Consider the following 144,179-nt stretch of genomic DNA (forward strand, 5'->3'; position numbering starts at 1 on the left):
AGCTCTGTTTCATCTACATATACCTTTATCCAATTCATTTATAAAAATATAAAAACTGTAAACAGCACAGAGCCACATACAGGATCCTAAAATTCACCACTACAACCCTCATCCCAAGGTAACATCAAATCATGGACCATTCAACCAATTCCAAAACACAACTAATTGTAATATTTTTCTAGCTACATCTCTCTACCATGTTCACAAGAGTAGCATGAGAAACCTTGCCAAATGCTTTGCTAAAAATCTATGTGAACTATGCTTATTGCCCTGTGCACAACATATCCTGGCTCCATGCCGTTTCACTGGTTGTCCTCCTATCCCTGGAAGATTTTCCCTGATTTCTTTTTCCTAGTTTCCTTTAAGACTAATCTCAATGCAGAGTGAAATGAGAAGAACCAAGACAACATTGTGTACAGTAACAGCAATATTGTTGTGACTGTGAATGACTAAGGTATTCTGAGAAATATGAACATTCAAATCATCTATGAAGGACTTAGGAAGGAAAATCCTATCCTCCAGAGAAAGAGCTGATATATGGAATTATGGATTGTATGGTTCCACATATATATCTATATCAAATGTGGGCCTTCTCTAATGTAGGTTTGGAAAGGAGGGAAAAAAGTCAAAATGTAACATCAACAACAAAAAAATTTTTTTAAAAAAAGCACACATCTCACTTTCTGCAGGAAGTCTTTGATACCTTTGATGTGGCTCCTCCCCACATCACCCCCTCCCCCACCCCATTAGTGCTTCCCCTGGGAGATTATCTCCCATTTATATTTATATCTGTTACCTATGTGGTTGTTTCTATATTGTGTCCCTCCATTTGAATGTGAGCTCCTTGAGAACAGGGGGCTTTCTTTTTGCCTTTGTTTGTATCCCCAGAATTTAGCATAATGCCTGTCTTAAAGAGTAGTAGGCCTCCACCAGTCATAGACGACCATGGATCAGCGCCTTGAAGAGCCACAGGCCACAGTGTGGCTGTGCACTCTGATACGGGAGCCGCAGCTCCTGAGTGACTTATAACCAGTAACTGCCGCATCCCGTGTTGTATCTACCCCATGAGGAGTAGCTGGAGTGTCCTCTCCAGGGCGCTGGCCTGGGCAAATCAATATGGAAAACAAGCTGTTGCCCATGCAGCAGGTTTTCAATCTCTGCGACATTGGTGGATCCAAAGGAGAGGCAGAGCCAATACAGTTTGGCACCAGTGCCACCGCAGAAGTTGCCAGAGGGATGTGATGCCCAACATCCAACTGCCTAAGGGACTCTGACTCCTGATTTTTCCTTGAGGTTAACTCCCGAAGCCTTTCCCATAGATGGGTATAGCCACAAGGCAGCGGATGTTTAAAATCAGGGTTTCCTTCCCCTATCAGGGTTGCCTGCCAAGGCTAATGAGCCCCACCTGCCTGAAGCGACTGGTTTTAAGGTGCCAGTGACTCGCCTTTGCCCCTTTTCCTTTTAGTGGAAACAGTTCTGCCACAAGAAGGCCAGGAGTTGGGCTTCAGTTGTCAGGGGTTATTTGAGACGCACGCTATTGGAGCATCTTATAGAAAGTGGGAGCTTATCCCCACTCCCACCACAGCATGACAAACCTTTGTCTTAAAGTAAGCACTTAAAAAATGCCTTCCTGTGACTCACAAGTCTAGTTAGTAACTCTTAAAAAAAAAAATAGATGAGATAAGTCTGGTATGATGTTCTTGATGAATCCATGCTGACCCTTCGTCATTAAGCATTTATTCAGCACCTACTATGTGCCAGGCATCATGCTAATCCTTGAGGATTTAAAGAAGGCAAAAGACTGCCCCTTCTCTCAAAGAGTTTAATGGTGAAGACAATATGAAAAAAACCTATGTACAGTCATGGGACAGATGGGAAAAACTGGAGATAATCAAAAAAGGCAAGGCACTTAGGGGCAATATAGTGTTTTTGATCAAGCCATGCTTGCTCTTTGTGACTGCCACTTTTCTAGTTGTTCACTAACCTTCCCTTTCATAATAACCTAGAATTTTTTTCAATAATCAGACTCATTGGCTTAGAATTTGTACATTTAAAGTTTGCTTTTACATGTAATTTGGAAAATAAAAGTCCAAAGGGAAAACAAAAAACAAGAAACACCAACAAAAATGAGGAAAAATAAAAATATAAATTTGAAAATAAAAAGATAGAATTTGTATATTCCATAGGCTCTCCTTTTACTGGTCCTTTTTCAGTCCTGTGGTACCTCACTCATTCCCCATGATCATTTAAAGCTGATTAATAGTGATTTAGTAATCATGTCTGCCAGTTCTCTCAGTACCCTGAGGACAGTTCATCTCAATATAGTGATCTGAACTCACTAAAGGCTAGGAAGATGCTCTCTTACTATACCTCCCCACTTCTCTTTTTATTCTTTCCTTTCTAGTTCTAAAAACATTCTTGTCAACAGAGAAAACAGAGATAAAATAAAAGATGAATAAATACTTCTTCCCTTCCTGCCATCAACATCCTATATCCCAAATATCAATCCTACACCTTTTCTGATCCTCTTTTTGTTTGTTTAAAGTAATAAACATTTTTATTTATAGTTTTGGGTTTCAATTTTTATCCCTCTTTCCCTCCCTCTCCTTCTCCCTCTTTGAGGTGGCAAACAATCAGATGTAGGTTATACATGTGTGATTATTTAAAACATTACCATATGTGAGAAAATAATGGGGTTTGGGGACTCAGGACCCCTCCCACACACACAGGAACTCCTAACTAACTAAAGGAAGTTAACTAACTTAAGACCATCTTCAAGTCATGTCAATCAATGGACTTCAATGCTACCAGCCAATTATCTTGGAGCAGTGTGTAGGGACCACCTCTCTTCCAGACCCTCAGGGAGCTTCTACTCTCACAGGCACAGGAACTTCCTCTTTTTGACCCGAGACTCAAAGGTGAAGGTGGCTTTTTTTCTTCTTCTCTCTCCCTTAGATCCTAGCTAGGCTTTCCTATCTTTCAGAGCCATGCGAACTCTTTCTTTACTAACATTTAATGTACTTTAATAAATGCTTAATGCCCCCAACCTGATGGTAAAGCTTCTAATTTATAACAAATACATTAGAAACCCCAGCTAATTTTCCCCAAACTTGGGACAGTAAATAGGCAACCATCACACATTAAATTTTAAACGTCACACCATATTAGTAATTTTGTATATGGAAACCTGAACAAAAGAAAAAAAAGGGAAGTAAAAAATAGCACGCTTCAGTTTGTGTTCAATCAATATCAGTTCTTTCTTTGGAGGTGGATAGTATGTTTCATCAATAGTCCTTTGGGATTGTCTTGGATCATTGTATTGTTGAGAATAGTTAAGTCATTCACAGTTCTTCATCAAATATTGCTGTCTCTGCACAATGTTCTCTTGGTTCTGCTCTCTTTACTATATATCAGTTTATACAGGTCCTTCCAAGCCTTTATGAAATCATCCTGCTTGTCATTTCTTATAGCACAATAATATTCCATCACAATCATATACCACAGCTTGTTTAGCCATTCTCCAATTGATGGGCATTCCTTTGATTTCTTTTAAAAGATCATTTTGAGTTTTGGTGTTCCTACAAACATTGTTAGAGGATAATGCTGTGCTTTCAGAATTGTTGTCTATATCCTGCCCTTCATTTCATCTTGTAGGAGCTGGACTAGATGACCTTTAAGTACCTCCCTTCTGATTCTAGGATGTCATGCCTAAGGTTCAGATGGCCAAAGTCCTCTTAGCTTCTAGCAAGCATCACTGAGTCAAAAGGGTGATAAAAAATGAATGAATTTCAAACCATTGTGGTGCAATGAAGGTTAAGTGACTTGCCCAGGGTCACACAGCTAGTAAGTGTCAAGTGTCTGAGGCCAGATTTGAACTCAGGTCCTCCTGAATCCAGGACCGGTGCTTTATCCACTGCATCACCTAGCTGCTCCATCAAATAACCCATTATGCCAAGAAAAAAGAGATAAAATATTTCATATTTATATTACATTTTAATGTTTTATAAAGTACTTTCCTGATGATAATCCCATGATCAGACATATCACTGTCATTTTGCAGATGAGGAAATAAAGAGATAATGAGATACTATAAAAAAATAATGATGAGGGGGGCTGCTAGGTGGCGCAGTGGATAAAGCACTGGAACTAAGAGGACTTTGGATATACTCATGTATAGCTTATATTGAATTGCTTGAGTTCTTGTGGGGGCAGTGGGAAGAGAATTTGGAACACAAAGTTTTAAAAAAAAATTGATGTCAAAATTTGCATTTTACATGTAATTTGGGAAAATAAAATTATAAATAATAATTTTAAAAAGAGTTAATGAGATAAAGTAACTTGACCAATGTCACAAAGCTAATACGCATCAGAACCAGCATTCAAACCCAGGTCTTCAAACTCTAAAGTTCAGCATTCTTTCCATGAAACAAACTTCATCTAGACCAGGTCATTTCCAGAACACATCTCTGGACTTTCTGGCCTCAAATTTTTCACATAGGATTCCTGCTTCTTTTAGAGCATAGATTTAAAGTTAAAAAATGCTTTGAAAGACATGGACCATCTCCCCTACCATGTTTCATTCCATTTCCTAGAAGAGACAGCTCTTTTCCCATCAGTTTTCAGATATAAAGAAATATTTAAAAATATGCCATTACCAAAAAGAAAATCCTCCCACCTGTCCAAACATAGAAGAGCACAGGAATCTTGAAATACACACACAAGTGTCTCTCCATCAAAACATCCCCACACATACTCATTAAAAGTAAAGGTTAAGACTAATACAACTACTAATGATGATGATGGTGGTGAGTGTGCACCATGGTGCAGTAGCTAAAGAGTTGGCTTCAGAACCAGGAAGACTTGAATTCAAGTTCCACCACTGATATATCCTAACTGTGTGACCCTGGACGAGTCACTTAAAACTCCCAGTGCTGGCAGAAACTCTCTAATATTCCTTTTTTTTTTGGGGGGGGGGAGAGAGACAATGAGGGTAAAGTGACTTGCCCAGGGTCACACAGCTAGTAAATGTCAACTGTCTGAGGCCATATTTGAACTCAGGTCCTCCTGAATCCAGAGCCGGTGCTTTATCCACTGCACCACCTAGCTGCCTCCTCTAACATTCTTAAGACTCAGAGAAGGTATGGACCTGCACTAACAGAAGGAATTCCAAAACAATCAAATCACAAGTCCAATCCCTATCCCTATTACTAATAATATAAGCTTACATTTATAGAGTACTTTAATTAATTGTAAACCATAAAGTTTTAGAAGTTTTCATGCCATCTTTACAGCAACATTGTGGGACAGGAAGTATTATCCTCATCTTTTCAAAACTGAGGCTCAGAGAGGTTACATTATTTATTTAAAGTTGCATGAGTAGTAAATGGCAGAATCAAGATGCAAATCTAGATTTTCTGATTTTAAATGCAATATTATTTCTCCTATACTACAACTTCCCTTGAATTACTATTTGTTTTGTTTTGTTTTGTTTTTGGTGAGGCAATTGGGGTTAAGTGACTAGCCCAGGGTCACACAGCTAGTAAGTATCAAGTGTCTGAGGCCGGATTTGAACTCAGGTCCTCCTGAATCCAGGGCTGGTGCTCTATCCACTGCGCCACCTAGCTGCCCCTTGAATTACTATTTAATTGTAATCAATCTTTTCTAGCATTTTTCCTTCTGCTCCTTTTACTCTTATATTTTTCAAACCCTTAATCCAATTTAGAAGTCAAATGACTTCTGGCAGACTTGGTTCTTTGATACTTGATCTTTGTGAAAATATTTTCTAGCATTTTTATTCTTAAATTGTCATATCACACATCCTTACCTTCTTTTCTGAGGATGGTCTAACTGCTGGGGCCCTTAAATACAAACCCATTCTTTGGGCAGTGTCCTTGCCTGGTCATTTGTGTGTACAAGTCCATTCTCTGCTGCATACTAGAATGCAAGTTGAAACAGATAGGATCAAAAGATGGGCAATTTGTCACTACTGGATGTCCAGTGTTCCAATGGATTTAACCTCCACCAGCATGCCAACTTCCTCAACCCTAGTTAAAGGACATCAAGACCCTTGGAAAGTTAAGTACACAGTGACTGGATCTGTCCTTCCAAATCAGGCTTTATTGCAAGCTTGGAAGATAAAGCTTTTAACTAAAGCCACCTGATTGAAAATCATCCAAGACCTGTCCTTGAAAAGTACTTTCAAAAAGTTTCTAAGGATGAAATTGATTGACATTACTCAATAAATTCCCTTTATCCAACGGACAAAATAAAGAATAGTGGCACTAATATCCCATGAAAGGTACTTGTACTGTGGTAGTTCCCAAAGTGTGGTATGCAGACCCCCTAGGTCCTAGAGATCCTTTCAGGAAATCTGAGATGTCAAAACAAATTTCTTAAAAATATTAAGATGTAATTTGCCTATTAAAATGCTATTCCCTTTTCCATCAACATATCTGTTCCAGGCCAGTTTTTCTTCATATATTTAAACAAAGCAATATACTGAAATAGATTGAATGCAGAAGCAGATAAGAATCTAGCTAATGTCTGTTAAGCCAGACAATAAAGAGACCTGCAAAAATATATAAAACAATACCACTATTTTTTTATCTTGGAAAATAGTTATTTTTATTAAAAACATGTTATTTATAATAATATAAAACAATTATTATTTTTTAACAAGTTAATAAATCAATATTTAAAATTTATCAGCTTTCATTTTGAACACTGTAAATATTACCCACATAAACAAAAGGTCTTTAGGGTCCTCCATAATTTTCAAGAATATAAAGAAGTCCTGAATCCAAAAAGAGTAGTTCTCCCACTGGTATAGTAGGACAGCTCTAAGGCATCTAACATAAGGAATTAAACTTTAATAATTACTTGATGCCAATCAAACATGTGTCAAAAAGACATCCTGTAAAAATGAACCTATTATCTTTAGACAAGTGGGAAAATTTAAAGAGCAAAATCTATCTATCTATCTATCAGAGAGTAAGACTAATGTTACCTAGGTTCTTTATTTATATATGTATGTTTGCACATGCATGCGTGTGTGCGCGCGCGTGTGCACGCATATATGTGCGTGTAGTTTTCTGGCTAGAATGTTTGCCAAAAGATTGTGATTAAATGTTACAACTTCCTGGAGAAGAAACAAGAGACAGCCCTTGACTATACAAATATAAAGCCAATGGTGCAAGTCCATTGCAGGGTGAGAGGCGAGGAGCTCGGAATTGACAAATTCCTCTCAGTGCCAAACATCATCATTTGAGTATTTGAGTAATTTTATGGCCATTGAATCATCTTCCAGCACACCCATTTTCAAATGAGAGTAACTAAGGCACTGCAAAGCTTTTTACTTAAGGTTACATGAGGCAGAACACTTCCATGGAAATAATGCTGAATTGGGAATCAAAGGATCCACATTCAAATCCTGCCACTGCCATTTACTACCTGTGTGATCTTGGGCAAGTCATTTAACTTCTCTGCTTCTTGGTTTCCTCATCTTAAAAAATGAAGGGTTTTAATTATATGTCCTCTAAGGTCCCTTATAGCCCTAAACTAAGGATTCCTTAATCCTATGGAGCAGAATGACAATCCAAACCATAAACAGGATCTTATTCTAACCATGAAGAAGTCATCCCTTCCACTCTTTCCTTCCTTCCCTATCTCTTTCTCTGCTGTGAGATAACATGAATTTTGTTGTCCCATAGAACGTTGTTTTTTTTAAAGGAATTTTTGTGGGGGTGGGGCAATGGGGGTTAAGTGACTTGTCCAGGGTCACATAGTTAGTAAATGTCAAGTGTCTGAGCCCATAGAGCGTTTTTTTTTTTTTTTAGTGAGGCAATTGGGGTTAAGTGACTTGCCCAGGGTCACATAGCTAGTAAGTGTCAAGTGTCTGAGGCCGGATTTGAACTCAGGTCCTCCTGACTCCAGGGCCAGTGCTCTATCCACTGCGCCACTTAGCTGCCCCAAGAGTGTTTTACAAATACAACAGGTACTGACAACTTGAATCCTCAAAAACATGAATATGGGACTTATACTTTTGCAAAAGGATACAAAATCAGAGGGAAAAGCAAATGATTTGCTTTGAAGACAAGAATGAAATTTCTTATCAAAGATTAATGGGGGGGGGGGGGCGCGGCTAGGTGGCGCAGTGGATAAAGCATCGGCCCTGGATTCAGGAGTACCTGAGTTCAAATCCGGCCTCAAACACTTGACACTTACTAGCTGTGTGACCCTGGGCAAGTCACTTAACCCCCATTGCCCTGCCAAAAAAAAAAAAAAAAAAGATTAATGGGGGCAGCTAGGTGGCGCAGTGGATAGAGCACTGGCCATGGATTCAGGAGGACCTAAGTTCAAATCCGATCTCACACACTTGACACTTACTAGCTGTGTGACCCCAGACAAGTCACTTAACCCCAACTGCCTCACCAAAAAACCCCAAACAAACAAAAAAACAAAAATAAAAGATTAATGTATTTCACCCGCCAATTACTGCCAGGTGATATATTTCCATTAATTGTATCCTGTATTAGCCCTCCAACAATAATAGGAATAATAATTAATAATGATGACGATGTTCCAAAAGGCAAATAGAATAGCACCACTAATTAAATACTCAAACATTTGTGTGAAGTATAGTCTACAAAATCTGTGATACCATACTGAATGACTGATAATTATATAATCATATCCATCATACTAAGAATGTCTAGAGCCAAAGCATCTCCCTTTATAGGTCAGGAATACTTTCAAGCCTTTATAAACTAGTGAAATAGAGAAAAGCAACAGGGTTGATTCACTGTATCCATTTCTTCCTACTTACTACAGAAAAAAAATTAGTCTCTTTTTATTCTTAGAAAGTTGATCCAATTATAGAATAATAAATGAACCCAATTTTGCTTATTAAACTAGCAAATACCAAGCCCTTGAAAAGTATGCAAAAAATGACAACATAAGGGCATGATAGAAAAAAACCCAAACTAAACTTTAGTAGGACCAGCTGGTTCTACTATAACTTCATGCCTTGGGGAAAAAACTCCTCAAAATTCTATTCAAAATGAATTCAAGGAGAAAAATTGGCAGTTTATTACTATATGGGATATAAAACACAATTTTCTGGTACAATTTCAGATCACACAATGGTCTTGAGAAAATCTCCTTTGCCTGAAAACTTTTATTTCAAAAAGGCTGAATCTCATTGGTGAAGGCACTATTCACTGTGATGCACATAAAAGCCCTCCCATCAATTCAACAGTTGTTATGGCCAAACTTTTAGCAATAAATATTCCTGAATTTAGGTAGATAGAAAATATATGACTTCACATCAGAACCACACCAGAATGCTTTCCAGCTTTTTTTGGACCTACCAAAGTTTATGCTCCTCTAGAATAGCCCTTGGGATGCTGGAATCACCTTCATGACACAAATAATTTTAGTAGAGGTAAGATTTTTAAAAAAGGATTGCTAATTTTATGTTTGTTTAGATTCCAACTCTGTTTTCAACTCAGTTTAAAAATTGACTAACAAGCCTACCCTGCAAATTACCTGGGGAAAAAATTAAACCACCCACTCCAAACCTGAATTTGTTCTAAACTAGGCTTCAGAAGCCAAGGAGATAGATTAAGAATAATCAAAATGTTCCCATAAAGAAGCTAAGTCATTTGTCATTCTTCATAGTGAGCTCAAGAAGCACTTGTTATTTACCCCTTCAGTTATTTTTTGTCAGATACTTGAATTTCTTTAGGGAAAGTGCCAAGTGCCTTGCAATTTTTCCTTATCAAAGTCTCCAGGTGTAGGCAAACCTTCTCCTGGTCTAAAAAATCCACTAAGGTGGCCACTGGAACAGCTGAGTGGTAAAGTGGATAGAGTGCCATGTCTGGAGTCAAGAAGACTTATCTTTACAAGTTCAAATCTGGAGTGGCCTTAGGTAAGTCACTTAACCTCGTTGGTCTCAACTTCTCATTTGTAAAAGGAGCTGGAGAAGGAAATGGCAAACCACACCAGTATCTTTGCAAAGAAAATCCCAAAGGGGCTCACAGAGTTGGACACAACTGAAAAGTCTCAACAAGATGTTGTATGCATGCTTTAGCCACCTAAAATCACAGTTCTCAGACCACCAACTTTATTCTGCTTCCTCAGGTGCAAGTTATGTTTCAATAAATGAGACTCAGGGGCAGCTAGGTGGCGCAGTGGATAAAGTACCAGCCCTGGATTCAGGACTACCCAAGTTCAAATCCAGCCTCGGACACTTGACACTTACTAGCTGTGTGACTCTAGGCAAGTCGCTTAACCCTCATTGCCTCCCCCCCCCCCCAAAAAAGAGGCAGTGTCAATAAATTAGACTCTTACATTCCTACAGCAGGACTGGACTCCTATTTACTCACCTCTATACTTTAATTAAACTAACACTGGCATAGTCATGAATGATACAGCTTGAAAGAATTTTAGAGAACATTTAGTCCTCCTCTTTAATCTGGAGTCCATGAACTTGCTCTTTTTTTTCCCCCCCCACAGCTAGTAAGTGTCAAGTATCTGAGGGTGAATTTGAACTCAGGTCCTCCTGAATCCATAGCTGTTGCTTTATCCATTGTGCCACCTAGCTGGCCCAACTTGCTCTTTTTATAAAAAAAAATTTTTGTTACTGTCTTTCAATTTAATTTATTCCTTTTTGTCACTCATGACAAAACATTATTCTGAGAAGGGGTCCGTGACAAAAAAAGAACTTCTGATCTAGTCTAGTTCTCTTCTTTTATATGTGGAAAAAAACCCCTCAGTATCACTTGGTGCATAGTAAAACAATAGGGCATGTCCTATTTGTGGTACCTGTACACTAATTATTGTACATTGGTATGCTATGGGCAGTAAATATTACATCTGACATGATTCATTTTCATTTATTTCACAATGCTTCATGATTTCATGGATGTGGAAATTAAAAACCCATACAACCAAGCTCAGTGATTCCTGCTGTTAGAGATCCTCTTTGTTAAAAACCAGGGAAGGGGGTGCAGCTAGGTGGCGCAGTGGATAAAGCACCAGCCCTGGATTCAGGAATATCTGAGTTCAAATCCGGCCTCAGACACTTGACACTTACTAGCTGTGTGACCCTGGGCAAGTCACTTAACCCTCATTGCCCCACAAAAACAACAACAACAACAAAAAAAAAACCAGGGAAGGGGCAGCTCAGTGGCCCAGCGGATAGAACACTGGCCCTGGATTCAGGAGGACCCAAGTTCAGATCTGGCCTCAGACACTTGACACTTACTAGCTGTGTGACCCTAGGCAAGTCACTTAACCCCAATTGCCTCACTAAAAAAAATAAATAAATAAAAGAAAACCAGAAAAAAAACCAGGGAATACCAACATATCTAGTTCTGTAGAAAGCTTAAAGGGGCTGACTGTGGTTCAAGGCTGAAGCAAAACTTCAGAATTCAATATTGGTTGTAATGTAACACAAAACAGCACATAACCTATTTATGGACCCTGTAGCAAAGAAAGAGCTCAACTGTCCGTACCCTAGATAAATGGATGCTTTACCCACAAGGGGAAAATGCTGACTCTCTAAAGGAAGCAAGAGAGTTTGCTCTCCATTATGTGAGCTATACAAGACACTTCGTCCTGGCATTTCCTCTGAATGTCCCCCATGCTGATTGCTCTCTCTGCTCACCTCTGCTTACTGGTTTCCCTGGCTTCCTTTAAGTCCCAACTAAAATCTCATCTTCTTTAGGAAGCCCTTTCCAGTCCCTCTTAATTCCAGTACCTCCTTTCTGTTAATTATTTTCTCTTTATCCTGTCTATACAGTGCTCGTATAGATGTTTATTGTTTCCCCTATTAGATTTTGAACTTCTTGAGGGCTAGGGCTGTCTATTTCCCCTTTTGTATCTTCAGTACTTAGCACAGTACCTGACACAAAATCAACACTCAAGACATGCTTAATAATTGAGCTCTAGTCCAAAAATATTCTATAATGATGAGCTAACTCAAGTAGCTATGGCATGAGGATGAGACTTATGAGGGGAGGCAAAGAAAAGTTGGCAGCTAAAAAAACTGTGTTGAAAATGAACCTCAAATGGATGAAAAAAATTCCTAAATTTAGGCAAAATCAGGAATTCCAAGCTTTCTCAAAAAGGTCCTCTGATGAGTATCCCAGGTTTCAAGGTCCACTGTCAAAAGCAATATATTGGTAACCCCCATGGCTAGAGGGAAGAGTACTTATGGTTATGAGCTACCTAGAATGGCTTCAAGCTAGGTTTTGCATACTAACTTAATAGGTCACCACTTTTGCAAGCAAAGAGATGACAGTGAACTTGAACACATTTTCTCTACAGTTAAACCAGTTCCACAGAAAACAATCCAACTTGTCTTAAGGTACTGAAGAGCTTTTGCACATAACAGTAAAGAAACGAACACGTCACAGATTAAAGTTGGTTACAAAATAGGACGGCTACATGGAACAACAAAGCCCCCATTTTAATAAACAGGTACACTGTAAAAACAGGACACGCATGCTTGGCCTCCAATAATGTTTAACCATCACTCTCTGAATACGTAAACTGTTTGGTTGTAAATTTAATGTGTACCTGACAGATTAAAAAAAAAAATGAATCCCCCCAAAATCCCTCCTCGCCTCTGATTATATTTTTAGGCAATTTAACTTTAGAGGGGCACTGAGAATTTTGTTTCTCCTTAAAGCTACTGACCTGGTAACCTTGGGAGAAGTTAAGAATTTCCTTAACTCCAGTACTGTAGACCAGGCCCTGCATTCTGACCACCGTGTCATGCTGTGGAGGGATACTGCTAATGTTAGCAGCTGTAGGGAAGTAGCCAATATTATTAGGTGGACCTGAGAGGCTAGAGGGAGAAAAAGCACAGTGAATCAAAAGAAACAGATGACAATCTTGTGGAATATATATTCAACAACTTAAGAAAAAACAAGTTTTCCCAGGCCACTCCACATGCTTCCTACCATGTGCACTGCTCACTGACATGAAGCAAAAGAGGTAGGCAGTTCAACAATGAATATGCTGTTTCTTCCTCAGTACCATATTCCTTTATGATTCTTAGAAAAGATAATGAAGCCTCCTAGTCACTCAAGCACCAGGCACGATCCCCAAATCCAGCGTCCTGGCCAACTTTCATTAATCCGAGCCTTTTATTCCTAATAACACCCACAAAGGCAAATGATAGCGATAGCTAAATCGATCAATTGGGGCTGACACAAACCAAACATTAAGACATGAATTTCCATCGGCAGTGCTGATGTCACTCTTTTTTTTTTTTAAGTGAGGCAATTGGGGTTAAATGACTTGCCCAGGGTCACACAGCTAGTAAGTGTCTGAGGCCGGACTTGAACTCAGGTCCTCCTGACTCCAGGGCCCGTGCTCTATCCACTGCGCCACCTAGCTGCCCCTGGTATCACTCTTTGCAGCTCCACAGGGCACTATCTGAAGAGAGATGATTGATGCAAAACGCCCTTCAGGGCTAGTTTTGCAAGATGCGATCCTGCAAATCATTTCACCCACTTCCTGCAATATGACATTGTTTTGCTTTTTAAAGTAGGACACAGATAAACTATAGTCAAATTATCCTGAGATAATAGTTATCAAATGTCTCCATCTGATGTTTCTCTAGTAACCACTGCCAAGGAGTTCAAAGCACATTAGTCACTGAGTTTTGTTTGTTTTATGTTGACCTCAGTTGCTCAAAGAGGCCAAGGTTACAGGAGTGATTCTCATTTAGACTAACTAGAATCACCTCTTTTCCATGCCCATAGAATGTTCCCCTAATACTAGCCAGCCATCTTGGGAAAAAAAAAACACAAAAAACCATCCACCAAAATGCCATTGATTTTAAGGTAGACACAGGGTAAATTCATCACCACTACCAAAACAAAATCTCAAAGCACATACTTAGAACATCTTCATATGGGAGGACAAAATAACTTTACAACATAAGACAAAAAGAAATTTATCTTCATTCACTATGGTATATAGCCTATCCTTTTGAAAGAGAGGGGAAAACTTAGTATGAAAGTAGAAATTCTAGAAGACTAAAAAATCTGCATAGTTTCTGACCCCTTCTCCTTCACCATCACTTTCAGTCCATTATCGTATCTTACCAGTTCTCAGCTCTGTCTCATTCTTTCCACTAATGCCATAACAGTCAAGCTGTCAGGGTCCTAGATTATTCTAAACATAACCCCCCCTCCACCAGCTATCTATCTCTTGGCTGCAATTCAAATTCCAGAGACTAGAATAGTTATAGAATTCTAGAATTCATCTTAGATACCTCATTTTAATGAGAAAAAAAAACTAGGGACTAGAGAGAGCTAATGATTTGCACCGATGGCAAAGCTGGTTCTTCCATTCCAGTGCTCATTCCATTATACCACTCAAATTCCATTTTCATCACATTTAGGCACCATTCAGGAATTTAATAGCTCCCTGTTGACTATTGTATCAATTGATGTGTCTTATCTCAACAATCAATATCCAAATGCTCCCATATTCTCATGTCTCAGCCACAGTGCCGTATACGGGTACAAACACATAACAGTTATCTATTTAAGAAGCAACAGAGGGGCAGCTAGGTGGCGCAGTGGATAAAGCACTGGCCCTGGATTCAGGAGGAACTGAGTTCAAATCTGGCCTCAGACACTTGACACTTACTAGCATTGTGGCCCTGAGCAAGTCACTTAACCCTCATTGCTCTGCAAAAAAAAAAAAAAAAAAAAAAAGAACAAGAAGCAACAGAAAGCAATGAATATATAATAAAGCATGTGGATAATGACTATAGACTTAAGGACTGTACATTGCCAGAAAGCTTTTGTCAGGTTTTAATTAATTGGGTTAAAGTTAATTAGGTACCTAGGTGGTACAGTGGGTAGAGTACTAGGCCTAGAGTCAAGAAGATGAGTTCAAATCTAGCCTCAGATACTTACTAGTGTGAGCTTCAGCAAGTCATTTAATCTGTCTGCCTCAGTTTCCTCATCTGTAAAAAGGGGGTGATAATTAATAGTAGCTACCTCCCAGGGTGCTGTCCTTAGCAAAATGCCTGACATGTAGTAACCACTATATATGCTAGTTATTATTAGTAGTAATTATTGTGGGTATTTTCTTGTGTGTGTTCGTGTACATGTATCAGCAGACATGTGATTTTGTCAGTACAGGGAGCTTCTAGTGAAAAATCTTCTCTACTAGTACTGTCACTTGGTCATTAATCCAGCATTTATGAATCACTTACTTTGTGTGGGGCATCATGTTAAGCACTGAAAATACAAAAAGAAGCAAAGACAGTCCCTGCCCTCAAGGAGCCCACAATTGAATGGAGGACCATGATTACAGATGGGCAAGTTCTAAGCAATTTATGTCTTAGAGAGCTGCCTAGAGGACTAAGTCCAGTGACTAGCCCAGGAACCAGTAACTAGAACCAGGAAACAAAGACAAGACTAGAATTTGAGTTTTCCTGATTCAAAAGCCAACATTTAATCTACTATGCCACATTCCTCTCAATCATTTTGTTTTTGCAGGGCAATGAGGGTTAAGTGACTTGCCCAGGGTCACACAGCTAGTAAGTGTCAAGTGTTCAAGGCCAGATTTGAACTCAGGTCCTCCTGAATCCAGGGCTGGTGCTTTGTCCATTGCACCACCTAGCTGCCCTTCTCTCATTTTTTTTTTTTTTAGTGAGGCAATTGGGGTTAAGTGACTTGCCCAGGGTCACACAGCTAGTAAGTGTTAAGTGTCTGAGGCCGAATTTGAACCCAGGTCCTCCTGACTCCAGGGCCGGTGCTCTATCCACTGTGCCACCTAGCTTCCCCTCAATTATTTTTAATAATAATACTCTTCTATCTTCATTGAAATAACAAGTACTTATAAAAGTGTTATGTTTAAATAAATATGGTTCACTTTCACTTAGAATAAAGAAAGTATCTAGGCTAGATAGCAAAAAGAAACTCACTGCAGTGTAGTGTTCTACACTAGAAAGAGTATTGGTTCTAGAGTCTAGAGGACTTTGGTACAAAACCATGTGATTTTGAGAAGTCATTTAATTTGCCCAAGTCTCCTTTTCCTCACCTATAAAATGAAGGGGTTGGATTAGATGGCCTTGTTAGGTCCCTTCAAGCTCCAAATTTGTAATATTGTGATCTTCTTGAACACATCTTCATCTAGAAATTTTTGTTTACAGTCATTTCATTGTGTCCAACTCTTTGGTTATTTATTTATTTATTTTTGTGTGTGTCCAACTCTTTGTGAGCCCATTTGGGATTTTCTTGGCAAAGATACTGGACTAACGGTTTGCTATTTCCTTCTCCAGCTCCTTTTACAGATGAAGAATTGGAGGCAAACAGGATTATGTGACTTGCCCAAGGTTACACAGCTAGTAAGCATATGAGGCTAGATTTGAATTCATGAAGATGAGTTTTCCTGGCTCCAGGCTTGGTGCTCTATCCAACTTTATAAATCTAGCTGTCCCCATGTAAAAATAACAGCCATGGGGCAGCTAGGTGGCTCAGTGGATAGAGCAACAGTCCTGGATTCAGGAGGAGCCGAGTTCAAATCCGGCCTCAAACACAACACTTACTAGCTGTGTGACCCTGGCAAGTCACTTAACCCCAATTGCCCTGTCCCCCCCCAATAATAATAACAGCCACTAAAAATGGGGCAATTAGTGATTTGTTTATCTTCAATGACTAAAAACAACCATTCATCTTCACAAGGCTCAATAAGAGAAAGTTAATTTTACAAATTTCATTAAACTCCTTTCTCATATTATAGTTTGTTTCACTAAAGCAAGATGACCAAGCATTTTTAAAAATGAAATTACTTTTTTTTTTGGAACCTTGACATTGGTAGGTTTTCTTTCTTTGGGGGAGGCAGAAGCAATGAGGATTAAGTGACTTGCCCAGGGTCACAGAGCTAGTAAGTATGAAGTATCTGAGGCTGAATTTGAACGCAAGTCCTCCTGAATCCAGGGCCAGTGCTTTATCCACTGCACCATCCAGCTACCCCTACATTGGTAGGTTTTCTAAAGCAAAATGTAAAAGTTAGGAAATTGAGTAGAACTCACGTAACTGCAAAAGGAAAATCCAATAAGAAGTGCTACAATGGCATACATACCCTTTGACCCAGAAATACCACTTTTAGGTCTGTATTCCAAAGAGATCATAAAAAGGGGGAAAGGACACACATTTAGCAGCTCTTTTTGTGATGGCAAAAATTGGAAATTGAGGGGACAGCCATCAAGTGGGGAATGGCTGAACAAGTTATGGTATATGATTATAATAGAAAACTATTGTGCTGTAAGAAATGATGAGCAGGCAGATTTCAGGAAAACCTGGAAAGAATTAAGTAGACTGATGTTGAGTGAAGTGAACAGAACCAAGAAAACACTGTACACAGTAACAGCAACATTGTGTGATGATCAATTGAGATAGACAGAGCTTTTCTCAGTAATACAACTATCCAAGACAATTCCAAAAGACTCATGCTGGAAAATGCTCACCACATCCAGACAAAGAACTGTGGAATCTGAATGCAGATTGAAGCATATTTTTTCATTTTGTTTTGTTTCTTCTTTCTTGTGGTTTTCCCCTTTTGTTCTGATTCTTTTCTCACAATATGACTAATGTGGAAATATGTTTAACATGATTGTAATGTATAACCTATATCAAATTGCTTGCTGGCTTTGGGAGGGGGAGAGAGAGAAAAAAATTTGGAACTCTAAATCTTACAAAAATAAATTTTGAAAACTATCTTTACAACTAATTGGAAAAAATACAATAATATTAAATTTGTATGTATACTTTTATAACTGTATAGCAATATAAAACAGGAAGTGCTACAATGACCAAAAGAATATTAAGAAAGCAGTAAATTCCAAAATTGAATAGTAGAAAATGACAAAGCAGTCATTTCATAAGGCCTTGATCTTACTTACTTAAATGAAAAACTCACTCCTTAGGAGGTGAGAAAGCTTCTCATTTACATAGAGACTCAGGTCATTTATTACTAGGTGGGGCAGAAAGCACTGTTCAAGGGAAAGGATCCAAACCATAACTTACACCTCTTTGGGGTGCTTTTTCCCTTTGTCAAAGATGATTCATGACTAATTATAGCCTCCACTGAAAAGTGGGCTAACCAAAGTATTATGACAAAGGCAGAAAAACATGCAAGTCTAATTCATCTTTATCCAAAGTGTTTAATTGGAGACACATGACAAGTCTCTCATCTAAATGGGGCTCCACCTATGGTACCAATTTGAAGGGAGGACATTCTTTTGCAAGGAGAAATGAGAAGCCTTAATAGGAGGGAAGTGAGTGGTATAGGAGGGGGGAAGAAATATATGAATGAATTACTCATGGCATACATCCCATTCTTTTATATCCTCTGCTCACTTCCTGGATCTGGGATTTTTGTTTAAGTGACCTGTCTCTACTCCATCTCATGAAAAAAAAGAAAAGACAAGTTCTATTCTTCAAGGTACCATATTTGCAGATTATATGATGACCTCCAAATACCTGGAACATTCTTCACTTTATAGATTTCTATTTCTTAAGGACTGCTTTTGGCACTTTATCTGAAAGGTGTCTCTCTTCACTATCACCCCTCAGACCTCTCAAAATAACACTGAAGTACTCATATCATGGAACTCAAATGTCATTTTCTCATGAGGATTTTCACTTGAATAGTAGAGTATAATTACATTTTGTGATCACATCATGTTAAAGACCATGAAATAAATAAAACATCCTCCTATTGTACACCTGGAGCTCAAGGGTTTAAGCTCATTCTGTGTAGATTTGTTTCATTCATTGTATCTGTATCCAGCAGTGCCTAGAAAAGTCCTGGGAATATGGTAGGTGCTTAATAAATACTTTTGACTGATTTAAATGCAGGAATTCAAATTTTCCTATTGTAAAGAATTATTGCTAAAATTAAAACTGTGTTGGGTCTACTATATAGTAATGTGTTTTTCAAAGAGCTATAAAATAATAGGGCAGCTAGGTGGTGCCATAGTAGATAGAGTACTGGGCCTAGAGTCAGGAAGACTCATGTTCTTGAGTTTAATTCCCACCTCAGACACTTACTAGCTGTGTGATCCTGGCCAAATCACACAGTCCTGTTTATTTCAGTTCCCTCATTTGTAAAATGAGCTGGAGAAGGAAAGAGCAAATCATTTCAAGGGGGATCAAGAAGACTTGGACGCAGGAGCAGTTGGGTGGCTCAGTGGATAAAGCATTGGCCTTGGATTCAGGAGGACCTGGAGTTCAAATCCAGCCTCAGACACTTGACACTTACTAGCTGTGTGACCCTGGGCAAGTCATTTAACCCTCATTGCCCTGTAATAAATAAAATAAAATAAAATTTAAATAAAAAAAAAAGACTTGGATGCAAGTGAACAGAAATGACAGATTTAAAGCTGGAATAAATGAAAAATGTTTTTCAAGTGTGTAGAAGGTGAAAAAGCACTGTGCTAAGCACTGAGGATACAAATAGAAAAATTACAGGCCCTCCTCTCAAGGATATGACATTACCACATATGGGAAGCTTCAGCTCCAAGTCAAGAAGGGACTTAAGAGCTCATGAATCCAACTCCCTCATTTTAGATGAGGAACCAGAAGCATGGAAAAGTTTGAAAATTTGCCCAATGTTACACAACAATTATCTACAGAAGAATTTGAATTCATGTGTCCCTGACTTTAAGCCTAGCATTCTATCCAATACCCTAATGATATCAAAGTCAAATAGAAATGGGGCCACTAAACCAAACATCACAGTGGGCACACGCTGACTTAGAAAAAGACATATGAGCATTATCCATGTTCTAACAAATCTTTAGCTATTTTGTTAAATATTTCCCAGTTACATTTTAATTTAGTTTGAGTTGCATTTGTATTTTGGGCCTCATGGTGGACTGTGTATTTGACAGCTCTGCACTACAAGACGTAATAGATAGGTGCTGATCTTAGAAGCTGGAAGAACTGGATTCAGGATTGAATCCAATTTCTGACTGAAAAAGGCAAGTTCATAAATATCTCTGATCCTGTTTCTTCATCTGTAAAATGGGAAAATTGGTATTTCAAGTGCTTATTTCACATAGATTGTTATCAGACTCAAATTTGATAATTTACACAAACCTTTTAAACATTTAACCATTAAGTGCTACATAAAGGGCAGGAATTATTATTACATCTAGCAATCAGCCAGGCATATTGACTTCCACCAAATTGGAGATCAATAAATAGCCATGATTTCACCTTTTCTTATTCTTAATGTGTGATAAGTAAGGAAAGAAGAAGAAAATGAAAGTATGTCTCCCTGAATATTGCTGTGGTGTTTCCAGAAAATGGATGAAAATGATATCTCCCTCTGAGACAATGCTGGCCTTCCCACCTGAAGGTTTTGATGACTGTCTCTTAAGCACCCTCTAATCCCTCTAATCTAAGGTAGGCTTAAAATGCTGCTTTGTCTTCCTTATAAGCCAGAAAATAGTAAACCTCACTTTCATCCATTAGGCAAGAGGCATGCTTCCTTTTACAACCAACATTGTTTTCTTAATTCAGGCATAGTCAGTGGCAGAATACATTTATAGGCTGGCCACAACATTTCTTTCGTTCTACTTCAGTTCCCAAAAATGAGGAAAGGAATGGGGACAAATAACAGTGTTCTTAAACTCAGTGAAGGTAAAGAATGGGGATTGTGGGTCAGTGCTTCAGGTAGTCAGCCGAGAGTACTTACAAAAGCAAGGGGACAGTATAGTATACTGGAAATAATATTGGACTGAGCTGTGTGACCCTCGGGTGAGTTCATGTTTCTTTGAGCCTCAGTTTCTTTGTCTGCAAAATGGGGCTGATACTTATGGTTGTTGTGAACCAATTGAGGCAATGTATAAAGGTGAGCTAGGACTGCAATGCTGATTTCTCTCTCTGAAGCGTTCTCTCCCACATTCGGGATACTACCAGGGAACAAATTCAGAGGCAAAACTGAAGCTCACCCTAGATGCCAGCAGCATTATGGAGAATTGATCTCTTGGGTGATTAGTATAATAGCCTTGGACAGGATGCCAATGTGATGTGATCCTCTGGTATTTCCTTGCTAGGAACTGAAAGGCAAGTGTCTAGCCCACCTGTGTAAAGAGCCTCATGTGACAGGGGAGGGGGTGTATGCTCTCTTCCTCTCTGACAATTATTTCCTAAAACACTTTAACAAAAAATTTGAAAAACAATCCTCCTGGTTTTTCTTTTCTTTTTCAATTATGCCAATTTAAAATAAAATGCATGAAGTATGGCATGGCATAGGGGGAAAACAGTGGAAATGGCATTGATAGACATCTGGTTTCAAATCCCAGCTCTACCTCTAAGACCATGGATGAGTTAGTTTCTCGGCCTCTGGGGACCTTGGTTTCTTCATCTGTAAAATGATGGCATTGGATTAGGTGATCCCTAAGGTCCCTTCTCCACATCTAAGATGCTATAGCTTTTTTTGTTTGTTTGTTTTGGTCTGAGCAATAGTTTTATTTCACAAATAGAAATATTTAGGTACTAAATGGGAGAGATAGCATATGTTGGTTAATTTTGCAAAACTGCTTACTATTCCCCACCATTTTTTTCTTTTAAAAAATTATTTGGGGGCAGCTAGATGGTGCAGTGGATAGAGCACCAGCCCTGGAGTCAGGAGTACCCGAGTTCAAATCTGGCCTCAGACACTTAACACTTATCAGCTATGTGACCCTGGGCAAGTCACTTAACCCCAATTGCCTCACCCCCCCCAAAAATAATATTTAAATAAGGTAGGCAGGTAAGTGGTACAGAGAATAGAGCACTAGGCCAGGAGCTGGGATGACCTGAGTTTAAATCCGGTCTCAGATACTTGACACTTACTAGCAGTGTGACCTTAGGCAAGTCAGTTAACCTCTGCCTCAGTTTCCTCATCTGTAAAATGGGGGGTAACAACTAGCATCTCTCCCCCAGGGTTGTCGAAAAGATAAAATGAGACAATATTTGTAAAGTGCTTTGTGTACTTTAAAAAGCTTCCATAAATGCTAGCTATTGTTCCTGTTGTTATTACTAGTCTCTGAATATGGAGAGGAAAAGGACTATATTTGAAAATGAAAGTGATGTAAAAAATAACAGTGATTTTAATGGGAAAGTTAGAATTAGAATTTTATACTTAGAAGAGTCTAAGCAATCAGTTCATTTACAAATTAAGGAAATGGATATATAGAGGTCAAACGCCTTGCCCCAAGTCACACAGCTGGTTAGTGGCAGATCTGAGAATAGAACTTGTTCAGTTATTTTTCAGTCATGGCCACCTCTTAATGACCCCATTTGGGGTTTTCTTGGTAAAGATAATGGAGTGGTTTTCCATTTCCTTTTCCAGCTCATTTTACAGATGAAGAAACTGAGGCAAATAGGGTTAAGTGACTTGATCAAGATCACATAGCTATAAAGTATCTGAGGCTGGATTTGAACTGTGGAAGATGTGTCTTCCTGATTCTAGGCCTGGTACTCTATCCACTGCACCATTTATTTGCCCCCAAAGAAAAGAACTAGGTGGGGCAGCTAGGTGGCGCAGTGGATAAAGCACTGGCTCTGGATTCAGGAGGACCTGAGTTCAAATCCAGCCTCAGACACTTGACACTTAGTAGCTATGTGACCCTGGGCAAGTCACTTAACCCTCACTGCCCCAAAGGAAAATTAAAAGCAAAGAAAAGAAGTAGGAGCTCCTAATTCCCTCCAGTTCTTTCCACTCTAATACTGAGGCCAATAGTGAGTAGGTAGTATAGATTGAAAGAATGCAAAGACATCAGAATCTCAATTCTAGGCACTTATTAAATGTATCATTTGCTATATGTTTTTTTGCTAGAGAATCACTTAGACAACTTCCAAGTTTTGTTTATTTTTTAAAAGTCAATCAACCAACATTTATTAAGTACCTATGTTCTAGATACTGTCAGATGTTGGGCATACAAATACAAAATCCTTTCCATATTACAATGATGTATGTGGAGAACATACTTTGGATAATCCCCAAGTCACTTTGGGGCTTCAAATTCCTTTAAAGAAAGGGTAGCTTTTCTCTCTGTTTGAAGATTTGCCTTCATTTCACTTCCTCTCCCCCTTCCAACATTTCTTTTTTGTTTCTTTTTTAAACAATTAAATAAAACTAATATGGGAACTTCATCTAAAGTTCATATAACAATTCACATTGGGATCAGTCCCTCTATTTAAAAAAAATTTTTTAAATCTATATTCTCTTACTTCAACTCTTCTACCCCATGGCAGGGGGTGGAAAATGAAATTTCTCCAAACAAGCAGAGTCAAGGAAAACAAACCCAATGTTTCTCTCTCTTGTGTGTGTGTGTGTGTGTGTGTGTAAGTATATATATATGGATACACACATATATATCTACATGTATAGATAGATAGATATAAAATTCTGTACCCTAAATCTGTTATATCTTTGTAATGAATAGTATGCTTTATCATTGTTCCTGTGGAATTCTAGAATAGTCATCATATTTATTCCTATAGCTTTCAAAGTTTCATACACACATACACATGTAGATAAAACATCAATACTATAAAAATAAAAAAACATGTAGGACTTTCACAAATTGATAAAGAATGAAATGAGAACTAGGACAATTTATTTTAAGAACACCACCACTGTCAAGGCAGGTTCCAATGTCCAATCCCACAACAGCTAAAGTGCTACCAGACCTTATCTCAAAAGGCTAATCATTAGATAGATAAAACACAAAAGGAAATTCAGCCAACCTAAGAAAAAGAAGATCCTATTTTAAGGATCAATATCTTAAAATTTAATTTTGGAGAAAATTCTAAGTGTTGTAAAGACTGTTCTGTTGCTATGTATTGCTATATTTTTTATGAACCTTTATATATTACACACAAATGATACACCTTTTTTCTTCCTTTTTAGCAAAACAGGTATACCACTCTCACCCAGTCTGAAAATTGAATGGCCACTTGAGGACCATATCCCACTACTCATTTTCATGGAAGCTTTAATCTGCTGTTTTCCCAACCAGGGCCAATTCCTCCCCCATAGGTCGCCTGGTGGTTGCATACCCCTTGAGGCTCACCATATTAAAACCAGGTAGTGTAGACACCCAACTGGCTTAGCCTCCTGTAGCTCAGGACTACCAAGCTCAAGAAATCCACCAGCCTCAACTCCACAGTAGCAGGGATTATAGGCATATGCCATCATCCCCTGAAAGGTGATGACATAACAAAATACAGATAAGGAAGTATTTGAGGCTAAATCATCAATTTTGCTGGCTATTTGAAAAGCACTCAGAAATGGATTTCCTGATTTATATTTATTATAAATCAGCTAGGTGGTACAATGTACAGAGTGCTAGACTTGGAACCAGAAATTCAGACACTTAATAGGTGCATAACCTTGGACACTTAAGCTCGCTCAGCCTCAGATCCCTCAACGGTAAAATGAGGATAATAACAGCATCTAACTCACAGGGTTCTTGTGGGAATCAAATGAAATGATCTTAATATACTTTATAAATGCTAGCTATTATTAGTAATATATTTCATTAATAAGTATTCAACTTATATTAAATATAATTCAATGTTTACACTGAATATCTACTTGTTTCCTTCCGCGCCCTGCCTCCTTTTCTGTTTATTCTTCTCTCTCTCACCCGTTTTAATTTCCTTAAATGTGTGAGAACGTGTATACTAAGTCATCTACATACTCAGCCCAGACAGAACCAAGGAGGGCTGCACAAGAGAGGGCTCTTTCCAAAGGAGCTCTCTATTCGTCCCAGGTTTAGTATGAAGGAGCAGCCGTTCCCTTCAGGGCTAACCTTGAGTGTGACCACAGACAATATTCTTTTGTGAGCTCTGTGTCCTGGCCCTGAAAGGAATTCTTTGTTCCTGCCTCTCGTTTCCACTTTCCTCTGGGCCTTACCTGGGATAGTATGCTGTGTAGTTCATGAAGAGCTGCGTGCCCGCTGGATAGTAGGCTGGAGAGGGCTGCAGTGTCCGGGGACTCAGAAGGACAGAAGGCTGATAAAGGGCAGCTTCTGTTGGGATCACGGCAGCAGGTGCTGGAAACGTGTAGGAGGGAGGAGACAGACCTAAATAGGAAAAAGGAGAGAGTTACACCACACATGTCATCTTTACTAGTAAAGGGAACACAGAGTTATCATTTTAGATACAAACTATGCAGTTGGGCAGACAGCTCTTCCCAGCCTTCCCATCCCTGTCTTTTTGGTTCCAAGGAACCATCAGCATGAATATATTAACTACATACTTCCCAATGACCTGGAAATTACAACTTCTATGAAATTTGAGAAATATTATGCCTTGGTACAAATCTAATGTCTATCTTCTTTAACAGCACAATATGAAATCTTTTTCCAGTAGTCTGTGTGATCTCAACTATGCATCAGCCCTGGGAGAGAGTCTAACAAACTCCTGGTTGTTCAAGGGGCTAAATCTCCTATTTGAAGACTTCGTGATTCTCTTTTCCTCCCTGTTAGTTACACCAAGAACTTACACTAAAATAGGTATCAGTTCGTTTATTATTGCTTCTTTTATCCCCCAGGAAATCTGGGTCAGAACATACTTGAGAATAGAGAGAGAGAGAGAGAGACCCATAGGGGTCCAGTCTACCCTAGATTAATGTCCACCCTAGGAAGACTAAGGGTCAGATGTCAGATTGTCTAATCCTGTGCTCTAGATTACCTGCCTCAGCTGGAATTGGAATTTAATTCAAAGAGGTCAGAGGCTAACTCCAAGACTGCCACCAACGTGACTCTAGAACCAATACTGTCTTGGGATCATGGGAACATAGATTTAGAGTTGAAGTGATCTCAGATGTCACCTAGTCCAACCCCATTTTACAGATGTGGAAGCTTGAGGTCCAAAGACACTAAATGACTTCCCCATGGTCATTCAGGTAGCATGTGGCAGAGTCAGGACTCAAACCCCCAGACTCCAAATTCCATATTCTTTCCACTGAACCATACTATCACTCTTTTTTTTTTGTTAGTGAGGCAATTGGGGTTAAGTGACCTGCCCAGGGTCACACAGCTAATAAGTCTTAAGTGTCTGAGGCCGTATTTGAACTCAGGTACTCCTGACTCCAGGGCCAGTGCTTTATCCACTGTGCTATCTAGCCGCCCCCATACTATCACTCTTTTTTTTTTTTTTTTTAGTGAGGCAATTGGGGTTAAGTGACTTGCCCAGGGTCACACAGCTAGTAAGTGTTAAGTGTCTGAGGCCAGATTTGAACTCAGGTACTCCTGAATCCAGGGCCGGTGCTCTATCCACTGCGCCACCTAGCTGCCCCCATACTATCACTCTTAATGGAGTCCTTCAGATGAGGGCTGACTTAGCAACTTGCAGGGGGAAATCTATATTTTTATCTGTCTTTTGGCCATGAACAACACTTCTTCCCCAAAAGGTTCAATTCAAATGACTCGACTTACTTCTTACTCAGTAGTTTTCATTCATAAACCTGATTTAGGTAGGTGTATATGGAAAGGAAGTTTTGAATCATAGCTATAGATCCCAATTAGGACATCGTCCTGATCCTAAGACTATCTCTAATTGAATAGGCAACTTGCCTTTAACCTTTTCTTACCTAACAGTGAATATTTCACAGGTCAGAAATATGCCATGTCATGCATGAGGCACATCAACACTTACTTAGCATTTCCCAAGGTAACAATTTCTTCTTCCTATCAGTAGCTTCCAATTCACCATTTTTACAGGTCTCTGTTTCTTTATGTTTCTTTAAATTATATAGCCACAATCTAACTTTATACACAGACCAGGGCACTGAATAGACAAGGAAAGTGAGGCTCCAAAAGGTTGAGCAATCCAAAATTATCGAGTAAGTCAAAGTAAGTCAACCTGAGCCAGTTTGTGGGGCAACGAAGGTCAAGTGACTTGCCCAGGGTCACATAGCTAGTAAGTGTCATGTCCGAGGCTGGATTAGAACTAAGGTCCTCCTGAATGCAAGGCCAGTGCTTTATCCACTGCGCCACCCAGATGCCCCCTCCTGAGCCAGTTTCAACACTCCTGCAGTGCATTTGCCTCATACTTATAAGATGAGCTGAATGATTAGATGGAAAACTGAAGATCTCTGCAAAGAATTTTGTTTTTACCCCAATTTATGGTAAGTACAGGTACTACCTCTGAGATTCAAACAATTCCCCTAAAGAATTTGGGGAAATATACCACTATATTCTTGAAAAGTCTCTCACAGCTTTATGTAGAATTATCTTTTTCAGTAAGATACTTAATTATGAATTTTCTTAGGAAAAAAAAAAGATTTTTTTTTTGTAGAACGGTTCCTTAACATGTTGCCCTTGCAATATCTTGTTAAGTAGTCAGTGAGATTACTTCAAGGGTCAACGAAAAATACTTCCTTCATATCTTCAACATTAAATTCCTCAATGACAGTTTGACATCAATATCATGTTCCTTTTTGACAGTTTTGCAGCACTCTTCAAAAAGCATGTATGAAGTGCACCCCAAATTGTGCAGTTGTTTTAATCATATGACATGAGGTCAAAAGAATTTCACCTTGAAGTATATTTTATTTTAGAAAAAGGAACAAAAAAGCTTTATCAGTGGCAATCCAGCACAATTTGAATTGGTTCTTCCATTGTATATATAGCAATCTTAATTAGACTGTTTGGTTCTTAAATTCATCTTCATCCTTCTCCCAAAATAAAGATTGGAAATTAATAATACTAGCTAACACTTATATAGCACTTAAAATGTGCCAGGTACTATGCTAAGTTCTTTACAATTATTATCTCATTTGATCCTCACAACAATCCTGGGTGGTAGGTGCTATTATTATGCTGAATTTACATATGAAAAAACTGAGGCAAACAAAGGTTAAGTCACTTGTTCATATTTGAACTCAGATCTTTAGCTACTTTGCAACCGAACTGTCCCCCATAATTCTTCCTACTCAGAAAGATAAAACAGATTTGGTCCTATTGTTTATCCTTTATTCTCGAAGAGGACCAATGACATCAGGAAGGAGATGTCCTATCTGGCCTTTGAAAGGAAGAATGTTTCATGTCTTTGAAGGGCTACAGTATGGCTAGAAATTTTTTAAAAGGGACAACAAGAAGGGAATAAACATATTTTAAAAAATTAAAAAAAAATTTAGCTTTTATAGGAAGATGTCACTAAAATATAAAAGATAATAGAATGCATTACAGAGGGAGACTATAGGGTCTTATTAGAGACATTCATAAATTATGGCATAGAACTCTTTGGCCAGATTATACCATTATGTGGTTGACCCTCGTTCTCTTGGATTTTTCTGAAATTTTAATTTTATTAAATTGAGTTTCTCCTGAGTGGTCTCTCAGGCTTATTTCAGAACCTATTTGGGCTTCAATATGCTAATCTGTAATCTAAAAAAAGTTAATTTCCACTTCTAAATCCTATGGTCTTAAACTGAAGACACTGTTAATAATTGGCAAAAACTAGTATACATACATACATATATATATAAATAAAATTTAGGTGGTCACCATAAAATTTCCTTTCCACTATCCTATTATAAATCATACATACAGGAGGAAGGCTTATCTCCAGAGTAAAGTATTATTATTAGCACAATTGTTTTATCAACGTCTAGTCAATGAATGGTCTGACTAGTTCAAATAGTGATGGGACTTTTTTTTTTTTACTAGAACTTCATCTAAGTCTTCTAGCTCTTCCAAATAAAAAAACAAATCAGATTTCTAAATCAAACCACCAATTTTCAATTATCTTTGGAATTCCTTGGAGTTGTGATATGTCTTTGAGACCAGGAGTAAAAATTCTATACTAAGGGACCCTTTTATATAACTCTAACAAATATTTTTCAATAAACATGATTTCAAGTAGAATTAAAAGTTTCACCCGCATGGCCAAAAAAAAAAATACATTAAGCTTTAGATCTTTAAGATATGTTCCCTAATCACTATCCAGATCTTAGTTTAGACTAAAAAGCATATTTCTATAATAGAGAGAACACCAGATGACTGCTACCCAGGTTCCAATGAGCAAGAGCATGGCTTGAAATTAAGCACTGATCCTGTGACCCAATAAAAACTTTGGCTAATTTAATTATGATTTTTGCCTCTGACTTGTTATTCTAGACACTCTGTAAAGTAACAGAGTAAATATGTCTCAACAAGCCAATATTTGAGTTTTATCTTTCCTCATCCAGAAAGTAGGGAAGAAAAAGAGCAAACCTATCATCACTCACCCAATAAAGCTTTCCATGTAAAAAACTTTCAATTTCACCTTTAAATTATTTTACATGTGTATTAAAATATCTCTGTAGCCATGTTGCTTCCCAGAGTCAGTGCTTACTTACTTGGGCATGTTAAGCTTTAGAAATCAAGTTGCTTATCACTGGAAAGGCAAGAGGATGATCTGAAAGAGGTTGGGTTTTTTTGTTTTTAGCATTTTTTTTTTCATTATGGATATCCACAACCAAGGTTGTAAATTAAATCACAGAATATGATTGATTTCAGATGGGAAAGCTTCATATGACCACTTTATCTGCCTCAGAAAGAGCCAGGAACATAGTTATGAAAGCAGCTCAAGCACCTACCAGCACATAGCGGAGGATAGCGCCAAGACCCAAGAAAAACTTACATGGTAACTTACATGGCGGTGGGGATAAGCCATTTCGATTTAAAGTGCCCCCCATTAACACAAAGTTCATCTCCTCAGCTGAACACTGAAAGACTTCAACATATCTGTCCTTCATAGTCTTTTTATGACACTTCTGTGCAGCCATAAATGCTCTGTCTGCAGATTTCATCTGGATAAAAGCATCTCCCGATGGGCGACCCTGATGGGGGGAGGGGAGAGAGAAGGAAAAAAAAAAGTAGTCTTGTATGACAAAGGAAAAAAAAAATTCAACTTCTAGGTCTGGGAAAAAATTGTTGGTTAATGTGCCATGGGACAATCACTTACAAAATTGTGATTTTAATTATGAAATGTACGTGTTAGCAAATCTACAAAGACAGATTTGTATTTCATCATCTAATCATTGGGAATAATATCCCTTTCTCATTTGGACTACAGGGGCAGAAGCAAAGAGTTTTGAAGCCCAAAGCTGAAAGGAATTATCTTAATTTGACACAAATACAGGGTCAGAGATTCTAGCAAAGTGTCTATAACCTTCACTGGGGTCTCAAAGTACAGTCTGCAATTTTAGGAATTTTGTTTTTTTCTTCCTGAAAAGCTGATAAGGATGTGACCTCCTGATTAATCTTAATTCAATATTGAAAGGTAATAGCAGCAGAGTTGGGATGGATTTTCAAATAAATCACTCCATATACTGTGGCTAAACCCATAATAATCTTCTGATGACTAGTTCTGCTCTTCTCCCGATTTCATGTTTCCTCTGCTTTCACCTTCCCCCCTTCATCCCTTCTCTCCTCCCCCTTTCTTTATTCCTCTTTTCCCTCAGGCCTAAGGTAGCAGATGGCTTAGCGAGGGATTTGGTTAAGGTTTCTGAGGAAACACTCTACTCCCCTTCCCCCACCTCAAGTCCTGGGTCCAGCTACTCGTTTATACTTCTCCCCCCACCCCTATCAGTAATAACTCTCTGAGTCTCAAATCTAAAGGCAATTTTATCAATCCCTCCAAGAATAACTAGGCAAAGGATATAAATAATTCTCCATAAAGAAATACAAATTGATAATAATTAGTTTTATCATAGCTTAAAAGTATTTAATGATCAGAGAAATCATAATGAAATGATTTGCTACTTGATACTATGAACTTCACAGCAATGGTTAAAAATGGATAAAGATTCATTGTTGGCAGGGATAGAATCAAATACATATACTACCACACCCCTAAATTCAGCAATGTCTAATGAATTACAAAACCAAAATCATACCATCTGACTCAGTCATCCTACTGCTAGGACGATACCCTATAGTATTTGGACATCCTTTATGAATGCCTTGTCATAGCATGAACATAGCTCTGCTTTCTCAGAGGCTATATGCCAAGAGATTACAAGTTCTGACAGGTTTTACCATGCTAAGTAGTCTTCAATATGGTCAGACACAAACTAAGCTTGCTGCACAAGAACCACCCCGGCCAAGTATGAGTCTTAATTCCAATAGTTTGGTCACTGATAAATTGGTAGTAACCTAGGAGGGAGAGGTCATTAAAAATGGGGGGATAGGGGGCAGCTAGGTGGCACAGTGGATAAAGCACTGGCCCTGGATTCAGGAGGACCTGAGTTCAAATCTGGCCTCAGACACTTGACACTTACCAGCTGTGTTAACCTGGGCAAGTCACTTAACCCCCATTGCACCACAAAAAAAAGGGGGGGGGGGGATAGGGGTAGTTAGGTGGCGCAGTGGATAAAGCACTGGCCCTGGATTCAGGAGGACCTGAGTTCAAATCTGACCTCAGACACTTGACACTTACCAGCTGTGTTAACCTGGGCAAGTCACTTAACCCCCATTGCACCACAAAAAAAAAGGGGGGGGGATAGGGGTAGTTAGGTGGCACAGTAGATAAAAGCACTGGCCCTGAGTTCTGGAGGACCTGAGTTCAAATCTGGCCTCAGACTCTTGACACTTACTAGCTGTGTGACCCTGGGCAAGTCACTTAAACCTCATTGCCCTGCAAAAGAAAAAAAATGGTGAGGGGTGGGGAATAACCCACCACTACAAAGATTACACAATAGTTTTGTTATAATTAAGAACTAGAGGGGCAGCTAGGTGGCGCAGTGGATAGAGCACCAGCCCTGGAGTCAGGAGTACCTGGGTTCAAATCCGGCCTCAGACACTTAACACTTATTAGCTGTGTGACCCCCGAGCAAGTCACTTAACCCCAATTGCCTCACTAAATTAAAAAAAAAATTAAGAACTAGAAACAACAAACACATCCAAAAATTAGAGAATGCTTGAATAAACTGTGGTATGGTCAATAAAATGGAATAACATTGCATAAAAAATGAAAAAAGAAAAGTCTTATGGGAAGTGATCCAGAACAAAGAAAGCAGCATCTGAACTCTAACACTAACTACAATTTTTAAAAACAGTAACAAAATCTAGTTAGGACACAAGAAAGAAAAGTATAAGAGAACAAATTAGAAATTTTAACACTATGTATATCATTTGGGGGAAACTATAAATAGTTTGGAGTTTATGGTTTTATATACTGTTTGGTTTAATGATTCTGTTGAGAGTATTAGGTTTCACAATGGTTTTTTTTCAAAAATTAACAAAATGAATGCAGGTTTTTCTGAGAATTAGTTTTCTTCAAAACCAGATCACCACCTTTTAGTTTTAACCAAGTTTTTATCAGTAGGGGAGAGAAAACTGTGTGTGTGTGTGTGTGTGTGTGTGTTTTGTCCCTGGAGATGCCCTCTTAATTTAGCTTTGTTAAAAATTATAACTTGGGAGAGAGAAAGAGAATAGAAAAGGGGGTGGGGAAAAGAATAGATATAGAATTGCTTTCCTATTTAATGATAGACTGAAAGTCTCCTTGGGACCATTTAAATGCTGATGGCATATTAACAGACAACTCAAGCAAAATTTCTGTAATTAACTGCTTTATTATAGCAAAGACAACATCCATTTTCAACAATGTTATCTGTCCCCCTTGCCCCCAAAATGGATTCTGATCTTTCACATAAACAAGAACCAGAATTTTTCCACTGAGACGAATCTCCCGGAGACATCCTCTACACAACTGGTATATGTGTCTGAGGAGGGAATGAAAAGAAAACTAGGAGACACCCACCTTTGCTGATGTCACAAAAAGATAGGGTTCTGAGCACCCAGGACCCTTCTGTGATGATAAGAACACGAAGTTTTCACAAGATATGTGAGATTCTCAACTTGACTTAAATGAAGGGGGCAGCTAGGTGGTGTAGTGGATAAAGCACTGGCCCTGGATTCAGGAGTTAAAATGAAAACATGTTCATTGATGCACCTACTGACCTGTGGGGCATGTCAGGAGGTTTTTTCTCATAGTGGTGGAGAAGTAATGTGCAGACTGTTTTTTGTTTGTTTTTTTTTTTAAAGTGAGGCAATTGGGGTTGACTTGCCCAGGGTCACACAGCTAGTAATTGTCAAGTGTCTGAGGCTGGATTTGAACTCAGGTACTCCTGAATCCAGGGCCGGTGCTTATCCACTGCGCCACCTAGCCACCCTGACATAATAGTTTTAAAAGAATGACTGTGTATATGTTGTGGGGCAGTATGTCTGGTGTGAGGGAGGGCAGAGGAAGGAAAGTAAGGCAGCCAGTATGTCCTAAAGTAAATAGTCTAGTTAAGAAAGGGTTTAGGTACCTTCCACTTAGGCTATTAATTAACACCTACCAGTTCTGGAAGGGCAGGGAAGGTATAAATCCTGCTTAAAAAAAAAAATGAGAATATTAATAGGGCCAGTGCTTTATCCACTGTGCCATCTAGCATAAAAGCTATCTTTAGAAATTTCTTGCATGTCAATACAGAGGCAAGTAGGTAGCATAGCTGAGCAGATTGAGGGCTAGACCAGGATTCAGGAAGATCTGAGTTCAAATTCAGCTTCATATACTTACTAGCTATATGCCTATGGGAAGATTACTCCATCTCCTTCAGTTTCCTCATCTGTAAAATGAGGATAATAGCACCTCTCTCCCATGATTGTGGTGACAATAACATGAGATATAACGTAAAAACCCTTTGGAAAACCCTAAAGTGGTCTATAAATGCTAGCTGCTGGCAGCTGTTCTCCTTCGCCATTTATGGTGACCCAGAGAAGGCTGGTAAAGATCCATGGAGAAGGGGCAGCTAGGTGGTGCAGTAGATAAAGCACCGGCCCTGGATACTTAGCTGTATGACCCTAGGCAAGTCACTTAACCCCCATTACCCTAAAAAAAAAAAAAAGACCCATGGAGAAAACCAAATGTCATCATGCTACTTTTATATATAAGAAGGCTTGGAAATTATTTTCTAGAGGATGGATTCTATATCTTTTCAAGAGTCCGGTTAACAAACTGAAAGTAAAACATTTGGGGACCAGACAGGGAAATAATGGGAAAGATGAGTTATAGGAAAAAGAAAAAATTAGACAGCTGTACTATGTAAGAAATGATGAAAAAGATGGGCTTAGAGGAACTTGGAAAGAGTATATGAACTAATGCAGAATGAGGTGAGTTTTAGAATCAGAAGAAAGAATAACTTGCATTTGTTTTGTCTGACCACGTGTATTTATGGAGGGTTTTCTTTTTTTTTAATTGAAGAGGAAGAGAAAATAAATGCTATTTAACTGTAAAATAAAATAGAACACAGTCCTAAATCCAAAATAGAGAGCAAAAAGTTCATAGGACTGAGTTGATAGGGTTCTTTAATACTTAAAGCAACCCTCTCACTTGACAGAGGGAGTCATGGTGACATGTTAAGTCTGAGACCGATTTCTAATTCAAGCTCTCAAATTCTGCATCTAGTACATTCCTCTAGCTAAATGTAGCAACTCCCTAGTTTTACTAAATGAACACAGCCAAACTCATGACTCAGATCGTTCTAGTATTCTAGATATAACCTGGTGCTGCTTTGTTAATTTGTATTTCTAGGAAGTCAGGAGCAGATGGGTCTAGATATGGCAGTTTGTATATTTAGAAAACACTAGAATCTATAGTCACAAAATTAGTCTTCTAGTGAAGTCACCTGGAGCTAATCTGCATATTGCCCATATGCTCACATTCCAGCCTAGAACTGTGGGATAAAAACCATGTGTCGGGGCAGCTAGATGGCGCAGTGCATAGAGCACCGGCCCTGGATTTGGGTGTACCCGAGTTCAAATCCGGCCTCAGACACTTAACCCCAATTGCCCCTTAAAACAAAACAAAACAAAACAAACAAAAAACCATGTGTCATTATTCTAGCAAATTTTAGTTTTGCCTTAAGTCTAAATATATAGAGAGAAAGGTATATTGGTTGGCTTATTGAGAACTACTGAGTTCACATCTTGCCTCTTGACACTTACTAGTTGTATAATCCAGACTATGTGCCCCAAACAACCACTCTCTAGTATTCAGTTCCCACTTTGGTGGAAGGGATCTTCCATCCTGGGAGTTCCTCATGCTTTTCAAATCAAAGCTCTTTCATGTATTCTTTCAGCTCCAAATTCAGAGCATTAAAGATCATTTGCCCTTCACTATGAATAGTGCTAATTCTTCAAACAGTTGTCTGGTCTCATGGTTATTCCTTGAGCAAGACCCTCCATCTGTCAAATCCAGGCATTTACTCTGTCTCCCTTCTCTCCCTTCTCATTTATGGCTCCTGGGTTGCCTGACTTACTAAAGTCCCACCTAAAACCCCACCTTCTCCAGTAAGCCCTTGCAGGTCCCTCTTAATTCTAGTACTTTTCTCTCTGTTGATTCTTTCCGATTTGTCTTGTATATAGCTTGTTTGTACATAGTTATTTTCATATTGTATCCCCCATCAGAATGTGAGCTCCAGGGCAGGGATTGTGGCTTATCTTTCATGTATTCCCAGTATTTAGTATTGTGCCCAACAAATAGAAGGAGCTTAGTAAATGTCTACCGATTGACTGACTGGGTGAGTGAAGTGTTTGGTGCACTGATGCCTGTTTGAATTATGTCTGTTGAGTTATGTTCAACTCTTTGCCAACTCAACGACCATAGCACACCAATAATGTCTGTGGGGTTTTCTTGGCAAAGATATTGGAGTGGTTTGCCATTTATTTCCTTCTCCAGTGGAAGTTAAGATACTTGACCATGGTCACATAGCTGATGCCTGAGGATGGATTTGAACTCGGGTCTTTCTGACTCCAAATCCAGTGTTCTATCAACCGAGCCATCTGGTTGCCTCTAAGGCACAGAAGCCTACAGCCTGAAAATCATCCTGGAGAACTATTGCAGAGGAAGTAAGAGACACAATCAAACTAACTTTAAGTGGTTGTGACAGACATTAGTAACTTTTAAAATTCCTACACCAGAGAGTTTTGAAGTAAAATTCCAAGAAAGTCTGTGTGGTAATGTGAAAGTAAGAGATATAACAATTCGTGCGACAAATCACCATGAATCTTAGCATTTTTTGCAAGCATAATTACACATTCAAAAATTTCACTCAGAAGACTATTCTCTTAGCAGCACATATTTTAGTATTTTCTATTCAGCCAGAACTCATGTTGATTTTTGTTTATATGATGAACACCCTAAAGACCTTTTGCCTCATTTGCTGCATATTTTACCTTTTTGTGTGTGTGTGTGCTGGGATGTGGGGGGTTAAGTGACTTGCCCAGGGTCACACAGCTAGTAAGTATCAAGTGTCTGAGGCCGGATGTGAACTCAGGTCCTCCTGAATCCAAGGCTGGTGCTTTATCCACTGCACCATGTGGTTAGTCAGCATGTGCCTCTCCTGCTCTACTTTGACACTGAAACCACTCTCGTGTAGTCCTTTATCATTTTATATCTGGTCAACTTCAACAGCCTTTTTATTCATTCCGGGTTCTGGTTTTCTCTTTCCCTTAAGTCTCTTCCTACTCCAGTCTATCCTCCATTCAGTTGTTAAACTGATCATCCTCAAGTGCAAGTCTGACTATGCCACTCTCCATTCAATCAACTCTAGTGGCCCCCTATTAGTTCCAGGATCAAATATAATCCCCTGGCTTTTAAAGCCCCTCATAACGTGAACCGTTCCTACCTTTCCAATTTTCTTACACCCTACTCATGTCCATATGTTCTGTGAACTAGTGACACTGGCTTTATACTATTCCCTGGATATGATACTCCATCTCTTGCCTCCATGCATTTTCACAGGCTGTCCTCCATGCCTGGGATTCTCTCCCTCTGTATCTTCACTTCCTAACTTCTTTGGCATCATTCTAGTCACAGTTCTTTTTCTTTTCTTTTCTTTTTTGGTAGGGCAATGACGTTTAAGTGACTTGCCCAGGGTCACACAGCTAGTAAGTGTCAAATGTCTGAGGCTGGATTTGAACTCAGGTCCTCCTGAATCCAGGGCCAGTGCTTTATCCACTGTGCCGCTTAGCTGCTCCCTGTCCCAATCCATCTTAACACTAGTACCTTCCCTGTGAGGTTATGGTCAATTACTAAAAAAACCCCAAAAAACAAAAACCTGTTGGCACATAGTTCTTTGCAAGCTTTCTCCCCCATTGGACTGTGAGCTCCTTGAAAGAAGAGACTGTTTGCACCTTTCTTTGCCAGCACTTAGCACAGTGCAGGGCACATATTCGATGTTTAACAAAAGGCTTGTTAATTTGAGTATACAAACATCACCTGTTACTAACCACTAAAAAGGGGGGGGGGGCGGGGCGGGAAATAGGATCCAAAGTTAAACTAGGGTTTAAAATGGGTAGGGGCAGCTAGGTGGCACAGTGGATAAAGCACCAGCCCTGGATTCAGAAGGACCTGAGTTCAAATCCGAACTCAGACACTTGACAGCTGTGTTTTAAAGGTCTTTTATTAGTGCTAATCGTCTCTGACATCTCTGTACCATTTGTAAGACACAGGCTATAAAGCAAGTGGGAGAAGGAGGTAGAAAGGTTGTATAGATGCTTTCCAAAAAGTCTGGCAGAGAAAAGAAGAATGAAAGGCAGTACACTTCAGGAGAGTAGTAGATGAAAAGAAAACCCTTCCCCAAGAGATTATTTCTTATTTGAATCCAGAAAAAGATTTTATCTAGGAAACAGATCCTATTTTTAAAAAATAGAAACCTTTCAAAATCATTTAGTTAATGGCTTTTAACTTTTTGACAACTCATACATATTCTGTATGTTTCAATCAGGACACAACAAAAGCAATCCTAAACTGTGACAACTTATATGCAGATTAATACAATTGACTCTTAGTGATTCCAGAGACTCTGACTTCTAAAAAGATTGGCTTACTTGCCATCTCTGCTCCCCCAACCCCCTCCAAAATATGACATCCCCCATATTCATGCTTTTGCACAAGGATGTCCCTCCATGCCCAGAACACATTCTCTTTTCACTTACACAGCACAACTTTCCACATGTTGTCTTCCCATTTTATGGGAGCCACTTGAAGGAAATGACCATGTTTTTGCCTCTTAATACTTCCTTTCTAAGAACAGTGACTGGCACATAGTATATGTTAATTGACTATTATGTTTTTTAAATTGAGGTGTGAAGTAAAGGGATCAGTACAAAATTTTAATTCCCTCTCCATATTCTATGAAAGAACACTAAGATTAGTAACTGGTTCTATAGCACAGATCCACAGATGAGATTTCAGAGGTTAGTGACTTTAGATGAGAAAATAAATGACATCTTTATCTTCACTAGCCTTGAATGTGGAAACTAAACCTTTCCTTCAATACTGAATGTCTGTAGTGATAAAGATCAAGAACCTCTGTTCTATAGCATTTCTCAATGGTTGATTTCTAAATAAGGTCTTCCCCATGGCACTCAGCAAATGCAGGTTATGAATATTTCTGAGGCTTGTTTATAAAAGCCCCTGATGGATCCCCTCAAAATGCTAGGCTGTCAGATTATATTTTTTCGAATGAATATTTTACCTGGTGATTTAATACCATATGAACTCCATGGGTTTGAATAGCACTGGAAAATTCTCCCAAAAACTCCAAAATGTCCTCAATAGTGGCAGCATAAGGAAGCCCTCTTAGACGTATGCAGTCTCTGACATTGGTGGGGGTTACAAATTGCTGAGGTAGTACAGGAATGATAGGGGGAGTTGGGAGTGGAATGAGAGGTGTAGAAGAAAACCGATTCAGCACCTGCAAGTGAAGTAAAACAAATGTCTTTGAGAGAAAAGATATGTAGACGTCTTTCATAGAGAATAGTCATCATGGAAGATTTCTTTCTCCTTAAGTTACCTCTTATCTCCATACTTGCATAATAATGGCTATAATCCAAGCCTAAAATATATTCCCTTCTCACCTTTATGTAAAGGAATTCCTGAGATCCTTCAACACTCTTGCATGAGGCCTTTCCTCCCCTAACCCCAGTTACTAGGAAACTCTTACCTCAAAACTACCTTGTATTAAGAACTCACCATGTGAAAAAAAAAAAATCGCTGGGGAAGCTGGGTAGCAGGTTGGCAGAAACTAGGCATAGACAACATCTCCCAGTATACCAAGATAAGGTCAAAATGGGTACATGATTTAGACATAAAGGGTGATATCATAAGCAAATTAGGGAAGCATGGAAAATTTTACATGTCAGATCTATGGATAAGGTAAGAGTTTTTTTACTAAACAGGAGATAATGAGGATCACAGGAAGTAAAATGGGTAATTTTGATTATAAACAAAACCAATGCAGCCAAAATTAGAAGGAAATCAGGAAAAACGTCACAGCCAGTTCCTCTGATAAAGATCTTGTTTCTCAATATATAGAGAATGGAGTCAAATTTATAACAATAAAAACTATTTCCCAACTGATAAAGGTTTTTTAAAAAAGATATAAAAAGGTAATTTTTAGGAGAAATCAAACTATTAATAATCCACATGGAAAAATTCTCTAAATTACTATAGATTAGAGAAATGCAAATTAAAGCAATTCTGAGGGACCACTGTTCACACTTATCAAGATTGGCTAAGGGGGCAGCTAGGTGGCACAGTGGATAAAGCACTGGCCCTGGATTCAGGAAGACTTGAGTTCAAATCCAGCCTCAGACACTTGACACTTACTAGCTGTGTGACCCAGGGCGAGTCACTTAACCCTCATTGCCCGCCCCCCCAAAATTAATCAGAAAAATGTTTTGCATTTGGTTTTATGTATATACTATATATCCTTTTATATATGTACATATCTGCATACACAATATTGTCTAATCCTAAGAATGTAAGCCCTTTGAGGGCAGGAATTGTTTCACTCATGTTTATAACTAAGGTCTTAGGAATGGTGCCTGGCACATCACAAGCATTTATGAAATTCTCATTGATTTATACCTATCCATAAATCTTCTTTTATATCAAAACATTAGAAATTATAAGTTGTAAGATATTATATGAAAAACAAGTTTTTACAAACTCAAAATAGACCAATACTTGATAATACAATTGTTCTTACTCCCACACACATTGAAATTTGTAAACCTTTCTTCAATCCTCCCCCTCATCCCTCCAACAAAAAAGAAACTGAATATCCTAAACAAGGGCTCCAACCTAATGAAAGAGAAAAGTACCACATCTTAGAAATAGAGAGTAGAATGAATTCCATACATAGATCGTAACACTTGAAAGCAATGGGGAAGTTAGCACAATGACCAATTTAAATCCATATATATGAAGAGAGGAACGGAAAGGGTTTCTTTTTCTAAAGTGAATTTGAGATAGTGGAACAAGAGGCCCCTAATTTCTGTTTAATTTTGATGGATGAGGACACTTGAGAAAGTAGTAGGAAATTAAGATGACCCTGGTAGGAACTTTGTATAAAACTTCTACACGCGTGCGTGCGCCCCCCCCCCCCAATTTATATATATTTAACTCAAAGGATGCATTTGCTTGTCCATATAAAACTATTTCATACTTAGGAGGGGACCTCTGACTCCCCCCCCACCCCCAGGGTCAAGGTTATGGCAGCCACTACTATAATCACAGCTAATCACTAGTAGATACTGTCACTCTAGCAATTCTGAGTGTAACAGAGGTAGCTGTGTTTATTTGACTCACAGAAGAAAAAGGGCCAACGAACCTCCCATTCACATTGCCCCACCCTCACTCAACCTGTCAGGTTGCCTCCTAAACATAATGATAACAATATAGCCCAAGAAATTGCTGGGAGAAACAAGGGAGGGAGGAAGATAATTACATAAATCTAGGGCAGAAATAAAGGGAGAAGTGAATCAGCTATGATGTTGAAATGAGAAAGAATGTGGCCAAGTGTTATAAGTGAATTAAAAAGGCAAGAAGGAAACCATATTGATCGAGAAGACAGTGCAGAGAGGTATATAAATCACTAATTTGACATCTGAGTAAAGAAACAACCCAGACTAACTGCACTGGAAGGTTTACAAAGCCCTTTGCTCTGATTCAAAAATATACTAAATCCCAGTAGATAAATGATCAAAGGCTATAAACGAGCAGTTCTCAAAGGAAGAAATCCAAACTATCCTAAGTCGTAGGAAAAAAAAAGCCACAAATCATCAGAGAAACTTGGATTAAAACAACACTGAGAAAGAAAAGGACCCACAGAGTTGCCCCCCTTTAAAAAGAGAGAGAAAAGAGAAAAAGAATGAAAAGAAGAAAACAGAGTCACTACAGCATTAAAAAACAAAATGACACACAAGAAACTAGAGGGAAGACCAGAACATACAGACGAGTAGGACAATTGTGAAAATAATACCATTTCTATACCTCACATAGTATACTTTGCTTATAGAAATGGGTTTTTTGGTGTTGGCTAAGAATAAAAATAAGTTAAAGAAAACAAAGCCTTCTTCATAACAACCTCCTGAGGCAGGTAATACAAGTGTCATCATGCCAATTATGTGGATAAGGAAACCACCTTCAGACAGGTCAAATGACCTATGTATACCACACAACGGCTGAGATTGTGATATCCAAGTCCATGTCTCCTGACTAAGCCCAGCACTGTAAACCATTATACCAAACAGCTTTTTTTTTTTTAAAGAGGCTTGTGACTTGCCCAGGGTCACACAGCTAGTGTTAAGTGTCTGAGGCTGGCTTTGAACTCGAGTCCTGCTGAATCCCGGGACGGTGCTTTATCCACTGAGCCACTAGCTGCCCCTAAACAGCTTCTTAATAGAGTAAAAGACAAAATGGAGAAAACATTCCATTTGGAGGCAGGATCCAAGTTGGTGCCCGAAAAAACACCACTTCACATCTATCATCTTCAGTTTCTTCATTGAAAATGAAAAATTTGGAAGAGATGACCTTTAAGGTTCCTCCTGTTTCTACATGCTGTAATACCAAAGCCAAAGGAAAGAAAAGAAAGCATTTGTTTTTCAGAACAATGGGTGGGGGTCATTTCCCCTGTCACTTTAAGAGCATCTCAAAAGTGTTGCAGTCCTTCCAAGTAAAGGTAGTAAAAGTTCCCTCTGCCCAAGGCCTTGCATCACACAGCCTGCCTAAGGTGCACTGCAAAGGAGCAATCTGAAGAATTACTTCTGTTTTTCCCAATTCTGCCTTTCATGAAAAGCCTATTTTTACTGTGCTTCAGTCAAATGTATGGGGGAAAGTTGTTTTGGGTTTCTTTAATCCATAGAAGACTCAGAAGCCTAAGACTGTCTGGAGCTAAATTTTCCACCTGCTCAGTTGTATATTACAATCCAATTTTGGAATACTACGTAACATATTGAATTGATTGTGAAGTCATTAAAACATAGATTTATAAAAATCTCTTTATTCCTAGTGTTTTCATATGCATGTGTGTATACATACATGCATACACACACACCCATTTTAAATTGAGCTACAAATATCCATTGTCCAAAAGAAACCTTATAGTTTTAAACCCAATGTTGAATTGGGATTCAGAATTTGTTCATTTCATAGTATATAAAACCCCTTAGGCATTTTATGAGCCTGGGTGCTTGAAGTATCCAACTTTAGCTAAGATTTATATAACACCATGCTAGGCACTGTGCTAAGCACTTTAAAATATTGTCTCATTTGATCCTCACAACAGGGGCTATTATTATTTCTATTTTACGAAGAAACTGAGGAAAACAGAGATAAGTTACTTGCCCTTAGTTGCATGGACATACAAATGTCTGAGGCCAGTTTTAAATTCAGGTCTTCCTGACTCCAAGCCTGGTGGTGTATCCACTGCTTTATCTTCCATCACAAAAACTATTTTACATGATTCCAATGATAAGGCTGGACCCATGCCTATGAGCAATCCCATCTTTGTTCTGTTTTGTATAGGGGGTTGGGGAATTTGAGAACAGACATGTCAACAGGGACCACAATGAGTCTATGCTCCACACCAGTGGAACCACTGAGGTTCAACCTGTGGGGGCCATTAAGTTGTTGCAAAGAATCTGAATTAATATAATATGCTCATCAGTCATCACATATTAAGTAAGGATATTTCCTGGAGAATGAATACCGTTAATGAATGTTTTCTTAAATAATCAGCTTGCTTAAAATTTTGAAAAACTGAAAATTTTTTAATTTTAAAAAATTAAAAATTCAAAAATTTCAAAGAGCTATACAGATTGTATTATGAGGGATAAAACAGAACTTCACTTATAAAAAGTGAATTCATAGCTTTTTGTTATCATGTTTCCTCCATCAGGAGAGGCAACATGGTACAAAAGGATGGCCTTGGAGTCAGGAAGAACTTTCTTCTTCCTGCCCTACCTCTAGTATACATTAGGAGACCCTGGGCAAGCTACAAGTTCTCCATCACAACTATTTAAGACAGGGGGCAGCCAGGTAGCACAGTGGATAAAGCACTGGCCCTGGATTCAGGAGGACCTGAGTTCAAATCCGACCTCAGACACTTGACACTTACTAGCTGTGTGACCCTGGACAAGTCACTTAACCCTCATTGCCCCACCCCCCCCCAAAAGGAAAACAACTGTTTAAGACAGCTGGGTATCACAGTAGATAGACTGATGGGCTTGGAGTTGGGAAGACCCAAGTTCAAATGAAGGCCCAGACATAGTAGCTGTGTGACCCTTGGCAAGCTATTTAACAGCCATCTGCCTCAGTTTCCTCAACTGTAAAATGGTGATGATAGCACCTACCTCCTAGACTTATTGTGAGGATCAAATGAGATCTTTCTAAAGTGCTCAGGTACCATGTCTGACTCATAGTAGGAACTTAATAACTGTTTGTTTCTTCCCCTTTAAGAACACAAATTATAGAGGAGTTGCTCATCTGTGTGGGTAGAGGGAGTTTGTTCATCAGGAATTATTCCCTAGATCACTGAAATCTCAGATCTAGGCAAAAAAGAATTCCTTAATAGATAATAATTGTGTGTGTGTGTGTAGAAAGGGGAGGGTGCATGATATTTTATATTTTAAGGGGTTTCATATGCAAAATTGTTTGGGAACCCCCGTTTCAGACAGCATACAACATACATAGCTGCCACTGTACTCAATTAGTACTTATCTGTAACTGGATAATCCAGTATGTAGTTTTTGGTTACTATCAAATCACTTATGTGAAGTAGTAATACGCTTACCTGATTCCTATATATGGGAGTCACAATTTAAGCCCAGCACTAATGTTGATTACAGGATATAATGAACTGGGATACAAGGTTTATATACATATACATATACATTTCTTTCTAATCTACCTTGAGTTCTCTTAATAAAATATAAATGGCCTATATAAATGAACCCAGAGTTCTATGATAAGCTAGCTGAAATTAGTAAGAAATATCTGATTATGATGGTAACATAAAAATGACAAGATGACAATTAAATAATTAAATACTTTGATCCTACCATATCTTGGTGGTAGAACATTGTGGACAGGTAAGAGAAATACTTCCCAGTGAAGACTGTCATAAGAGAAGAAATGTAGTATATGTAGTTTGGTTAAGCTGTCTGATGTCATAACTGTCACATCCTGTGAAAATCCTACATGAAAACCTACAGTCCTTCACTAAAGCCCAGCAGCTTTCCAGTAATCCTACAAGAGGTAAGGGGTGTGACTATAAAGGAGTGAGACTAGTTTTATTTGGATTTCAGGAACGAAACTCTACTTTCAAGTTATACATAATGTATAGCAACATACTCCAAAATCCTAGTGCTGGAAGTGGAATAATAACAGCTGCTATTAATACTGAAGTTTATCTCATTTGACCTTTCTAACAATCCTTTAAGATAGATACTACTGTTATTCTCATTTTGCAGATGAGAAGTCAGGCTGAGAGAGACTGACCTGCTAGGTGGTGAAGTGGATAGAGTGCTGGGCCAGGAGTCAGAAAGACTCGTCTTCCCAAGTCCAAATCTGGCTTCAGACCCTTAACTAGCAGAGTGACCTTGAGCAAGTCACCTCACCCTGTTTACCTCAGTTTCCTCATCGGTAAAATGAGCTGGAGAAGGAAATGGCAAACCACTCCAGTATCTTTGCCAAGAAAACCCCAAATAGAGTTACAGTGAATCTGACAGATCTGACAACAACAAAGAGCTAGTAAGCATTTGAGAAGAAGTTCAAACTCAGGTCATCCTGATTCAAAGTCCAGATCTTTCATTACTATGCCTTGTTCCTTCCTTAGATATCATCTAGTCCAAACCTCTCATTTTAGAGAAGAGCAAAATGAAGGTCAAAATACAGAAGGGATTACTTGGCCAAAGTAACACAAGTACTAAATGTCCAAACTAGGATTTTAACCCCCATTTCCTGATTCCAAGTCTACTATTCTTCCATCATAGAAACAAATCGCTGGGGCAGCTAGGTGGCGCAGTGGATAAAGCACCAGCCCTGGATTCAGGAGGACCTGAGTTCAAATTTGGCCTCAGACACTTGACACTTACTAGCTGTGTGACCCTGCGCAAGTCACTTAACCCCAATTGCCCCACAAAAAAAAAAAAAAGAAAAGAAAAAGAAACAAGTCACCAGGACTCCTGGTGTCTCATATTAGGTTTTTTATTCCTAAAGACATAAAACACACCCACTTTAGGGTCTAAATAATCACCTGTCATTTATCTCTTTGGGATGGGTGGGCAATCTGGAGTGTTTGCAATCTAAGATGTTAGAATAAACGTCTCTAATTACTGTTTCACCAGGATTTATTTATAATTCAAGATTTCCATGTCATAACATGCAACCATTTTCACAAAGCAAAAAGAACTGTTATCAGAACCAGGAAACAGAGCACATGCTGAATTGATAAAGTCTCTCATCACAAGCAAATTACAAAGAAAATTAAAAAGGGAAAAATACTGGAGAGCGCTATATATATTAGAAAGGTAAGGGAATTGTAATGAGGGGCCTCATTCCAAAACTTTTTCCTACATCACTGAGCAATACACTTTAGTAAGTGCTGAAAATAATAAATGTAATAAAGCCACAGTCTCTGCCCTAAAGGATGGATTACTTTGAAAAAAGAAAGAATAAACATGGCTTCAGGTATTCTTATTAAGACGAAAAGTCAGCAATGCAACATTTAAACACTGTTAGGTGATTCATGTGATATGGTGGGGCATACCAATGAAAATTTGTGTACAAGTGGGATAAAAGATATTAGATAGAGGACCAGAAGAGCAAGAGGGTTGGGCACAGAGCAAGCATAAGAGACAACACCAGCCTTCAGGTTATACTCTGGTACTAACAAAATTTCTAGAAAAAGGTGCCCAGCGCACTTGCCTATGAAAGATGAAAGATATAATCTAGACCACTGGAAGTACTCCCATCACTTAGGTCACAAATCCATTTATGTTTGGTGGGATGTATGTAGATTGGGGAATAAACCATCATGAGTACTTGAAGAGGAGTAAGGGATGATAGATGGATAGTCTCACTATTATTCTAAGGTCCATAAAATACTAACAGACCCAAAGGAAGGCTTGGATAAATCATCAGCTTGGATAAATTTTTTTCTTAGCTTTTTTTTAATCATAAAAGTATTTTATTTTTTTCCAGTTACATGTAAAGATAGTTTTCAACAGTTGTTTTCATAAGAATTTTAGTTTCAAATTTTTCTCCTTCCTTCCCTTCCCTCCCTCCTCCCCAAGAAAGAAAGCAAACTGATATAGGTTATATATGTATAATCACATTAAACGTAATTTCTGCATTAGTCATGTTGTGAAAGAAGAATCAGAACACAAGGGGAACAACTCAAAAAAGAAAAAAAAAAACAACCAAAAAGTAGAAACAGTATGGTTCAATCTGCATTCAGAATCCACAGCTCTTTTTTCTGGATGTAGATGACATTTTCCATCATGATTCATTTGGAATTGTCTTGGATTTGGATAAATTTTCAATTGAGGATCACAGTTCTATATGGCCATGTTAGATGACAGCTCTAAAACATCTAGCTTTAAGAAAGTGAATACAAACAGCCAATCTTTGGAGGTTGCGGTGTATTTTAGTTTTGTATGTGTCCCTTCTTCTTGGTCAAATGCAAGCTCCCTGATGGCAGGAATTGTAATTAAAAAAAAACAAAACATTTCTGCATCCACCAGAACCAAGCACAATGCACTTATATATTTAATTGAATCCTCTAAATGAAAAGGTTTAGGTTTTACATCTAGCTTTAACACTTGGGTTTTGGTGGACTTTGAGGGAATGACCACTCACATCTTACACCTCTATAAGTATTTAATTCAAGGTAATTAATATCTTTTTCACTCACCTGCTGAACTTCAGCTGCAGTGCTCCTAAAGAGTTCAATGTATCTTTTACCCAGCAAGTCTTTGTGTTTCCTCAGTGCATTTTGTGCATATTCCTCACAAGCAAACAGGACAAAAGCATCCCCAGTTGGCCTCCCATCAGGATATGTGACAAACAGGATGCCTTCCTTCCCCCCAGTGATAGGGCAATGCTGTCCAAAGAAAGCCAATACTTCTTCTGCTGTGGCAGTGAAAGGAAGTCCTCGCATTCGGACAATGACCTGATTTTCTTTAGACAAAAACTGGGCTACTTCATTGGAAGTACCTAGAGAACCAATGCACAGAGAAGGAAAGGGGAAAAAAAGACCTTCAAATTCAAAGAACTGAAGAAGGAAAAATTTCAGAAAACACCTGAAATCCATAGTTATTTCCAAACTTTTTGCTGGCTCTTCTGCAGACAATATCGCAGGATTTCAATTTTCTGATTCCTCTTTAAAAACCCTCTCCTACTCATGCTTTCTTTCAGTTTCTTTATTCACCAATATAACTTTCCAATTCAGGAATACTGCCTTCAGGAAAACCTACCGTAAGCAGTCACTTTCCCTCTGAGGCAAACATCTGCCAGATTCCATTCTTCCTAACAGTCCAGCCCTGACATTCAAGTCAGTTCATATCTCTAGAGCTTAAAGGGCCCTCCCAACCCATTTAGTCCAACCCCCTCTTTTTAAAAATTTTTTTTATTTTTTGTTTTTTTTTTGGGGGGGGGCAATGGGGGGTTAAGTGACTTGCCCAGGGTCACACAGCTAGTAAGTTTCAAGTGTCTGAGGCTGGATTTGAACTCAGGTATTCCTGAATCCAGGGCCGGTGCTTTATCCACTGCGCCACCTAGCCGCCCTAAACCCCTCTTTTTAAAGAAGGGATGACTTAATACTCCAGGAGCTGAAGTGACTTTCCCCAGAACAGATCCTTCCAGCACATGGTATCATACCAAGAAGTCTCAGCCGGGATTAAAAGTTTCAATGAGAATGCTATCTTCTTTGCCATATACCTGGAGCATGAAGTTTATGGTCTGGGGGCCCACAGATAAATAAAATAAGATTATGGCCCCATATCTCGGAAGCACTGAAAGATAAAAAATCCTAGTCCTATGCTATATTCCTCACATAGGAAAATATGGAAATTCTTCCTTTTATAATATGTCAAACTACTATAGGGGAACCCAACTCTAGCTCAGAACAAGCTATCTAAATGAGACAAGGGGCATCTATGATGAAGGTATTCAAGAGTACTCCAGGGGCGGCTAGGTGGCGCAGTGGATAAAGCACTGGCCTTGGAGTCAGGAGTACCTGAGTTCAAATCCTGCCTCAGACACTTGACTTACTAGCTGTGTGACCCTGGGCAAGTCACTTAACCCCCATTGCCCTGCAAAAAAAAAAGAGTACTCCATTGAAACTGTAGCACTGCAAGACATACGCTCTGGGGATCTAAAACATAGCACAAGTCTTTTAGGTACCATTTTTAGAGTCCTTTGCCCTCACCCTACTATGCCAACTCAATCCTGGAAGCTCATTAGAATCACTCCTCCTACTCAGCACTCAAAAAAAGAAAAAAGGCATAAATCTTGGAAGAACAGGAGGAAGTCAGCATTTTGCAACTATCATAGTGTTTTTAAGGTTTTAAAGCTGTACTTAACTGATAAGAATGAAGGGTTACACCATTGCCATACTGTTCCGACTTTAGCATGTGTTCTTTGTTTGACAAGGAAATATTGGAAAGAATATGTTTCTTCCACCACCATGCTTTCAGTGACTTTAGACCATCCATCCATCCATTCATTTTTGCGGGACAATGAGGGTTAAGTGACTTGCCCAGGGTCACACAGCTACTAAGTGTCAAGTGTCTGAGGTCAGATTTGAATTCAGATCCTCCTGAATCCAGGGCCGGTGCTCTATCCACTGTGCCACCTGGTTGCCTCGACTTTAGATCATTTAAATCAAATGTTGATACTAAATTGGAAGTGAATTAAAGCAACTACAGATCCTAGTGTTGCTTTATAATCTATTCTTTTTCATTTGTCTCTGGGGTTCCTTTCCAGCATCAGATCCATGATCTGATTATCATCCACCTAGCCCTAAGCTTTTCTTTTAACCCTAGTAAGGGGAGACTTGTAAATGAACTAATCCCACTTCAGCAGAAGGTGCTTCTTTATTCCTCTGTCCCAAGAGTCACAAGACTAAAGAGTTGGCAACTTTCCCCTTTGTAAACTGAGATCACTTTTTAATTTAAAAAAATATATAAAAATATATATTATGATATAAATACAATAAATATATAACAAATAATAAGTAAATGTTGTTGTTGTTTTTTGGTTTTGGTGAGGCAAGGGGGGTTAAGTGACTTGCCTAGGGTCACACAGCTACTAAGTGTCAAGTGTCTGAGGCTGGATTTGAACTCAGGTACTCCTGAATCCAAGGTCGATGCTTTATCCACTGCGCCACCTAGCTGCCCCCATAATAAGTAAATGTAAAGATATTCACATATAAATGTAAGCATGAATATAAATAAAAAATAAAAACAAAGTAAAAGATTAGGCCTGGGGCAGCTAGGTGGCGCAGTGGATAAAGCATCGACCTTGGATTCAGGAGTACATGAGTTCAAATCCAGCCTCAGACACTTGACACTTACTAGCTGTGTGACCCTGGGCAAGTCACTTAACCCCCCATTGCCCCGCCAAAAAAAAAAAAAAATTAAAAAAAAAAAAAGATTAGACCTACTTTATAGTCATCCAGGTGGCAGAGTAGATAGAATACTGGACCTGGAGTCAGGAAGATCTGAGTTCAAATCTAGCCTCACATACTAACTGTGTGATCCTGGGCAAATCAATTAACCTGTCTGCCTCAGTTCCTTCATTTATAAAATAGGCATCACAACAGCTAGCACTTAACTTGCAGGGTTATTGTGAAGATCAAAAGAGATCATATTTGTAAAGCACTTAGCACAGTACCTGGTATTTAGTAAGCACTTAATACATGTTTATTTCCTTCCTTCCTTAGTGATCTTACATAGTGCTTTTAAGAAATTCGATTCACACACATATGACTGGATCCTTGCAGTATCTGTCTATTGTCACTACAATCAGTGGCTTCTTCCCTCTTCTCCAAATTCCATATCTTGTTTAGTAGAAGATAAGCATTGATGGAGTACCTACTATATGCCAGGCACTATGCTAAATGCCTCTTTAAAAAAATTATCACATTTGATCCTCACAATAACTCTGGGAGGTAGGTGCTATTATTATCACATCATTTTACAACTGAGGAAATTGTGGGAAACAAACATTAAATGACTTTCCCTTTGTCACTCAGCTAATAAGTATCTGAGGCTAGATTTGAACTTGGGTCTTCTTGACTCCAGACCTAGCACTCAACACTGTCACCAGCAGCTTTTTATTTAGAATTATACAAATACAACAAAACAACTTAATGGCAGATGGAGTGATATGATGTGAACGTTTATAGTATTTGTGAGTCTTAGCTGTTAAGGAATAACCACATTCAAAAAATAGTCTCCCCTTGAGAAATTATACACAAAATCTAAAATCACATTGAGAGAAAAAAAGGCAGGAATTTAAGATAAATAGTAGATTTTGGACACTCCAGCTATTAAAAATCTCTTCTAGGAGCAGCTAGGTGGCATAGTGGATAAAGCACCCACCCTGGATTCAGGAGGATCTGAGTTCAAATGAGACTTCAGACACTTGACACTTATTAGCTGTGTGACCCTGGGCAAGTCACTTAACCCTCATTGCCCTGCAAAAAAAAAAAATCTCTTCCTTACTACTATAACAAGATCAGAAAACAGTGACTTACCACCTGCAATTTTAAGGAAATCTTCACCTGTTGCTTTGTAAACCTAAAGCAAAGATAAATCACAGTCAAATTTTTTAATGCAACATCTTATCACACAATCACTTAGCTATTACTCAGGATGGCTTAGAAGGGACTTTCACTGCTGAAACATACCTCAATGTACCGATTCCCCATGTGGTGTTTGTGTCTCTGCAGTGCAAGGTCTCTGTGCTCTTCACTCACAAACCTGACCAGTGCTTCTCCATTTCTTCGACCCTGGGCATTCAGACAAAGTGCGGCACCTCCCCTATAAGGATTAAAAAAAAACACACACTCACATACATTATATATTTAGTTATATAATATATACTATACATACATATATTGGAAGGTGGCAGGAAGAGGATAAATGAGAGAATAAAAAAGGTGATGTAATTCATTATATCCCGTTGGAGTTGTTTAAAAGTTAAGAGCAATTCAGGGCAGCCCCGCAAAAAAAAAAAAAAAAAAAAGAAAGAAAGAAAGAAAAGTTAAGAGCAATTCAAGAAAGCTTACTTGGCAATGTTAAGGCCTTTAAAGAATCTTGCAATATCTTGGTCTGATGACTGCCAGGGCAAACCTCTTGCCCTGACGATAGTGTTATCATCCACCAGTTCCATCTTGCTGCTGTGGAACAAGTAAGGACATTTAGATACTTCCAGAATTTATCAATGCCTCTCATCTTTACCACCTCCCCTGGATCCTCTCATATAAACAGAAAAGGTTTAGATATTCCCATTCAGCAAATTTCTGGTCTTTTTGCTTCCATGCATTAGTTCTTTTTGGTTCAGGTTTCAGTAGATGGTAACATTACATCAGGTGCCCAATAAGAGAGGCAGGGCTCAATGTTCTCTTAGCCTTTGTGGATCACAGAACAGCTTGCACATTTCAAAGATAGCAAGTTTCTCCATTCCAACTGCCTTTGTATGAGTGGATAAGTCACAAAAATGTCTTACTGGAACTTTAGCTACCCTCATGGGGCTTACATTTAACTGGGAAGATCTGGCCATGAAAAGAAAATTTAAAGTGATTTTCTATCACTTCTAAGATAGGGTGCTTCCAGAAGTAGACTACCAGACTTTAAGTACATTTTCCAGCTCTTTTCAGCATACAGTGATAGGTTTTAAGTGCAGTCCCATTTTCGAGCCCTGAGCCAGGGTCAAATCAAGAGCTTTGGGCATACCTGCTGAGGGAAAGACTCTCTTCCTCCCTGAATCAACCTTCTGGGGTTGCTGCCCAATTCTCCCCTTTGTAGGGCCCTGCCCCAGGATGAGATTCAGCTTAGGTCTGCCCTTTGTGGACAAGACCTTTTCCATCTTCTCCATGACAAGCAAGACACCCCTGACTTCCTATCTGGTTCCTCCCTGACATAAGGAGTCTCATACAACATATCACCATCTACCCAGAGGGTGAACTCCTTGGAAAGGCCTCATTCTAATCTTATACCTCCCTCAATGAAGTGTCCAAACACTGCTATTCTGCTTAGATTCACTGTTCCAGGGTTACATACTCCCAGACCCTCTCCCAGTGATTCCAAACCCCATGCTGCTACTGTACAAATCCTCCTCCCTATCCTCAGCCTTACACCCCTACCATGGGATACTCCACATCTGGCTACACTCTTCTCTCCTCTGGAATGCTTGCAACTTCCCTTCATCTTAAACCTGTTTCTTTTTCATTATGTCCACCTTTGAGACAAGGCTCCCTTCCTGATGATGCTTTTTCTCCAACCACTCTTTCCTGTACAGGTTACCCTTTCTATCATATCTCTTGACTTGAAGTGGGGGAATCTGACTATTCCTTCTAATGCCACTTTTGTTTGTTTGTTTTTGTTATTTTGTGGGGCAATGAGGGTTAAGTTATTTTTCCAGAGCTACACAGCTACTAAGTGTCAAGTGTCTGAGGTCAGATTTGACCTCAGGCCCTCCTGAATCCAGGGCCAGTGCTCTATCCACTGTGCCACCTAGATATCCCCTCTAATGCCACTTTTAAGCCCACCTGCAACCACCTTTACTAAGCAATCTATCTTCCTTTGATATTCACATATCCAAATTTACCATATAATCTAGATCTTTCTTCCTCAGTATATTCAGTGCCTGGATCATAATTATTCTCTCTTCCTCATCTCCTGTCCTTATAATAGTGGACTTCAGCAGATACCGACATCCCTTCAAATACCCTAGAGCTGGGGGCAGGTAGGTGGCACAGTGGATGAAGCACCGACCCTGGATTCAGGAGGACCTGAGTTCAAATCCGGTCTCAGACACTTGACACCTACTAGCTGTGTGACCTTGGGTAAGTCACTTAACCCTCATTACCCCACAAAATAATAATAATAATACCCTAGAGCTTCCCAGTTCCTCAATCTACTCAATTCACAATTTATATGATCTACTTTTGCATTCCACCTCAACTACACAAAGCAATGGTCATATCCTTGACTTTATCATTATCCACAAATGTTCCTCTTCCTTGTTCAAGAATTCTGAAATTCTCTTTTCTGATCATAATATTCCATCTTTCCCAATACCTTATGACCCCTAACCATGTTTTTTGTTATCATCATGACATGCATTCTCCCCTTCCACCCAGCCCATTACCCCTGCACTTGCCTAAATTCTGTTCCCTTCCTTAATGACCTCTTGTTAAACCAACTCAAGTCCACACTCTCCTCAACTCTTGTGCTATCTCTTACCCCTGAAAAAAAAAATTATTGATAACTAATCTAGTCTAAAAATTATATAACTTTGGACTTATGAAAAATTATGATTGTATGAAAAATGATAAGTTTAGATAAATTATAATTGGGCCGTAAGTCCCGCCGTGGTCACCATTCAAATGTGAGAATATTTTAAATGACTAGCTGGGCCTAATTTTGGGGGGGACTATGGAAGACTAATCTAGGGATTTTTGATTAACTTGCTATCTGACTGCTATTAATTTAATGTGGGCCATTTATAAAGTTCCACCACACTGCTCTACTCCCAAATTGATAAGCAAAATATTAAGAAGTCTCTTAACTAAATAATCAAAGCAAAGTTTATTTATGAGATACTATTTAAAATTAAGAATACAGGGAAATAAAATGTACAACCTGACTGCATTGGAATGTGTCTCTTTCCACTGTGTCTCTTTCCCACCTGCTGTGCCTGGAACTTTTTTAATACAATAAGGGCCTTAGCCATGCCACTCAGGTACTTTATTCTAACTCCCCTTTCACTTTGTAAATCCCCCTGCTTCTAACTTTCCTCTCCTTACTGCCACTGCTGAACCCCTGTTTCTCTCTCACCGACCTTCTGTCTGTCTGCTCCGTCAGTCTGCCCTCTGCTGCCTTTGCCGCCCCTCTAATCTTGTCTGCTGGCCTTTCCTCCTTGCTCCTAGTCCTGCATTACTGTTCATCTCGTCCCCCTTGTCTGTCTGCCCCCCCCCTTCAATCTTGTCTCTCTATCTAGTCCATCCTCCCCACTGTCTCACTCCCAGGTCTATATATACCCTTTATCCCTACTCAAATCTCGGGGCTTTTTGCACCCACACACCAAGCTAATCTGCCAGTCAGGGCTGCGGCTGGGGCTGCAGGGATGCTCCAGCATCACGTGCCTCACCAGAGCCCAGCCTGGACAAGCCCAGTATCTCTCAGATCCCTCCACTCAGGTCAGAGGGGGCTTTTCTCCCCCAGCTGTCTGATCTGGGGTCTTGTACAGCCTAAGGGGCTTTTTGAGCTCAGCTGAAGCAGAGGGGGAAGGGAAGAGACCCTGAGGGCCTAAGGCTTTCTAATCTCAGCCTAAAGGTAGGGTCCCCAAACCAAAATAAATTTCCATACCCCCTTGTCCTATCAGTGATCATACCTTTCTAAGTTCCAAACCTTGATAATTCCCATGATCCACTGTTTTTTCTCCTATTAACATGCTCCTGAATGGAGCTGGAAGAAATCATAAAACCATGCTGTCTTGGCCTCTTGGAAATTTTTATCATATAATGTCAACTGGTCCCTCACTGTAGCAAGATAACCATTCTATTCTTCCCTCCTCCATTCATTATCCTACTTTCCAAGTGGCTCCTACAAATATTCTCTTCTCAATCCCCCATAGCAACCCTTCCCCTACTCTCTTGGCTGAGGACTTCATCTGGCCAAAAAATTTCCAACTATTCACCAAGAAGCTTCTTCTTCTCCACTCTTCCTTGTCTTGCATCATTCAGATATTTTCCTCTACTATCTGCTCTTCCACAGAGATCTCAGGAGAAAAGGCAGCCTTTCTTGCTGCTCCCCTGATCCCATTCTATCCAGTCTCCTCTAGCAAATTCTACCCTCTATCAGTACCACTGTAAACTTTCATCTCTATTTACTAACACCTCCCCTGCAACCTACAGACACTCCCATGTGTCCTCAACAAAACACCAGACCTAGTATCAAAAATGAAAAGGGCGAATTCACTACCAATGAAGAGAAAATTAGAGCAATTATTAAGGAGTTTTTTTTCCCAATCATATACCAATAAATCTGGAAATCGAAGTGAAATGGGTGAATATTTGTAATAATATAAATTGCTCAGATTAGGAGAAGAGGAAATAGAATGCATAAATAACCCCATCTTAGAAAAATAAACTGAACAAGCCAATAATGAACTCCCTAAGAAAACCTTCAGCCAGATGGATTTACAAGCAAATCCTACCAAACTATTCATTCCAATACTATACAAACTATTTGGAAAAAAAAAAACCAAACAGGCAAAGAAGGAGTGTTACCATGTCCTTTCTTTTATGATACAAATTACAGTGCTGACAATGACTAATATGGAAAAGTTTTGCCTGATTGCACACATATAACCTAGATCAAATGGATTACTGTCTCAGAAAGGGAGTAAGGAAGAGAGAGAATTTGGAACTCAAAATTAAAAAAAAATTAATGTTAAAATTGTCTTTACATGTAATTGGGGTTCACATTTTATTGTGGGCCCCTTGAGGGCCAGAGTTATAATTTTTTTTGTCTTTGTATCCCTAGCTATTAGAACAGTGCATGACACACTATAAGAACTTAAAAAATGTTTCTTGACTGATCTGGGTAATATAATGTCCTAAGAATGAGTCCTATTGTTTATTTCCCACTACACACTAGCTATCCATTTGACAATCAATGGGAAAGCATGAGGTTTAAATTGTACTTCTGCCAGGTTTGATTCAAATTGACCCTCAGTAACAGGGAATGGCTAAACAAGTTATGGCATATGATTGTGATGGAAGACTACTGTGCTATAAGAAATGATGAACTCAATGAGCTTAGAAAAACATGGAGGGGCAGCTAGATTTTAGGTGGATAGAGTTCAGGGCCTGGAGTCAGAAAGATCTAAGTTCAAATCTGGCCTCAGACACTAGCTGTATAACCTTGGGCAAGTCATTTAAACCAAATTGCCTCAAAAAAAGAAAAAAGGAAATCATAGAAAGAATTGCAAGAAATAATGAAGAGAGAAATGAGCACAACCAAGAGAACAATGTATACAGTAATAGCAATAGTTTTAGAATGACTTTGAGGGGGGCAGCTAGGCGGCACAGCGGATAGAGCACCGGCCCTGGAGTCAGGAGTACCTGAGTTCAAATCCGGCCTCAGACACTTGACACTTACTAGCTGTGTGACCCTGGGCAAGTCACTTAACCCCAACTGCCCCCCCCACAAGAATGACTTCGAGCAACTAAATTATTTTTACTATTGTAAATATCCAAATTAACAATAAAAGGACATGTGAAGGAAGATGCTATCTGCATCCAGAGAAAGAACTAATAAATAGATGTATAATTTTACATGCATGTACACACACACACACACACACATATACATATACATAACTATTTGTGTCTAATGGTAGCCAACTCTAGGGCAAAGGAGGGGAGAGAAAACAAAAAAATTTACATAACTTTGTTGTACATTTAAAAGGAATAGCAAGGTGTACATAGATGGATTTGCACTTTCATGTGCAATCTTTTTAAAAATTACACTATATTATGGAAATGCTTGTTTTATTCCATAAATTAAAAATAAAATGTTTTAAAAACTCAATATTGTGTAATGATCAACTGTGACTGATTTAGCTCTCCTGAGCAATGATCCAAGACGATTCCAAAAGCCTCATGATGGAAAATGCTATCAGCATCCAGAAAAAGGGCTGATAGAATATGATAGCAGATGCAAGTATACTATTTTTACTTTTTTTTTGTAGGTTTTTTTCCCTTTTGTTCTGTTTCTTCTTTCACAATATGACTAACATGGAAATATGTTTTACAAAATTGCACATATATAACCTGTATCAAATTGCTGTCTTAGGGAGGAAGAAAAATTTGGAACTCAAAACCTTATTTTAAAAATGAATGTTGGGGCAGCTAGGTGGTGTAGTGCATAGAGCACCAGCCCTGGAATCAGGAGGACCTGAGTTCAAATCTAGTCTCAGACACTGTGTGACCCTGGGCAAGTCACTTAACCCCAACTGCCTCACCCCCCCCCCCAAAAAAAGAATGTTAAAATTGTTTTTACATGTAATTGGAAAAAAATAAAATACTATTTTAAAAAGAAACAAAAAGCAAATTGATGTTCAACACCAAAACTGAGGCAGATACTTAAATGTTTCTCCACCCAAGTATATAGGGAGGGTGGAACTCCCTGTTTTCCTATAATGAATCACCAGGAAATCATTCATTATGTATTTTAGTAACTTTCCATGTTTTATTCTTCACATGCTCATATTTCTCCCAAGTCCTGGGACATTATCCTAGTAGATCAACAATTGACCTAAATAAATTGCAAAGGAGAAGGAATGTACTTGTTCATGAATGGTTTTAGGACCAAAACAGAAAGAAAATTCCAGAAGTTTCTATTCCCTTCAAGTACCTTTGTGGTGTCATGTACTTTGTCCCTCTTTGGTTCTCTTCTGATTTACTAATCAAATATCCCCACACCAGTGCTGTGAATACACTTAGAGAAGAAATAACACCACTTCACTTTTTTTTTGGGGGGGGGCAGGGCAATGAGGGTTAAGTGACTACTTGCCCTCACCACTTCACTTTCAACTTAATGAGCATTTATTAAGCATAATACTGTTCTAGGCATTTGGGACATGAATTAAAAAATGAACTGTTCCTTCTACCCCTAAAGAGCTTATACATACTGGGAGGATTCAACATGTAAGTAGAGAAGTAATATTAAGTATATAAAAAGTAATACAAGGGGGCAGCTAGGTGGTGCAGTGTATAAAGTACTGGCCCTGGATTCAGGAGGACCTGGGTTCAAATCCGGCTTCAGACACTTGACACTTACTAGATGTGTGATCCTGGGCAAGTCACTTAACCCTCATTGCCCCACCCTCCACACCCAAAAAAAAATAATACAAAGTTGTTTCAACAGGGAATGATTGTGGCAACTGGAGGGCAAGGACAGGGAGAGGAAAAACTAGGGAAGGCTTCAGATAGGAAGTGAATATTCAGTGGGGATGAGAGAAAAGATATGCAATCTATACAGAGGAGGTGAGAAGTCCAGACGTGGGGGCCCACCTACATAAGGCCATAGAGGAAGAAGATGGCCTGATGTGCAAGAGGAAAAGCCAGCAGCCTAGTTTGACTTAAAAGGAGAATTGATAAAGGGGGGAAATATGAACTAAGACTAGAAATGCAAATGAGACTATGACTGGAGAGGGCTTTAAATACCAAGCAGAGAAACTCAGAGTATCAACTGATAAAGAATTTGATAAAAACAATTGATAATGCCAACTGTGAGCCCTTAAGGTTTCAGATCTTTCTCTCTTCTAGCTTTAGTAGAGATTTTTCTATTCCTGTGGGTTTTAATTTTTTCCATTTGGAAATAGGTGGCCTGCAAAGGTTCATATGAGAGAATAATCATCTCTACAATTTCACCAAGAAGCTTGAAAGAGATCAGACCTCAGAGGTCGTATACACTCTCTCCAAAGGATGAATCTTGGTTACAACATCCCCATAGAAGTCATTCAATCTCCATTTCAATATCTTCCATGACTTGACTTGCATTTCTGAATACCTTGAATGTGGACTTCTACTGTAATTTTTTCCACTGTCACAACAAGGAACTTAGAAATTATCTTTGACTCTTTACTCTGCCTCTTTCCCCAGTGCCAAATCATGCCAACTCTACTTCTACAATCTCATACATATCTTTCCCAAATTTCTCCCCTCACCTTCATGAGGCTACCTCGATTCAAGACCTTATTGACTCTTCCTCTCACTGGTCTACAACTTACTTTAGTAAGTTTTTTCCCTTTTTCCAATTATCAAATTCATCTTCCTAATGTGTAGGCCTAACCCTGTCACTTGCCTACCCAAACACCTCAAGTGGCTACTCTTCTTTAGGAAGCCATCTAAGGTCCTCTAGAAACTAGCTCCAACTTACCTGATCTTATTTCATACTACTCACTCAAATGTATTTTATGTTCCAGGTGAACTGGACTAACTGTTCTCATCCTTCACTCTCTTACCTCCATGAATTTGAGTATAACATGCCTCCTGCCTGAAATACACTGCCAAAACATACTCTTCTCCCCTCTAGGTCAGTCTATCAACAAGCATTTGTTAATCACTACATGCCAAGCACTATGCTAAGTGCTAGGGATACAAAGAAAGACAAAAACAGTTCCTGCCTTCAAGAAGCCTGCATTCTAATCACAAGTAATTTCACTTCTAAAATATTCTTATAGTATATTATATAATCTTATAGTTTGTATCTCTCTACCTATAACACATTTAACCTTATAGTATATTTATGTACAGGGCAGTTATGTGGCAAAGCGGATAGAGTGCATGGCCTGGAGGTAGGAATTCATCTTTCCGAGTTCAAATCTAGTTTCAGACATGTTCTAGCTATGTGACCCTGGGCAAGTCACTTAACTTTGGTGTATCTCAGTTTCCTTATCCGTAAAATGAGTTGGAGAAGGAAATGTCAAATCACTATAGTATCATCTTTGCCAAGAAAACCCATACAACTGAACAACATAAATATTTATGTTCATCTACATAACATTTTACCCATTCTTCGCCCCTCCCCCCTTACCCCCCAAATCCCTATGAAACTGTAAGGTACTTGAAAAACAATTGCTTTCAACTTTCCCAGTTCATTATGACTTACACAATCACTTAATACTTGTTAAATTAAAATTTATTCCATCTTCCACATGAGAACTTTCCAAATATCTGAAGACATCTATTACGTTTCTCCCTTGGACTTCTCTTTTCCAGGATAATCATCTCTAGGGCCCCTATTTTTTTTTTTAACACGGCATATTTTCACAAATGCCTTCTGGTCCAGACCTTGGTTACCTTCCCCTGGATGGTCTCTAGTTGTCCATACATCTTTTAAAGTTACATCTTTAGAACCAAATAAAACATTGCAGATAGTCTCCCAGCATGCATCACAACAGGACTCCTATCTTCCACTCTCTCTTACCAGTGCTATTCTCTCTCAAAACCAAAACCTAAACAGACCTTGGGCAGGCTGCTTGACCTAAGTCATGGTTTCTTACATGTAAAATGGGATCAACACTTGCACCATCTACCTTACAGTGTTGCTACAAGGAAAGTACTATGTAAACTGGGAAACTGCTAGAAAAAAATGGGCACTTATCCAATGAAATTACATATATATAAAGTGACTTGTAGACTTTCGAGCACCAGCTACACGCCAACCAACAATATAGTTATAATACTATGTCACGGAAGGCAAAAGTCATTAAACACTCCCAAGAACTTGTCACTTTTTACAAGAATATAAACTATTCTCTCTTGTTTTGATGCTCACAAGTACCTCAAAACAAGGCATCAGGGAACCCAGCAAACCTCAGTTCCTCACAGCATCATAGGATAGACTTGAGGACTATCTGGTAGTAGGAACAATATGTTCATTGGTCAGAAAGCAAATCTTCTTCCCTTCTCCAAAACCCAAAGCACTATCAAGCCAGATTTAAGTGGAAAAAACAAAGAATCAAAACTGTAAAAAGAAAGGAAGGAAGGAAAGGATAGAAAAAAAGGCTCAAGACAAAACACTGAGAACAGCATTACTCAGTTACTTACCAAGTTCCACTTTCAAATTTGTAATTCACTCTCTCTGGATCTGAAAACCTGTGATCTACAAAAGAGGTAAACACACACCATGATTTTTAACTAAACACAGGAGATGGAAGACAAGGAGCACATGACATGTAGGGGAAGGAGTGGGGAAAGGGGTACAAGGAAGAGTTATCTTCTGGACATCTGCTGTTTCCAAAGTTGTGCTTACTGTATGGTTCTGAAATCATTGTTAGAATAACATTCCCCATATCTTCAACTTCTGAGGCTCCATATCGGGAGGTTGAAACACCCTTCTCAAGATGCAAGCCTGTGAATTAGAGTTAAGGTAATATTTTTTCTTTTCTTTCCTTTTTTTTTTTTGAAGTAAAGTTCTTTAATTCCTTAATCACTAAGTCAGTTTTACATTTAGCCTCTACCTAAAGGATATGAAGCAAAAGGCTAGCTGAAAAACACCAAAGACCAAATGATCCCCTCTGGAGAGCCTGGTCTGGCTTGTGTCATGTTATTTTTTGTTGTTCAGTTGTTTCCATGAAGTCCAAGTCTTTGTGACCTAATTTGGGGTTTTATTGGCAAAGATACTGGAGTAGTTTTCCATTTCTGTTTTCAGTTCATTTTACAAATGAGAAAACGGAGGCAAAAAGGGTTAAGTGACTTACCCAGAGTCACATAGCTAGTATCTGAGGCCAGATTTGAACTTACCAAGATGAGTCTTCCTGACTCTAGCCCTGGTACTCTATCCACTGAGCTATCTACCTCACTGCCCCTAAACCCAGAGCCTAACCGTTACCAATTTGTCTCTCAAATATCTTCCTGATTATAAAGGAAGGTACCAATACTGAGCTAAAGACACTAAAGACACTGAGCTAAAGGCAAGGAATAATAAAAATGTCTTTTATAGAGCAGAAATGAGTTTAAGCATTCCAAATCAAAGTATGACATCAGGGCTCCTCACATATCCAAAGAGTCAAAGAAGGATTTAGAGTTAACATGTTCACAAGCCTTCTGGAAGATAAGGTTCACAGTTGTTACAATCAGCATCTATACTAAAGTCACACAGATCTGGGGTATTTAAAGTACTTGCAAAGCAAGGGTGAAGAAAGGACTATGCTAACTTAAGTAGTACAAGTTAAATATGAGCTGAATATCATTTAAAGGTGTGGCTGAACATAATGAACTGAAACCAACAACAAAAACCTCATGCACCCAAATAAATTAGTGTTTTTTCCTTCAAAATAGCCTTGGGAGACAATACACTTTATTCTAATTAGACTGTCTCTGTATGTCTTTGATAATGTTTTTTTGCAGAACTGCCTTCAGAATCTAGGGCATATTCTTTTAGATACTCTCACTATCATTCAATCTCCATCCTTTAAGGATGTGTGTATGTATACATACATACATACATACACACCCACATATACCCTTAAATAGATAATGTTAATATGTGGTTTTCTAAGTCAATATGTAGCCCATAGGGACCCTTATGTATGGTTCAATAGTCCTAATTTCTCTTTGAGTTTGACATCATGGATCTGGAGTTCTAAAATTGCATGGCAGTGGTAATATCATTATGGTATTATAAAACACATATGTATCATATATAAATGTTATTTTTATTAAATTTGGGGATTTAAATATCTCCCAAGGGTGTTTTTGAAGGTCCACTTATTTAGATGTTTTGAAGATGATCTTTCTTATAAAATCAGTCTCAATATATGGCTGACTAGCACAAGTAGAAGTAATAATAATATTTGGCATTTATATAGCCAGGTTGCAAAGTGCTTTATATATATTACGTCAATGTGATCCTCACACCAAGCTTGTGAGGTAAATGCTATTATACCAGTTTTATAGATGACAACACAGATATAGCAGAGAAAGGGTCAGTGTGGTGTGATATAGACCCGAGTCTTATTTGACAGATCATGCTCATAACTCTTTACAAAATACTTTCTTTCATAAACAACCTGTGAAATACATAGTGCAACTCATCTCCATTTGACACATAAGCAAACTACATTTCTAGGGAAGACAATGGCAAACCACTCCAGTATTTCTGCCAAGAAATTTCCAAATGGGGTCATCTGCCAAACTTCCCAATTTTTGTCCAGGCTACCCTCATCCTTCCAATCCCCCAATTTCACAACCTTAGAATTATCCTCAACTCCTTTCTCTCCTCAACCATCATATCTAATCAGTTGCAAAGCTGTGTTTCTACCCCAATAATATTCTACTCATAGAACCACTGCCCTTGTTCAGGACCTCATTGTCTTCCACCTAGATTACTGCAATAGCTTAATTATTCTCCTGACACCAGTTTCTTCCAAATTCTCCTCTATAAAGCTGCCAAAGTGATTTACCTGAAGTACAGGTCTAATCATGCTACTTCCCTAGTCACACTCCAGTGGCTCCTTATTACCTCTTACCTCTAGGAGCAAATACAAACTCCTTTGTTAGGCATTTAAATCCATTTACAACCTGATCCCATCCCTACCCTTACAACTTTATTATACATTGTTCTTTACATGCTCCATAGTCTAGCCAAAGTGGCTCTCACATAGCACTGAATCACTGTGCCTTTGCACATACTGTCCTCATGAATGGAATGCACTCTCTCCTCACTTCTCTTAGTAGCCTTAATCTCCTTCAAAACACAGCTCATGCTCTACCTTGTAGATAACCCCCTGATGCCTCCCAACTGCAAATGCTTCCTCCTTCAAAAATTACCTTGCATTTCTATATGCTTAGATATTGTCTCCCCCTCAAAATATAAGCTCCTTGAAGTCAGGGACTGCTTCACGTTTGTCATTGTATATTCAGTTCCTACAATATATTAATTACTTAATACGTTCTTACTGATTTCCTTTACATTCCTTCATTTACGTTATTGAGGTACTGTCAGGTGACAAGGGCAACAAAGAGTCTTACACCACTGGAGAGAATTCAGTATGAAAGTAAAGCTAACAAGCACTCTGGAATACAATCAAGCAGAGTGAATTAATCTTTAACATATTTTCACATACTTAACTTGCTCAGAATTATTACAATCATCCCATCCTCCTGAGATTCAGATTTTTCTTTATCACAAAAAGAATCGTATTTTTTCAGGCACTGAGAGAGATGAATTTGGCTTTCATTTTATAACTATGATCATCATCATTTCTTAAGTTTAAAATGCGACATAGGAAAAAATGCAGCTTAATGTAGGCTAAAATGAACTTTTACAGCTTACGCAAGTCTAGTCAGGGAAACTTGAGTCCCATAACATAGAAGACATGTTGGTGCCCCATAATTATAACAATGACCAATATAGAATTCTGCCTTTCATTGTACATTTGTTATTCCTCTGGAAATCTGTGGTCTTCACCAGAATTTCCATTCAAGTTTCTGAAACTTAAGAATGGCACAGTGTATTTAATTACAAAATAGTTTGCATACAAAGTCCTACAAAGGTGACCAATGAGGTCAAGTACAAGCTCTTGCAACTTCTAACCAAACTGAAAACACTGTGAAGGTCTACCAACCGACAGTTTGAGCTGTCTTAGGACAAAAGTGTAAGCAGAGAGGACCTAAGAATGTCCAACACTACTAGATGAGAACTTTTTTGGTCATGGTGGCCAACAACAAGCCAACAGGCCAAAATAGAGAGTTTTCTATCCTGCAATTCTTCCTTCTGTTTTTACGGAGCAGCAGATTCTAAGAATTAGTTTTTCAGAGGTTTTATAAGCAGATTTGGGGCAGCTAGGTGGTACAGTGGATAGAGTGCTGGGTCTGGAGTCAGGAAGACTCATCTTTCTGAGTTCAAATCTGGCCTTACTAGCTGTGTGACCCTGGGCAAGTCACCAAACCCTGTTTGTCTCAGTTTTTTCATTTGTAAAATGAGATGGAGAAAAAAATAGCAAACTTCTCCAGCATCTGCCAAGAAAACCCCAAATGAGGTCATGAAGAGGGGGACATAACCTAAAACAATGCTAAAACAACAGATTTACCTGTGGATTTCCAATATTCAAACTTTGTCCAATGAGTTGATATACTTAACTAGGAGATGTGAACCACATCTTACGTAGACATACTTGTGTTCACAGGTTCTCTTTGGAGAAATGAATAAAGAAGTCTGCTGACTTGATTCATCTTACAAAAATCATTTCATGGGGCAGCTGGTCATTTTGAATTGCAAGGGCTTATGAGGTTAAGCAAAGAGACTGCCCATGAAGGTAAGTGAAGTTCATAAATCATCATCTATAGCGGAAAATGAAGAAGAAATCCTCAAGAGTATAACAAGATCCTCCAAACCAAGTCCTGGACACTTGGTGACTATATAATACAAAGAAATTAACTGAGGAGGAAGACGGAATATATTTGGGGGGTTCAAGAAGCCTAAGCAGCTAAAGTGAAAGCTAAAAGCTAAAGATTGTATATTTAAAGGTATCACATTCATATATCACAAATTCTTTAAAAAGAACAAGCAAAGGGGCAGCTAGGTGGCGCAGTGGATAGAGCACCTTCCCTGGATTCAGGAGGACCTGAGTTCAAATCCAGCCTCAGACTCTTGACACTTACTAGCTGTGTGACCCTGGGCAAGTCACTTAACCCCAACTGCCTCACCAAAAAAAAGCAAGCAGTAGATATAGAAAGCATCCAAGGACTGTTAGTTCTATTGACTTTTTTAATATAGAAAACTGGTTAACAAGGTAGTTTTTCAGAACTAGAGGTCTGTTTGTACTTAGCTCAACTGGATACAATAAAGGTCAAATTAAATAGATGAGTAGATGGGATTGTGTAAATTATAACAGCTTCAACCTCACCTATTTTTAAAAATCACTGTCTCCCATCCCCATCCCCCAACCCAAACAGGGAAGTTTATTGTTGTTTTTTAAATAAGAAATTTTACTTTATTATCATATATTGGGTAAGTTTAATTAATGGAAAAGAGTTGACAAGAACAATAAAAACAAAAGAAAAGGTAATCTCACTGGTAAGAACACAGTAAGAAGAGACATAACCACTGGGGTTAACATCAAATTCAGTTGCTAAAAATTTGATGTGAATGTATAATATACACAAGCCATACTGCCTCATACAACAGTGAAGAGCAAGGAAAGAATAAAGGAGTTAGCTCAGAGCTTAGTATGAAACTTCACCATACCAGATCATCACAAGAATATTTGTGCAGGAAACCAGGAGAACAGACATATGTGAGAAGGAATCATTCTGCTGGCATTTTCTTTACATACTCTGGGTTATCTAAATGAAACTCTTAAAGGTCCCTTTCTAGTTCCAAATCTATAGTCCTATGATCTAGCCTCATTAATAAATAGTAGAACTTTTACCTTTTGAGTATACCCTAAGTATCAGGTGATAAAATAGAAATTGTACTTCACAATTCAAGCAAAGAGGAACCCCTAGACCTAACCAAATACATGATAAGTATGTCTACATTGAAAATTACCATTTTAAAGGCAATCAGGGATTGATTTTCAAAATCTTAGAGGGAAAATAACAAAACAATTGAAAGGATAATTGAGATAACTTTTGCTTTAAAAAAAGGCAATTGAGGAGTTATATTCATATTTTTCATTTACATAAAAATGAGAATTGTACATCTCTACATCAAGAGCATCACTGATGAAAACATAAGGTAACAGGGAGACTTATAAGACTTTGTGTAAAGCAAACCACATCTTCAACAAACAGGTGAAAGAGAAAACTGCAAGAAGGGTTGAAAGGCACTACTCAGTAAGCACAAAACATCAAAAAAGTGAAAATGACTGTATCTTAACAAATGAGAAACAACTGGTTACCAATATATCAGTCTTTTCAGAAGCAGGTCACTAACTGCTTAGGGCCAAAGTCACAATTAAGTGATAAAGAAAATAAGATCCTGTGTCTTTTTTTTCTTTTAAGCATGAGAGTAAAATATAATGAAGTCTTTAAAATGCAGTTCCTCAAAATCAGCATATGTTTAACACGTTAAAATGATTAAAAAACCAAACAAACCTAATGGCAGATGAAACCCAAGAATAAAGTCATTAAACAGAATGCAAAATATTAACACTGATAAAGGCACAAAAGAAAGAAGAAATGTCCATATTCACCAAAGGTGCCTGAAAAATATCATGAAGTGTATAATCTATACCAAATTGCTGACCATCTCACAGAAGGGGAAGTGAAGCGGGGGGAGGAGAAAATTTGGCACTCAAAACATTTTTTTTTAAATGAACGTTAAAAACAGTCTTTACATGTCATTGGGAAAAAATAAAGTATTATTTTAAAAAAAAAGAAAAGGCAAAGGATTTCCTTCTGAACAGAATTCTAACAAGAGAAGATTCCCTACCGATGATGAGGTTCCTTAGGGGATTTCATTTGCTAATGACACAGTACTTACTCCATAGGGCCTTAAAATATTAGACTCTTTAATGAAATCCATGGCCATTAGAAAGATGAGTCTTGGCATCAATACATGTTGTCCAACTTATGACATAACAGATAGGCAACTTACTGATTTAGTCCATCAGTATATTAGGACAGGAACCCTAAATGGATAATAATCAAAGCATTAAAAAGAAAAAAATAAGCTCCACTGTGTCCTTTTTTCAATCATTTCCCCACTTGAAACCTCAAAAATTATCTCCATAATCCTTCACTATCAATAGTGTTTATGACATAGACAGGCAATTTATCAAATTAGTCCATCGGTATATTAGGATGGGCATCCCAGATGGATGGAAAAGATCCAGTGAATTTGGCAAATGGTGTGCTCCTTTCAATGACCTCCCCATTGAAGAAAACCCCAAATAGTCACTCAATAATGCTTCATTATCATGAATCATGCATACTACAATTTCAAAAGTACCAAAACTACAAGTAACTCAAAGTACAATGAAAAAGATTCACAGTGGGCACAAGCAGACTGTAGCATATTACCGATGAAGACATGTGTGTGAAATTTGAAAGATGTATAACTAGAAAGGAAATGGCCAATCACATAATCAAGATGAGGTATAACAAATGATAAGCCATAATGCTGCACTGGCACCCATGGAATAGTAAGAAGGAAAAAGTATAAAGACTGTTGTATATCTCTATGGCAGATTAATAGAAGGACATGGATAAGAATTGCACAAAATGTGAAGAGATAAGATGATTAACTGCACCAGTGAGGCAGATTTATGAGATCATGGATCTAAATTATTTGTTAGGATTTTCGTATTAGTTGAATATGCCTAGATTGTATGCTCTGGTGCGAAATGATGTTCAGACTCAAATTTTAGTGCAGTTCCTTTATGAATGGCCATTACTTAATTTCTCTTTTCAAATCCTTTACATCTACCTATCACCTCTGACCCAAATTATTAGAAAGAACATAAAGACAGTACAAAAATAAAGAAAACAGAGAAATGTCCCATTAATATAGTTAACAAATATTCTTGGAATACTATTTAGAAAGTATTGCCCTGAAGTGGCCAATCCCCAAATAACACTGCAAGATCTTCTTTTAAGATTTTTTACATACAATAACAACAACAAAAACTTTAAAGAAACCCACCAGAACCCACATTGGGAGGCAGCCTGGAAAAAAAATTGGCAATTCTGCCACTCTGGTCTCCCTTTCAATATTGTAACCAAACAAAAGAATAAAAGGAATTAAGTAGAATTAGCACCCAAAAGGAGACACCAAGATAGAAAGTGACAGAGAACTGAGTTAAGATTTAGGCTTTTATCTAAGAGTTACTCTCAAATACTCAAATGGATATATGAGTCTGTCTAAGCTAATATCCCCTCCAAAGATACAGATTACAATTTAGCTTTGTTTGCCTGTCCTGACTATACTTACCCACATCTTCTCTTAAGTCTTCAAAAGGTGCCTAATCCAACATGTTGAGTTCTTCATCTTAAGAACACCACATGGGGCAGCTAGGTGGCGCAGTGGATAGAGCACCGGCCCTGGAGTCAGGAGTACCTGAGTTCAAATCCGGCCTCAGACACTTAACACTTACTAGCTGTGTGACCCTGGGCAAGTCACTTAACCCCAATTGCCTCACTAAAAAAAAAAAATTTTTTTAAAGAAAAAAGAAAAAAAGAACACCACACCACTAAAACATGGAAGTTGTTTGCCTGTTATCTCTTCCATTTGATCTGCCCATTTTTTCAGTTGTACATTTTTTGATGACATACTTTTGTGATCTCAAAGAGCAATTCCTTTTTTGTAATGTGTACAGCCTGTTAATGTCCACCACATGCTTCTGCTTTTCTATTTCCCTTGGAGTGACCCACAATCTCATTTCTTCAGAGTCTTTAGTATTCTACATTCCATGGTCATATATCTATGAAAGAATAATGGCATTAACATTGTTGGTAGTTATGAACTGAACCAATCGTCCTGGAAAGCAATTTGGAACCATGCTCAAAGGCCTATGAAACTGTGCATACCCTTTGATCCAGCAATAGTACTATTAGGTCTTTATCCTAAAGAGACCATAAAAAAAGGAAAAGGACCCACATATAGAAAAATATTTATAGCAACTCTTTTTGTGGTGGCAAAAAAATTAGAAATTGAGACGATGCTCATCAGCTGGGGAATGGCTAAACAATTTATGGCATATGAATGTAATTAAATACTATTGTGCTATAAGAAATGATTAGCAGGTAGATTTCAGAAAACCCTGGACTTACATGAACTGATGCTGAATGAAGTGAGTAGAACAAGAACATTGTACACAATAACAGCAACATTATGCAAGGATCAACTCTGATGGACTTAGCTCTTCTCAGTAATTCAAGGATCCAAGACAATTTGAAAAGACTCATGATAGAAAATGTTCTCCACATCCAGAAAAAGAACTATGGGATCTGAATACAGATCAAAGCAAACTATTTTCGTTTTGGGGGTTTTTCCATTGTTTTTCCTTTTGTTCTGATTCTTCTTTCACAACATGATTAATGTGGAAATGCTTAACATGAATATACCATATAGCCATTATCAGATTGCTTGCTGTTTTAGAGAGGGGGGACAGAAGGGAGGGAGAAAAATTTGGAACTCAAAATCTTACAAAAGTGGATACTGAAAATTATATTTACATGTAATTGTAAAAAAAATACTATTAGTAAGGTGGGAAACCTATATAATAAATGCTACACACTATTTTTTTAAAATGGCATTAAAAAGATGGACCAAAAAGAAATCAAATTTATTCATAAAATTAAAAAAATATCAATTCAGTAAGGAAGGGGAAAAAGGGAAGAAATGGGAAGAAAAGGAAATGGAGAAAGAGAGGGACAGGGAAAAGAGAGGAAAAAGACCTTTATTTCAGGAAGAAACTCAGGGCCAATAAAGACTGTACAATTTCCCAAAAGCAATCCAGCCTGTGCTCTGCTTCCTGTTTAAATCTGGATCCAATTAATTTTATTTATAATGTCAATCCAAAGTAAACTAATAAACAAATTCTATGGGTTATCCCAACAGCAGCATATAGGTCTGGAAAATAGGAAAAATCCAGTGGATGAAGAATGTCTAAGTAAATAAATAGGTCAAACTCTTCAATGATTATGGGTCTCATCTAGCAGACCCAATAGGCCAATAGTGTTCCAATATTTTGATTCAATCAACATAATGTCATCTGCTAGCAGGACTACGTAATAGACCTCACAATCTATAGGGAACCCTTCCTTGATGTATTTCTTCCATGACAGCGAACATTTGTAGCATGCATATTCCTGTTTTATACCTGAAACCCCTCCACATTAATATCAAGCATTGAATGAAGTTCTCATTCTCTCTCAAGATATCTTGTATGATTTTTGACATTCAGGATATAACTCCTTGCAGGAGAAGGGCTTTTAAGGGGATCTTTTGTTATACTGAACCAAATTATATATTTTTTAAACAATTAACAGTGAGGTCTTGAATTTGCTATCTTTCTTTTTTTTTTTTTTCCTTTTCTTTCTTTTTTTTTTTTTTTTAATCAAGGCAACTGGGGTTAAGTGACTTGCCCAGGGTCACACAGCTAGTACGTGTCTGAGGTCGGATTTGAACTCAGGTACTCCTGACTCCAGGGCCAGTGCTCTATCTACTGCGCCACCTAGCTGCCCCGAATTTGCTATCTTTCAATCAGGTTTACAGAGAAAATGGAGAGCTGGTCATGGGAGAAAAAATTACAGCACCATATGAAATAAAAAAATTATTGTTCATTTTTTTTGTGTGTTCAGTCATTGTCAATTGTGTTCAACTCTTTGTGACCCCATTTAGGGTTTTCTTGGCAAAGGCAATGGAATGGCTTGCCATTTCCTTCAGTAGCAGATTTTATAGATGAGAAAACTGAGGCAAACAGGTTAAGTGACTTGCCCAGAGTCACATAGTTAGTATGTGTCTGAGGCCAGATCTGTATTCAGGAAGATGAGTCTTTCTAACTCCAGGCCTGGCATTCTATCCACTGTGCCACCCAACTGCCCTGAAGTAAAAAATATTACTCTTCTAAAATGGAGAGTTACAATGAATTTAACTATCTTTGCACAAAACTTTGAAACATCTACAGAAACTGTGAAAATTAAAACTGCCTAAAATTTTAAAACAAAAATACCAATGATTTTTTTATTGTGTTATTTTCTGCCATCACAGAACAATGTATTTGGGAAGGAACTAAACTTTTAATAAGAAATTTGAAACAGTCTGATTGAACCCAGTTAGCCTCACTCTCCTCCAGAAATAACTGGTTCATTCCTAAATCCTTGTCCTTATTCATCCCTGGTAATATTTTACCTCCTTTTCCTGTCTTATGCAAATCTGATTCAAGGTCCAAAGCCTAGCTCTTTGCCCAAAGACTTCCCTAATTAATCCAGTCCAATTCTTTTCCTTATCTCAATTCTTATACTACTTATATAATCTGTATCACACAATGTGAAACTCCATACGTTTCTCTAATTTCTCCAAACCCATAAATGTGAAATGATCCCAAGTTGCACCCTAATGCAAATAGCCAAGTTTTCAATGCAAATGTTCTCCTAGGGTGTTTTGGGTTTCTTTTGTTTGTTTGTTTTTTCTTTTGGTGAATCTTAGAACAGGAGGTGGGACAGCCATGTAGTAAGCATTATAGGTGACATATCCATCTGAGCATTCCCCTAGTAACCACAAGTATATTAAGTCCTAAGAAAAGGCTTTTGGTACTTTGAGTCCACTCTTGATACAACCACAAGGACCAGAATTACACAGGATAAGGTAGCATATATTTGGTTTCGATCTGCCCCAATGTAGCTACATGAATCAGGGGTTCATTTAAATATGTCTCCTTCAACTCTTCAATTAATCTAAGTTCTTTCAGAATAGGGAATATATTTCTTTTGCAACACCTAGCACAGTACTTGGGCCACTGGAGCACTTTATTGACATGATAATGGATTCATAAATCAAAAGGCTGTGGTAGAAGGTCATGCTAAATTGACACTTTTGAGCAAAACTTTCTAAATAGAGGAACTAAATATATAAAAATTAAATAAATAAAATATAAATTGTTTATAGCAGAATTTTCTGTCTCTAGATATAAAATTCACAAAGTTCTTCAATAAAGGCACTCAAAACCAAAGTACTTCTTCACTGAATTCCAGCTTCCTTGTTAAGAGATTTTCTTGACTTCTCTTAGTTCTATGTATCATGTCTCACACACCAAGACCAAGAGTCACAGGACACTATAGTATCTTTTTTCTTTTTTTCTTTTTGCATAAGGCCAACTAATCTCACCTCCTTAGCTCCCAAATAGTACTTAATAGTCATTAAGACACTGTTAATCACCTGCAAAAATAGGGGGATAAGAAAAACAGTCAATAATGACTTCCTTTATCAATTTATAATTATGCAGCTATTCTTATTGCTGCCTGATCTTGAGTCAAAGATGAGCCTCATGCCTCCAGATTTATAGCTAGTCATGCAAAACTTATTCATTTTGCCCAAGGCAAGACACAAGAGAGAACTGGATTGGCAAGCTTCATAATTGAGAACCAGCCTAAGGAAATGATGGGGGCAGGGTGTGTGTATGGGGGGGGGGGGCGAGTGGACAGGATAGAATAGAAACAGTATAAAAAGAGTTTCAATCCTAAATAAAAAGCCTATTTTACAAATGTGGTACTTCAAAAATCTCTAATTTTGTTGCCACAGATTGTAGTCTTTTTGCCACTTAGAAAAGAGTCTTCTAGAATTGCCCTGGCTGGAAAGCTTAATCACCCTGCCCCAAGGTGGTGATGAGCCTCTCCAAATTCAGTCAGGCTAGTCATCTAATAAAAGTTAGGTCAATGGTGTGATTTCAGAGTCTAGGGTCACCACCACAGCGCAAGGCACAGGCAAAGGGGTTTAAAGGATGTATCCTGACAAACCTGAGAAATATGACTGAGGAATCTTTTTCAATTGGAAACATCTTGGCTTTTGTGACACCTTTGGTAGAAAGTTTTGGTGGTGGTGGTGGTGGTGGTGGTGGTAGTGTTGCAAATAACAAATAAATATTATTAGAATATGCTAAGCAGATTAACTGATCATAAGGGAGACATTTTATTTGGGGTTTTTTGGGGGCAGGGCAATGGGGTCACACAGCTAGTAAGTGTCAAGTGTCTGAGGCTGGATTTGAAATCAGGTTTTCCTGAATCCAGGGCCAGTGCTTTATCCACTGCACCACCTAGCTGCCCCAAAACTTTTTAAAAAGTAAGTTTGGACTACAGCATGTTAGTCTTTCTAATTTACCCAACCATTCAACAAACAAGTAAACACTACATCTAGAAATAGAGATGTTAAGATCCCTCAAACTTCACATTTCTCTCTCTCTCTCTCTCTGCTCCTTCACTTTGCCTGGAAAGCTGTACTTCTACCCAATAGAAATACTAAAGTCTACTGTATATGGAGGCAGGTTTAGGCTTGCTGGAAGGAAAAGACTTCTTAGTTATTAGCATTAACCAAGAATGGAATGAGCTGCTTCAAAAGGGAGTAGGTTCCTCTCTTACTAGAGATCAAGTGAAACCTGGATGACTAGTTGGTAATTACCTTGTGGAGGAGATTCCTGGTCAGGTATGAGTTTGATGATGTTGCCTCAGCTTCTATTATTCACAACCTAATCACAAAAATCTCTAAGTTGGTAGAAACTTAAGAACATCTCATCCAACCCTTGAGTCAGTCAGTCAACAAGTATTGTCAAGCACCTCTTATGTGCCTGGCATTGTGCTATGTTATGGGGAAACAACGAAAGGTAAAAACCAGTTCCTGCTCTCAAGGAGCTCAAAGTCTAATGGACTTTACATTACAGTCATTTCCTTTGAGGTGGGAAGAAGGGAAATATGTTGCCCAAGAACACATATCCATAATGTTTATAAGGCGCAGAGAAGGCATTTTAAATCCAGGACCTCTGTCCTCCATCTCCAGGGTTCTTTCCATCAGAACATTATGGAAAGGAGAGAGGGTCAATTAGCAATTAATGTAATAAAACTGAAACAGCAAATCATAGTGGAGAAGAAACTGAAGTTACTTGAAGGAGCAAAATGAGGAAAGATGCATTCGAACCCCTAGAAACAAGGGTCAGAATGGCTCTAATAATAACAAAATACAAGCCTTCTGTAATGCTAGCCTTCCCTGTGGAAGCTGAGACAAAACTAGAATCTAAGAAGTCCCCCCGAATATTTAGAGCAGCTTTTATTTGATAGTTGCAAAGAACTGAAAACCAAGAGGGCACCCATCAATAGGGGAATAGTGACACAAAGCATGGGATATGGATGTAATGGAACACTATTATTCTGTAAGAAATAACAAATAGGAAGGATTTGGAGAAATGAACTGATACCAAGTAAATTGAACAGAAGTGAGACAATTTACACAATAACAATAATATCGTAAAAACCAAACAACTCTGAAACAATGAATAATTGTAATAAATGCAGTGATGAGTCCAGAAGACTAAGAATGAGCCACACTACCTACCTCCTGACAGAGAGGTGATATACTCAGAAGTATACATTTTTTTGCAGGTTGCCAAATGTGGGAATTTGTTTTGCTTGATTATGCATATTTGTTAAAACGGTTTTCTTTTTCAGTGGAAGTAGAGAGAAAATAAATTCCTATTTACTGGAAAAATAAAATGAAAGAGAAAAAAAGGAACTGAGTCCCCTTCTAGATTTTTAATTTTATGCTCAAATTCCTCAGTTGAAAATAGTTCTGATTTTATTATTATTTTGTTTGTTTGGGGTTTTTTTTGGCAGGGCAATGGGGGTTAAGTGACTTCCCCAGGGTCACACAGCTATTAAGTGTGTCAAGTGTCTGAGGCTGAATTTGAACTCAGGTCCTCCTGAATCCAGGGCCAGTGCTTTATCCACTGTGCCACCTAGCTGGCCCCACCCACCCACCCAGTGCATTTTTTAAAAAGAAGCCAAGCTTTTTAAAGTAACCCCAACCAATCCCTCAAATTATCTTCTTCAATGCATCATGTTAATATAATCTTATTAATTAATCCAGCTCGAGTGGCATGAGACCTCATTTAACATGTACTGTTAGGGTATAGAAGATGGTATAATCTCACATCACCTATTCTTCTCCACATACCCCTTCCTTATCTTCAGAATGCATCACATTCTAGTGTGTGACTTAGTGTGTGACTAGACTGATGGGAAAGACAGGCAGATTAACCCGGCAGACTGGAAAATAAACTGAAGAACATGACCCAATCCAGGCACACACAGGTTGGAAGAGTAATATTTTTTGGGGGGGAGGGCAGGGCAATGGGGGTTAAGTGACTTGCCTAGGGTCACACAGCTATCAAGTATCAAGTGTCTGAGGCTGGATTTGAACTCAGGTCCTCCTGAATCTAGGACTGGTGCTTCATCCACTGTGCGCCCTAGCTGCCCCTTCTAGATTTTTTTTAAGAATAAATTTTAAGTTCAAGAAATCCAGATACTACCTCCTACCTCACAAGGAGAAGATACCTTTAATTCTCATATCTTTCATATCTATTCATATGCTTTCATATCTATTGCCTCATTTTATACACCCCAACAACCCTATAGAATGGGTGGTTGAGGCATTATTATCTCCCTTTAACAAATAAGGAAACAAACTTGATTCGAAAGAAAAAGCAGAAGACTCTACACCTTTCTTTCTTTCTTTTCAAGGGGGGATTGGAGGGCAGAACTAAAAGTGAAGAATAGGGGGCAGCTAGGTGGTGCTCATTGGCCCGCCCCTCCCCCAAAAGTGAGGAATAGTTGCCTATGCTGTTCCATGCAGTTGATGTATTACTAGTTTTACTGAACTGCTTTTTTTTTTTCTTTTAAAATCTTATAAGGGGGGTGGGGGTGGGGGGCAGCTATGTGGCGCAGTGGATAGAGCACCAGCCCTGGAATCAGGAGTACCTGAGTTCAAATCCAGCTTCAGACACTTAACATTTACTAGCTGTGTGACCCTGGGCAAGTCACTTAACCCCAACTGCCTCACTTAAAAAAAAATCTTATAAGGGGTAGCTTGCTGGATAAAGGAACAGGGCAAAATATATTGAAAAATGAATGTGATATAAAAACAAAACAGCAACCACAAGAAAAATTAAAAAACATGTATGTGTGTATGCATGTATGTATAAACTTAGCTGTTCATCTCCACAATTATTATTTAGTAAGCAACTATGTGCAAAGAACTCTGGGCTAGGTTCACTGGGAAATTCAAAGCTTGGATAAAATGATGTCCTTCCCTCATATGATTCTTAGAGATCTGAGACAAATGCAAAGTGATGAAGTATCTTTATGCCTAAAGTCACATCTGCCTAGCAAGAGAATTTTTAAAGAATCTTCCAAGAGAGAGGGGTCACAAGAATCCTGGTCACACCTAGTATATTAAAATTCCCTGGTGGACAAGAACAAAGAGGAAAAATCAACTGCTGCACCTCCAAATGAATGCACAAGAATTAAGTGTGTAAATTCCAAGGGAAAGAGTTTCCACTCCTTCCCTGCCCCCTCCAAAGGACTGACCTGTCTTGTTAAGCATACTACCTAATTCCTTTTATGAAGAACATTAGTCCTTAATTGGAGGCAAGTAGGACTCTGCAAACCTTTACAAATGGTATAACCAAATCAACTGCACGCATAAAAGCTATACTTTTAGCCACATTAGCATGCACAATCTATGGCAAATTTTTAAAAGTCAGGCTAGATTCCTTGTTAGTTCAGGGAAAACACACTGAATATCAGCTAAGTAAAACAAAAATTAGGAAGACATTTACCACCCATCTTGTGTAGTGGTGATGATGATAAGAATTGGATCTATGATTTCATTAGTACAACTCCTGGGTGAGGAAACACACTCTACCAGTATAGGGCAGCATTCCTGTCAGTTCCACTTATGAACTGGAACATGAGTGTGTGCTCATCCATTGGAGAATGGCTGAACAAATGGAGGCCAGTGAAAATAATCACCATAAGAAATGATGAATTCAGGAAAAGCTAGATGGTGCAGTGGATAAAACATAGGCCCTGGATTCAGAAGGACCTGAGTTCAAATCCAGCCTCAGCCATTTGACACTTACTAGCTGTGTGACCCTGGGCAAGTCACTTAACCCTCATTGCCCTGCCAAAAAAGAAAAAGAAATTAAAAAAAAAAAAAAGAAAGAAATGATGAATTCAGAGTAACTGGGATGATGTATGTGGAGTAATACCGAGCAAAGCAAGAAGAAACCAAGAGAACAATTTATATAATGACTACAATAACATAAAGGAAAAGAGTGGAGGGCTTTAGAACTCTTGATTTCTCTTACGCCTACCTAAGTGACTGAATGTGACAAAAGTAAGTAATCAACTTTAAGTGCAGAATGAGGCATACATTTTTGGACATGGCTATAACAACTTGTTTCACTTTACTGTACCCATGACAAGAAAGGGTTCTACTGCGGGAATGGGAGGGAAGGAAGAATATTAATAAAACAATCTTAAAAAGGAAAAAGAAAACATGTCCTACCTTAATTCACATAAAAACTCCATATATCCCAAAGCCAAAGTGTTTTGTCAACTCAGATTATTATTCTCCCTGTGCTGTTTATTAAAGGTACTAATGAATATCTAAAAGCTATTTGCTTTTTAATTGCATTGATGCCTTTTGGTCATTTATTTCTGAATGTATCCCTTCCTTGCTTTTTTTTTTGGGGGGGGGGGCCGGGCAACGAGGGTTAAGTGACTTGCCCAGGGTCACACAGCTAGTAAGTGTTAAGTGTCTGAGGCTGCATTTGAATTCAGGTCCTCCTGAATCCAGGGCCAGTACTTTATCCACTGTACCACCTAGTTGCCCTCCCTTCCTTACTTTCCTACCCAGCAAGCATTTCCTTACAAGAAAACACTTAAAAAGAAAAAAAAATCACTTCAGTAAAAGCAAAACAATGCATTAATGAAAGTCTGATAGCACATGCAATATTCCACACCCATAGCCCACGACATCTGTCATGATGGGAGAGGTACTTTTCTTAACTCTTCTCCATGACCATTATAATTACACTGAACTCAGTTTCACTTTTTCTTTCCATTTTTATTGGACTCGTGTGTGTGTGTGTGTGTGTGTGTGTGTGTAAAAACACACATATACATATATTATGTTTTATACGCACGTATTATTCTTCATTTCACTCTGCATCACTTCATAGAACTCTTTCCATATGACCGATTTCTTCATGTTTTTACCTCTTTGGTACAACAAAAAGAACAACCACCGTCTTTGACACTGTTAGGGTATGAGCCTAAGCACTGAAATCTCTGGGGGAAAGGGTATGGACATTTTAGGTGCCAACAGCATAATACCAGCCTGCCTTCCAGAAGCATTAGAGCAGTTCACAACTTCATCTGGATTGTAGTGGGATACCTGTCTTCTTTCAGTCCCTCTGAAAATGACTATTTCCATCTTTTGTCTTCTTTGACAATTTTGCTGGTTTTAAAGTAAAAACCTCAGTTATTTTAATTAATATTTATCCTATTAGTACCTTAGGGATGGAGACTGTCAGTCATTGTTTAGTTTTATATCCCCAATCTGCCACAGGCTCAATAATAAATGCTTATAAAGTGATCTGGAACATTTTTTCATGACTGTTAACAGTCTTGAAGTCTTCTTTTGAGAACTTTATTTGTATCCTTTGGATGGATAAGTATCCACTGGGACAATGGCTCTTGGTCTTAGATACTTGTGTTAATTCTCTTTATACCTCAGGCATTAAATCTTTATCAAATGTGTTTGATGCAAATATTTTTCTCTTAATAGTCTCTCTCTTAGGCTAACTTAATTAATTTGTTCATGATGCTAAGTATCTAAATTAATGAGACTTATTTCTGAATTAAGATAATTCAAAGGCAGAAAACAAGAGAACTATAAACAGCTAAAGCCCTGCTTAAACTCCAAATAATCAGGCCCTGAACAATGGGGTTATCAACACGTTGAAAACAATCACTAAAATGATTTTATACTAACTTCTAAAAATGCTTACTGTTTTATGGAGCTTTTCAAAAGGAAAAAAAAATCACAACAAAAGGGCATATTTGCTCAATAAACCAACAAAATGTTTCTAAACGTCATTTTTTTCAGAATGTGAGTTTCCCAAAAGATCTAGAATAATTCTCTCATCAAAAATCCCAGAAGCTACTGATTCACCTATTTCAGAAAAAGGCAGCTGGTATCAACCCACCTACATAATGTTTTCTGTCTGCCAGGTTCCCCATTTTCCCCTGTTGACAATGCATTACCCTAAAAACTCACAAGTCCAACATCAGAAGAGGTCCTAGAGAGTTCCTCTCTGGGAAACCTAATACCTGCACAAAAGCCAGGTTAGAGGCATTAAGGCATGTGTCATAGAAAACTACTGGAGACACTCCAAGGACCAAATACAATAAGAGCACTAGTCTTGTTTGAGACAAAGCCCCTAATTTGCACCAGGAAACACTTATAAAGATTTCCCCCCCAGTCACTTTCCTCATCCATAAGGAGGAGGTTATTCCCTTATTTCCTAGGTGGTTTATAAAATATTTATTAAAATCTCTAAAAATGCCACCAAAATTGAATGATGTGAAATTATACCAAGTTTGGCACTGCATTAGAGAGGAGGAAATATGAAAATATGCCTTCCTCCACTTTCTTTGCAAAAATGTAAGATGATGGGTATGGAATACTGCATATACCGACAAAGTTGCTGTGATGGTCAAATTTTGGCAGTTGATTTTTCCTCCTCTTTTTTTTTTTCTTTGTTCCAAGCGCTGACTTATTATAGGTAGGGTAGGAACATCTAACTAGCTAGCTACACACACACACACCACATATATACATATATAACACACACATAATATACACATATACATACATATATAAAAATTAATGTGATATAAAAAACAAAAATGTTCTTAATTCTAATACTAAGAAAACAGACAACTTCAGTGCTAATTTTCCCTCTAAGAACAACCACCAATCCTAAATTGATAATACTAGGACATAAAAATCAATTGGGGGGGGCAGCTAGGTGGTGCAGTGGATAAAGCACCGGCCCTGGATTCAGGAGTACCTGAGTTCAAATCTGGCCTTAGACACTTGACACTTACTAGCTGTGTGACCCTGGGCAAGTCACTCAACCCCCATTGCCCCAGAAAAAAAAAAAATCCGTGTGTTCAATAATTTGAAGAAATCTAATGAGATAACAGGGAGAACACCTTGCAAACCTTAGTCCTCTCTGTAAATGCCCACGAGTTGCCTAACTTCCCTATGCCTTCATTTTTTTAAAAAAAGGGGAATATCATTCTTCTACCATAAGACACAAAGAGAAATCATAAAGAATGAAGCTCTGTCCAGAAAATGGACCATTTGCAGGTGAAACAGATTTTTGTAATCCCCTAATCCTAGAAAAGCTATCAATCCCTGCTTGACAAGAATTAGCTAAAAGATGTTCCTTTCTCTCCCACACTGGTTGACCAGGTTGAACAGGTAATCCTCAAGCACATGACTCCCTATCTACTTGGCTACCAGTGCTGCAAAACTGCCAACAGGACATTTAAGCTTAAAGACCTGAACATGTTCATCAAGTTCTGGATTCCACACTGTCATCCCAACACGTTAAAAAGAAGAGAGCCTTTTTGTGGCCTAAAAGTACAGAACGGACCTGCATTTCAAGCATCGTGAAGCTGTTTTGCATAGATAAGGACACTCATAAAAGTTTTGAAATGCCGTTCCAGATGGCTCCCTTTCACCTGAGGAAGCAGTGCCTTGGTTCTGATGAAAGGAACTTGTTTCTCTAAAAAGGCATTACAAAATAAATTAAATCATCACAGATTGGATGCGTATGCATGTTTGTCACACAAGCGCTCGCAAGCACACACACACACACACACACACAGCGCTATAGGCAAACAAACTCAGCAGTTTAGAACTTGGATTAAAATTGAAGGATACCCTAAACAGATTTTAATCAAAGAAAAGAATCCTAAAGTGATTGAAAGCTCACTTTATATTTTGTTGGGGATTTTTTTTTAAAGATTCAGAAACAAGGAGAGGTAGGGTCATATAAAGGATACTGGGCTTGGGACCAATAGGAAGACTTGGGTGCAAGTCTTGCTTCTGAAACTGGCTTTACTAGCTGTATGGCTGTGGACAAGACATAATCTCTCAGTGCCCCTGCCCAACTAAGACTAAGCTCCCTACACCCAAGAAGCCATAAAACCTGCCCCCCCCCAAACCCAATAAAAATAAACTTTACCCCACAACTCTGAAAAATTTTCCAGAAATGTCATAAAATCTATCTAAATACTCCAGAGAAACTGCACTAGGATGAAGCTGTCCTTTGTATCAAACAACTACCAAAAAAAGATGCCCTGGCTTTACACTGGATTTAGTCATCTGCCCACATTAAATTTGTATGAGACATTTCAAACATGCCTTGGACTGCATTTTTAAAAGTTCATGCTAAATGTTTGCTTCTTTAGTTTACAGTAGTGGTGCTTACTATAGCTAATGCCATTTCACAGCTCAGAATTCTTATCTCCAGGATTTCTGGGACTCCACCCAGGTGATTTGATATCATTACTTCAATCAGTAGACCTTTTGCCTAGTTCCTTGTCCATCCACCTAGGTTTGTAAAACTTCAAAGTGCAGCTTTTAACTTTTAAAAATCCTATTAACAGTCTACAGTGCAATTATACTAAGAGGAAAAGAGATTAAATAATCTTGTGAACATCAATTAACCAAAATAGTTTGGATGAATATAGCAGAAGTACTTACTGGATGAATTAAAAGTCACCTGGATTGTGGATATAGAACACTGCATAAAATGTCAGACTTTTTCATCATGTTGTTTAATTTTTGTTTGTTTGTTTGTTTTTTGCTGGGCAATGAGGGTTAAGTGACTTGCCCAGAGTCACACAGCTAGTGTCTAGTGTCTGAGGCCAGATTTGAACTTAGGTCTTCCTTACTCCAGGGCCAGTGCTTTATCCACTGTGACACCTAGATGCCCCCCATGTTGTTTAATTTTGATCAATTGTTTTTCCCCTTCTTTAAAAAAAAAATTCTTTGTGGTAAGGGATTGCTCTCTAGAAGAGGAAATGGAAGGAATGCATTGGGAAATGTAAAAGAGAGGGAAATGAAATAGAAGTTTAATTTTAAAAATAAAGATTGTCTGGGAAAAAATAAATGTTAAAAAGTAGTTACTTTAGCATTAAGTAGGCCAGATTGTATAGGTGAAAACAATAAACTCTAAAGTAAATATTAAACTTTTAACAGGTCTTTCCTGAGGTACAGAAGATAAAATGGAAAAATGAACAATTGAGACTACAGTCTCTAGGTGTACCTGACAGTTAAAAAAAAATTCTCACTCATATCTAGAATATCACAGTAAACTGCAATTTACATATTTATCTAGAACAGAAAAAATTTTCTATTTCTATTAGCATCACCGAGTCTATTAATTTTCCTATAGTGACCCACTGGCTATTTTTTCCACTAAGATTTTCTAAGGTTTTTTCCTCTTGGACATACATTTTAGAAGATTTAAAGTAGTACGAATGACTAAGCTATTTTAACATATTCAACATCCTTCAAAGTTAGCATTAAGATACCACTGATGAAACAATCTCTCAAAGAGAATTTGGTGGGCAGGGAACTGCTTCAAATTGAACTTATTCTAGCTTTTCCCAAGAACCAATCATGTTGAAACGATAGTCCTTTGTTACAATTCGAAACATACAAACCTAACTCTAACCAATCTTTTTTTTTTTTTTGGTGGGGCAATGAGGGTTAAGTGACTTGCCCAGGGTCACACAGCTAGTGTCAAGTGTCTGAGACTGGATTTGACCTCAGGTTCTCCTGAATCTGAGGCCAGTGCTTTATCCACTGTGGTACCTTGCTGCCCCCTAACCAATTCATTCTAAACAAGACAAATTACCCCTAAAACTTAATGAATGGAAAAGTAGTCAGGAAGACTTTTCATAAAAATAAAATAAATCATGATTTTTTAGAATATCAGTGCTTAAAATACTGACATTCACTGAGAAGCCTAGCAAAAATATTCAAATTTTAAAGGGACATTTATCTTTTAATAGCTATAAAGGTGTCTAGAAATTTGAATCTGAGATTCAACTGTTTCAGTTGCTTTGGAGGCAAAGCTTGACCAGTTCTGCAGCTCAATCTCCCTATCTGTGATTTCAGAATACTGTTACTATTTATTAGTAAAGCTGTGAAATGGAATATTTGTCATTCATGATCATTAGGTAAGGTTTATGGACACCAAACTTATCCATGTTACATTTTATAAAAATATTCACAATGCTAGTATAAGTCAAACATAACAGTACCTATACCCCAAGTTTTCAAAAATATGTTAAGCATAGGTTAGCTGAGTTTTTTGGGAATGGTCCAGAAAATAAGAGTTTGTTTTAGATAGAGTCAAAGGTACTCATGAGAAGAAAAAGGGAAAAAAAAGAAAGAAAGAAAGAATAAAAAGAATAAAAATCCTAATTCATTCCCCAAAAACCCCAAAGCCAGTTCAAGAACCAAACAACATTGGAAAAGGCACAAGATTTGGATTGAAGACCTGGGCTCAGATTCCACATCAGATTATACCATTATGTCCCTGTCTAAGTTGCTTAACATCCCTGGGCGTCAATTTCCTCATCTGTAAAATAAAGGCATTGGTCTAGGTGACATAGTCACTATCTTCCAGCTCTCCATCTATGATCCTATCATCGTCTGTGCCAACCTTTAATCATCAAGATTGGATAATAAATGAGAGGGGAAGAAAACAATTCCTATTCTGATTAATCTTCATGACAAAACAGTAAGTGAAAACCCAAAAGCTCAAGTCATCCTTGCAGAAATGAATTATCAATTCAAGCATCCTACTAACAAAATTTGTCTCAAATTATGTTTATCTTCTAGACTAATGTTTAAACTCATTCAAACACAAAAGTATTTATGAATGACATTCCTGTACTTCAAATAAGAGTTTTACCATTTTAGAGTAGAATCATACTGGGCCATGGCTATTCTACCTACAATCCCCTTTAATGAAGCTGATTATAATATTGTTTTCCAAAATACACCAAGATTCTAAATTGACACCTCCATGTAGGTATATATAGCCAGACATCTTTTCACTGGATAGCTGGGTTGTTCTGATCCTAATCATTAAAAGGATACAATCTGTCATTGCTGCAACATCCAATTTGTCAATATCAGGTGAATCAGGGCAACACTTCTTGAATTCTTTCCGGAGATCAAAAAAGGAGTAGAAGCATTCGGGCAATAATACATTCTGAGAAAGGACAAGGTAGTTACTAGTCGCTAAATGCTGCTTATCCTGTGTTCCCCAAATAACAAAATCAAACAAAAAAATTGTCCATTATAATTTGAGTGTATATGGTGATGGCTGCCACATATATATATATGATATTAACTTTAATACACTTCATATTCCTGTGTCTTTGACTATCTTGATAATGGCAATATTGTATTTTAACTCTAATCCATCATCACCCTCTATAATATGAGGCAAAACTTATCCTTCCAATTTTGCCATTAACAAAGAGCACACGAAACTATAATGAAGCTTGGTGATAAATGTTAAACCTTAAATTTAATTTACTGTACCTATCTAGACATTATATAAATTCTAGTAGGGAACTGACTTATTAAATACTGCTTCAATCACTTGCTCTGGGAATTACTACCAAAGGGAATTTACTCTTACTGTCTTTGTTACTAAACACTTATCTGGTGTTTCCCCTCCAGATGGGAGACAGCATAGTAAGTGAAAAGAGCATTAGAAGTCAGAGATTCTGGTTCTAGTTCTAGTTCTAGCTCTAAAGCTTACTTGCCAGTGTGACCTTGGGCAAATTACTTTTCTGGGGTTTAGTTCCTCATCTGTAAAATGAAAGGGATCAATTAGTCTCCAAGGTCCTTTTTGGTGCCAAGTCTATGATCCTATATACAGAGTTTAAGACTAATTTTAAGTCTACTCTTACCTAATAAACATAAATATGCTAAATTAAAGTCAGTACATTCCAAAACCAAATGAGTAAAATAATTTTGTCAATTGCTTAATACCATATATAAACACTTCTGCTTTTTGTCCATCCACAAAGATAGAAATAGATCTTGTTGTTATTCCTGTGGAGTTGTTTCAGTCACATCTGACTCTTCATGATGCCATGTGGGTTCTTGGCAAATGGTTGGCCATTTCCTTCTCCAACCCATTTTACAGATGAGGAACTAAGGCGATCCGGGTTAAGTGACTTACTCAGGGTTACACAGCTACTAAGTGTCTGAGGCAGGATTTGAACTCATTAAGATGAAGAGAATGTTCTAGATTTGATTTTTTAAAACAGTTCTGGCATGTCTCCCACCTCTTGCCATTAGTGGTGGACTATAGGCGGAGAATGAAGTATGCTTTTTCAGACATGGTTATGTTGAACTGTTTTCTTTAACTGAAATTCTTTGTTATGGGGAAGGGTTCTATTTGGAGGGGATAGGGGATAGTGAAGGGCCATTGGAAAGTGATAGCAATATAAATTTTTAAAAGGATTAATAAAACTTTTAAAAAAGAAAACATTATGTTTGAATCATGAGAGGCCTTTTGGGGAAACCCAATGGATTGTTCCCTGAAAGCAGGGTCAATCTGTTACCTTTCTTTGCAGCCATGGTGGCCAGAACATAAGAGAATTAAATGTTTATTTGACCAGATAATAAATAGAGGGCAAAGGGGCCATCCATTAGATTTAAGCACAAATATCAAATACATAGTTTCATTACTATCAAAACAACTTGAGTACTCATTTGCATATTAAGGACATTTTAAACAATTTTTTGACTACTGGTTTATGTGTTAGGCACATGAGGTGTAGTCAGACACAAAAGACCAGTCTGTGTTTCTTCCTTATGACAGCCCCTCATTCAATCTCTGTAGTCAGGGCTTGTAGTTTAAGAGGTAAAAAGTCACTTCTTTGGCTTCCCCAACATCAGGTACGTGCTTTTGCCATAGACATTTACCCTATGGCAAGTTTATCTTGAGTTTTCTATATCTGATCAAGTCTCAGATATAAAGTTATCACAGTATATAGTTTGTCTTCTTTTCTCTTTCCAGTTATTTGGTTTCCCCCCACATGCAAGCTACTTAATTGTCTATTTTTTTTTTTTGCAGGGCAATGAGGGTTAAGTGACTTGCCCAGAGTCACACAGTTACTAAGTGTCAAGTGTCTGGGGGTCACATTTGAACTCAGGTCCTCTTGAATCCAGGGATTGGTGTATTATCCACTTTGCCACCTAGCTGCCCTACTTAATAATCTATTAAGGAACTATTATGGTCATAATTTCTATACTCATTACATAGGAAATGGTACAGATTTCATACATTTTAACTCCTTAAAAGGAAGAACTTATTTTGTTATTGTTTCCCCAGCACCTAACAGTTCTGTCCATAGCAGGCATTCAGTAAAAGACCAAATTGAATGTTTTTTTCGCTATTGCCCAGACCTTCTGGAAACTGAGCTGAGTAACTGCCTTGTTGTAAAACATTTCTTAAAAGAAAATCACCTGTGCATTGAAGAGGTATCTCTTCAATATTATGTAAAATAAAACAAAAGGAAAGTAGCTTTGACTAATTACCTACTATAAGTCATTATTCTAAGCTACTAAAAGGACATTTGGGTCACAATGAAAAACAACTACCCTGAATGACTATTACAATCAAAAGATTTGGTCTAATCAAATTTAATTCCTAAATATCCATTTATTGTGAACCTATAGCCATACTGTACATATGGTCCCTAAATTTTTCCCAGAGAGAACACTGTCAACACCAATTTTCAGGTTTTCTCACTCATTAAATTTCTTAAAAGCAAAATCAGAAAGACACAAAAATAGATAGAAATCTAAATAAAACCAAAATCAGGCAATTTGAAGAACTGCCCCCAGAGCTTTGAGAAACTGACAATATGAAGTGCTCCTTAATACTCAACTACATGTTTCAACCTTAATTCATGAAAAATACAAATCTGGGGTTGTAATTCAGTTTAGCGGTTTTCCATTTCTGAAAATTTCTCTGTATTACATAAAGAATCTTTCATTTTGCCCCCCCCCCCAAAAGGTAGAACTAAAAAATTATGGTAGTAAGCATTTTCAGCACAGGAGAAGCCCAATAGCATTCAAGGTGGTGGTTGTTTTTAAAACAAGCTTTTAAAGAATTAGAAACATCCTATCCAGTGGTTAGCAAATAGTGGCTTGTTATTAAATGTTTGATTGTTTTCATCTTTCTAAATAAGTGTATTCTAAGATAATCACAAAGATCAAATCAGTCTCTGAAAAGGCCAAAGAATGCTAAGCATCTCCAAAACCCAATTTAAATTAAAATAACAAAGGAATGCTGGGGGGGGGTGAATTAAAAAAAAAAGGTGTACTTAATCACATCAACTTAGTTTAACCCACTTTGGTAATTTAAGGAAAACACTTCACTATGAAAGTGTTATGTCTTTATTTTTCAAGTTTAAGGAAAAAAAAATTATAGAAAAACAACAAAGTAACTTCAGATACACAAACAGCGTGTCTTATCTTCATAGAGCCTTCTTACCTTTTTGGAAGCTTCAGGGTGCAAGATTTGCCTGACATGAAGCTGGCCATCAGTACAAAGACAGAAGGAAGTCCCTACCCCAATATTCAGTTCGTTGCTCACCGACTGATTGAACTGAAAGGAAGACACACAGGAGGATACAACTGATAAACAGATTTACAAGCTGTTCAGCTGTGAAAAGTGTTCCACTTAGCAGTACTCAAGGAAACACATGCTAATTTCTGGCAAGTGATGCACAACTGCTGTCCAGGGCAACAATAAAGGTGAAAAGCTTTCATAAAACTTCCTTACACATCTCTTTTTCTCTGTGAGGGGCTTTTCGATCTACTCCAACATATCAATGTCAGAGGACACAGGAGGAGAAAAACTCTTACAAGGAACCTTTATTTTTAAGAAGTAATCGGTATTTGGGGCGGCTAGGTGGCGCAGTGGATAAAGGACCGGCCCTGGATTCAGGAGTACCTGAGTTCAAATTCGGCCTCAGACACTTGACACACTTAATAGCTGTGTGACCCTGGGCAAGTCACTTAACCCCCATTGCCCCGCCAAAAAAAAAAGTAATCGGTATTGCCCCATGTGTCTTTTTTTTTTTTTCATTTCAACAGCAGGTTGTCCCTGATGAAATGATTTTCTGGTGTAGTTTTTGGTAGATCCATTTATGGCCTCGTGCTAAACAAAGCAGAAATTTCTGGTACTTCAAATACATTTATTTATTGGAAATACACTACAACTCCACAAGTAGCATTTAGGCAGTTGATTTTCCTGCCTGTCTCCAAATCCTAACTATGCCCTCAACCTTTTTGAAGTCTTGTATCCTTTCCCCTAGGTCAATGCATCACAAATAAATAAAGCTGTCTATTCAAATCTCTGGTGGTTTACTCTCTGTGATCCCAAGCGGGAGAAGACTCAGCCCAGAGCTTGCTTCTGTCTTTCAAAAAGGCTACAGGTGAGCCATAAAGCACTTCCCGCCGCCGCCGCCCCCCCCCCCCCCAATCCAGACAGAGCGAAGCTTACAAGAAACAACTAGGGGATTCCTCCCACGCCATGAAGCCCCCAAGCTACGGAAGTACAGCCATTACAGGACCTACAAACCTCTAGGGAGTAAGGAAGAGGCTATAGGAGAGAGTGCAACGCCAAGGAGCCCCTCTGCCCTCCGGCTGCCCCAGAGGTGGATTAGGCAGGCTTGGCAAAGAAACGCCGAGGAGCTGCGACTGAGTAGTCCCGCCGACAGATAGCGACAGCCCAAAGGACATCTAAGCACTCTACCCAATCAATCGCGCCGCCTGCCCTAGTATGAGTTACAATCGCAGTGCCTAAGATCCGCTGAGAAAGAGTGGGTGTGGGTGTGTATGTTTGGGGGGGCAGGAGGAGGGAATCTGTGATACTGAAGCTATTTCCTCCCATTGGCTTGAAGCCAGTTTGAAAATTTAAATAATAGCTATTTTGACTCAAGTTTGGAGACAAGGAGAGAATTCGAGAAGTCGGACAAATATTGTTGTGAGGGTGGAAGGGAGACTCTTCAAAAAAGGCTCCAATCATCTGCTCCCCGATTAGCTCCGACCCCAGCACAGCGGCTTCCTCCCACGAGGTCTAGCTCCCAACGCCAGGGCCCGGCCCTAGTGCACCGCCCCTCCCCTGCACTAGCAGCCTAGTCAGGGCTCCAGGAGGGAGTGGAAGGCCTGGGGAAAGTGAAGGTGGGGTTAGTGGGACAGGGGCTGTCTGTCACCTGTCTCAGGGCTTGCTCCAGCTGCGGGGCTGAGGACAGGCTTTCGGCATCGATCTTGGTTTCTTCTTTGCAATCCTCAGTCAGTTCCAAGTGATCCGGTTTAACTAGTACTTCGTGCAACTGTCCCACCTCCGGAGTGAGGAAAAGTAGGGGTCAGTTACCCCCTCCCGGCTCCTTTTTAGTTCCCACTAGTTGCTTTTCTCTACCCTTCTTTCCTCATTCCACTCCCCAAGGTGCTCCCCCTCCCCCTCCAAGCCTCTCTGGGGATCTGGTCAGATAATCAAAGCTATTTCATACACCGGCTGCTGTCGGTTAAGTCAGGCGGTGTCCCTACTGGGGCAGGGAGACAGTGGACGCTGGATACGCTCAGACCTCATTGGTAGCTGCTGGTTGTCTCGGGGGCGTGAGGAGAAGGCCTTGCTCGGTTCCAATACAGTGTCCCCTGGGTATTGTCCCTTCTTAGCACCAGATTTGAACCTATGTCTCCCTTGGCCAGAATTCGAGGGACTGAAACGACCCCAGTGACGGCTCCGGAGGCCTTTCGATCTCCGGCACTCAGGCAGCAGAGTCTACCTTCACCACCCCTTCCTTACCTGCGCCCTCTCCACTCTACTCCTCCCTTTCTCTAACGCAAACTTCTTCCCGGCTCCCACAAGTGGGACAAAAGAGCCAAGAAACAAATACCTTCTTGTTGGCCAGATCCACCACTTTCCACAGTAGCAGGATCAGCTCCTTCTCGTCCGAACCCAACTTGGCTCCTGTGGCCCCGGCAGTGATCCCAAAAAGCACCACCAAGTAATCAGGAGACGCCGTCATGACGATAGGTGGGGAGGGGGAGAAGGGGGGCTGGGAAGTGCTGAGGCGGCGAGGGAGTAGTGAAAAGAAAATCCGATGCCAAGCCCTTTTACAAAGAGAAAAGAGAAGAAAATCCACCCCCCTCCTCGCCGCCACTGGTGCAAACGGCAATACAACCACCCTACCCCACACCTGGCTGTGCTATACACCGAGGGCAGGAGGGAGGGGGGGTGGGGGAAGGAAAGCTTCTGAGGCTTGGCCCTTTTTGTATTTAATTGCCCGTGAGTCTATGCAAAAAGCAAAGAGAAGGGCTGCACCCCTGGGAGGCGCGCGCGCGCAATGGCTGAAGGTTTTTCTGTTTGGGGGATGTGGCTCTACCTGCCCACCCTCCCCCACGTGGTGCAGGTAAGAGAGACACCTGGCGGCGCCTGCCCATTGGTTCCTTCAAACCACGACGTGGCAGCGATGGGGGAGGAGGCTGACTTGCCTGTAGGGAGAAGTGGGCTGGGGCGGCAGCTGCGACCCAGAGACAATGGCTGGATGTATGAAAGGGGCTGCAGGGGTGGTGGAAGGGCTGACCGGGCAGAACCCCTAGAGGTGGAGGGGTCTGGAGTGTGGAAGAGCCTGGGCCACCTGGGAGATAGGGGGAGGCTGGTGGAGAGGCTTGAGGAATGGAGAAATTAAGAAGGATGGGGACGCCTGGAAGTGAAAGGGAGGTAACTGAGAGGGGTGAGGGGCGGGTCATAAGAAGGCCTGATCCTGGGGACTGGATGCCAGAGCAGCCGAAGCTCTAGGGAAAAAGCTGAGGGTGGAGGAGTCCCAAGAAAGAGGTGAGAGCAGAGGGGGCGCGGAGTTACGGAGGGTGTGGTGGCAACCCAGCGAGGGAGAGGAGTGAGCGAGCAGTAAACAGCAGCAGGGAGGTGGCGAGGACAATTCCCGAAGACCGGAAAAGTCTCTTTGGAGCGCCACACACCTAGTGCAAACAGCAGCCCCAAAACCTGTTGTACTCTCCCCCACCCTGACCCGAGCGCACACTTCCTTATCCACGCGGACTGGCGGGCTGGCAAGAGAGCTTTTCACTTTTCTAGAGAGGTGAAATGATTGGAGCTGAGCCCCAAGGGGCTCACCTATAAGGGAGGCACACCCAGGGGCCCAGAGACACACCCAAAGACAAAGTGACACACGAACCTGGTGCGCTCGGCACAAAGTGAAGGTTTAGGCAGGAAGCCTCTGGCTAATTCAGACAAATTCTTTTCCACACTTTTTTCGTTAATTGGTTGTGTTCATTTAATGCGTTTCCATTCTGATGTGCATATAAGATAAACGTAGATTTAGATGTTTGTTCCAAACCTGATTTCCATGCATGGGGACTTCCAGTCTGGAAACTTATTTCACTCGTAGGGACTGGCAAATTAGACTAAGAAGAAAAGCTGCGTGGCTTGATGAATAGCGAATGGATCCGAGACATTAGACACAAGTTCAAGTCTTGGGCCAGTCACCAAACCCCTCAGTGCCTCAGGCTATATAAAACTTAAATTACAAAGAAGGTGGCAACCTGGATTTGTGAAGGAACTTCCTATACTTTCCTACACCTTTGAAACCACTAATCCAATCAAAACAAAGAAACCGAAAGATTTTAGAGAGTTGCGGGTGACACAGAAAAATTGTGAGTTACTTGGTCATCAGGTTTGTACGTTTCCTAAAACGAGTCTGAGGCAGCACTTGAACCCAAGCCTCCCTAATTACAACCTCCTTCGAAGATGCTAAGAACTTTGTTTCATCGAGATCAACGATTTAATAATTTTCTGTTTCCGTAAGATTTTCTCCGCACCGTCTTCCTGGCTGCGAGGCCAGCTCTCTAGCCACTACACTACAATGCCTTTCAGTAAACGTAAAAATACAGGAATTGAGGCCAGTGCAGATTTTTGCTTTAATTCTTCTACATGTTTGTTTTGCTGAGAACAAAGGGGGAAGAAACTCAGAAAATGACAGTCAACCCATTCACAACCACAAATTCTGTTGACGTCTTATAATGCCCATGTGCATTTATTAGGCGCCTATGTGTCAAGAATTGTAGAAGGAAAAAGATGTAAAAGATGAAACATTCCTTTCCCTCAAGGAGCTCATATTCTATTCTTGGAAGAAACAAGTACACAAATAAGCCAAAATAAATACAAGGAATTTTTCTGGAGTCACAGAAATCTGGGAGAAACGATGAAGGACTTTTGCAGAAGTTGGTACTTAAGCCGAGTTTTGAAAGGAACTAAGAGCGGGGTTGCGAGGAGTGAGTTTATTGCAAGGGGTACGCAGCCTGTGCAAAAACAGGGAGACAGGATTTAGAAGATTATTTGTGAGGGACAATAATTAGGATAGCTTGTCTGGAGTGGAGAGTGTAAAATGAAAGAGGAAGGAGTGAATAGAAATCGCAATTTAGACAACTTTTGTATTTCAAAGCCACCTGTCCCGGGGAACGAAATTCTCATATTTTAGGCAACTTGGTTCAGATTCTTCAGACGCTAATATTTAAAATGTAAAATTAACACCATGGCGTTCATGAATCCCTGTGGTAGAGCCTAAATGATGTCAAAACAAAACACCCCCTAACTATCCACTTACACTACAGGGCTGACCGTTAGAGTACATCTGCTGTATTGGAACAAGTGGAGACAGGACTGAGAGGTTTTTCATAACCTTTTTTGAGAGGTGGCTAAAAGTTATTAGCAGCTGGGAGAGAGGACAGAAAAGCCGTGGAAGAGCAAAGTCTCTTTTCCTAGGTGGGAGTGAAAGGTGAAGAACCAGCTGATTTAATGAAATTGTTGGGGGGTTGTTTTGGTTTGATATTGAGTGGCGGCTGAGGTCTCAGGTAGAGAACTTTAGGGATGAGGGTGGGGTGGGAGGGAAGAGAGGCTGTTGCTAGCACTAATTACCCCTAAAAGCAATCAAGAGAATTTAGATTAGACTCCAAGTGACTGACTACGCTACCAAACGTAAACTATTATCATTAATTTCCCCGGAAAAGGGCGGGAGACCCTTTAGGGATTTAGGAATACATCTCTTAGCCTAGAGCAGTCAGCGACGGATCCAGTCCAAATGCACCTCACTCCTCTAACCAATCCTAGAGCTGAAGAGGCGAATTTCAACTAATGGGCTTGGAAGAAGTTAGACAAATGGAGTTTTGCTTACCCCTGCCCCACCTATTCTATTTTACGGTCCACCCCAGTCTATTATAAGCTCTGCTTTCTCCGCCCCTTAGCAAAAGGAGTGGGGCCTAAAGCTGTCCACCAACCTCGGGGGGGGGGGGGGGGGGGAGACTGAAAAGCCACCAGGAAAAACCGCCTAGGTTGCATTGCAGTGGGAGAGGCCTACCGGAGAAGCCTGTTCCCAGGAGCGACCTCCCCGCGGGCTTTTTTCTGTGCACTGTTCCCAGGTCTCCACCCCCGCGAGTCCTGGCAACCTGTGGAGTCAGAGCCTCAGCGGCCGCAGCCCTGCCCAGATACAAACTGCTTAGTTGCTCCTCACCAGGAATCACGTTTCGGATCCTGCCTTTTGTTGTACTGGGAGGAAATCGCCAGTCTTGTAAAAGTTTCTGCAAAAAGGACTTTAGCTAAAGAGGACGGTTGTGTTGGGAGTCGGGTTGGGTGGGGTGGGGGTGTGTGGAATCTCACGACAAATTCTGGGGAGCTCCAGGTTGGATGACTCTCAGTGGAAAGTGCATACTTCAAGAAAACCTTGGCCACACCCTTAATCTTTTGGCGCTTCAATTTTGTGATTTTAATGGATTTTTAACCAATATTACTACAAGAGATCTTTCAAAATGTGTAAATTAGGATATTAAAAATCCTCAACATTTTGCTGATTGGGATAATGAGTAGGTTGGTCTTAAAAAAAAGTGCGATGTAGCAGGAGCTGCCAAGTTACCCACACAAAAATGTTTTATTGTCTTTCTATTATCTAAGAATACTACTTATATAACAAGAATAATCATAGAATTGTATGATTAGGAGAGATCTTAAGAGAACACTTAGTCCATCCACCCTTGGCTTTCACTTAAGCCCACACCTACAACACTAAAGCAGATCAGAATCCCTTTTTTAAAACCTTCATAGAAGGCCTTTATGCTCCCTTTCTCTGTAACCCATCCCAATACTTATCAAACTTCAGTGTCAGGAAATTCTGTATAATCTAACCTAATCCTTCATGGTACAGATTAAATCCATTTCCTCTTGTTTCTTCCTCAGTCGGGTTGGTGGAGTTCACTAATAAACCTCTCCTATACTTGACAGTTGTTATTAAATTATTACCCCCATAGTCTTCTCTTCTCTGTGCTAAATAAATGCAGCTTTTAGCCATCATCATGTATCTTACATTCCTGCCCTTTAATTATCTTTATTACTCTCCTTTGACCAGGCTCCAAGTTCTCCGTCCTTCATCAACTGCAAAACTACTAAATGGACACAGTATGTCTTTGACCAGGACCTGGGCAGTAGTGAAAAAACAGTACTTGCACAGGATGAGAAAACATTCAGTCATCTAGAGGACACAATGGATGGAGAGTGCTGGGTCTGGAGTCAGGAAGATCTGAATTCAAATCCAGACTCGGCCATTTACTAGCAGTGTGACCTTGGAAAATTCACTTAATCCCTATCTGTAAAATGGCAATAATAACAGCACAGACATCCCAAGATTCTTGTGAGGATCATCTGAGACATCATTTATAAAGTTATAACAGTTCTTGGCATATAGTAGATATTTAATTAATGCTTATTCTCTTCTTCTCTTTCCCTGCTGTCAACAAGCTTTTAAGTACCTATTAATGTGTCAGGCAGTAGGGATATAAAGTACAAAGAATGAAACCATCCCAACTCATAAAGAGCTTACATTCTAATTTAGGGAGACAGCAAGTACAGATAAAAATATATATATATAGCATAATGATATAGTTAATAAGTACAAATATATACAAAGTAGTCTGGGAGAGAAGGCACTAGCAGTTGGATGGGGGTGATGCATCAGGAAAATGTTCATGCAGAAGATGGGGCTGGAACTACATCTTTTGTGTGTGTGTGTGTGTGTGTGTGTGTGTGTGAGAGGCAATTGGGGTTAAGTGACTTGCCCAGGGTCACACAGCTAGTAAGTGTGAAGTGTCTGAGGCTGGATTTGAACTCAGGTCCCCCTCACCCCAGGGCCGGTGCTCTATCCACTGTGCCACCTAGCTGCCCCTGGAACTACATCTTAAAGGAAGACAGACTCTCTGAGGAAGGAAGGAATTCCAGGCATATGAGGCAGCCAGTGCAAAGGCATGTAGATGGGGTGATATGTATTTGAGGACTGAGAGAAGGCCAGTTTGGTTAGATCACAGAGTGTGGGAGGGGGAGTAACATCCAATGAGTCCAGGAAGAAAGGTTGGGTTCAGATTGTATAGGGCTTTAAAAGCTAAACAGAGTATTGTATATGTTTTGTTCTAGAGGGAATAGGGATCCACTGAAATTGATCAAGTCAGGAGTCAAAAAGGAAAAATTACTTTGGCAGCATTGTGTAAGATGAAGTGAAGCAAAGAGAACCGGATTGAGGCTGGGAGACCAATTAGGACACTGTTGCAAATAATTAGGCTAATGGTGATAAGGACCTGAGTTAAGTTGGTAGCTATGTGCGTGAAGAGAATGGGTTGAGTGCAAGATATATTGTGGAAGTAGAAACACTAAGATTTGGCAACTAATGGATTAACTTGTGGCGAGTAAAATTTGTTTTGTTTTGTTTTTTTGCTTTGGTGAGGCAATTGGGGTTAAGTGACTTGCCCAGGGTCACATAGCTAGTAAGTGTTAAGTGTCTGAGGCTGGATTTGTACTCAGGTCCTCCTGAATCCAGGGCCAGTGTTCTATCCACTGCTCCACCTAGCTGCCCATTGGTGAGTAAAATTGTATGTGGTCGCCCTATAATTGTCCCAAGTATTAGGGAATTTAGCTAGGATTTATAATATATTTGTTACTTAGTAATTAGAGGCTACTGCACCAGTTTGGGGCATTAAGAGTTTATTAAGGGGGTGGCTAGGTGGCGCAGTGGATAAAGCACCGGCCCTGGATTCAGGAGTACCTGGGTTCAAATCTGGCCTCAGACACTTGACACTTACTAGCTGTGTGACCCTGGGCAAGTCACTTAACCCCCATTGCCCCGCCAAAAAAAAAAAATTTTTTTAAAGAGTTTATTAAAGCATAATTAAATATTAGTAAAGAGAGTACACATGGCTCTGAAAGATAAGAAAGTCTAGCTAGGAAAGAGAAGAGAGAGAAAAGAGAAAATGGGGATCCCTAGTGGGCTGCATCTGCTCTCACCAAGTTCCTGGCCAAAGAAAGAAAGATTAGCGGGTGTAAGCTCTCTGAGGGAAGCAAGAAAGGTAGCCCTTACACACTACTTAAAGCTAATTGGCTAGCATCGTCCAAATCTATTGGTTCACTGGATTTGAGGGTGGTTCAGCTCAGTCGTGCTGATGTCAGAGCCCAGAGAACAGATCCTCTGCTGGAAACAAGGTGGGTGTGGTTTTGAATGAGGTAATTTCCTGACTCTGGCTCTGGGCTGGCCTTAAGAAAGGCTTTGGGAGTTCCAAAACCCCATTATTTTCTTTTGTTGTTGTTTTTTTGGTGAGGCAATTGGGGTTAAGTGACTTGCCCAGGGACACACAGCTAGTAAGTGTTAAGTGTCTGAGGCCGGATTTGAACTCAAGTCCTCCTGAATCCAGGGCCAGTGCTCTATCCACTGCACCACCTTAGCTGCCCCCCATTATTTTCTCACACTTTGTAGGGAAGAGAGTGAAGAGTCTAGAATACTGCTGAGGTTACAAACAGAATGATTGCTATCAGTGGCTAGGTCACACTAGTTGTGTGACCCTGGGCAAGTCACTTAACCCCCATTGCCCTGCAAAAAACCCAAAAAACCCAAAACAAAAACAGAATGATTGCTATCTCTTCTAGTAGTGAGTATCCACCTTGGTAATATCATAGATCTGTTGCAGAAGTTATAAATGGAAGTGAATTATAGTATGTTTCATGGGTATAAACAGGTGATATGTTAAATCACGAAGTCACTGGAAGTTCTTCATAGTGTATTTGAAGTTTACACACATGAACTTTTCTCATGAGGAATGTAATAGCATTCTCTAGCAGTTTTCCCTCTCTATTTCTCATACCAGGGCAGTTAGGTGGCTCAGTAGATAGAGTGCCAGGCCTGGAGTTAGGAAGACTCATGTTTTTGTTTTTGTTTTTGTTTTTTTTTCCAGGGTAGTGAGGGTTAAGTGACTTGCCCAGGGTCACACAGCTAGTAAGTGTCAAGCATCTGAGGCCAGATTTGAACTCAGGTCCTCCTGAATCCAGGACTGGTGCTTTATCCACTTCTCCACCTAGCTGCCTCCAAGACTCATCTTTCTGAGATCAAATCTGGTCTCAGACACTTATAAGTTATGTGATCCTGGGCAAGTCATGTAACCCTGTTTCCTCATCTGAATAATGAGATGGAGCAGGAAATGAGCCCTTTTAGTATCTTTGCCAACTCCCCCCAAAACAAAACAAATATGATCACAGAGAGCTGGACACAACTGAAAACAACTGAACGATGACAAAAAGTTGTCATGCCTTCCCCTTCAGCTTTATGACTATTAAGGAAATAAAGCACCCAAGTTGTGGAGGATGGGAGGAAGGAGGACAGAAAGAGACAGAAACTTTGGAAGTTGGGAGCAGGATAGGATGGGAACTGGCTCTTTATCTTCTCCTATCTTCACCCTACTGGTCATCCTTACCTCCCTGGCTCCACTATTGGTAGGAAATATAGTGACTTTATCATTGACTAAAATTAGCTGACCCACAGACCAGAAGATGGATTTTTATGTGATAACAGAGAGAAAGATGATCTCTCTACTTACTTTCTGTGGTAGTGAAAGGTGGTTGTTTGTCCTTCATTCTCAAAGAGGACCATGGCATCAGGAGGTGATATCATGACTTGCACTGAATTGGATTTAAATGAGGGAGGGCTGTGCAAGGTCATCAATCTCACTCTCTCCTCTAGAGCCATCTGGGTCCAGTGGCAAGATATACATCAGGACAACTGGACATGGCCCCAGATGTTTAAGGCAATTGGGGTTAAGTACTTGCCTAAGATCACACAGCTAGTAAGTGTCTGAGGTGAGATTTGAGGTCCTCCCAACTTCAGGGCCAGTGATCCACCCATTTCACCACCTTGCTGCCCCAGCAGTGAAAGGAATACTGAGTCAGAGGACCTGCATTTGAATTCTGACTTTGCTATTTCTCTCTGTGACTCTGGGCAAGTTATTTCTTTTCTCTATGTCTCAGATAAGAGGGTTAGTCTAGAGTAGATGATCTCTTAGGTCTCTTCCTGCCCTAAATGCTGTCTATAAGTCCTGATACGTGGCAACCTCCATGTAAGGACTGAGGGAATTTACTGGGGGTGTGGCTAGGATCATATTTGTTGTCATTTTTCTCTTTCTGCCACCATATTCCCATTGTCATGGTGGACTGTAAGGTATTAACAAATCCTAGGCACAGTATGAGTATCAGGTACCTTCATCTTGGGACATTTGTGATAGTTCTTTCTAATACCAAGGTTTCATAGACTCTCCCACCTTCCCCAACAAACAATCCCTGCCAACTTTTCCTGGGCACTCACAGCCAGATACCAAACCATCCAGCAGCATCTCCTGGAGGGATCCATACTATCCCAAGAGCACCGAAGAGAAGCCCTGTCTCTTTTGGCTCGGTGCCTAAGGCACTGCCCAAGAGGGAAGGAAATAGTTTTACAGAACAGGCTTAGGCAGACCACACACTATACTAAAGGACCAGAATAACTTGGGAATCTGGGGGTCAGTAGATATAAAGAGTCACCATCCTATAGGAATTCCCCAAGTGCAGCACCCGTTTTACTGAAAACTTTTTCTGCCTGTTCCCAGAAGGATCAATGAGTAGAAAGGCAGATTTGGGTTTGATAGAAGGAAACCATTTCTAGTAAATAGAGCTAATCAAATGGTTGCCTAGGGAGGTAGTGGTATTCCTTTCACTATAGGTCACATAAAGGTTAGATGACTACTTATTGGAAATGATACCAAGAGGATTCTTGTTCAGGTATGGATTGGGGTAGAGAATTTCCAAGTTCATGTCTAACTCTGAAATTCTATAATTCATATAAGTCCTCTGTATTAAAATATGTATTATCTACCTGCTGCTCATATTTTTCTTGGCATGGTTGAGGGCTCAGGGAATAAAGGTTCTTGTTCCAGGTGGCAAGCATAGGTAGTCAGTTGAATATGTCCATGATTCAAAGTTATGGGTTTCAGCAGCAAAGCTCTTAGAAGAGTGAATCCCCTCTTCTCCAAAACTTTTTGTATTATGTTAGTTTGGGAAAAAATTTATCTTGGACAAATAGTGGGCCTGGCTCAGTTGCAAGCATAGAGATATAGAAACTGCTTGATACATTGGATGACTTTTTAAAATTTATTTGTCACTTATGCATTGCATGCCACCATGATGAGTAAAAAGGTACAGTAACTTGTGTGGACCCATGGAGTAATATATATATATATATATATATATACATACATACATATATATATATATACACACACACACATATATATATATGTATATATATATATATATATATTTTTTTTGGTGGGGTAATGATGGTTAAGTGACTTGCTCAGTGTCACACAGCTAGTAAGTGTCAAGTGTCTGAGGTCACATTTGAACTCAGGTTCTCCTGAATCAAGGGCCAGTGCTTTTTCCACTGTGCCACCTAGCTTTTCCCGCCCCCCTCCCCATTTGAGTAATATTAACCCCACTGGGAAATGATGAGCTGAGGACAGCCCCTGGTATTGGATCAAGTGGCAAAATTTCAAGAAATATTCTTTACATTCATGATGGTCCTAAATCGTAATGAAAGAGATAACCCTAAAACAATGTGTAAGCCAGCCTGTGGCAAGCCTTCCGAAGAATCCTACTCCTAAACAATAGGAGTGACAGGAAAAAAGGCTTAAGACTTCTAGTGGGGGGCAGCTGGGTAGCACAGTATAAGACACTGATCCTGGATTCAAGAGGACCCAAGTTCAAATCTGACCTTAGACACTTGACATTTACTAGCTGTGTGACCCTGGGCAAGTCACTTAACCCTCATTGTCCCACCAAAAAAAAAAAAAAAGGACTTCTAGTGGAATTGCTTGAGCTACAGGAAGTATTAACACCTCCACATATAATAATAATAACACCCCCCACCCATGTATATGATGCATGTTATCTATGTAGCCAACATAATCTGAGGAACTCTGCTCCTCAATGATTCAGTACTTGGCCTAACTTGTCCACCATCAATCTGTGTGTCTTCCTCTGGGTCAGCAGGTGAGGCTGTTCAAAGGACAATGTGCTGTCATTTGTGTTCTTAAGGAAGTGGATTCCCTAATGGAACTCTGTGTAACAATTGGAATGACGCCACCTGCTGGAGACTTACTGTAGAAAAGCTCTGCCATGAGGAGAGGGCCTCTGAGGGCAGGACCATGCGGCTTTCTTTGGCATCAGGAAGTGACTTTGGCTTGTAGGAGGAGGAAGGGGGAGGCTGGCGCTCTGACTCGCTCTCAGGTGGAGAGCGGAGCTAGGAATGCTCTCTCCCTTTAATAGATAGATGAATCTAGGCCTTTCTCTTTCTCTTCACCAAATTCTTATTCTCCTTAATAAATGCTTAAAAGTCTAACTCTTGCTAAAGCTTATAATTTATTGGCGACCACTCATTAGATATTTTAGACAGACTAGCTAGAATTTTAGTCCCCTTACATCTGCCTGTTTGTATCTAACTGTTGTTGGTAGGAGGGAAACAGAGAGGTTGGCTTGAGTTGGTAGCCCAAGACTTGAATTAGAGGATAGTTCTGAGGTCCCTTCTGCCCTTTTAAGTTCAAGCAAGAAGAACTAGAGAAATGACCATGGCCTCTCAGGCAGGAAAAATTGTTTTTGCAAAGAGCTGAGCATCAGCCTGCTTGTCTGCTTTGTCTGGTATCAAGTTGTGGAAATTATCAGCCTGTGCATTTGTAGGGTGGGGCAGTATATCATCTCCATGGTGAATTGTGAGGAAAAGGAGAAGCTGATAGGCATGGTGGTCCAAAAATATATGAAACTCTTTAAAAAAAAAAAAATATATATATATATATATATATATAATTTCCACATTGGTCATGTTGTAAGAGAAGAGTCAGAACAAAAGGAAAAAAACTCCACAAGAAAGAAGAAACAACAACAACAAAGCAACAACAAAAGTGAAGATAGTATGTTTCAATCTGCATTCAGACTCCATAGTTCTTTTTTCTGTATGTGGAGAGCATTTTCTTTCATGAGTCTTTTGGCATTGTCTTGGATCACTGTATTTCTAAGAAGAGCTAAGTCTATCACAATTGATCATCACATAATGTTGATGCTGTATACAATGCTCTCTAGGTTCTGCTCATTTCACTCAGCATCAATTCATGTAAGTCTTTCCAGGTTTCTCGGAAATCTTCCTCTTTATCATTTCACAGTACAATAATATTCCATTACATTCATATACCACAACTTGTTTAGCCATTCCCCAATTAATGGGCATTCCCTCAATTTCTAATTCTTTGTTACCACAAAAGAGCAGCTATAATTATGTTTGTACATGTGGGTGCTTTTTCCTTTTTTATGATAACCTTTGGGATATAGACCTAATAGTGGTATTGCTGGGTAAAAGGATACGCACAGTTTTATAGCCTTTTGGGCATGGTTTCAAATTGCTCTCTAGAATGGTTGGATTATTCACAACTTCACCAACATTGCATTAGTGTTCCAAGTTTCCACATGTCTTCCAACATTTATCCATTTCCTTTTTTGTCATATTAATCAGTTGGACAGGTGTGAGGTGGTACCTCAGAGTAGTTTTAATTTGCATTTCTCTAATTAGCAGTGATTCAGAATATTTTTTTCATATAGCTAATGTATAGAATTAATTGTTATTTGAGGTTCTTATGACCCCATTTTCAGCTAGAATTTTAAAAACCCCTGTGCACACATTGGCCTGGGGCTCAGGCCAGCGCCTCTGCAAACAGCATGGTGCTCTACCTACCGGTTGTAGCCGTTGCCATGGTGCTGGCACCTCACATCATCACCACTTGCCAACGCCTACATGGGCCTGGCAAAATTATAATGACTGGAAGCCCAGTGAGAGCAGTCATGTGACTGTCAGTCAGGGCTGCCAGCCAATTGGCTTGGGGCTGTGTGTGGTCAGCCTGGGGTCTGCTGGGAAGAAGGGAGGTTTTTCACCATTCTAGCTTGAAGCTGGAAGTCGACAGGATGCTGCTATGTGTTCTCAGCTGATTCCTGGGTGGTAGTGTTATTCAGGTTATATTATTTCCCTTTCCCCATTTTATTTCCTTTCCCTTAATCCTACGGATCCTGTTTGTGGGTGGGTTTTGTTTGTTTGTTTGTTTGTTTTTTTAGTGAGGAAATTGGGGTTAAGTGACTTGCCTAGGGTCACACAGCTAGTAAGTGTTAAGTGTCTGAGGCCGGATTTGAACTCAGGTACTCCTGACTCCACTGCACCATCTAGCTGCCCCCTGTTTGTATTTTTTAAAGTTCATTCTTGTTAAATAAATCCTGCTCTGTTTTTTAATTTTTTTGGTTTTTTTTGCAGGGCAATGGGGGTTAAGTGACTTGCCCAGGGTCACACGGCTAGTAAGTGTCAAGTGTCTGAGGCCGGATTTGAACTCAGGTACTCCTGAATCCAGGGCCGGTGCTTTATCCACTGCGCCACCTAGCCGTCCCCAATCCTGCTCTGTTTTGAGGGAGGCTGTCAGTCTCCTTCCTTGCCCCAATATTGCAGCGAGCCGCCTAACTAACACTCTCCAATTAAAAATTGGTCCCGGGGCTGCTAGGTGGCGAAGTGGATAAAGCACCGGCCCTGGATTCAGGAGGACCTGAGTTCAAATTTGGCCTCAGACACTTGACACTTACTAGCTGCGTGACCCTGGGCAAGTCACTTAACTCCCACTGCCCTGCCAAAAAAAAAAATTGGTCCCTAGACTATAGATTTTTTCATATGGCTTTAATTTCTTCATCTGAAAACTGCCTGTTCATATCCTTTGACCATTTCTCAATTGGGGACATGAACCTCTTTAAAGTAGGACAGATTCTGGTGGCTAATTAATAGAGCTACTTATAGGAAATGGGGTATCCTACAGGATGAGTTGCTAAGTCTTCAGAGCCCCCTTTTGATTTTTTGCAGGTGAGTATTGCCCACAGTCCTATGCAACCCGCAGGCACAATATATTTAACAAAGCCAGGAGGAATGCTTGCTGCTGTGTGAGGGCTACCCTTAATGTAAATCATGATGGTCTGTTTGCTTATTTAATTAAAGGCATTTATTAAGTGCTTATGTTCCAGGAGGACTGGTACCTCTTGTGTGAGAGCTTGCTGATTCCTTTTCAGGGTTGCTTATCTACCTTTGGTATCCACCTTTCAGCCCACTCTCACCTGTGAGTCCAAGAAGCTGTAGCATGCACTGTGGCTACAACCCAGTAAAATCATCCTGGCAGATGGGCTAAAGCAGGTCGAGGGTAACTAATAGGCCTCAAACCCATTGGTGAGGAAGGGGGATTTCTTCCTTAAAGCATGTGTTCCCAGCAGAATGGCCAGATGAGAAAAATTTGTTCCAATGGCAAGAAGCAGGTGCAATGGAGCACTTGGAACGTGGTCAGGCAGTGAAGATGCCAAGGTCATCCATTGCATCCTGAACCCTCACCAGTTATCTTGATTTTTGCCTTGCCACTGGACTTTGATGATTGGAAAAGAGAGTGAGACTGAAGTCTGTGCAACTCTGCCTCACTTAAATTTAATTCACACAATTAACCAATTGAAGACATCATTGGTTTTCTAAGAAAATGGAAGACAAACAACAACTGTGTGACAAATGGATATGAAATGCTGGGGATACAAATACAAAAGAGAGACAGTCTCTGACCTCAAGGAGCTGACAATGGAAAAATGGAAAGATTTCTTATATAGGAGAGGGAAGGGTTGCTTGGGAAGGTAGGTAGTTGAAGTCATAAAAAATCAAGTGTAACAATAGAGAGGTCCAAAGGTGAGCTTTTGCATAACAAAGGATAAACCAGTTAAAGTATCCTCATGTTCAGGGGCTAGAAAGCACATTTCTGACCCTGAAAGGGGCCATATTCTTTAGCAAGTTGGGAGGGAGTTCTGTTTCTTCTGCCAATTAAGAATGACTTTTGAATTTTAAAGAATTGAACAAAAATGATTAATAGGTGGTTTATGCCCACGTTGTAGTGATTGCATAAAGGAGCACTTAGTTTCCCTTCTTGAGTTCAAGTCTTATGCCTTGAAGTCAGGAAGACTCATCTTCATGAGTTCAAATGTGACCTCAGACACTTACTCTGTACAATGAGCTGGAGAAAGAAAGGGCAAATCACTCACAAGAAAACCCCAAGTGGGGTCATAATGAGTCAGTGGGCAATGAAGAACAATAACAGCAGTAAGTATCTAGAGAAGGAAGTGGTGATCATAAAGACCAACTATGACTTCATCAAGAATAGGTCACTATACCAATGACCCAGAGATCCCAATAGTAAGTGTATACTCCAAGAAGGTCAGTGATCAAAAGAAAGGCCCCATCTATTCTAATTTTTTAAAATAGCAACACTTTTTGTAATAGCAAAGAACTGGAAGTAGTCAGTAGATAGTCAATAAATATTGATTAATCACCCACTATGTTCAAAGCATTGTGCTAAAGAAAGTAGATCAGTATTCACTAGAGGATGATGAAACAAATTGTGGTACATGAATGTAATGGTATTATTGTATTTCAAGAAACAGTGAATAAAGGGGCAGCTAGGTGGCGCAGTGGATAAAGCACTGGTCCTGGATTCAGGAGGACCTGAATTCAAATCTGGCCTAAGATACTTGACACTTACTAGCTGTGTGACCTTGGGCAAGTCACTTAACCCCCATTGCCCTGCCAAAAAAAAAAAAAAGCTTAAGAAACAGTGAGTATGATAAATATAGAGAAGTACATAAAGATTTAATAGGAGCAAAGTGAAGAACCAGGGAAAACAATATACACAATGATTGTAACAATGCAAGTGAATAGAACAACAACAAAATAATGGAAACTGAACTCTGAAATTATAATGCCCAAACTTGTCCCCAAAGAAAGAAGCAAGCATTTATTAAGCATCTACTATGTGCCAGGCACTGTGGCAAGTGCTTTACAAATTTAATCCTCATAGCAACTCTGGGAGGTATGTATGATTATTGCCCAGAGTCACACAGATAGTGCCTGAATCTGAATTTGAATTCAGGTTTTCTTGACTCCAGTCCCAGCACTCAAGCCACTGCTCCATATATCTGTGAGAGAAGAGAGATGAGAAGCTACCTTCTGCATACTTTGCAGAGGTGGAAAACTCTAGATACAGACCATTGCACATAATGTTAGATTTTTAAAAACATGTGTGTTAGTTTTGCTGAAAAAATTTCCTTATTTTTTATAATGATGGCTTTTGGGGAGGGAAAGAGTAGAGATATAATAGGGAATTATATTTATGTGAAATGAAAAAAGTATTAAAATGTATTTTTAAAAAGAATATCACCCTGCATTAATTCATTTCCTTTTTTTTCTTTTGACAAGGTTATTAAAATGCTATATTTGGGGAATTCTATAGATATAGATTACCCAGATTTTTGTAAAGCATTTGACAAAGTTCTTCTGCTTCCCTTGCCAAAAAAAAATGGAGGAAATGGGTTAGATGAGAGTACAATTAGTTAGATCTGGAGTTGAGTTTAATGGCTACACTCAATGGATAGTTGGAAAGAGGGCTCCCATGGAATGCCCCAGGAATTTGTGCTTGATACTGCGTTATTTCAAATTTTGATCAATGACTTGAAAAAAGGCATAGATGGCATTGTTAACAAATTTATAGATGACACAAACAAAGCTAGGAAGGATAGTTAACAACCTGGATGTCACAGTCAGGATCCAAAAGACATTAATAGACTAGAATGTTGGGCTGAATCAAGTAAGACAAACTAACATGAGATAAATAGAAATTCTTACACTTGGTTCAAAAGATTAACCTAATAAATACAGACAGGTGAGGCATGGTTAGATAGCAGTTTGTTGGAAAAAAAGATCCAGGAGTTTTAGAGGCCTGAAAGCTTAATATTGTAGTATGATATGATAGCCATAAAAGCTAATATATTACATGCAAATTAATGGATAATAGATTTGTCACTAGAAGGGATCTCAGAGGTTATCTAGTCCAGCTCCTTCATATTACAGGTGAAGAAACCAAAACCCAGGAAAATTGTGACATAATTTTGGGCCACAGGTATAACTTATAGGAATAAGGGGGTGACAGTTCTCTGTATTCTGCACTGGTCAGACTACATCTATAGTATTGTATTCATTACTGGGAACTACATTGACAAATGAAAGATTGTCCAAAGAAGGGCAAACACGATAATGAAGGGCCTTGAAATCATGCCATATAGGGATTATATAAAGGAACTGGGGTGTGGAGCCGAGAAAAGAGAAGGCTGGAGAAAGGATTGAATTCTGAAAGAATTGAAGGACTGTCTGTCTCACAGATGAATTAGACTTGTTTAATTGTCTCCAGAGGACATCTCTAGAAACCATTAGTCGAAGTTGAAAAAAGGCAAATTTCGTTTTGAGAAAGGAAAAAGTCCTTACAAATAGAGCTCTCCAATGGGCTACCTCAAGAGGTAGTGGGGAGGGGGGCAGCTAGGTGGTGCAGTGGATAGAGCACTGGCCCTGGATTCAGGAGGACCTGAGTTCAAATCCAGCCTCAGACCACTTGACAATTACTAGCTGTGTGACACTGGGTAAGTCACTTAACCCTCATTGCCCTGCCCCTCCCCCCCAAAAAAAGAGGTAGTGGGGACCCTCATTATAGTTTTTTGTTGGTTTGGTTTTTTTAGACAATTGGGGTTAAGTAACTTGCCTAGGGTCACACAGCTAGTAAGTGTTAAGTGTCTGAGGCCGGATTTGAACTCAGGTCCTCCTGACTCCAGGGCTGGTGTTCTATCTGCTTCGCCACCTAGCTGCCCCCCTCATTATAGTTTTTAAAGAAATGCTACATGGCAACTGACTAGTTGGGAATGTTGTAAAGAGGACTCTAGGTATTGAATGGGTTAGATGACCACTACAATCCCTTTAATCTCTGAAATTCTGTGATTCTTGCTCCTTTATGTTGTCAGTTGGTAAAAAAAAAAATTACTTCAGGATATTCTTCATAAAAGGATTTGTTTAAGTGTTTTGCTGTATCAAAACAAAATGGACCAATATTTTTTTGAAAATTGTGACTGTATTCAGTCCCCAGTAATCAATGCCAGAACTTTCTACTTTTAGTACTAATAAAATGGGGGAGGGTGGAAGGTAGGGGTTTGCATTAGCCTCGAAGGATGAATAAAACTATCCTTTAGTGAGGGTGGGAGTAGAGTATATATAGAAAGAGATCAATTGGGCAGTCACAAGTCAATGATATGTGGCAAGAAGTCAACTTTTCCAGTACCAAAAATCTCTCACAAGTCTTCATATTTGACAGGAATATCTGGAAAAACAACCAGGTGAGAGCTATCTAGTCACTAGGTTACTCTACTGGCTGTGGCCGCTTTTGCTTCGAAAGGATGGAAGGAAGCAAGTACCCATCTGACAATAACAAGATTGTATATGTGTAGCCATGGCAACTTCTAGTCCCCTGGACCATCCAAGGCCATATTCACAAGCTTGAAAAACATCTTCTTTTCAACAACCTTACCTTAAACATGTTGCTCACAACCATTTCCTAGGAAGGTCCTGCAGGGTAGGTAGACTCATCTCATTGCAGGACCCTTTTGGGAATTTCATTATACAGTTGGGGCTTGTGAAAACATAACTTCTGGTTATTTTTCCTCCCCTCTCCATTCTCTTTTCCTACAGAATTTCTACAGCAATTCCATCCATTTTCAAGGGTCTACAGTTACGTGTATCCAAGTCCAAATATGTATCATGAATTCTGATCTCTCTCCTGAGCCCTTTTATCAGATGTTCCATTAGCATATTATACTCAACATATTTAAGGCTGCATCTATGACTCCCCCACTCAGCTATTACGATAGTCTCTCTCCTTTTCAATCTCTCAAATTATCACATTGGGGTTAATAAGCATTTATTAAACAAGTGTCAGCTATGAGCAGGATGCCTAGCTGTATGCTAAGGAGGATGAAAAGTTTGGGTGTGATAGTCTCTGTCCTCACTGAGTTTATAGTCTATAAGGGAGTGTAATAAATTTATAGATAAATATAATACAAAATAGTTGGGGGGGAAAGGGGAGAGGGTGTGGGAAAAGCCCTTGATTTAGAGTTAGAGAGTATGATATGAATCCTCTAGGTGCTGTGTATGAATTATCTGTAGTATCGTATGAATTATCTGTAGTATCTCAAGCAACTCACTTTACTTTTCTGCACCTGTTTTCCCAAGTTAGGAGGTTGAACTTGATTTCTAAAGTCTCTCTTGGCTCTAAATCTAATCCTATGGTCATATGATTTTGAAAAAAGAAAGGTTATTGAGGGATAAAATGAAAGGAATAATCTAAAAGTATCGGTAGAAGTAGAGAGTATGTGAGTCCCACAGTGTTAGCATTGAGGAGGGTGGGGAGGAGAAAGAGTGGCCTCCCATTGAGAGGCTTATAAAAGGTGAGATGTCCAACAGGCAAACCATTTTTCAGTTGATATGATAGTGTGTTGACTGAAAAGGATGATGTCATGGCGTGGGGATGGGGTTATTAGGTAAAAATTTTGAGTTCCAAAGGGCAAGGTGGAATGGCCTATTTCAGAGACAAACTGGGCTGGAGTGGAACTGCGAAGGAGTTTGGCTAATCCTAATAAGGGTGAGGTTTTGAAAGCTAGAGTTGAAGCATGATTTCACTGCCCTTCTCACTATTTGGCTCCATATGATGAACAGGATAAAGTCTAAACTACTTAGCCCAGATCTTAAGGCCTTCTATGTGTTGTTGTTCGGTCATTCAGTCATGTCCAACTCTTTGTGACCCCCATGGATCATATTATGCCAATACTGTCCTTGGATTTTTCTTGGCAAACATACTGGAGTGGTTTGTCATTTCCTTCTTTGGTGGATTAAGGTAAACAGAGGTTAAATGACTTGCCCAGGATCACACAGCTAGTTAAATATCTGAGGCCAGATTGAACTCAGGTCTTCCTGACTCCATGCCCTAGTGCTCTATCCACTGAGTCACCTAGATGCCTCCTACTTCCATATAAGCCATTTTCTATAATCCCTGCTTTGCTAAATCTTTTAGGGGTTATACGTGTGAAATCCAAGAGACAGAAGAGACCTTAGAAACAATCTAGTCCAACCTATATCTAACTGAGAAGCCTTCTTATCCTGTCTTTGCTTGTATATCTTCAGTGAAAGGGAACCCATTATCTTCCAATTGTCAGGGAGTTTTTTCTTACTTCAAGCTTAAATCTACTTCCCTGCAATCTCTTCTTAGTTCTGTCTTCTGGGTCCAAGGAGAAAAAAATCTAATTCCTCTTCCATGCAACACTTCTTCAAACACATAAAAACTGTATGGTTGGGGAGGCTAGGTAGTGCAGTGGATAAAGCACTGGCCCTGGATTCAGGAGTACCTGAGTTCAAATCCGGCCTCAGACACTTGACACTTACTAGCTGTGTGACCCTGAGCAAGTCACTTAACCCCCATTGCCCCACAAAAAAAAAAAAATTAAAACTGTATGGTGTTTCATCAACATTTCCTCTTTCCCAAGCTAAAAATCCCAAGTTCCTTCAACTGATCCTAAATGGCAAGTTCTTTAGTCTTCTCACAACTTGCTTATAACAAACCACAGAAGAAAAAAAAGAGAAAGGATTTGTGAGAATTGTTATAACAAATTTTTCTCAATTAAGAACAGTGGAATTAAGAACAGTTGGATAGTAATCATAATCCCCTATGTGCTTATTAGCTGAGGTAGAAATAATGCTAAAGTGAATATATTCTGGAGAAGTAACTGGATTGCACCAAGCAGATAGAGAAAAGGTCCATGCTGCAGGTGACATGATTTTGATAATGTGGAAAGATTATGTTGGACATAATAAAATCCAAATTTCCATCAGCAAAAAACCCCATCCATAAGACTATAAGACACAAGTTCAAAACCAAACAACATATTTTAAAAGCAGTCAGTAGAAAAGCCTTCAGCAATGGAGGAAGATTCCATTTGAATAATATAGGATTAGTCCGGGGCAGCTAGGTGGAGCAGTGAATGGAGCAGTGGCCCAGGATTCAGGAGTACCTGAGTTCAAATCCGGCCTCAAACACTTGACACTTGCTGGCTGTGTGACCCTGGGCAAGTCACTTAACCCCCACTGCCCTGCAAAAAAAAAAATAAATAAATATAGGATTAGTCTATAGCCATGAGAAATCAGAGAAAAGAATATAATTGCAAAAGGGACTGAAGTTGGAAGCTAAAATGATAAATCTGAAAAGTCAAGCTTATTTATTGATGAAAACTGTGGATCTTCAACTGTGAGAAAATAATGGGATTTGGCAGATGTCCAAAGGCCCCACCTGGAGATTGATTTAGAATTGATTGAATTAAGTGAGACTAACTAATTAACTTAAAGTTAATTAAATTGAAACCACACCTGGCAGGCCCTAAATATGGTATTGTTCTCAGAAGCTAAGGACTTGGAACTGAACAACAAGAGCACTCTAAAGTCCAGTAAACCAATCTAACCAATTAGCCCCTTCTGGGGGAGGGAGACAGGAAGTAGGAAGTGAGGCTGACTCCCTGACTCTGTCTCTTTCATTCCAGAACCTTGTGTTGGTGGCTGAAGAGAAGAAGAAGGAGGCCAGTTTGAACCCTAGGGTAGATAGGTTTCTTTCTTAATTTTCTGAACTCCATCTGTTCTCTCCTTACTAACCTCTAATATACTTTAATAAATGCTTAATGCCTAAACTGTTTCTGAAGCTTCTAATTTACAAGTAAATCCTAGTTAGTTTTTCCCCACACTGGGGGCAGAAAAAGGTGACCACACATTAGATTTTAAATGTCACACAACAAAAGATTGAATAAAGCATTCTTGAAAAAGCAACAACAGAGGTGAACTGTCTTTCACTTGCAAATATCAGAAACAAGAAGAAAGGATAAATAAGAACAATTATCAAGAAAAAAATAAGTAATGGGATCAATTATCTTGTGTTTCTAGAATAATTAGAAAAAGAAATTGAATTGAAGGCATTAGTACAAAGAAGGACCAGTAAGTGACAAAAAAGATATAAGGAAATAAAGATCTAAGGAGATCTTAAAGGGAAAGCATAATAGATGAAATAATATTATTTGAATGAAATCCCATGCTCCCCTATAAATCAATCAATATCTTTTTTGGGGGGGGGGTGGTTACACTATGGGAATTCACTTGCTTGTGGACAGTGGAGGTAACTGACAGAGGGAGATAGTGATGTTTGTCCACTCAACACAGGTAAGCCCATAAGGGATGGTTAACTTCTTTAATATCTCAATAAGATTGTGGGGCTATAGCAAAATAGGATTAAAGCAATGCATAGAAGGGATTGGGATGGGGAATTTTAAAGATGGCTCCTGTGGTGAGTAAAATTATATGTGTTCACCTTATTACTGTCCCAAGTGTAGGGAAAATTAGCTGGGGTTCCTAATATAGTTGTTACTTATAAATTAGAAGCTTTAGCACCAGTCTGGGGGCATTAAGCATTTATTAAAGTATATTAAATATTAGTAAAGAGAGTGCACATGTCTCTGAAAGTTAAGAAAGGGCCTATCTAGACTAGAGGAGAGAATAGAGCTCAGCCTGGCCTTTTAGCCTAGAGGAGAGAATAGGGCTCAACCTGGCCTGCTTCTTCCTCCAAGTCCTCTGCCACCAAGAGCACCTGAGAGAGAGTCTAACTGCATGTGGAAGCTTTTGCTGGGTCCAGAGGAGAGGAGGTCCTTCCACACTGCTCAAAGCTAATTGGCTAGCATCAACCAAATCCATTAGTTCACTGGACTTGAGGGTGGTACCTGTTGAGGTCAGAGTTTACACCCTCTGAGAATACACCCTCTTGAGGGCCAGGCAGGTGTGTTTTGTTTTTTTTAATTTTTGCAGAACATTTAAATCATATTCTCTTTTACAGTTGACCTCAAAACAACCCTGTGAGATAGGTGCAATCATTGGCTTATTTTTTAAAATTATAAAAGTATTTTATTATTTTACAGTTACATGTAGAGATAGTTTTCAACATTTGTTTCAAATTTTTTTCCTTCCCTCCCTCCCCGTTCCCTAAGACAGCAAGCAATCTGATATAGGTTATATATGTACAATCACATTAAACATATTTCTGCATTAGTTATTCTGTGAAAGAAGAATCCGAACAAAAGGGGAAAAGCTCAAAAAAGAAAAAAAAAATAGAAATAGTATAGTTCCATCTGTATCTATATTCCACAGTTCTTTTTTCTGGATTTGGAGAGCATTTTCCATCATGAGTCCTTTGTAACTATCTTGGACCATTGTATTGCTGAGAAGAATCAAGTCTATAACAGTTGATTGACACACAGTGTTGTTGATACTGTGTACAATGTTCTCCTGGTTCTGCTCATCTCACTCATCATCAGCTCATGCAAATCCTTCTAGGTTTCTCTGAAATCCACCTGCTCATCATTTCTTACAGCACAATAGTATTCCATTACATTCATATACCACAACTTGTTCAGCCATTCCCCAATTAATGGGCATTCCCTCAATTTCCAATTCTTTGTTACCACAAAAGAGCAGCTATAAATATTTTTGTATATGTGGGCCCTTTTCCCTTTCAGGTGTGGTTTTAATTGAATTAACTTTAAGTGAGTTAATCAACAAAGTCAGTCAATCTAATCAATCCGCTCTGGGGGGGGGTGCCTTTGGGCATTCCCAAAACCCTATTATTTTCTCACAATCCTTACTCCCAAAGAAGATTACATTAAAGAACATAGCCACAGGTGGTGGGCAGTTGTATATCTGTGATGGGAGATAGGGACTTTGTAATAGATTTCAAAGGGGAGAATGGTCACAATAGAAAAATACTTTCTCCAAAAAAGAGTTGTACTTCCCAGGACTTAATCCCATCCAGGGAGAAGGGATGTATGTATCTGTCCTTTGGGGTCACCATTCACCAGAGCAAAAGGGAGAACATAGATCCAGAGACAGGATGACCTGGCTTTAGGAGCAGTGAGTGATCATAAGGACAAGTGGGTAGGACCAGCCATTATAACTCAGGATATAGAGTCTTCCCACATGTTACTATTTCCTTTACAAACTGATATATCTAAGAGTATGGCACAGCTGAAGAAGGCCCCATGCAAAACGAAACAAAACAAAACTATTTAATGTGTGAATAAATATATACAAGTGTATATCTATGTAGAGATATATCTATCAAGTAGATTTATCTGTCTAACCTAGGTTTCCAACTAAGCCTGGAACATTTTGCATTGGACATAAGTACAGACTGGTGACTCCTAATTAGTGAAGATAGCTGCCTTGCAGTTGAGTCCTTGGGTAGAAGTAACGCCAAAGTTACTTATGAAAAACATGTGTTTGAAGGATATTTTTCAAGAGGCATGCACAGAGATTAGACCTTTGGAAGGTGCAGGCTTCTAGTGAAAGGTGTATGTCTCAGTATGTCCCTAATCTCTAGCTTTTCTCTCAAGAAAATTGAGGGGAAGAGAATTTCTCCTAGATGATACTAGGGCCATTTTATCGATTGAGCAGAGATTTTATCTCAATCTCATAGAAGCAGCTCATTTCTCTTGTATGATTTCTGATATATTCATAGCTATATAAATTTTCTAATTTCCATTTGGATTTACTTGAGATTCATTTTTATGATGGTTTTTTAGTATACGCAGTGTTTGTTGGGAAGGGACCAAGCTATGAGTGTGAATTTGAGGCTACCCTTTCCCTTAAGGACTTTTGATGAGGAAAGCAGTTTTTTTGTTTTTTGTTTTGTTTTGTTTTGTTTTTAGTGAGGCAATTGGGGTTAAGTGACTTGCCCAGGGTCACACAGCTAGTAAGTGTTAAGTGTCTGAGGCCGATTTGAACTCAGGTACTCCTGAATCCAGGGTCAGTCCTCTATCCACTGTGCCACCTAGCTGGCCCAGCTTTTGTTTTGAACACATTAAAAACAACAACAACAATCAAAACCATAGACCACCAATATCCATAGGAGAAATTAGATAAAATTCTAATCTACTACTTCTCTCAAAGACTGGAGAAAAGACAAACTAGTCTTACAAATCTCCTAGGGCTTGTCTGTTAGAAACAGAGAAGTGCTACAGTGGATAGAGTGCTGAACCATAAGTCAGGAAGACTTGAGTTCAAACTCAGTCTCAGACTTTTACTAGCTATGTGCCCCTAGGAAAGTCATTTAACCTCTGTTGGTCTCAGTTTCCTTAACCTAGAAAATGAGGATAATAACACTACCTAATTCTCAGAGTTATTGTGAAGATCAAATGAGACAATATTTGTAAAGTGTCTGTCACAGTGGATGGCATACAAATGCTTAATAAATGCTTTTTCCTTTCTTTTCCTTTCTCTTCCCTATTGTTCTAGTGATGGTACAGGCACAGTCCTAGTTTCTCTCCTGGAGGCAATTCAGATCTTAGATCACATTCATCTATTTCTCCCAAGCTGCATCCATATCTTCAGACAATTAGGATTGAGCAAATAGAAGCTAATGATTTGATGAGAAATCAAGAAACAATAAATTAAAAACAAAAGAATGAAAAAAATAGAAGGCAATGTGAAATATCTCATTGGAAAAACAACTGACTTGGAAAATAGATCCAGGAGAGAGGAAAATATTGGAAGCATCCAGAAAGAAACAATTCAAATATGGTGGAGCCATAGTCAGGATAACACAAGATCTAGCATTTTTTACATTAAAGGATCAGAGGGCTTGGAATATGATATTTCAGAGGGCAAAGGAACTAGGATTATAATCAAGAATCATCTACCCAGCAAAACTGAGTATAATCCTTCAGGGAGAAAAATGGGAATTCAATGAAAGAGTGGAGTTTGAGGGATTCTTGATGAAAAGACCTGAGCTATATAGAAAATTTGATTTTCAAATACAAGATTCTAGAGAAACATAAAAAGAAAAACAGGAAAATGGAATAATAAGGGATAGTAAAAGGTTAAACTGTATACATTCCTACATGGGAAGATGATACTTGTAACTCATAAGAACTTTTTCATTATTAGGGCAGGTAGAAGGAGTATATTTAGACAGAGGACACAAGTGCAACTTGAATATGAAGGGATGATATCTTAAAAAAATAAAATTAAGGGGGGAGAGAAATGCACTGAGAGAAAGAGAAAGGGAGAAGTGGGATGGGGTAAAGTATCTCACAAAAAAAGTAGGAAGAAAAAGCTTATACAGGGGCAGCTAGGTGGCATAGTGGATAAAGCACCAGCCCTGGATTCAGGAGTACCTGAGTTCAAATCCTGCTTCAGACTCTTGACACATACTAGCTGTGTGACCCTGGGCAAGTCACTTAACCCTCATTACCCTGCAAAAAAAAAAGAAAAAGAAAGAGAAAAACCTTAAACAGTGGAGGGGGAAGATGGGGGAGGTGCTGGGGAGTGAGTGACCCTTACTCTCATCAGAATTGTCTCAAAGAGGGAATAACATACATGCTTAATTGGGTATAGTAATCTATTTTACCCTGTGGAAAAGTAGAAAGGAAAGGGGATAAGGTGGAGGGGGGTGATAGAAGGGTGGGCAGAATGGAGGAGGGGGCAGACAGAAGCAAAATACCATGGAGGAGGGAAAGGGTGAAAGGAGATAGAGAATAGAGTAAATGACATGGGGAGGGAGTAGGATGGATGGAAATTCAGTTAGCAATAGTAAGTGAAATGATGAGCAAGCAGGATGCTATCAGAAAAACCTGGAAAGACTTACATGAGTTATTGCAAAGTGAGATGTACTGTATACAAAGTAACAGCAGTATTGTAAGATGATCAGCTGTGAATGACTCAGCTATTCTCAGCAATGCAAGGATCCAAGACAACTGTGAGGGACTTAAGAAAAATGCAATCCAACTCCAGAGAAAGAACTGATTGCGTCTGAATAGAGATTGAAGCATATTTTTTGTTTCTTTTTCTTATTTTTGTTTGGTCTGTTTTCTTTCACAACCTAATGTGGAAATGTTTTGCCTGACTACAAATGTATAACTTGTATTAAAATGCTTGCATTCTTAATGGGGTTAGAGAAAGAAGGGTGGGAGAGAATTTGGACCACAAAGTTTTGAAAATGGATGTTAAAATTGTTTTTACGTGTAATTGGGAGAAAAATATAATTATAAATAAATTTAAAAAACCAAATGTTTTAAACTATCTTTACATGTACTGGAAATTTTTTTTCCTGGCGGAAATAATTAGGTTTTATTGGGGCTGACAGTTGGGGCCATGGGCGATACCTTCCCTGCCCAGCTGGGGGTGGGGGCTGTTGGTAGAGGGGTGCCACTGCCCCTGGATACTGGGGTGGTGCGTGTGGTAGGGCTTCCGAATGCGGATCACCTCCAGGCCCGACTGGTTGGCGAGCTCCGTCTTATTACCGACAGCTACCTTCTGGACAGAACCGTTCAGATACTCCGCCACCAGCTGGGGCGCGTGGCATTTCTTCGCCATTACGTATACCACGACCCCCAGGTTCCTCCGCGGGAAGTCTGTCACATGCTGCTCCACAAACACCCCGGCGCTGAGGGACTAACGAGAGTGTGGCTGATCCTGAGGCTGAGACGTTGCAGCTGCTGCACTTAGCGGCCCAGTCCCTTGTATAGGACGCTGCCAAGGAAGCGACTCCGGGTCCCGCGGGACAGGCCGGTCGCCAAAACTCTTGGGACTTTGGAAACCTTAACTGGAAATTAATAAAATACTTTTCTGATTAAAAAACAAACAAACAAATGAATGGGGGCAGCTAGGTGGTGCAGTGGATAGAACATTGGCCCTGGAGTCAGGAGTAACTGAGTTCAAATCCTGCCTCAGACACTTGACACTTACTAGCTGTGTGACCCTGGGAAGTCACTTAACCCCAATTGCCTCACTAAAAACAAACAAACAAACAAACAAATGAATAAGGAAAAAAACCCAAACGGAGTATCTCTAGTTTCACTCTCCCACTCAGATTAGTTAACTTTTCAATTTCAGGATTCTAGGGGGTAGTATTGAAGAATTGAGGGTGTCTTTCTCTCATGCCATCAACTTCAACCCCCATTCTGGAGGTTTTCACTGTTAGCCACCAGAGATAGCACACCAGTTGTATTTAACCAGTTAACATCAATTTGCTTTTACAAAGATTATTTACCTCAAAGATATGATAAGAACAAAAATACAAATGTCTCAAGGTACACTCTCCCAAACAGCCTTTGTCTCTGGGAAGAGTAGGCTCAGCCTTAATGAGGTTTCTACATAGGATTATTCCAATCAAGTTGACTTTCAAATGTTGTACAGCTGTTTGATATGCATTTGTTTCAAGTACCACTGGTCTGGATCCCAAAGTCAAAAGTCAGTTGTTTCTTTTGGCATCAGCGATGGACTGACTGTGAAAACCATCATGGAATCAATCAACTCATGGATTCCTGAAACTTGTGTGGCTCATTTTCCTGACCTCTTTTTTTTTTTTTTAGTGAGGCAATTGGGGTTAAGTGACTTGCCCAGGGTCACACAGCTAGTAAGTGTCAAGTGTCTGAGGTCGGATTTGAACTTAGGTACTCTTGACTCCAGGGCAGGTGCTCTATCCACTACACCACCTAGCCGCCCCTTTCCTGACCTCTTAAAGCAAATAAAGTCATGGCCATTTTCTTCTTCATCCAATATGAAAGAATAAATGCTGAGACAAAAAAGAAGCAAGATTCGTGTTTGTGGCTACATGTTGGTCTTAGGTGGATAAGGTCCAAAGACTCTCTTCTCTCATCAGGTGCCTTCAGCAAGAAAGAAGTCACAGAAGAGAAATGATGCTTCTGTCGGCTAATAACTTTTTAATGTACTTCCAGTTTCAGCTATTCGACCACAGCCAATCAAAGAGGACCTACACCTGTTACATGGTCCACAGACTAGAACCAGTTTAAAGTCTCTCTAAGATATTTCAATGACAAGTCATCATAACTTTTCTGGAAGCGGGTTCCCCAGCTTATTCCATGTGAGGATTTGCATCAGCAACATTCCTCACATGCTCATACTGGATTCATTGGCCAGTCGTACAATAAACAAATAAATTAAAATTTTAAGTAAATTAAATGAACTTGGGATAGAGCAAGTAAACAAGAGCAAGGGGAAGAGCCAGTGAGAATAGAGTAGCATCAAAGTAGTGCAAGTAAAATTAATTGCAGGGACAAAATGCAGGAATAAACATCAGTACAAAAGAAATAAATGGAATAAAACATAAGCCAAACAATCATAACCTTATGTGTGAATTGTTTAAGCAATGAAACAATGGCAGAATGTGTGAGAAAACTAAACCCAACAATTTACAGTAGACACATGCAGGACAAAAATTAAAGACTGGAGCACAATTTACTAGGCATCAGTTGAATTTTTTTTTTTTAAGCAAGAGTTGCAATATTGCTATCAGAGAAAATGTCAGGAGAGAGAAGCAAGAAAACATCATTTTGTTTAAAGGTATAAGTGGCAGAGCCAAGATGGTGGAGGAAAGGCTGTGACTCCCCCAAGTTCCCAATAAACCTGTCTACACACTCCAAAATAATTCTATAAGACAGCTTCATGATTGAAAATGTTCTCAACATCCAGAAAAAAGAATTGAGGATTATGAATGCAGAGTGAACCATACTGTTTCTACTTTGGAGCTGTTTTTTTCCCTTCTTTTTTGAGGTTTTCCCCTTGTACTCTGATTCTTCTTTCACAAGATGACTAATGGAGAAATATGTTTAATGTGATTACACATATATAACCCACATCAGATTGCTTTCTGTCTTGGGGAGGAGGGCGGGAAGGGAGAGTGGGAGAAAAATGTGGAACTAAAAATCCTATGAAAACAAATGTTGAAAACTGTCCTTATATGTAACTGAAAAATAATAAAATACTTTTATTTTTAAAAGGTATCATAAGCAATTAAATATCAATGTTAAATGTATCTGCAACAATTAGCATAGTATCTAAATTCATAAAGAAAATGTAACTTCATTACAAAAAGACATAGATATTAACTGAATGATTTGAGGATATTTTAATGTTCCTCTCTCAGGTCTAGATAAATTAACAAAGCTTTCTTTAAAAAGAAAAAAAAGAAAATACAGAACTGAACAAACTTTGTTTTTTTGTTTTTTTTGTTTGTTTGTTTTGGGGGCAATGAGGGTTAAGTGACTTGCCCAGGGTCACACAGCTAGTGTCAACTGTCTGAGGCCGGATTTGAACTCAGGTCCTCCTGAATCCTGGGCCAGTGCTTTATCCATTGTGCCACCTAGCTGCCCCAGAACTGAACAAACTTTGAAAGGAATTGGATTTAAATTATTTATGGTGTCTTATGTAGCACAGTGGATAGAGAACCAGCTCTGGAGTCAGGAGGACCTGAGTTCAAAATTGGCCTCAGCTGTGTGACCTGAGCAAGTCACTTAACCCCAACTGCCTCCCTCCCCAAAAGGAAAGAGAATGTATGTCTTGCTGAGTATCACATGGTACCTTTACAAAAATAGACCACCTACTAGGACATGGATACATTTTAAATACATTTAAAAGGGTATAAATGTTAAATATCTTTTGTATTTAATATAAGGATAGATATAGACAAAAGATATAGACACAAATGGAATTTTCATAATGACATCTTGGATAATGAATGAGTCAAAGAACAAATCATAGCTTCATTTAATAACTATGTGAGAATGATGTTGAGACAGCATACTATAATTTGAAGGATGAAATTAAAACAGTACCCAGAAGAAAAATTATAAACCTGAAAGCATATATTAGCAAAATAGAAAAAGGGAGACTTAATAAACGGAATATACAATTTTAAACAAGTCCCCAAAAAGCCCAAAAGAAGAAATCTTGAAAATTAGAGAAGAAATAGATTAAAAAAGGAATCACAATGTTCCAGAAATACTACATAACATTAAAAGCTGATTCTTTTGAAAAAATTAGCAGACTCTCTATACCATTATCTACCTAGATAAAAAAAGAGGAAACAAATTACTGAAATAAAAAATAAAGAAGAAAAGCAGAAAAGAAATAAAAATAATTATTGAAACCTAATGTGCACAATTATGCTCTAATTAAACTAAAAAATTTAAAGGACTACATGATTGCTTATACATATAATAAAACACCTAAATTAATAGAACATAAAGTAGAAGTTGTAACCATATCTCAGAAAGTGAACTTGAATAAGCCATAAAGAGATTGTCAAAGGAACAAATACTGTTTCAGAGAGTTTTACAGGTAAATTTTACTAAATGTTTAAACAGCAATTAATGTTTATGGCACACAAATAATTTACTAATTTATTAGTTACTTTGCCAAATTTTTATTAAGCAAGTATGGTTCTTTTACCTAAACCAGAGAGGGATACAGTAATGAAAAAGAACTACAAACCAATATCACTAATAAATATAGCTGCAAAAATTTAAAAGAAAATGCTAGCAAAAAGCCTACAGCAGTATAGAAAAAAAGCATTATGGCAAACTGGATTTATACTAGGAATACAAGAATGATGCAACGTGAGGGAAACAACTTGATTATATGAAAAGCAAAAATCTACCAACCCCACATGATTATATGAATGGATGATAAAAAGGTATCACATATAAAATACCTTAAAAAGCATAGGCATAGGGGCAGCTAGGTGGCGCAGTGGCTAGAGCACCGGCCCTGGAGTCAGGAGGACCTGAGTTCAAATCTGACCTCAGACAGTTAACACTTACTAGCTGTGTGACCCTGGGCAAGTCACTTAACCCCAATTGCCTCACTAAAAACAAACAAACAAACAAAAGCATAGGCATAGAGGAGCCATTAAAAATGATTAGAAAGAGGGGCAGCTAGGTTGCGCAGTGGCTAGAGCACCGGCCCTGGAGTCAGGAGGACCTGAGTTCAAATTCGGCTTCAGACACTTAACACTTACTAGCTGTGTGACCCTGGGCAAGTCACTTAACCCCAACTGCCTCACCAAAAACAAAACAAAAACAAACAAAAAAACCAATGATTAGAAAGTAAACATTTAAAATCAAAAGCTAAAATTAGAAACTTTCCTAGTATAAATAGGAGTAAAGCAAGGATGTTTCTTCTCTCCTGCTATTTTTCAGAGTAGTTCCAGAGATGTTAGCATGACCGATACAACAAGGCAAAGAAATGATAGTCATAAATGTCAGTAAAGAGGAGTTGAAATTATTCTTATTTGTAGGCAATATGATGTTTTACTTGGAAAATTTCATAAATTTAGCAAAGAAATTAACAGAAACCATAACTTTACTAAAGTAGCAGGATACAAAATAAATTCCCCCAAATTCTTGGAAGTTCTATATAGCAATAACATAAACCATGAGAAAATAATAGAGGAATCACATTAAAAATAACTAGAGCTGCTTAAAATATCTGGGAGTAAATCCACAAAGACTCATTCAGTACTTTTATATTTACAATTACAAAACTCTCTTTACAGAAATAAAAGAAGACAAGCAATTTGAGAGATATTCATTATTCATGGGTGGCTGTACCAGTACAATAGAAATCTTGATACTACCCAAGTTAATTTATAAAGTTTTTTTTGTACCAATGCTATACCAAGCACTGGAGGATACCACTTAGAATTCAACGAGATTATAGGAAAATTTATTTGAAGGGAAAGAAACTTGAGAATCACAAGGGGATAATGAAAAAAGTAGAAAGGGGATATGGCACTTCTTGCATCTGTTGCTCTGTCTGGTTTCAATTCCATGGAACAAGATGCCCTCAAATGCCCCCATGAGAGGTATCCCTTGGTGTTTTTCCCTCCCTTCCCACTTTTCTGTCTCCTTTTGTGTATTGTCTCCCCCTTTAGATTGTAAGCTCCTTGAAGGCAAGGACTGTCTTTTATTAATTGTATCCCCAACACTTAGCATAATATCTGGACATTGTAGGTATATAATAAATGTTGATTGGCTTGGATTGGACTGGACTTCTAACTTTAAATCTATGGTATAAAATAGTAGTAATTAAAACTATTTAGCTGGTCAAAAAATAGAAAAGCAGATCAATTAAATGTACTATATAAACTATATAAACTAATTAAACTTAATAGCCCAAGAACCTAGACTACTTGGGGAAGAACTTCCTATTTGAAAAGTGCTGCTAGGAAAACAAGAAAGACCTTAGGCCTAAAAAAAGAGAGGTTTAGACTAGTATCTTGCAACATTTACTACAATACATTCCAAATTCCAAATGGATATATAATCTTACATAAAAGGTCACATCGTTTTTAAAAATCAGAGGAAAATTGATAGAGGTACCTTTCAGAATTATAGTTAGGAATAGAATTCATATGGGGCAGCTAAGTGGTGCAGTGGATAAAGCACTGGCCCTGGATTCAGGAGGACCTGAGTTCAAATCCAGCCTCAGACACTTGACACTTACTAGCTGTGTGACCCTGGGCAAGTCACTTAACCCTCATTGCCCCGCCAAAAAAAAAAAAAGAAAGAAAAATGGAATAGAATTCATCTATATATATAGAGAGAGATAGATATGAGTATATGAAATTCTTATATATATGAATATATAGGATTCATATATATGTATATTCTCATATATATGAATTCTATTCCTAACTATAATTTATTTATTTATATATATATAATTTCCTTTTTCCCAATTACATGAAAAGACAATTTTTAATATTCATTTAAAAAAATTTGGGGGGCAGCTAGGTGGTGCAGTGGATAGAGCACCAGCCCTGGATTCAGGAGGACCTTATTTCAAATCTGGCCTCAGACAGTTAGCACTTACTAGCTGTGTGACCCTGGGCAAGTCACTTAACCCCAATTGCCCCACCAAAAAAAAAAATAAATAAATAATTTTTGAGTTCCAAATTTTCTCCTTCCCTCCCTCAACTCTCCCTTCCCTAAGGCAGGTTTGATATTTTGTATCAATTTGATGTAGGTTTTATATGTACAATCTTATAAAAGCTATTTCTACATTAGTCATGTTGTGAAAGAAGAAATAAACCAAGGGGCAGCTAGGTGGCACAGTGGATAAAACACTGGTCCTAGATTCAGGAGGACCTGATTTCAAATCAGGCCTCAGACACTCGACAATTAATAGCTGTATGACCCTGAGCAAGTCACTTAACCCTCATTGTCCCCTCCCCCCCAAAAGAAATAAACTAAGAAAAAAAACAGACAAAAAAGTGAAAAATAGTAAGCCTCAATCTGCATTCAGACTGTCAGTTTTTTTCTCTGGATGTGGATCACATTTTCCATCATGGATCCTTTGGAATTGTCTTGGACCATTGTATTGCTGAAAATAGCTAAGTCATTCACTGTTGGTTGATCATTGTACAATATTGCTGTGACTGTGTCCAGTTTTCTCCTGGTTCTGCTCACTTCACTTTGCATCAATTCATGTAAGTCTTTACAGGTTTTTCTGAAACTGTCCTGCTTGTTATTTCTTATAACACAGTAATAGTCCATTATAATTATATATCACAACTTGTTCAGCCATTCCCCAATTGATCAGTATCCCCTCAATTTCCAATTTTTTGCCACCACAAAAATAGCTGCTAAAAACATTTTTGTATAAATAGGCACTTCCCCCACCTTTGTAAAAAATTTCTTTTGGATGTAGACCTGGTTGTGGTATTGTTGGATCTTTTCTTTTCTTTTTCTTTTTGCAGGGCAATGAGGGTTAAGTGACTTGCCCAGGGTCACACAGCTAGTAAGTGTCAAGTGTCTGAGGTCATATTTGAACTCAGATCTTTCTGAATCCAGGGCTGCTGCTTTATCCACTGCACCACCTAGCTACCCCGGTATTGCTGGATCAAAGAGTATGCACAGTGTGATTGCCCTTTGAGAATAGAAAAATAGAATTTTTTTTAATATTTAAAAAAGAATAGAAAAGATCACCTAGGATGCAATAGATAATTTAATTTACATAAAATTGAATAACTTTTGCTTCAACGAAATCAATGAAGAAATTGTAAAATGGAAAAAAATAACAACTTTATATCAAATATATCTCATATAAGAAAGTAATACAAATATATGCCAGCAAAGACAATAGATAAGTGGTCCAATGATATAAACAAACAATTCTCGAAAGAATTACAAACTAATAACACCCATATTAACAACTTGCTCCAAATCAATAATAATAAGATAAGTTAAAATCAAAATAATTCTGAGATTTTCCCCCACACCTAGGAAATTGTCAAAGATAATTAAAGATAGCCTACTAATACATGCTTCGTGGAACTGTGAATTAGTCCATTCTTGAAACCAGTTTGGAATTGCTTTTTTAAAAAAGTTACCATATTGTCTATATCTTAAGACCACCAAATCCTGCTTCTGAGTCTATACAGTCTGTCCAAGGAAGTTAAAGACAGAAAGAAAGGTTCCATATACAGCATACCAAAACATAGATGGCAACATTTTTTCTGGTAGAAGGAAGGACGGAATAAAGCATTTATTAAGCATCAACTATGTGCCAGGTATTGTGCTAAGTGATTTAATAATATTATCTAATCTGATCTGCACAGCAACCCTGGGGAGTAGGTCCTGTTATTATTCTCATTTTTTTTTTATGGTTGAAGAAATGGAGATAGAGGTTAAGTGACTTTCTGAGGGTCACACAATTAGTAAATGTCAGGTCTTTTTTTTTTAGGGCAATGAGGGTTAAGTGACTTGTCCAGGGTCACACAGCTAGTAAATGTCAAGTGTCTGAGGCCGAATTTGAACTCAGGTCCTCCTGAATCCAGGGCCGGTGCTTTAGCCACTGTGTCACCTAGCTGCCTCTAAGAAATGGAAACAAAACTTGTGCCTCTTAGTTAGGAAATAGCTAATTAGATTATGCTATATTAATGTAATATACAATAAAAAGTCTTGAATATGGTTAATTCACAGAAGCAAAGGAAGTCATATGAACATATGCCCACTGGGAGAAAAATATCTAAAACTACAACAATATAAATGGAAAGAACAAAACAATCCAAAATGGAATTCTTCTTAATTGTGATGACCAAACTTGGTCCTGAAGAACAAATAATAAAATTCACTTCTGTCATTTCACAGATGGGGCACTGTGGGTACAGAATGTTTCAGATGCTATCAGACATAGTCCAACAAAGTAGGTACCATATGTCAATGTGTCTGTTGGTTTTGCTGAAAAAAATCTTTGTTATTACCAAGTAGCAAGTAGTGTATGTACAAATGAATCTCATGTAAAATCAAAAGGCAGGAAGGAGGCTGGTACTCTATCTACTGCACCACCTACCTGCCCCTCCTTATGAGTTCTTGTGGAGTATAGAATACTTCCCTAAGGACCAAAGGGACTTGGAAAGAAAAGAGATAATTGACTTTTAGTTATCTTTTCTAAACAATCTCTGAATATTCAATGTGAGTATGGAATGAGGGCTCTGATAGGCTTGTGAAGGTAGCCTATTAAATCATCAAAAAACCATATCCTGAAGAAAACTCTGTCTACATCTCAGAGTGCCTACCCATGATTCCTAGGTGAATAACTATGGATGGGATTTAGAGGTAGTTGCTATTTGACTTTTTAGCTCTCTTCTCATTGAATTAGCACATATGTCTAAATCCATGGTGACTAAAAAGCCGGGATACCAGTACAGTGTGGGAACTGGGAACCATGCTATTAAAGGGCTGTTTGAAAGAAGGAAGGAAGGGGGTCAGCTAGATGGCACAGTAGATAAAGCATCGGCCCTGGATTCAGGAGAACAAGTTCAAATCCGGCCTCAGACACTTGGCACTTACTAGCTGTGTAACCCTGGGCAAGTCACTTAACACTCATTGCCCTGCCCCCCCCCTCCCAAAAAAAAAAAAGAAAGAAGGAAGGAAGAAAACAAGGAAACCAGCATTTATTAAGTACCTCTTATGTTCCAGATACTATGCTAAATGTTTTACAAATATTCTCACACTAATTCTCACAACAGCTCTGGGAAGTAGGTTGTTATGACTCCCATTTTAAAATTGAGGAAATAGTAACCTGGTGTGTTAGCCTGAGGAAAAATTATTGTTGTTGAGCTGTGTCTGACTCTTTGTGACCCCATTTGGGGTTTTCTTGGCAAAGATACTGGAGTGGTTTGCCATTTTCTTCTCCAGCTCATTTTACAGATGAGGAAACTGAGGCAAATAGGGTTAAATGACTTGTGGGGGGTCATATAGCTAGTGAGGTCAGATTGGAACTCAGGTCCTCCTAACCCCAGGCCCAGTGCTCTATCCACTGTGCCACCTTGCTGTCCATCTGAAGAGAAATAGAGTAGAAAGAATATAGGACCTGGACTCAGAGGACCTAGGTTCAAATTCTACCTCTTACCTCTAGGCCTGTGTGATCTTTGATCTTCATGTATCTAGGCCTCAGTTTTCTTATTTGTAAATTGAGGGGATTAAATTAGATGATCTTGAAGGTTCTTTCCAGCTCCTGAGTTATGACCTCTGACTGCCCTTGCAATGTTGAAATTCCATGGGTCTGTGGATCCAACTGTTTTTCCTGCTCCTGGCCCATTTTCATAATCCAAATGTCAGATAAAAGAGTACAAATCAGAACCCTCTTTAGAGCAGTATAGCCTGGTCAGGAACTTCAAGAGGCAGAGACTATTTCTAGGGAAAAGAGGTGGCCTGGCCAGTACTAACAAAAAATTCTGGGGCATTGAACTGTAGTATGTATGACTATCCATAGTTAGCCCTTTACCTTCACCAAGACAGAACAGGTTCACCTGTCATTTCCCTCCTTCCCCATATACTTCTTTAGCTGAATGCTTTGTGGCATTCTTTTTCCCTTGGAGGCTGCCTTAGATGACTGATTCAAACTGATTTCACCCATATAAAAATTGTGAAGGTGGGGGAGGATTTTCCCTGGGGTTTTCAGTTCCTCTGGAGCTTGCCTTGATATCAACTATTCCCACAGTCTTCAAAGCTTTCCATCAGCAAGTCCTATCTTATCTGTCTGTCTTTATTGTCATTCAAGCTAATTTTGTCTTCTTCCTAACAGACTTTCAGTTATTCCATGTCCCAGATTTTGCTAAGAGGCATGTGATAACTGCACTTCTGTGATTTGCCTTTGCATTCAGATATCTTTTAAAGCACAACTCAAAAGTTTCAGAAATGTTTCTTTGAATAATTCCACTAGCCATGATAGAATGGAAAGAGTACTGCAGCTGGAGTCAGGCTCTCAACTGTGACACTAACCAATGTGTCATTAAAATTGGGTCTGTTGTATAAGTTTTCTAAGCTTCAGTTTCCTCATCTATAAAATATGAATGATAATACTTGCACTGACTTCTTCATGAGGATCAAATATTTTAAGTGTTTGTTAAAATGTTAAACACTATATGAACATAATCTATTATTTTCTAATCTACTGATATTCTATCATCTCAATCCCTTTATTTATTATAATAATTGGATTTATCTTTACATATTTATGTTGTTATTAAGTTTTCCTACCTTATTGGGGGCGGCTAGGTGGTGCAGTGGATAGAGCACCGGCCCTGTATTCAGGAGTATCTGAGTTTAAATCCGGCCTCAGACACTTGACACTTACTAGCTGTGTGACCCTGGGTAAGTCACTTAACCCCCATTGCCCCGTTAAAAAAAAAAAAAGTTTTCCTACCTTATCAATAAAGCACCCCTTCTGGGATCACTTCCCCAGATTGCATTTGCACTCATGTTGGATCCCCCAAGGGTAGCTTCTACCCTGCATTCTAACACTCTAACATCCTAACATTCTAACTCCTGAGCTTTAGCTCAAGAGCCCTCCATTAGCAACCAGCCAGTAAACTAAATTAGCTCTTAGAAAAAAACATTTACTCAAATGGCATAGCAGCAGTTAAATATGTCCAAAGGGCTATAAAACTGTGTATACCTTTTGACCCAGTAATACCACTGCTAGGTCTGTATTCCAAAGAGATTTTTTTTTTAAAAAGGGAAAAAATTCTATTTGTTTTTTAAATAATATTTTGTCTAATTACATATATAATTTTTGACTTATTTTTAATAAAATTTTGAGTTCCAAATTTTCTCCATTCTTCCCTTCCCCTTTCCATAAGACATGTAGGTCCTTTCCCCCTTTTACTGATCTCTTTGGGATATAGGTCTCATAGTGGTACTGTTGCATCAAAGGGTATGCACAGTTTGATTGCCCTTTGTGCATAGGAAAGAACCTATTTGTATAAAAATATTTATTGCAGCTCTTTCTTTGTGGTGGCTAAGAATGGAAAATTGAAGAATGCCTATCAATTGGGGAATGGTTGAACAAGTTGTGGTATGTGATTGTAAGGGGAATGGTTGAATAAGTTGTGGTATGTGATTGTAATGAGATATTATTGTGCTATTAGAAATGACTAGCAAGATAGTTTCAGAAAAACTTTAAAAGCCTTACACGAATGGATACAAAATGAAGTGAACAGAACCAGGAAAACATTGTACACAGTAATAACCCTATTCAATGACTTAGTTATTCTCAGCAAACAATGATCCAAGACAATCTCAAAGGAATCAGGATGAAATATGCTATCCACCTCCAGAGAAAGAACTGATGTCTGAATACAGACTGAAGCCTGCTATTTTTCTCTTCTTTCCTTCCTTCCTTCCTTCTTTCTTTCCTTCCTTCTTCTTCCTTTCTCTCTCTCTTTAGTTTTCTTGCACAAAATGACATACAGAAATGTTTTACATTATTGCACATACATAACCTATATCAAATTGCATACCATCTCACAGATTGGGGAGGGGAAGGAGGGATAGAATTCAAAATTCAAAACTAAAAAAAACAACCCATCTACAATGTTAAAAATTGCTTTTGCATGTATTTTGGGGAGAATATTTTATTTTATTATTATTATTTTTGATTCAGGGCATTTATTTTAACAAACAGTCGACTCCTCAAGATGAACTAGATGCTGCAACAGCTGCTCTCTTGGGTTTAGGTGTTGTTCCTTCATGGAATCCATTCCTGAATCGGTGGTAGACAATTTTTAGGTGCCTCATTCGACCAGTACCAGTAGTGTTGCGTCGCTTAGCCTTTGCACTCCAATTATACTTTTTCTTGCGTTTGGCAGGATATCCACACTTGCTGCAGGTTGACTTCTGAAGATGGAACACCTTAGAGCCACAGCGACAGCACAAAGTGTGCGTCTTATTCTGGCGCTTACCAAATGAAGACGTTCCCTTCGTCATTTTCCTCCTGCCGCCGGCACCAAAGAGGGGGAATATTTTAAAAAAGGAATAGCAGTTAAAAAAAATTTCTCCCCAAACCCTGTGATGTACTTTCCCATATATATCCTCAGAGCCTGTGGTGGAGAAAGTAGGCAGAGTACAGTGGTAGTTAGTCACACATGTAGGAAGTATGTATGACCAAGGGAACTCATAATTCTGAACTTGCATGACTTAAATATTCTTTTTCTTCCCAAAAAGTCCTTATGGAATGACACAAATATGGTGCTGATACCAAAACCAGATAGAGCCAAAACAGAGAAAGAAAATTATAGACCAATTTCCCTAATGAATGTTGATGTAAAAATCTTAAATAAGATATTAGCAAGGAGATTACAGCAAATGATCACCAGGATAAAACACCATCTCCAGGTGGGATTTATACTGGGAATGCAGGGCTGGTTCAACATTAGGAAAACTATCAACATAATCAAGCATATCAATAAGAAAACTAACCAGAATAATATGATTATCTCAATAGATGTGGAGAAATCTTTTGACAAAATACAGCACCCATTCCTAATAAAAAAACTAGAGAGTATAGGAATAGGTGGAGCTTTCCTTAAAATAATAAGCAGTATCTGGCCTCAGACACTTGACACTTACCAGATGTGTGATCCTGGGCAAGTCACTTAACTCCCATTGCCCTGCCCCTCCAAATAATAATAATAATAATAATAATAATAATAATAATAATAATAATAATAATAATAAGTATCTACCTAAAACTATCAGCAAGCATTATATGTAATGGAGATAAGTTAGAGGCCTTCCCAATAAGATCAGGGGTGAAACAGGGATGTTCATTCTCACCTCTATTATTTAATATTGTACTAGAAATGTTAGCTTTAGCAATAAGAGAAGAAAAAGGAATTAAAGGAATTAGAATAGGCAAGGAGGAAACTGGAAGATAGTATGCCAGAAACTAGGCATAGACCAACAACATCTTACACCATACACTAAAATAAGGTCAATCTCAGCACTACAATGGTCCAAGATAGTTCCAAAGGACTCATGATGCAAAATGCTCTCCAAATCCAGAAAAAAAAGAACTATGGAATCTAGATGCAGATCGAACCATACTATTTCTATTATTTTTTGTTGTTGTTTTTCTTTTTTGAAGTTTTTCCTTTTTGCTCTGATTCTTCTCTTATATGACTAATGCACAAATATGTTTAATGTGATTGTACATTTATAACCCATATCAGATTACTTGCTGTCTTGGGGAGGGGGGAGGGAGGGAGAAAAATTTGAAACTAGAAATCTTATAAAAACAAATGTTGAAAACTATCTCTACATGTAACTGGAAAATAATAAAATATTTATTTGGAAAAAAATAAGGTCAAAATGTGTACATTATTAGTCATAAAAGGTGATACCATAGGTAAATTAGGAGAGGAAGGAATAGTTTACCTCTCAGATTTATGGAAAGGAGAACAGTTTATGACCAAACAAGAGATAGAGAATATTATGAAATGTAAAATGGATGATTTTGATTACATTAAATTAAAAAGGTTTTGTATGAATAGAAGCAATGCATCCAAAATTAGAAGGGAGGCAGAAAGCTGGGAAATAATTTTTATAGCCAGCGTAGGCCTCATTTCTAAAATATATCAGGAACTAAATCAAATTTATAAGAATCCAAGTCATTCCCCAATTGAGAAATGGTCAAAGGATATGAACAGGCATTTTTCTGAGGAAAAAATCAAAGCCATCTATTGTCATATGAAAAAAATGCTCTAAATCACTATTGTTTTTTGTTTTGTTTTGTTTTTTTGTGAGGCAATTGGGGTTAAGTGACTTGCCTACGGTCACACAGCTAGTAAATGTTAAGTATCTGAGACCAGATTTGAACTCGGGTCCTCCCGACTCCAGGGCCAGTGCTCTATCCACTGCGCCACCTAGCTGCCCCTCTAAATCACTATTGATTAGAGAAATACAAATTAAAACAACTCTGAGGTACCACCTGACACCTATCAGATTGACTAATATGACAAAAAAGGAAAATAATAAATGTTGGAGAAGCTGTGGAAAAATTGGAACACTAATACATTGTTGGTGGAGTTATAAAAACTATCTTGTTGAAAACTATCTCTACATGTAACTGGAAAATAATAAAATACTTTTATGAAAAAAAAGATGTAATTTTTCTGTAATTAAAAAAAAGAGTCTCTATGAAATTTACTTTAAAGTGTGGCATTGGTGATATATGGATCATTCCACTGCTAAGCTGGACTGGTTTTCCACAGAGCATGGTGTCTCTTCGAAATAAGTCAATCTGCTTGCAGGATGAGACAGACAGATAGAACCATAGCTGCTGGACTGGCTCAACAAGTGTTATGGCTACTGCCAGGCAGGTCACTTGGGCTGGCTTCTTTCAGGATATAGCATCTGGGCTAGAAGGGTTGATTTGCTGGACTCACTAAGCTCACATTTCTTTGGTTAGCTGTGGTCTCTACCACTCTAAGTCTTAGGATCATCTGGGTAGTATTGTGGTCTTTCATTTGGAATACTACTACAATCAGTCCTCAACTTTTACAGGAGTAATGTTCCCAGAAAACAGTGCAAAAGTAAAAAACATGAATATTGATCCAATGAACCTATAAGATACAAGGGGTTAGAATACCATGACCACCAAATACTGTAATCTTTTACTAGAGACTGCTGAAAATAAACTTTTCTGCATACAATTCTTTATAACAAAATATTAATCCAGATAACATGTACTTTTCCTAAAACATTAACAACATATAATTCATAAAATTCAATACAGAAATAAGACTGGTAGCATACAACATATTTTTTCTTGCTAGTAATTCCCTAGAATTATGTGAGCTTTTGTGCTAATGGCTCAATCAAAACAAAACAAAACATTGATTTCCGATAATATTCACTTTTCATAACATTTAAAATCGACAGTACCATAAATAGGGCATAGCAAATAAAATGCTTAAAACGAAACCATTTTATAACCTGAATCTTTTCTTCTACTGTGTCAGATGGTGATATCAGAGCATTGTATTATATACTATGCTGCTATGAACCTCTCTACTTTGGCCACCCTCTGAAAACCAAGGGAGTGGTTGCTGTGACTTTAGTCACTGCTGTAAGAAGAAGCCAAGATTGGTGAGGTCTCAACATCACCTCTGACATTCTATCCTTTGTGGCTGGTGGATGGCATTGGAGATCATGAAGAATGCAACAACTTGAAATAGTCCATCAGCATCATCTGCTTTTTGCACCATTTGAAATCCTTAGGGGTATCAGAGTATGGGAGCATAGCAGAGGTCAGTTGATGGTTAACCTTGAGGCTGCTATTGATGTCTGCCAAGACAGTTTTTCTACAGTGTGTCCATTGCCACAAGAAGCTGTAGAGCTTCTTGGAGCCACAGGTGAGAGTTGGGTGACAAGTGAACACCAAAGGTGGATGAGCAGCCCTGAAATGGACTCAGCAAGCCCTTATACCAGAGGAGCTAGTCTTTATATACTCTAGTGGAAAATGTGAAATGACTTGCCTAAGGTGACAGGTCAGTCTAAACCAGGCCTCAAAGCCATTGTTGAGTTAGGGAAATGCCTATCCCAAACATGTGAATACTACCTCCAGAGGAATGGGTGGATGAGAATCATTTTTTTCCAGTGACCATGAAGGTGGCTGAAGCAGGCTCTGTAGTGTGCTTAGAGCTTGGTCAGACATCGAAGATGCCACTGCATCTCTGGCCATGCCCAGACATTTTGACTTTTGTCAGGCCACTGGACTTTGATGACTCTGGAAGAAAGAGTAAGACTGACAATTTTGTGCAACTCTGCCTCACTTAAATGCAATTCACAAATAAGCCAGAACATCACCTTGTGATGTCATTGGTCCTCTTCAAAAACTAAGTTTAAACAACACTTAACAAAATTGGCTGTAACCTTCAGGAGTAAAAACAGACGTTTTCTCTAGAGCCAAGATTACCTAGCATTTCTTTCTTTACAACATCCTTCCAATTGTAATCTCTTTGAGGGTAGCTACTATTTTAGGGATCCCTTTTTTGCAAGGAATATCTCAGTTCATATGACTATGGCCTGGATAACAGTGTCATTGTGGGAAAATTTTAGAGCTTTTGTTTCTAAGTCTCTGAGAGGAGTTTTCCTGTCCAAAATCTCTTATAAATTAATGTCTCTCTTAGTCCGTGAATCCAGAGATAAAATTTCTGGTACTATTAAAGTCACAGGGCAAAAAAAAAATTAAATCATAACCAAGGGGACAAATGTTTAGGGAAATCTGAAGAAAAATAAACATGTAGGCAATGTTAATTTTTAGCCACTTTTCAAAACCTCAGTTTCCTCATCTGTAAAATTACCTCTAGGTATCCTTCTCTCTTTATGATTCTTTAAGTCTATAAACCACCTTGATGGTTTTTAAATAAAATGATGAATTATGTATAGCTAAGCCATGAAAATATTCTTATTTGATAAGTTAAATTGAAAATTTTAGTACAAATTTGCTGGTTGAATTTTTTTTTTTTGGTAATGAGGGTCAAGAGACTTGCCCAGGGTCACACAGCTAGTAAGTGTCAAGTGTCTGAGGCTGGACCCGAACTCAGGTACTCCTGAATCCAGGGCCAGTGCTTTATCTACTGTGCCACCTAGCTGCCCCTGAATTTGTTTTTAAATGTTTAATTTCTTGTTTTAAAATGGAACTAAAGCCTGATATTTTTTTAAGCTTGCTAGTTTTTAAGGAATCTAACATGTTTTAGCTTTTACCAGTTTTTAAAGAGTAGGCAAAAACTTGAAAATATTAAATAATCAGTACTATATGATATGCAATCTGCAATTCATGTGTATAATATAGCGTATCATGACTGGAGTACTGCCTTGGCATTGCCAAGGAGATCAGGATGATGGAGATGAAAAAGGAGAATCAGCATTTATATAATGCCTACCATGTATCAGGCACACACCAGGGGTCTGTGCAAAGTGCTTTACAATACACAACATCCCTGCAAGGTAGGTACAGTTATTATTCCCATTTTACAGTTGAGGAAATGGAGGCAAATAAAAATACTTGAGGCTGGATTTGAATTCAGGTCTTCCTAACTGAAGACCTAGTGTTTTATTCACTGTACCATCTAACTGCCCCTAAGATGCCTGCTGATTTTTTAAAATCAGAAATTCTTAGTATTTTGCCCTTTCTTGATTTCCAGTAGTCTACTAAACAGGGGACAGGAAGAAGGATGTGATCTGACTCATAGACCCCACATCCCAACCTTACATACTTAAAGGTGACTGGTTCCCTACAAGAGTTAAGAGAGATTATTAGAATCAGAGCAGCCCATAGAAGCAGGAGCAGGGGAGTTGGAGACTAGGAAAGAAAAAGTCATAATGGGCAAGCCCAGCCCAGCCATGAGATCGATCCTCAGTGCCAAGCTCCAGGACTTAAACTGTGTAGACAGATCATGCAAAAGGTGTTAAAGAATGAATGATCTGTCACCAGAACCTCCTTAACACTGACTGGACCCAAAAGGCAGGGATTTCGTCCTTTTTCATCTTTCTCTCCCTCTCTCCTCAGAGGGTACATAACTGTTTCTCAATATCTGTTTCTTAGAAGTTGCCTTTCTGTTTACTTTGTCTTTTAAATAAGATAAAAGTGGTTAACCACTAAACCATCTCTATTTATCTTTGCTCAAAGTGGAGAGAAGCTCCACCCTCTAAGGAAAGCTTGGGAAAGGAAGAGAGAGGTTTACAACTGTAGTATTTTCCAGAGTAATTCTTTTGCTAGGGGCTCAGAGCTAAACAAGAGTGAACGATCAATTAATTTAACAAGTTCTCAAGGCTAAGAGAATCCCATACCAGCTCACTCTCTTGCTCTCTCTCTTTCTCTCTCCCTCTCCTTTTCCCCCCTCTTTCCCCCTTCCCTCTCTCTCCCCATCTCTCCCCTGTCTCTCTGTCCCCTCCCTTTCTCCCTCCCTCTCCCTATCTCTTCCTCTCCCCTCCTCTCTTGTTTCTCCCTCTCCCCCCCCCTTCCCTGGCTCGGAGTTGAGGGTAGTATTAGAGTCACCATTTTTTTCTTCTTATTGTTTCCTTATATCTTGATTTGAAAGGAAAACTACTTCATCGGAGGGGAAGAGCCTGAGGAGTGTCTGAGAGAGAAAGTCATGCCAAAAAGGAGGACTAATTCTACTCACACAAGGGTTAGGGGACAAGACAGAGTGAGGGAATGATAACCTTGCAAAGCATAATACCACACCACCACCACAAAAATATTAATAGGCATACACACACACACACACACATATATATATACATACATGCATACATATATAGATATAAAACAGTCTTTTTAAAAAAATAGTGTTCTCTATTGTGCCATTCAGAAAATATAGAAATCACTTTTTTTAAAAAAGTAACATATACATACCTTATTGGATAATTTTTCCAATGTAATTTTGTAGAATCAGTCTTCTCTGAGCTATTACTATCCGCAGTTTCTGCTTCCTTAAAAAATCATTATGCATTTAATTAGCAATAAATTATAATCCAATCATACATTTCCAACTATTTGCATTTTGATAAAAACATTAATTTAACAAATTGATATACTAACATATTTGCTCTGTATCTCTTGTATCTCTGCCCACTGTGAACTTTATCCAATTTCCTTCCTATTATATTTTATATAGAGGTAGCAATAATACTGCATTATGTTGAATATCTCAGTTTCATAGGTGTGGGAAATGTGGGCCTCCCCCTCAAAGTTGATTGGAGTTGTCTGGGGAAGAGTCATAGGTGACAATGTCTGGGAAGTGAATTCGGTTCGGCTAGGAACAGAAGCAGGTGCTCAAGATGCTAATGTCTACAGATGGGGATTGGGTCTCTCCTAGCCTGGGAAAAAGGTCTGCCTCTCCTCCGGCCCCCGCCCCCCCCCCCCCAGTGAACAAAATCACATGATTAGGGAAAAACCTAGGCTGGTCATATGGTCATGTGGGGGAGGAATTTGAAGGGCTGCCCCTGTGTCACCTCCCCCATTGGCTACACTGCATTCTCACTGGCTAGTTTTTGGCTCCAGTGTTTGGCACTAAAATTGTAACTGGGGAAGAAGAGAGGGTCCAGTCGAGTTAAGAGATAAAAAGGCTCAGGAGCCCTCCGTTGCCCGCCATTCCACTAGGGCCCACTCTTGCAAGAATGAAAATGAAATTTTTTTTGAAACATCTTCAATGTTGGGGTCCCAGAAATTTTTGAGTGCTATTTCTCACAATAGGGTAATAGGATTTAGAGTAGACAAGGTCTATTTCATGCTATCATTTTATACCTGAGCAAATAAATGCCTGGGAGCTAAAATGACTTTTTGAAGGTCATGAGTACATAGCTAGGTAGGATCAGAGCCAGGGTTTGACTATAGAATAACACACTCCACATTCAGTGATCATGCATCTGGAATTATTTAGCTATTCCCCAATCTTTGGACATATTTGTTTCCTTATTTCCCTGAAAAAAATAAAGCCACTTTGAATATTTTTGTACATGTAACTCCACTCCTGCCCCAAGCCTGGGGAGGTCTCTTGAAGTTCAGCCCTATGACTCTTGAGTGCTATATATGATGAGGGAAACAGCATACCTGACTGCTGAGAGATCTCTGATCCTGAATGTTGAATAAAAGACAGAGACTTCTGAAAAAAGAGAGGTAGAGGGGCAGCTAGGTGGCGCAGTGGATAGAGCACTGGCCCTGGAGTCAGGAGGACCTGAGTTCAAATCCAGCCTCAGACACTTAACACTTACTAGCTGTGTGACTCTGGGCAAGTCACTTAACCCCAACTGCCTCACCAAAAAAAAAAAAAAAGAGAGAGAGAGAGGTAGAAGCAGAATTTAGGAGAAACAACAATAGTAGCTAGCATTTCTATAGCATTTACTATGTGTAAATCACCCTGCTAAGTGCTTTACAAATGTTATCTCATTGGATATTCACAACAATCTTGAGAGGTTGGGATTATTATTATTCCCATTTTACAATGGAAGAAACAAATTAAATTACATAGCTTGTAAGTGTCTGAGGCAAGATTTAAACTCAGATCTTCTTGATTCTAGGCTCAGTACTTTATCCACTTTGCCACCATTGGGTTGAGAGAAGGAAGGTAAAGGTATAAACTTTTATTTTTTTTTGTTTATTGTTTTTTGTTGTTTGTTTTTTTTTTGCTGGGTAATTGGGGTTAAGTGACTTGCCCATGGTCACACAGCTAGTAAGTGTCAAGTGTCTGAGGTCGGATTTGAACTCAGGTACTCCTGAATCCAGGGCCGGTGCTTTATCCACTGCGCCACCTAGCTGCCCCAAGGTATAAACTTTTAAATGGAAGATTGATCTCCCTGAACCTACAAATATGAGGGATAGTTGGCCTGCAAAATGTCTTCCGATTACCAATACAACAATAGAGACTTCTAAGAGCAAATTTCACCGATGAGATTGTTCTCTGCTTCATCAAATGAGATTGTCTTCTAGGTCTAAAGATGAAGAGCTCATTTATTCTGGTGTATTATGTTATCTGTGCTAATATAAGTAACGTCTCCCAATTTTTGTTTACTGCTTACTTTGAAAAATAGCCTTACTATTTGAGATTATCAATTGTGTACCAAGAGTTTGGAGTTGGGGGCCTGGTGAAAACAAGTTCCCCCTTAATGGCAAGTAGGGAAAGCCACTTTAATTCTGATTCCCTAAAAGAGCATTATACCTGTAGACCACAGATATTTGAGATATGGTAGAGAGATATATTTATAGTCCAATGCCCCTCTTGGAGATTGGCAAGTAAAGGAATGAGTGTTCAGCCACAGGCTTTCTTGTGCTCCTCACAGTCTTCCTTAGTGATGGAGTGGGCAAATTCCAGATGTACACATTCCTCACAAGGGCCACGCTTTTCATATTAGAGTCAGGCAAAGAGCATTTAAGAGCTTTCCATGAACCAGACATTTTGCGAAATGCTAGTCACACAAAAATAATGCAAAAACAGTCCCTGTCCTCAAGGAATAGATGAGACAACATGGACTATCTGTATACTTAAAAGATACAGGACAAATTGGATGTGATCTCAAAAGGAAGGGACTAGCAATTAATTAAGGGAAATCGGTAAGGCTTCTTGTAGAAGGTGGGATTTTAGATGAGCCTTGAGGGGTACTAGAGAAGCCAGGAGGCAAAGGCTAAGAGGGAAAGCATTTAAAGCATAAGGGACAACTAGTGCAAATAAATGGAACTGGGAAATGGAAAGTTTTGCTAGAGGATAGCAAGGATAGTATACAAATGTCACTCGATTGTAGAGTACATGGAAGGGAGTAAGGTATAAACAGACTGGGAAGATCAGAATGGGCTAGGTTATAAGTGCTTCAAGTACCAAACCATAGATTTTACCTTTTATTCTGGAGGTAATAAGTATCTCCTTAAGTTTATTGAGATGGGGACAGGGAAGGAAGTAACATGGTCAAAACTGCACTTTAGGAAGATCACTTTCGTACTTGATTGGAGGAAAGACTAGATTGAGAAGATACTTGACTCAGGGAGACCAACCAGAAGTCAATTACAACAATCTATCACATATATATTACATATAGATTGGTCCTCCCACCCCCTTTTAATAACAATTTTAGTATACAAAACTATTAGTGGAATTTCTGCTTGAAAAGATGATTAGTTTGTAGCAACTATTGTACATCACTAGATTCTTGTAGGAAAAAGAATGTATCAATACATTGTTCTGGTAATAATGTAATAGCATGAACTATTTTCCTATAGCTCTCTGCCAGCGTTGAATTTATTGTATTGAGTTATCTTTGTCAGTTTGATGGAAGTAATGTGGCACCCCAAAATTGCTACAATTTACTTTCTCTTATTATAACTTTGAACAAATTTAAAGCAATTATTAGCATGTTTGTTTCATCTTTTAAAAATTATTTTTATGTATTTTGACCATCTAGTCATTGAGGAATCTGTATTTCATACATTTGTGAGATTCACAGATTTTGAGTATCATATGTTAACTATTTGACATAAAAACTTTCACCAATCTGTTTCTTTTCTTTTTATTTATTTTAGTGCTAATGTTTGTTGCTAAAAATTCATTATTTTTATACAAATCTACCTAATTTAATTCCATTTATTTCATGCATTTATTTGATTAATGAAAAGTTTTCTACTTCACAACTGAGGGTTTTTTTTGTTTGTTTTAGTGAGGCAATTGGGGTTAAGTGACTTGCCCAGGGTCACACAGCTAGTAAGTGTTAAGTGTCCGAGGCTGGATTTGAACTCAGGTCCTCCTGACTCCAGGGCTGGTGCTCTATCCACTGCACCACCTAGTTGCCTCACAACTGAGTTTTACAAATAATTATGTTATAAATTATATTTATACATAGCTGTTTTGTAAATAATTATAAATAATTTTATTTAGAAATTAATATGATTATAAATATATTTAGACCATTGATTCATTTGAAATATATTTAAGTAATGTTATATAGTGTGAAACTAAATTCATCTTTTGTTGTACTGTTAGCCAGTTTTCTTAGCAGTATTTTCTTTACAATAATTTCTTTTCCTTGTGTTTTATAATTTGGGGTTTGTAAAAACAATCTGTTGTATATGTTGGATACTCTATTCTGTTCCATTGACCCTTTTTTTTTTTTACTATTTTTATTCAATACCAGACAGTTTTGAAAACTACTTTCAACAAATAATGTTTAAGAGATGAAACAAAAATGGTAATAATTTTTAAAAATGTGTTCAAAGGGGGCAGCTAGGTGGCGCAGTGGATAAAGCACCGGCCCTGGAGTCAGGAGTACCTGAGTTCAAATCCGGCCTCAGACACTTAACACTTACTAGCTGTGTGACCCTGGACAAGTCACTTAACCCCAATTGCCTTACCGAAAAAAAAACAAAAAACAAAACAAAACAAAAAAACAAAAAAATGTGTTCAAAGTTATAAAAAGAGAAATGCGAATTATAGCAATTTTGAGATACCAGAAAACACCAATCAAATTAACAAAGATACTAAAGAAAATAAGATTCAACACTGGCAGATTATATCTAAGATCTGACAAAACTTGTCCCTATTTGTCATATTGTTGCCATGTTGTTTTCCACAGAAAAGTTATTTTATCCTATTTTTGGAAGTAGCCTCTTGGTATTATAATTGGTATTCCATTGAATTTATAAGTTACTTTGGGATATAGTGACATTTTTAATACATTTGTTCAACTTAACCATATACACAGGATATCCCTCTAATTATTTACTCTCAAAAATTAAAGAAAAAGGTTGCCCATTCCATTCAGCCAGATTCAGTTTTCAATGGATTGATCAATCAACATTTATTAAGCACTTACCATGTGCCAAGTACTGTGCTAAGTGCTAGGATTACAAAAAGAAGCAAAAGAGGGCAACTAGGTGGCACAGTAGCTAAAGCACCAGCCCTGGATTCAGGAGGACCTAAGTTCAAAGCTGACTTCAGACACTTGACACTTACTAGCTGTGTGACCCTGGGCAAGTCACTTAAGCCTCATTGCCCTGAAGAAGAAGGAGGAGGAGGAGAAGGAGGAGAAGGAGGAGGAGGAGAAGGAGATAGCCCCTGCCCAATCTGGCTTCAGACACTTGACACTTACTAGCTGTGTGACCTTGGACAAGTCACAACCCCTATAGCCCCCCCCCAAAAAAAAACAACAAAAAAAGAGGGGTTGGGGAAGACTTGGAAGACTTTCTATAGAAGTTGGGATTTTAGTTGGGACTTAAAGGAAGCCAGGAAGTCAGTAGTCAGAGCATAAGAGAGAGTATGCCTGGTGTGGGGGTGGGGTCTAGGGAAAATGACCACAGCTGAGATAGAGAGTGTTAGTGGAATTGCCAGGAGGCTACTAGTGTCAGTGGATCAGGGCAAATATTTGGAGAGTAAGGTGTAAGAAAACTGGAAAGGTCTTGCTCTTATAGTGATTTGCATGGACCAAGATTGGTATGACAGGAATAGAAAGAAGTGGAATTTTATTTTCATCCCAAATCAAATTGCTGACTAAGCTCAGGGAGTGGCAGGTCAGGCAGATTCAAAGGAATTCAGAAGACAGCCTTCTCATTTTTCAAATATGTAGAGAACTGAATCAAATTTATAAGAATATAAGTCATTTCTCAATTGATAAATGCTCAAAGGATATGAACAGTTTTCAGATGAAGAAATTAAAGCTTTCTATAGTCATATGAAAAAATGTTTTAAATCAATATTGTTTAGGAAATGCAAATTAAAACAACTCTGAGGTACCACCTTATACCTATCAGATTGGTTAATATGACCAAAAGAAGAAAAATGATAGATGTCGGAGATATGGGAAAATTGGGACACTAATGCATTGTTGGTGGAGTTGTAAACTGATCCAACCATTCTGGAAAGCAATTTGTAACTATGCCCAAAGGGCCATAAAGTTGTACATACCCTTTGATTCAGCAATACTACTACTAGGTCTATACCCCAAAGAGGTCATAAAAAAGGAAAAAGGGACTTACTAGCTGTGTGACCCTGCGCAAGTCACTTAACCCTCATTGCCCCGCAAACAAAAAACAAAACCAAAACAAACAAAAACCAAATAGATGCTATTTGTTGTGGTAAGGAGAAATCCTTCCAAACCTATATTTATAGAGGTTTCAGTGTAGAGAGAACAGCAATTTTCTTGCTGGCAAGAAAACTGAAAAGGGGAATAGGATGAAAACCACTAGACCCTTTTACCTTTCTTCTCCCCAGTGATTTGTAGGCATATAATTAGTATCAATTGGAGTGATAAGGAATTGTAAAGAAGTTTATCACTCTGAGAATGTGGAGTAAGGGCTTTTCTAGGCAGCTGGGTGGGTATAGCTTTCTGGAGACTATACCTCAAAAGAACTAAGATAGCCCCTATGGCTATAAGCTAAAGAACTGTCAGACCCTCCCTTTTGGGGATGAAGTCATACTACAGCTGAATATCAGCAGATGGCAGCAGACAGCAGCAACAGTTCAGTGAAAAAACCTGTATCATAGTTAAAAAGCCAGAAGATGGCAGCAGAGACCAGCAGTTTGGCCTCATAAATGCCAAGAAAAGCCAACACTCAGTGTTGATAAAATCATAAGATTACATCCTTGTCTCTGCAGTGCCTGAGAAATTGACTTGACAGCTTGTGTTTCAGCCAGTAGAATGTAAACTTCTTAAAGGCAAAGACTTTTTTGGTTTTGCCTTTATATCTTCAGCATATAACATAGTGCCTGATATATTTGTTGTTGTTCAGTCGTTCAGTCATGTCCAACTCTATGTGACCCCATAGATCATTTTCTTGGCAAAGATCCTGGAGTGGTTTGCCATTTCCTTCTCTAGTATGTCCCCATTTTACAGATGAGGAACTTAGGCAAATTGGGGTAAAGTACCATGCCCAGTGTCATACAGCTAGTAAGTACCTGAACCCACATTTGAACTCATCTTCCTGACTGGTGCTCTATTCACTGCTAGCTAGCTGTCCCTGCCTGATATATAGTAGTAGATGGTTAATAAAAGTTGCAAGATTAAATTAAATTGTGTTCCCTAGATGAATGTCTCCAGTATTTTCCTCATATACATATTTTTCATTATGTGTTGAGATGTGTACAGTAGGGAGCAGAGACATACTTTATATTATGACAGAGACTTTGCTGGTGAGATCACTTTATCCTGTAGTTTTAGGAGTGCAGACCCATAGGATCCAATTGAACTTGGGGTAGTAGTTGACCCCCTGGGGATCTCATCCATAATTCAAGTGATAGTTGTGGAAAGAGTCCCTGAGCGAGTGATACATTAGCTCCAGGTCTACAGTGATCTTTCTTTTTCTCCTCAGTATAATATTCTTCCATCCACCAGCCTCCTAAGAAAAGTGTCAGG

The 144,179-nt window shown here is 38.8% G+C and overlaps 2 protein-coding genes and 1 pseudogene across 4 annotated transcripts; all 3 read right to left on the reverse strand.

Annotated features, from left to right (window-relative positions):
* Nucleotides 1–5,859: 5,859 nt before the first annotated feature.
* On the reverse strand, nt 5,860–90,855 carry ESRP1 (epithelial splicing regulatory protein 1). 3 transcript variants are annotated; one of them, XM_043976184.1, is made up of 15 exons: nt 90,694–90,855; nt 90,010–90,138; nt 88,284–88,397; nt 84,860–84,974; nt 61,421–61,519; nt 61,216–61,270; nt 51,658–51,768; nt 51,277–51,409; nt 51,124–51,166; nt 47,278–47,579; nt 38,554–38,772; nt 29,667–29,865; nt 24,952–25,120; nt 12,703–12,853; nt 5,860–5,934 (listed from the first exon to the last, which is right to left on the reverse strand). In XM_043976184.1, exons 1-15 carry the CDS (start codon nt 90,823–90,825, stop codon nt 5,860–5,862), a joined length of 2,046 nt encoding a protein of 681 aa, XP_043832119.1. In that variant the 5' UTR covers nt 90,826–90,855. The 3 variants fall into 3 exon arrangements, with proteins under 3 accessions (XP_043832119.1, XP_043832117.1, XP_043832118.1); XM_043976182.1 differs by having other exon boundaries at nt 51,658–51,765; nt 90,694–90,825; XM_043976183.1 differs by having other exon boundaries at nt 29,679–29,865; nt 90,694–90,825.
* A 24,629-nt stretch (nt 90,856–115,484) lies between these two features.
* On the reverse strand, nt 115,485–118,730 carry LOC122746631 (annotated as a pseudogene).
* An 11,244-nt stretch (nt 118,731–129,974) lies between these two features.
* On the reverse strand, nt 129,975–130,268 carry LOC122735344 (60S ribosomal protein L37-like). The gene has a single exon (XM_043976807.1). The coding sequence runs from the start codon at nt 130,266–130,268 to the stop codon at nt 129,975–129,977; it is 294 nt and encodes a 97-aa protein (XP_043832742.1).
* Between the last annotated feature and the right edge of the window lie 13,911 nt (nt 130,269–144,179).

The sequence above is a fragment of the Dromiciops gliroides genome, chromosome 1 (assembly GCF_019393635.1).
Source record: "Dromiciops gliroides isolate mDroGli1 chromosome 1, mDroGli1.pri, whole genome shotgun sequence".
NCBI lineage: Eukaryota > Metazoa > Chordata > Mammalia > Microbiotheria > Microbiotheriidae > Dromiciops > Dromiciops gliroides.

Excerpts from the sequence above, each read along its gene's own strand:
- LOC122735344 (XM_043976807.1), bottom strand. The coding sequence starts at position 130,268 with ATGACGAAGGGAACGTCTTCATTTGGTAAGCGCCAGAATAAGACGCAC.
- ESRP1 (XM_043976184.1), bottom strand. The coding sequence starts at position 90,825 with ATGACGGCGTCTCCTGATTACTTGGTGGTGCTTTTTGGGATCACTGCC. Across the intron at positions 84,975-88,283 it reads ACCCTGAAGCTTCCAAAAAG|AATGTATTATTGCCCGAATG; the intron begins GTAAGAAGGCTC and ends GTCCTTTCTCAG. Across the intron at positions 25,121-29,666 it reads ACCGCCATGTAAGTTACCAT|GTCTGTCTCCTCCCTCCTAC; the intron begins GTAAGTTTTTCT and ends TTTCCTATTTAG.